Source organism: Brachypodium distachyon, chromosome 3, assembly GCF_000005505.3.
Source record: "Brachypodium distachyon strain Bd21 chromosome 3, Brachypodium_distachyon_v3.0, whole genome shotgun sequence".
Classification (NCBI taxonomy): Eukaryota; Viridiplantae; Streptophyta; class Magnoliopsida; order Poales; family Poaceae; genus Brachypodium; species Brachypodium distachyon.
Genome location: NC_016133.3, coordinates 9,802,730 through 9,917,669, shown reverse-complemented (window position 1 = coordinate 9,917,669; position 114,940 = coordinate 9,802,730). Strand labels below are relative to the sequence as shown.

The 114,940-nt window shown below is 46.5% G+C and overlaps 8 protein-coding genes, 1 long non-coding RNA gene and 1 other non-coding gene across 16 annotated transcripts; 6 read left to right on the top strand and 4 right to left on the bottom strand.

The window, feature by feature from the left end:
• Nucleotides 1-19,387: 19,387 nt before the first annotated feature.
• On the bottom strand, nt 19,388-30,226 carry LOC100842963 (negative regulator of systemic acquired resistance SNI1). 2 transcript variants are annotated; one of them, XM_024462138.1, is made up of 16 exons: nt 30,031-30,226; nt 29,855-29,921; nt 29,012-29,105; nt 28,709-28,771; nt 28,519-28,608; nt 28,046-28,114; nt 26,712-26,793; nt 26,578-26,627; nt 26,454-26,486; nt 26,191-26,391; nt 26,035-26,105; nt 25,893-25,962; nt 22,744-22,809; nt 21,619-21,771; nt 19,907-20,031; nt 19,388-19,799 (listed from the first exon to the last, which is right to left on the bottom strand). In XM_024462138.1, exons 1-16 carry the CDS (start codon nt 30,143-30,145, stop codon nt 19,721-19,723), a joined length of 1,428 nt encoding a protein of 475 aa, XP_024317906.1. In that variant the 5' UTR covers nt 30,146-30,226; the 3' UTR covers nt 19,388-19,720. The 2 variants fall into 2 exon arrangements, with proteins under 2 accessions (XP_024317906.1, XP_003571251.1); XM_003571203.4 differs by lacking the exon at nt 26,454-26,486.
• Nucleotides 27,564-27,974, bottom strand: MIR5177 (microRNA MIR5177). Its single transcript, NR_126923.1, has one exon. It is a non-coding gene; the product is annotated as a microRNA MIR5177 (primary transcript).
• A 3,739-nt stretch (nt 30,227-33,965) lies between the features above and the next one.
• LOC100831963 (putative pentatricopeptide repeat-containing protein At5g43820) lies at nt 33,966-36,277 on the top strand. Of its 2 annotated transcripts, none has more exons than XM_010235885.3 (3): nt 33,966-35,722; nt 35,850-35,941; nt 36,026-36,277. In XM_010235885.3, the coding sequence occupies exon 1, from the start codon at nt 34,090-34,092 to the stop codon at nt 35,683-35,685; it is 1,596 nt and encodes a 531-aa protein (XP_010234187.1). In that variant the 5' UTR covers nt 33,966-34,089; the 3' UTR covers nt 35,686-35,722; nt 35,850-35,941; nt 36,026-36,277. The 2 variants fall into 2 exon arrangements, with proteins under 2 accessions (XP_010234187.1, XP_003573197.1); XM_003573149.4 differs by having other exon boundaries at nt 33,967-35,722; nt 35,820-35,941.
• Nucleotides 36,278-38,598: 2,321 nt separating this feature from the next.
• LOC100831451 (nicotianamine aminotransferase A) lies at nt 38,599-42,618 on the top strand. The gene is made up of 7 exons (XM_014901539.2): nt 38,599-39,169; nt 39,564-39,903; nt 39,997-40,215; nt 40,296-40,355; nt 40,692-40,847; nt 41,156-41,249; nt 42,347-42,618. Exons 1-7 carry the CDS (start codon nt 38,778-38,780, stop codon nt 42,493-42,495), a joined length of 1,410 nt encoding a protein of 469 aa, XP_014757025.1. The 5' UTR covers nt 38,599-38,777; the 3' UTR covers nt 42,496-42,618.
• On the bottom strand, nt 42,121-45,586 carry LOC104583508. Of its 2 annotated transcripts, none has more exons than XR_731310.3 (5): nt 45,448-45,586; nt 45,200-45,261; nt 43,412-44,237; nt 42,861-43,170; nt 42,121-42,437 (listed from the first exon to the last, which is right to left on the bottom strand). It is a non-coding gene; the product is annotated as an uncharacterized LOC104583508 (long non-coding RNA). The 2 variants fall into 2 exon arrangements; XR_002964936.1 differs by having other exon boundaries at nt 45,352-45,491.
• A 20-nt stretch (nt 45,587-45,606) lies between these two features.
• Nucleotides 45,607-52,551, top strand: LOC100842654. 4 transcript variants are annotated; one of them, XM_003571202.4, is made up of 10 exons: nt 45,607-45,884; nt 46,779-46,903; nt 47,634-47,687; nt 47,956-48,069; nt 48,771-48,839; nt 48,915-48,992; nt 49,781-49,906; nt 50,981-51,139; nt 52,041-52,121; nt 52,206-52,551. In XM_003571202.4, exons 1-10 carry the CDS (start codon nt 45,635-45,637, stop codon nt 52,278-52,280), a joined length of 1,131 nt encoding a protein of 376 aa, XP_003571250.1. In that variant the 5' UTR covers nt 45,607-45,634; the 3' UTR covers nt 52,281-52,551. The 4 variants fall into 4 exon arrangements, with proteins under 4 accessions (XP_003571250.1, XP_010234185.1, XP_014757027.1 ...); XM_010235883.3 differs by lacking the exon at nt 47,634-47,687; XM_014901541.2 differs by lacking the exon at nt 49,781-49,906.
• Nucleotides 52,552-56,518: 3,967 nt separating this feature from the next.
• Nucleotides 56,519-60,102, top strand: LOC100831147 (protein DEHYDRATION-INDUCED 19 homolog 4). The gene is made up of 5 exons (XM_003573146.4): nt 56,519-56,751; nt 57,556-57,695; nt 58,760-58,837; nt 58,936-59,219; nt 59,618-60,102. The coding sequence occupies exons 1-5, from the start codon at nt 56,652-56,654 to the stop codon at nt 59,724-59,726; spliced, it is 711 nt and encodes a 236-aa protein (XP_003573194.1). The 5' UTR covers nt 56,519-56,651; the 3' UTR covers nt 59,727-60,102.
• Nucleotides 60,103-63,601: 3,499 nt separating this feature from the next.
• LOC100830840 (dnaJ homolog subfamily B member 4) lies at nt 63,602-70,603 on the top strand. Its single transcript, XM_003573145.4, has 3 exons — nt 63,602-63,988; nt 64,571-65,016; nt 69,832-70,603. Exons 1-3 carry the CDS (start codon nt 63,824-63,826, stop codon nt 70,268-70,270), a joined length of 1,050 nt encoding a protein of 349 aa, XP_003573193.1. The 5' UTR covers nt 63,602-63,823; the 3' UTR covers nt 70,271-70,603.
• A 500-nt stretch (nt 70,604-71,103) lies between these two features.
• On the bottom strand, nt 71,104-82,136 carry LOC100830531 (myosin-4). Its single transcript, XM_003573144.4, has 14 exons — nt 81,709-82,136; nt 80,441-80,602; nt 80,077-80,142; nt 77,437-77,580; nt 77,238-77,351; nt 77,033-77,134; nt 76,766-76,951; nt 75,680-75,769; nt 75,465-75,599; nt 74,693-74,815; nt 74,218-74,303; nt 72,632-73,244; nt 72,464-72,541; nt 71,104-72,372 (listed from the first exon to the last, which is right to left on the bottom strand). The coding sequence occupies exons 1-14, from the start codon at nt 82,024-82,026 to the stop codon at nt 71,329-71,331; spliced, it is 3,261 nt and encodes a 1,086-aa protein (XP_003573192.1). The 5' UTR covers nt 82,027-82,136; the 3' UTR covers nt 71,104-71,328.
• A 10,886-nt stretch (nt 82,137-93,022) lies between these two features.
• On the top strand, nt 93,023-96,166 carry LOC100830225. The gene is made up of 4 exons (XM_003573143.4): nt 93,023-93,433; nt 93,535-93,759; nt 95,492-95,517; nt 95,602-96,166. Exons 1-4 carry the CDS (start codon nt 93,092-93,094, stop codon nt 95,861-95,863), a joined length of 855 nt encoding a protein of 284 aa, XP_003573191.1. The 5' UTR covers nt 93,023-93,091; the 3' UTR covers nt 95,864-96,166.
• The last annotated feature ends 18,774 nt before the right edge of the window (nt 96,167-114,940 follow it).

Here is a 114,940-nt window from a genome sequence, read left to right as displayed (position 1 = left end):
TACAACTTCAAAGCATCATATCTTTCAAACCGTTTGTCCAAAAATTGTGATCCGCACCTTTCTGGAATCGTCACAACGTCTAGAATATTTTGGCACTGTTTAAATTCAGTTTTGAACAACTTAGACAGTAGCTATTTACAGAATGGTGGTTTATGGTTTAAATTTCAAATGAATTGTTTCAAAATAGTTTTGAGCATGTTATCTTGCTGTAAAATTATTTAAACTTGTTCTCTGTCCATTAGGACCAGAAAAGAAATTGTTTTGTGAATAAAAATGGCTTACAAGTTTAAATCTTACTCTATGTTGCAAAAGCCGCACAATCTTTTGTTTTAAACCCTATCCAGGTATCATGCATATTAATTACCACCTTGATGTTGTATAATCGGTCCAAATCATTTGAAAAACTTTTCAAAACAGAAACGAAACCTTGTTACTTTAGGAGTAACCTTCGTTGTGCATCATCATAGTATATGCATCATGGCATGATTTTGTATTGAGTGTTGTGTTTATTGTGTGTGTTCCTTTTATTTTAGATTGTGTGGAGTGTAATCCTTGTTGTTGCAAAGAGTGCGAGAACTACCACAACCTTGGACAAGGCAAGTTCACTTTGATCATTCTGCTAAATATTTTTACTATGCACTAGATGTTTTATTAGATGCATCAGGAATATTACTCGTACTTCTATGCTAGCTATAAATCCCAGGTAGTATAGTTTATCCTCGCCATTACCTTGCTACCAAATTGCCATCGATTGTAGTTGAATGCTAGGCTATGGTAGTATCGTGGGGGAAATAACTACATTATGATATTGTTATGCCTTTCGCGATATGAAATGTTTTGTTAGATGTAAGGCAAAACAAATAATTCAATGAACCGTCCTGGGTGGGCTGCTTTGAAGATTTTGAGGATTAGCGGCGTCAGGTCCATTTCTGTGGGTCCCTCTGAGTCGAGTTCCTGTGGATTCAGGAATGGATCGTCCATGGACGCCTCTCCCATGGATTCGGGGAGCGCCTACGTTGCAAATGTGGAATGCCACCTGGGGTAACCGAGACTGGACTAGTTTCCTATTTAGAAGCTTCTAGTACAACCACAATGCTATATGGGCTCTGGCGAGACAAGAGTAAGTTGTATGAACCTAAACCCGAAGAATTGTACTGAGGTAGCCGTGTAGGGGGAGCGTGATTCTCTCGTGGTTTAGGGAATTACCTCTGAAAATCTCGTAATCGATGCCGTTGCTACTCTACCCTAAGGACAGCAAGGGATTAACACGTCGGTTTCTTGTGGGGAATGTGTACAAACTCTCGAGAGCGTCAAAACTAAGTACTTAGCCGTGTCCCCGGCAACGGACAATTTGAGCGACTAGATGTGGAGCTGTAAGGAAAGTCTCACTCATTCTAACTTCTTAAATAAAATAATGGTTGAACAGGGTAGGAGCACTTGATGAATCCACATCAATGTGCTCTATGATAATAGGAGCATGGGTGTGTCTACCCCGTGTCCAATAGTGATAAAATTCTATTTGATTAAAAGATAGGACTCAATAACTAAGCTTTTATGCAAATAGCCTTCTACCCCACTTTGCCACATTATACATATATTTGTTAGGCTCTGGTATAACTCCTAGTGAATCTTGCCAATACATTCAATGTATTGACCCTAGTGGCTGCGTCGCTTAATGATGCAGGAAGCTCCGACGACGAGTAAGATGTACGTTCTGCTTGTTTGGGTTACGGGCTTACATTCCAACACGCTCTCACCGTGGTGTTGATGTGCCCTTGTATCTTCCGTTTTCCGCTGCTAAACAGTTGTTTTATTTCCAGCTAACCCGTGAGGTTATGCGAGTTGTAAGTACCTTTAAATTCTGGATGATTCGTTGTAATATTGAGACCTTTGTTCTATGATATTACATCTTGAAACTGCTTGTGCTATTGAGTCAATCCAGGGACTAGCACTAAAGCACAGAGATCGAACCCTTGTACGGGGGCGGTTGCTTCACTCGGATAGACTCGCGTGAGGCCCCAGCGGCGCACACGCAGTCGCACGACGTGCAACCCGAGTCGGGGGCTCAGGAGAACCCCGAGCCCTCAAGGGTGTAGCAAACACAGCTACCTCCCCCGCCTCCTCGGCCGTCTGCCGACAATCGGCCGAGGGGACCGGCTGCCCCCAGTGCCAGGGCCAGTCGCGCGAGCGCACATGGTGCCGCCTGCGCCAGCCAGCGAGTTGAGTCGCGGGTCGAGGACGCTCAGCGACAGCGGCACCAGGAACACACCGTGTTGCGGGCGACCCCCGGGGGCTCGCACCCTGCGCGCCCGGAGGCGTCCGGGGCCAGAGCGGGGAGCAGCCACTTGGGAAACCGGCTGCCCCCCGCACGAACACCGGCGGAAGCCATCATCGCCGCGCGTGTCATGGTGCAGTACGAACCGCAGCAAGGCACACCGGCGCACGAGACGTGGGGCGAGGAGTTAGACGCGCTCCTCGCTCTGGCCGCCCAGCAGCCACAAGGCGAGGGCGCCCCGGTAGGCTCCGGCCACGGGTAGAACCCGGAGCGCGGGGACGCGCCACCCGCTTCGCGACAGGGGGAGAATCCTCCCCCTCCGCAGGGAGGCCACGGAGACGGGGCCCCAGAGGGGACCTCGAACTCGTAGCCCACCGTTCCAAGGGGCGACGTGCGCGGCATCTTGAATGCCCGCCAGCAAGAGGATTTGCGCCCGCGCTTGGAGCGCCGGCGCAGGCGCGAGGTAGAGCGCCAGCGCCCACAGGAGCAGAAAGATGCTCCCATGGGCCTCGAGGACGGTTGCACCGCGTTTGCACGCGAGTTGCGGCGGGTGACGTGGCCCCGTAAGTTCCGAGCGCCTGCGCTCGGTACATACGACGGGACCGCCAACCCCAAGGATTTCCTCCTGACCTACACGTTGGGTATGCACGCCATTGGTGCCGACGACAAGGTCAGAGCCAACTGGTTCCCGATGGTCCTGAAAGGTTCAGCGCGAACCTGGCTGCTCAACCTGCCTGCCGGGTCCATCGCCACTTCGGAGGACCTGCGCGAGCAGTTCGTGAACGCGTTCCAGGGTGGCTATAAGCGCACGGGAACCATGGCGGAGCTGCACACTATCGTGCAGAAGCCGGGAGAGACGTTGCGGGCCTTCGTCAACCGCTTCTCCAACCTCTCCTATTCCATCCCGGAGGCGGAGGCGGCTGCCATCATCAACACCTTCGCCATCAACGTCCGCGATCCCAAAATGCGTGAGAAACTGAGCACTCAGCGGATCCGAACGACGCAAGACCTGTACGCCCTGGCGCACAAATGCGCCATGACCGAGGAAGGGCGCCTAGCGCCCGAGCTAGCAGTTAAGGCTGCCGCGAGCCCCGGCGAGGTTTCGCAGAAGAAGGGCTCCCGCAAACACAGGGGGAAGCAAGTTCTCGCTTCGGACTCAGGGGCTCTTGCCGCGAGGCCTGCGAAGAAGGCCTCGCCGGGTGGCGGGTCTGGTGGCAGGCAGGGCGACGCGCCCCGCTGCCCCATCCACAGCAACTCCACCCCCGACGCGCAAAACTGCCGCGTTCTGCAGGGGATCAAGCACCGGCGGGAGCAGCGCCATGAGGAGCGCCATGCCGCCGACGCCTGCTTCAACTGCGGCGACTTCTAGCATCTCTCCTGAGACTGCCCGAACGACCCCCGAGCGAGGCCGAGGCCGGCTAGCGGCGGTGCCGCTAGGGACGAACCCCAAGGAGGGCGCGGTCAGCCCCGCACTGCGCGGGAACGCCCGCCCCGGGGACGCGACAAGGCACGCGCTGAGGAGCAGCGCGAGTCCGACTACATTGGCAGCGACGAGCCGGGCTTCCAGGAGCCTCGCAGCGTCGCCTGCATCCATGGGGGAGCCTACGCTCTCCCATCCCACGCCGCGGTGAAGCACCTCACTCGCGACGTGTGCGCACTGTTGCCAGACGCAGAGCCGCAACAGCCGCTGAGGTGGTCACATGTGCCGATCACCTTTAGCGCTGACGATCACCCAGCGCGGCAGCTGGGTTCAGGGGTAATACCCTTCGTCGTCTCGCCAATCATTAGCAATATGACGGTGACCAAGGTGCTGGTGGACAACGGAGCGGGGCTTAACCTCCTGTCCGCCAGGCTGGTGGAGAAACTCCAGTTGCCGGTAGAGCAACTGAAGCCCACCGACCCATTCTGGGGGGTGAACCCCGGGATCGTGCGCCCGCTGGGGCGCATCACGCTGCCGGTCATCTTCGGGTCCCGGGAAGTGTTCGGGACCGAACACATAGTGTTCGACGTGGCGCACACCCCGCTGCCCTACAACGGAATCCTTGGTCGGCCAGCGTTGATCAAGTTCATGGCGGTCACGCATTGCGCCTATGGCGTGATGAAGATGCCGTCCGTCTATGGAGTCCTCTCCATCAGGTGCGACCTCAAGGACGCGGCCTGGTGCATTGGCGAAGTCGTCCGGGCCGCTGCCGCAGCTGACGCCGGCGACGAAGACGCTGCCGGAGGCGACAGCTTGTCGAGCGATGCCCCGGCAACGAAGAAGGCCCGCGCTACCCCGCAAGAGCTTGCCGGGGGAGGCGCAGGCTCGAGCTCACGCCCCAGCAAAGGGCAGAAGCTCCGGGAGGAGACCGCCAAGGTGAAGAAGTTGCCCCTCCAGGCCGGCGACAAGGAACGCACCGTCACCGTCGGTGCAAACCTTACCGCCGAATAGGAAGGCGCCCTCATCACCTTCCTCCGGGATAATACCAACATGTTCGCTTGGGAACCGTCGGATCTTCCCGGAGTCCCTAGGGAGGTGATTCAGCATCGGCTCGCGGTGCGCCCGGACGCGCGCCCCGTCAAGCAGAAGATTCGGCGGCAAGCACAAGAGCATAAGGATTTCATCAAACAAGAGGTGGACAAGCTCAAGGCTGCCGGGGCGATCAGGGAAGTTCTATACCCTACTTGGCTGGCTAACCCTGTAGTAGTGCCTAAAGTAGGGAATAAGCTTCGCATGTGTGTAGATTTTACTGATCTTAATCGCGCATGCCCCAAGGATCCCTTCCCTGTACCCCGTATCGATCAAATAGTTGATTCTACCGCTGGTGGTGACTTGCTGAGTTTTCTGGATGCTTTCTCCGGCTATCATCAAATCAAGATGGCGGTCGATGATGAGGAAAAGACAGCGTTCATCACCCCGGTTGGCTGTTATTGTTATACATGCATGCCTTTCGGGTTGAAGAACGCGGGCTCCACATTCCAGCGCGCCCTGCGTGAATGTTTGGGGCCCTAGCTAGGCCGCAACGCGGAGGCCTACATGGACGACATCGTCATCAAATCGAAGCGTGGGGACTCGCTGATTGATGACCTGCAGGAGATGTTTGACAACCTCCGCAGGATCAAGCTCAAGCTGAACCCCGATAAGTGCACCTTCGGTGTCAACTCCGGGCAGCTTCTGGGTTTCTTGGTTTCACACAGGGGGATACAGGCCAACCCGAGCAAGATAGAAGCCATCGAGAAGATGGAGGCCCCCTGCAAGGTGAAGGATGTCCAGCGCCTCAACGGCTGTGTTGCCGCGCTGGGACGTTTCATCTCCAAGCTGGGCGAACGCACCCTGCCTTTCTTCAAGGTAATGAAGAAGAAGGGTCCAGTCGACTGGACTCCCGAGGCCGAGGCGGCGTTCTGGGAACTCAAGCAATACCTGAGGTCGCCGCCCGTCCTCGTCGCCCCCAAGCCGGGCGAGCCGCTGCTACTCTACCTAGCGGCCACTGACCAGGTGGTCAGCTCGCTGCTGGTTGCCGAGAGGGAGGAAGATGTCCCGGGAACTGAGGCTGCGGGGCAGGGGGCTGAGCGGCCCCCGGCAACCGCCTCGAACCTGGGGACCACCCCCGAGTCGGTAACCTCGGCAGCGTGGAAGCGGTTGGTGCAGCACCCGATGTACTTCATTAGTACAGTGCTACGCGACGTACGGACGAGGTACCCGCAAGTACAGAAGCTCCTTCTGGGGATTCTCCCTGCGTCACGCAAGCTGCGCCACTACTTTCAGGCGCACCGCGTCACGGTGGTGTCGGGATTCTGCCTCGAGCGGACCCTCACCAACCGTGAAGCCATCGGGACGGTGGCCGAATGGAGGATGGAGTTGTCAGAGTTCGACCTTCACTTCGCCAACTCTAAAAGCATTAAGAACACAGCCTTGGCGGACTTCATCGCGGAATGGACATCCACAGGCGTGGAAGGGAGCTAACTGGAGACCAGCCTGCCCGGCAAGCTGGACGAGGGCCGCTGGGTCCTCTACTTCAACGGCGCGTTTAGTCTCCAAGGAGCAGGCGCCAGGGTCGTCATCGAGTCACCAACAGGGGACCAGTTGAGGTTCGCTGTCCAACTCGACTTCGCGAACTCCACCAACAACACGGCGGAGTACGAGGGCCTGCTCGCCGGGTTGCGAGCGGCGGTCGCCCTCAACATTAAGCGCCTAGTTGTTCGTGGCGATTCCCAACTCGTGATCAACCAGGTGAACAAGGACTACGACTGCCCGCAGATGGCACCGTACGTGGAGGAGGTCCGCAAGCTAGAACGAAAGTTCAAGGCTTTGCATTTCGAGCACGTCAAGCGGAAGGATAACTTTGCTGCTACGAGCTGGCCAAGATGGCAGCAGAGCGCCGGAGACCTCCGGCGGGGGTGTTCTGTCAGAAGCAAGCAGCTCCTTCAGTCGCCCCCCAGCCGGCTGCCGGGGACGCCCCTCCGGCAACCAAAGGAACCCCTGCAGCAGCAGGGGTCCATGCCGCTGACATAGCGGGATGCGCTAGCAGGGAGATCCCTCCCTGGGCGGAAGAGATCACCCGCTACTTGAAAGGGGAGGCTCTCCCAGAAGATGACGTTGCCGCGCAACGAGTAGCGCGGCAAGCCAAAATGTACGCTGTGGTGGACGGGAACCTCTACCACAGGCGTGCGAACGGTGTCAAGCTCATCTGCGTGCCGCAGGATGAAGGGCGCGCACTGTTGGAGGAGATACACCGAGGCACATGCTCACACCATGTGGCCTCCCGGGCTTTAGCCGGCAAGGCGTTTCGGCACGGCTTCTACTGGCCCACGGCCCTGGCCGACGCAGAGCGGCTGGTGAGGACGTGCGAGGCATGCCAGTTTCATTCGAAGAAGAGCAACCAGCCGGCGCAGGCCCTACATGTCATCCCTTCCTCGTGGCCGTTCGCGGTCTGGGGGCTCGACATCGTCGGCAAGCTACCGAGGGCGGTTGGCGGTTACGAATATCTGTTCGTGGCCATCGACAAGTTCTCCAAGTGGGTGGAGGTGGAACCAGTGCGGAAGGTCACCGCCAGGTGGCCATCAAGTTCTTCAAAGGCATTGTGTGCCGGTTTGGTGTGCCCAACAGCATCATCACCGACAACAGCACACAGTTCACAAGCACAGCGTTCCAGGCCTATTGCGAAGACATGGGCACCAAGCTGCGTTCGCGTCCGTTGCTCATCCAAGGAGTAATGGGCAGACGGAGCAAGCCAACACAGAAGTGCTGCAGGGGCTCAAGACGAGAACCTTTGACAAGCTCAAAGGCCACGGGAAGCACTGGGTCGAAGAACTCCAGCCCGTGTTGTGGTCGATCAGGACCACACCTAGTCGGGCAACGGGCGAAACTCCTTTCGCCCTTGTCTACGGGGCAGAAGCGGTGCTGCCCCTCAAGCTCAAGCATGGATCTCCCCGGGTACGCACGTACGGCAACACCAGCCAACACGAGCAAAGGGTCGACGATCTAAACTTCATCGAAGAGCTTCGATGCCGGGCTGCTGTGCGAGCCGCGCGCTACCAGCAGGGACTCCGTCGTTATCACGACAGGCGAATCCGTCCCCGGGGGCTCGAGAACGCAGACCTTGTCCTGCGCCAGATACAAGGAACGAAGGCCGGGAACGAGTTGACTCCGAAATGGGAGAGCCCCTTCCGGGTAGTGCATGTGACCAGGCCGGGGGCTATCCGGCTGGAAACCGAAGACGGCTTGCCGGTGCCCAATAGTTGGAATATTGAGCACTTGCACAACTTCTACCGGTGTAGCGGCGGAGCACGACCCTCAGGTGATGCCGCCGATGCATACCTCTCGAACTAGTGTAACCAGGCAGCCCCCATGTGTAAACCACTAGTTATTGTGAATAAAGATAAGTGTTTCACTCCTAAGCTTTGAATTCGCCTTGCTTGTTCGCATGTTCTTCCTTCTTCTGTCTCCTGCTTTAAGTGCACAAAATTGTCTTTCCATACTTGGTTGTGAGCAGGGGGCTGCTGGAGCCTCGAAAACATAAACCCATTGCCGGACCGTTCCGGCACGGGGCATGCAGTTGCCCGGCTTCCCGCAACGTGCATCACGGGACATGCAGTTGGCGAGCTTCCCGCAACATGCATCAAGGGACGTGCAGTTGCCGGGCTCCCCGCAACGTGCACCGCGCACTTGCTGCGCCTGGGAAATGAAATGCTCACATCCAAGTTTGGCATCGACCCCTTTGTGCCCGTGGGCTGGGAGGCAGGAGGAGTTTGTCCATGTTGCTTTGTGTATTTTCGTGAATTTCGAAAAAAATTGCAGCACCTCGGGCCTGGTAAGAATCTAAGCTGCAGGAAAGGATGGAATCTTGTGCACTGTGATGCCTGTGGGCTGCCCACGGGTCGCGGCATGCACCGGTGCCTTGTGGTGCGGGACGACCGCAACACAAGGGACTCACCGCACTCTGAGGCTTCTGACTCAGGAGGGCGCCGCCACGTGTACCACAGCGGCTTGGCATGCGTGGTGGCGGAAACTGTGCCACATTTCAAGGTAGGGACGCCACGGGTGCCGCGCGGATCCGTCGCGTGCGGTGGCAAGCCCCTCTCCCGCGCCTACAAAAGGCGCGCCCCGGCCACGGAACGGCTCAGAGCGAAGACGAGTGAGGGGCTGGTAAGGCGGGCGGTGCCGCGGAGGAGCGATGGTGGTGCATTCCATCGGTGCTCATGCATCACCCCATCGATCCCGCCCCGAGGGGTGTCGCAGAGGCACGGTGGTAGTGCATGCCATCCGCGTTCTGCGCCGACGGGTGCACTGCCGCCGTGCTCCTGCCGCGCCTCCTCAAGCGGGTGGCTCCTGGGCGAGGGTTGCCGCGGAGGCACTGTGGTGGTGCATCCCATCAGTGTTCGGCGCTGACGGGGTGCATTGCCGCAGTGCCCTTGCCGCATCCCTCCATAAGACACCTCCGCAAGGAGCAGGGGCTGCCGCGGAGACTCTATGGTAGTGCATGCCATCCGTGCCTTGTGCCGACGGGTGCACTATCATAGTGTCCCGGCCGCATTCCCCTTGAGAGAGCCTTATTTCGGGCGCGGGCTGTTGCGAGGATGCTGTGATGGCGCCGGTGTCGGCGCCTGCCGCCCATTCCGGCCCATCACCGCGTCCCTGCCACGGCCCTCGAGCAGTTTTGCTCCTAGGCAACGAGGGCTATTACGCCCCTCGGGACGAGCTCCCCAGAAAAACCAGGTCTCCCCAGTTGCGGGGGCTGTCGCCGGGAGGCTATAACTTCCTCGCCACCCGTGCCCGCCGCCCGGGGTGGGGCGCAGCTGGCGGCGAGGACGTTATAGCCATCTTGCGGCAGCTCCCGGGGCGGAGTCCTCCTAGGCCAGGGTTTCCCCCTGAAGGTGAGGGTTGCTGCATGAGCGTGGTGGTAGCATCGTCGGCGGTAGTTGCCGCTGGTGGCGATCCTGCCCCCGCGTTCCTGCCGCATCCCTCAGAAACAGTTTTCCTTGAGCAGGTACCCGGGGTGGGTCACTACCAAGGCAGTGCTCCAGGTGCACTTTTCCGACAAGCGTCTCGAAGCATCGGACTGAACAAAAAAGCTAAGTGCCTGAACATGAACGTTGAATTCGCTAAGAACTGAACAAAATCGAGCGCTGTCTCGCTAGGTGTGGCCCCAGATCTTGCGCGTAGCCGGAGTGTTAGAAGGACGCTTGCGGGGGGAGTGCGCTCCCCGTGTGGCTTCGCGGGTCCGTCCCGGAAGGGCACGGCCTGGAGTAGTTACCCCGCAAGTGGAGTGGCTCCCCGCTACCGCTTGGCCCCAGGTCGGCACCGCGGGTCCGTCCCGGGTCCCTGGTCTAGTCAAGGGTGAGGCGGCGAGTCCCCTGCAACACAAGGCAAAATGCACAAAGGCTAAAAGGGCCACCCCGCTAGACAGCACCGGGAACAATGAACTAGAAAATGAACAAGTTAAAAGGGCTTGATTGACTAAGAGTCGAACGATTACATGGGCTAATCCGAAGTATAATTGTTCAAACGGCGCTAAGCGCCACACTTCCAGGGAAAGCAAACAAAAGAAGATACATTGGGAAGCGGCAAGCACGGCTGGGGGTTGCGGCAACTAGTTGCCGCCATCTTCGGCCGGGGGGTCGGTGGGGAGATCGGGCTCTGGCTTCATCTGCATCCGCTCGACCACCTCGTCGACGAACTCGCGCACTGCTTGGGTGTGCATGGGCTCGTCCTCGCTATCGGACCAGGTGTCCAGCACGGACTCGAAGGGGAATTCCGGGTCCCGAAGATGAATCCGCAGGAGGATTGTCCCGGCAACCTCCCGAGCGCAGTTGGCGACTTCGTTGGCGCCGTACTGGTCGATCCAGACGTCGAGCGCCCCAAGCTTTCCCACCAGGATCAGCGTCGTGACATCTGTCCCGTCCACCTCCGCCGCCTGCAGCTCGAACTTCGGCAGCAGGTCGCACAGCGCTTGGGCGATCTTCAGTAGCTTCTCCGTCTCGATCTGCCGCTGCCCGATCAGCATGCCGTGATGGAGTCGGGCGTCGGGCGCAGCCTTTTTGGCTTTGCGAACGTTGCCTTCCATCGCCGCGACCTCCGCGGTCTTCACCGTGATCTCGTTGCCGGCCTTGGCAAGCTCCTCCCGGACGGCGGCCAGCTCGGTCTCAAGCCCAGCCGCTTTGTCCTTCGCGGAGCCAAGTTGGAGCTCGTGCTAGTCCGCCGCTTTCACCGCATCTTCGGTGGCCTTGACTTGCACCTCCAGCATGACGCGAAGGCCTTAGATTTCGCCACGGTAGTTGGCGATCAGGACACTCTTCTCGTCCAGTCGCGTCTGGGCCGTCGCGAGCACCTCGGTATGCTCCTTCCGGGCCGCCTCGAGGGTCGCCGCCATCGAGTCCAGCTTCCCTTGAAGCTCCGTGCGCTGGGCCTCCAGCTGCCGGTGGAGCTCGGCCTCCAGGACCACCGGCTCCCGGGCGTCCTCTAAGGCTTGCCGGGCCAGCCGCGCCTCCTCCTTGGCGAGGCACGTCTCCTCGCGCAGCCGGGACAGTTCTCGCCACTCCCTCTCCACGGCCTCCCGCACCTCGCCGAGTTGGTTCTTGGCGGCGGCGTGATGCTCCCTCACCTCGTTGAAGGAGGTGATGAAGGCATGTTGCTGGTCCCTGACGGCATCCAGGAACCGGTGCCCCCGCTCGAAGATGCTCGGATCCCAGGTGATGGGGTTCCAAGCGACCCCGGCGAGGGTGCCGAGGTCGGTACCGGGGAGAGCAGCCGAGGACGACGAAGCCCCCGCTGCCGATGTAGGGGTGTGCGCAGGGTCGCCAGCCTGCTCTCGGGGGTCTTGCTGTCCTCCCTTGGCAACTTCCCCTGCGCCTGCGCCTGGGGACCCCGGGGCTGGGGAGGCCACCCTGCTCCCGGCGGGGGCTGTCTCCTGCTTGGCGGCAGGTGAGCCCGCGCTAGTCACGTCCGCGGCTGCGGACACGTCGTCAGGCGCCGTCTCAGTGGCGGCGGTGTCCACCACTGCCACTGTCTCCGTCGCAGCAGGGTTTGACGTGAGAGCCGGTTCCGGCTCCAACTCCGCCCCCGCGATTTCGACGACCGGGTCAAGATCGACCACGGTCGCGCCCGTTCCAGGTGCCGGCGCACTTGTGCCTGCAACGATGAGAAACGTGAGGATCGGCGAGTAATGGAGCTATCAAAAACGGACAAGGGTGGCCAGGACGGTTACCTTGCGAGGGGAGCCTCTCCTGCCTTGCCTGCGCCGGCGGGAGCCTCCGAGAGACTTGCCGCAGGCGAGCTGCCGCCCCCTGCAGAAAGAGGTACGTTCAAGAGTTTGACTAACAACTGAAAAAATGCAGCTGCGGAGAAGTAAAGAAGACATACCGCTTGCCGGCCCTGCCTCCGTGGCGGCAGGGCCGTCATCAGGCGCGATCGCGTCGCGGCTGACCCCTGTGGCGGTGGGGTCGGCGGCGCCGCTGGCATCTATGCGCACCCTCTTGCTGGGCGTGCCGGGCGGGGAATCACTCCTCGCCCTCTTGCTGGCACCCGCCGGCGAGTTGGACTTCGGGGGTTGCGCCGGAGCGCGAAACCCCGGAAGACCCCCAAGCAGGTGGCGCCATAGGCGCCCGCGGGGTCGCCACGACCCGGAGTGTCTTGGGTGTTGACGGCGATGCCACCCCAGTGCCGGGAACCAACCTTGGGGAGGCTCCCGCTACTGGAGCGAAGACCGTTGCCGAGACTCCGGCGACCCCTACGGACGCGGGCGCTCCCGGAGTGCCGGCGGGCGCCCTGGGAGCGGCTGTAGCCACGGTGTTGGCGGCTCCCGCTAAGGCGGAGACCGCCGATGAGGCCCCGGCAACCCCTGTGGCCGCGGATGCCGTCAAGGTACCGACAGGCGCCCCTGAGGTAGTTGCCGCAGCAAGGTTGGTGGCCGCAGCCGGGGCGGACGTCGCCGTCGAGGAGATGGCTGCGGCTGCTGCAAACGCCCTCGATCTCCTCACGATCAGGGGCGCGTTGTCGCTGCTTTCGTCGTTGTCGTCCACGGGAACGACCTCCGGGGACGCAGCCGCCTGGCCCGCCTCGTCGTCCAGCGACTGGAGGGAGGGCCAGCTGGGCTCAGATCCGCCCCCACTCTCCTCGAGCACCTGCTTCTCGCGGGGGGCTTGCAGGGGAGCGAGCGGGACCCGAGTGGGGGTGTCATCCATCAACCCCCACTCGTTGCAGAGCGGGAAGGCGCCGACGATGTCCCTGAGCGCCTTCACGCCGGCGTGAAGAGAGGAAACCCCCGGCGGGAACTCCGTTGATTGGAAGTTCTCGCCGGAGATCCCCCTCACCCACGTTCTGAGGGTCTCCAAGTCCACGCCGTCCTGCTGGAGGTGTGTCCTGTCCCCGAGACCCGTGTACATCCACGCGGGCCGGGAGCGCAGCTGCAGCGGGGCTATGCGCCGGTGGACGAAGGTGCGCGCCACGTCCACGTCGGTGAGCCCCGCCAGCCGCCGCGCCTTGATCTTCTCCACAATGGGGAGGAGGTCAGCATCGCGGTGGTACCTGTCCTGCCAGCCGTTTTGGGGTTGCGGCAGCTCCGTCGGCGACTGGATGAACTCTTGGGGTCATCCACTCGGACCCAGCACCAATCGCTCCGCCACTCCTTTTCGATCTTCTTCCCCGATCAGACGATGAACTCAGACTTCATCTGGTCGCGGGCGCGGAACACCACCCCTGACGACATCGCCTTCGCGTTGTCAATACGGGGGTAGAAGTAGTGGCGGAAGAGCCCCACCGACGGCATCACCCCCACGAACGCCTCGCAGAGGAACTGGAAGGTGGCGAGGAGGAACAGCGACGTGGGGTGAAGCTGCGCCACCCGCAGCTGGTAAGACTCCATCAGTGCGTGGAGGAACAGCGAGAAGGGAGGCACCAGGCCGCAGAGGAGGAAGCGCGCGAATACCCGGAAGTCGTTGTCCTGGTGCTCGATGCCCGCCGGGAAGATCAGCGTCTCCCTGTGCTCGTTGAAGTTGGAGGCGACGGCGTGCCGAAGCTTCCCCAGCGCCTCGCCCTTGTAGCCGGGGCGGTAGAAGGCGACTGTGGCCCGCATCTCTCGCCTCTTCTGGTCCTTGGCGGCGGCCGCCTTGGTTGCCGCCTCACTCTTGCTGTCAGCGGCTTTCTTTGAGACCTAGACCTCCTTCCCCTTTCTGGTGGTGGGGGGCGCCATGGAGAGTGAGGGCGAAAGCTAGCAGGAGCGCTGGGATGAAGACGAAGGCTATGGGGGCAGAGTGTTTTTCCCCCTTTGGTAACGGCCGGTTCCGTACCCTAGGGTTGGTTGAGGGCGTAGCCCGGCAACCGACCTCGGGAACACTCTTCCGGGAACAGGTGATGCCGGCCCACGCCCGGGGGCTACTGTCTCACCAGTGGCACCCGGGGTACCACCGCTGCGCGACGCGTGGGCCCCGTCCCTGAGTTCCCGGGGAAGTTCCATCCCGGGCAGCGGCTACGAGCAGCCCGGCAAGCTACCAGCCCGGAAGGGCTAGCGGGGCTTCGGGGAATATTCCCACCTGGGCACCTCCCAAGAAGCCGCTTCCCGGGGGGAGGTTCCCGGGTGCGTTGGGCCCGGGCGCTTCCCGGGGAGCGACTTGCCGGGACAGGGGGGTTCCCGGGCGCAGGCCCCCGCCTCAAGGGTGGGGCCCAGTGATCAGATCAACAGCGCCACGCGGGCGCGTGGCGGGCGTGGGGAGCGCGGCCCCACCGGGGCAAGGAGTAAGGCGACGGCTCATTAAATGAGCCGATAGGAGGGGCGTTACCCGTCAAGATCATGCAAACAGTGGTTGTCCAATCCTACTCTAGGGTTTTAGACCACTAGCGGCAGAGGTGGCGTCCATGCGCGCCACCAGCTCAACGGGGGGGGAGTTGTATGCCTCCCCGCTCAACACTTGTAGCCCATGCACCATGGCACCTGTGGCATCCCCTTGAGTATAAAAGGAGGACCCCGCCAACGGTCAAAGGGTTGGAATCCCAGTTGGTTCCAGTAGCCTGTTCTTTGGGTTCGGTTCGATCAGCCCGCAGTTAGCCTCTAGCGTTAGCAGAGAATAGTAAGGAGTACTTAGCCAAAGGAAGAGAGTACCCGGGAACACACCCGGCAACCTGTAACACTTGATCTGTAGTCAATATCAGCTCAGACAGGCAGGACGTGGGTTTTACACCTCCGGGTGGCCCGAACCTGGGTAAAAACGTGCGTGCATGTGTTCTCTGATTAGCTCGCACCTCTAGTGCATCATTTCGCCGGCCCCGTAGGGCCCATCGGCCGTGCCGGTGATCGCCGGGGCGATCCCCGACACCCCTGCCGAACCTAAAAGGGGGCCGTGGCCGCACGCCCCCGGTGTCGGAGCACCGTGCGACAACAAAATGGCAGCAACCTCTTCCACTCCCGGTATAACGGATGTGGTACCATCAACATTAGCCTTATCAAACATAATATGCATCAAGTCCAAGTTGTCCGGTGGTCCCTTGCTGAATGCTTTTATTGGCTTGTGAAGCTGCAAATAATATCATGGCATTACTACTTGTCTATGCGAGACATATCATGGCATTGAATAAATTATCATTGCATAAGAAAATTTTATACCTTGATCAATTCAGTCCACTGCTCCTCATTAGCTATTATGGTTTGCGTTTCTTCATTCCATCCAAGTTCAGTTGCCTTAATTTTGTAGAACACCCAAGCCGAATAAATAGCCTTCAAATTGTCCCAACGATTTTTCAGCTGCCTTCTCTCGTAGTTTCTTCCGGTCTGAGCATTGAAATCTGCCACCAAGTTCTTGTATCCGGTAGCACTCAAGAATTTGGTTGGCCTATTTCCAAGCTGGACTTGTTTGGTGGCGCACTCGCAAAAAATTCTAGCCGCGGTAGCATCCCACATAGCTTTCACAGGTTCCACTTTCACAGGTTCCATCTAAACAAGTATATATTTCATCCCATATATACATAAAAAACAGTAAGCATTTAGTGACAAAAAATTTGCACATCTACACATCTGAAATTTGCACCTTTGCACATGTCAAACACTTGCACATCCACACATCTACATTTGCACATCTCACAATTTTGACATTTGCACAAGACAATAGGAAATAGGGGGGAGAGAGGCAGGCAAGTCACGGGGCTAGGAGGCTATGCCTACCTTGGCAGCGGAGGAGTCGGGGCTGGCGGGGGCTGGGAGCGTCGAGGCCGGCGGGAGCTGGGGCTCAGGATCTGGAGGAGCAGGGGCCGGGGGGTGCGGGCTTCTGGGCCGGAGGAGAGGGCCCGGGTCGTCAACGCCGGTGAGGGGAGATCCACCGGAGGCGGCGCCGGTGAGGGGACGGGCTCTGGTGCTCTGGCGCCAGTGAGGGGAGAACCCTAGTTACGGAGAGGCACGAGGAGACGGGCTCTGGCGCTCTGCTCGGGATGTGGCCGGGTGAGAGGAAAAAGGAAGCGAAACGTTTTGCGGCATTTGGTACGTAATATGTGAATTGGTGGGAGGGTATTTCGGTACAAGGGATGATTTTGGAGCCGCAACTGCTGCGGGAAGCACCCCTTCCCCAGCTTCCAGTTCGCTGTGTATTGGCTTGGAGCGCTTCTTGGAGCGGCTACGAGAATCCGGACGAAAATCTTCTGTTTGTTTGGGCTCCGGATTCCACGAAGTACAAGCTGTTGGAGCGGCTTCAACAATCCCAAACAAACGGACCCTTAATTCATGTTGAAGCACCAAGACCGCCATTTTATATTGATATTGTACCATCTACAATAAGTTGTTTTCAATTCCCGTGAATACATACATCTTTTTCCGTCGGAAGACTTGCTTGTTATATTATTTGGCTAATACAATGTGCGTCCTTTTGTGAAACAACGACCATTGGGTGACAATCGCCATCTACCTCGATCTTGGAGGGGTCACATATTTTGATCCACTACGACGCAAGGAGAATGAACTACAACGCGACTTTGAGCTGATCAAAAATGTCATCGACGCGGCCTATCGTGACGCGGTGAAATGGTACGCGATGCCTGGCTTCAGCCGCAATCCTGACGCTCCCCTCAGGCACACTTTCAGGTTCCCCTGCGAGCAACAGCCTGAAGAATCTGTCTACTGTGGTTACTACTGCGCGCACACTATTCAGCAGTTCATCAACGACTTCCAGCCGAAGGGGAAGAAGACCTTCGAAGATGTGAGGAATTGGTTTCTGGCCAATGCCGAGTTAGAGCACAACTCAGAAATTCTCGTGTACGAGATCCAGAAGGACATCGGCGAAATCCTCAACAAGGAGGTCCTCAAAACGAGCGGGGATTACATCGGTGGCCCCACGACTGTGCCATGCCCCGCTTTTGGGCCCAATTCATTGAACACAAGGCAGGCACTAAGAGCATCTTCACTTGCCCCACCTAAAGCCCCCCCCCCCCCCCCCGACGCCAAATGGGGGTGCCGGCGCCCGAAAACCCACCCAGCCCAACCCCCCAATTCTAAAATTTAGCCGGTGCGGCCCAAGATTTGAGCCAGCGCCCGCAGGCCGCACCCAACTCTGGGGGGGCGATTGGGAGAGGAAGGCCAAGGAGAGAAACGCCGACATGGCCTGGCAGATGGAGGCGCAGAGGGTTGCGGCTTCGGCGCAAATGGCGGCGCACAAGGCGGCCACCCTCCAGCCAGCACTGGAGCAGCGGCAGCCAAGGGAGCTCCTCGTCATCCCTGTCGCCGGTGTTTCCCCATATGCCCCATGACAACCATGGAAATGCCACGCCGTCCCTCTCCCGGTTCTCGCCGGACTACCCCGACGCCGATCCCCTCGGCGGCTTCAACCCCAACACCTTCGCCACAGATCCCCTTGGTGGTTTCAACCCCAACGCCTTCTCCTCACCTCCTCTGCAGCGGGGGGCTTCGCCGTCTGCCTCCTTCCAGCAGTTTCAGTTACCCGTCGGCTACAGCTAGCCCGCGGTCAACCCGTTCGGGGGAATGTCGCAAGTCGACTCAATCATGGCCGACATGATCAATGACAGCTCCCAGCATGCCCACTACACCTACACCCAAGAAGAAGAGCCTTACGCCGCTGAGGACACCGAAGAGCAGGAAGAATGGGCCGATGGGACAGTGGAGCCCGTCGTCACCGAGCCGAGGGGGGAGAAGAAGGCGGCGGCCGAGAAGAAGGCCGGCGGCGGAGGCCGAGGCCCCAATTGGACAGCCAAGGAAGACGAGTGCCTCGCCGAAGTTTGGAAGGTCGTGAGCATGGATCCCTTCACCGGCGCGAATCAATTCGGCGACACCTATTGGAGGCGTGTGAAGACGGCGTATGATGAGCGTCGGGTCATTGATCGGGAGTTCGCGTCGGTGACCCACGATCGCAACGAGTCCGGCTTGTCGCACCGATGGCAAATGATCCAACAAGTGTGCAACAAGTGGCATGGCATTCAAGAAGAAGTGCGCCGGCGACCCGCAAGCGGCAGCAGCGCCCACGATCAGGTAAGTTGGCGCCTTTTTTGAGCTTTTTTGTTGCCGATTTTAACATTTGCCGCCCGGTCTTGTAGATGGTCGCCCTTTCGAGACGACAACGACGGCGCCGGTTTCAAGTTCATCCACGTCTTCGCAAGAATTGAGACATGCGACAAGTGGACGGAGACGCGGAATGGCCTCACCAAGTCCGCCCCCTACGACCTTAAAGCCGCTCCTCCGGCGGCAACGGAAGGCCGGCCCATCGGCCACAAGAAGGCAAAGGCAATGAGGGATGCCGCGCCGGCCACGGAGCGCCTGTACACATGCATTGAGAAGTGCATGTCCAACACTGCCGCACAAGCCGCGAAGTGAGACGAGCTCGCCACCAAGAGGGAGGCGGTCGCGGCGTCACAATGGGCGACGGTGATCAAGAAGCAAGATGACAAGCTCTAGATCCTCAAGGCGAATGTCGCGGCGAAGAAGAGGCGGGAGGACTTGTTGATCTTGACATGCGACACCACCGGCATGGACGCCGAGGTGAAGGCGTGGTACAACGGCCAGCGCAAGCTCATTTTGGCTGAAGCGAGAGCGCCGGCGGCCACAGCAGCAACGGCCACTTCTACTCCATCGGCGCCCTCACCGCCCGAAACAGCAACTCCGACCACTTACACCACCGGTGGGCTCAGAAGTGCCATCAGCGCTGGCGGAAGACGAAGGATGCGAGTGATTTCACTTTTATTTAAGTTTGATGTTATTTTGATCGCCGGAACTTGTGATGAACTTGGACGATTTGGTGATTTGGGCCGGCCCGTGAAATGACGGCAAAACTTTGTTTGAATTGTATTTTTTTGGGGGGGTCGACGTCTGGGGGTGCGGCTAGGTCGCGACTGGGCTTCAAACAAAAAGGGTGCACCGGCACCCCCCAAAATGAGCTAGCGCCGAACGCAAAATGGGGGGAGGGGGCGAGCAGAGTTGCTCTAAAATTAATCAATCAATCTTTCCTCCAATCCTCCCATAGATCGATTTGGATCTGTGCAGCCGCCACTACGTGCTCGCAGTGCTCGAAGCCGTTTTGGACGGCAGTGTGGATGGACGACAGCAAGGCGCGGGAAGGGTTCGTGGCCGAGACGAAACAAAAAAAAGAGTCTAAATGCCCATGTAAAATGAACGGTTAGATTTACTTGGTAATGTAATCTCTTCCGAGTAGTAGCTGCAACCCAAGTTTCACATTCCTGCATCCAAAAAAGAAAAGTGTGTCTACACTCGCCTATTAGGGCGTGGATCCTCGAAGAACTGTGTGCAAAAGACTTAATAATCAGCCATTCAGAAACTTCTATGCATTTGATATCGGTCGGGGAGTAAAATCCGCCCCGAAGACATGCCACGCAGATGCTTCAATTCGAGGGGATAATAACGGAAATTTGCAGAGGCAAGATACTTGCTTCGGTACGATAGATGAGACTGCAAACGCCAAAAGATCCTAAATTAACTATCTTACAATTTGATCGCATGTTTCACTTCCAAAGGCCCTTATCTTTCTTTATTCGTTCTGCAGTTTCCTAGTCAGTGTTGCAGCAGTAAACAAAGCTTCTTTCTCAAATGGAGAAATCTCTATATTCCTGCAAAGACGACAAAAGAAAAAACGGAACTTAGCGTAAATTTTAGGAATGCCGCAAATGGAGTGCCATCAGACATCAGTGTAACTAAGGCAATAAAATATACTCACGGGTTCATTTTTCTAAGATTCTGAAATGCGGACACAAACTTGCAAGATATCTGGAGGAGAGTCGCTCCAATCATTTGTGTTGCATCAGTATTTTTGCTAGAATCACCTTGAATAGACAGGCAGACCTGAAAATATGCAATTGACTAAATTACAACCTAAGGGGTAGATATCAAACATGGAACACTTTCTTGCTTCAAGTTTCTTAACAATGGTGCTATTACCAAAAAAAGAAAGAACATGCTCTAGATATTGTCTCGCTCCACGCAGCATCTTGTTAGATCTAAACAGCTAGAGTGGATGGTTGGATTGATGGATCAATGGACTTTATATTGCTCTCAGCCTCTAACCGACAAATAACCAGGGTTCCACAATGCAAAGATGACCACTGTTCATAAACTTATTTATATTTATGCACCTCCAGGAGAAATAGCTTAGGATTTTTTTTACGTGCAAATAGGCCCCTGCTTGTGTGATAAGTTAGGCCCCGTTTGGAACACAGGAATTCAAAACACAGGAATAGAAAAAAAAACACAGGGATAGGAAAGGAATGCATGTGCAAAACAGAGGAATCAAAAACACAGGAAAGTTTTACAAAAACATGTTTGGAACACAGGAAACTGAAAACACAGGAATATATCTACATAAGCATAAAATATGGTTAAAATTAATCATTTCATTTTCCCTGTATTAGATAATGATAGAAAACTTGTAATGAAAGTTTGGAACAATATAGTAAAATTATCGACATATTTCCTAATCAAGTTGATAGAATAACCATCATATATTTTATTAATTGGCATATCTTCAACTAATCTCTCTCTCTTCTCTCTTCCCCCCCCTCCCCCTCTTCCTCTCTCTTACTTTATCCTCTAGTACGGGCTACTTTCTCCTCTACTAGTACGGGCTGGTGCTGCCGTTCTTCCCCAGTTCCCACGCCATGACGCGCTCTGCATGCCACAGCTCACATGCATCGGCACTGACAAGCTTCCTAGTCTTGCGCACGCGAGTGAAAAAATGAGATGCTAGTGGATGTTTATATTCCCATGGAATTCCCGTGAAAGCAAAGGAAATGAATTCCTATCCTGTAAAGTTCCCATACCCATTCCTACATTCCAAACGGTCCAAATGTTTCAATTGCATAGGAATCACACACCCTATGTTTTTTCTATGAAAATACTGCAATCCAAACGGGGCCTTAGTAACATCTGTTTCATTGGGCTGCTTGTCGGTCTTTTTTCCGTGGTCAGCCTGGAAATGGAATTAGCCACATGGGTTGGGCAGAGATGGTGCACTAAATGAGTTTCGGGTTTTCTGGGAAAAAGCCCAATCAACCGGTGGTTGCCAAATGTTCTACGAAAATAGCAGCCCCTTAGGACATTCGACCCAGTTAGTGCGGACAACAGGGACAACCACACGTGAGAATGGATGGCTCAGGAGGGTGGAGACATGAGAGAGCTCCTAGAGTGCCCAGTTTTAATGCCCTAAATGTGCAAAAGCTTTTCATACGTTCTCTAAAACAACAAAATATATACTCGTCCCGAACAAAAAAAACAATATATATAATCACATCAATCCAAAATCTAGACAGAATATGTCTTAGGGCATAGAACAACAAAATAAATATCCATCATCGTGGTAAGATTAACCTGGCAAGGCACCAGAAGCAAACTTTCTTTTATAGAAAAACATGAGCAAACATTTAAGTCCCTAACCTGGTATGTATGTGCTAAGAAAAGTTGAGCATTGTCTGGATGCATGTTCTTCACAATGGCTTTTGCGCTTGTGGCTGCTGAAAATAAACTCAGAACACTTTCCACTGTCAAATCTTGTTGTGAATTATCTGACCTCCGAGTACGGACTGCAGGCTACATACAAAAAAACAATGCAGCAATAACATCCATGATTTTGCTTCGATGACAAAAAAAAATGATGTTCTAAAAAAGCATATGCAGAAGCTCTCAGCTATAAGAGATAATGAGAATCCACAAATATCATGCCGATACTAGAAATTTAACGATTGTCTTCAGTCAAAATAGATGTCAATCAGAATCTATGCCCACGGAAAAAGAATTAAATACAGAACACCTAAGTTTGTAACATACATTTGCACCTATAGTTGACACTTGATAGCCATCTCCCAGAAACGCAACTTCCAGCAAGTGTTTAACATGGGCATTTGATGTAAAATGTGACCTACAAAGACGAAAATAATTTTACCTTTTTTAGGAGTCTAAACTGGCTTGTACAAGTATGTTTTAACCATTCTAGGGTGAGTTACTCACTTAAGATAAGGGTCGTCAGCCATGGTACAGTAGAAGGGTAGCGAGGGAAGGTTACAGAATAAGAGGGGTAGAAGAGAAGCATGGACCAGGAACAGATAGTTCATTGCATGCTGAAAGATTATATCGTCCTGCCCTTGCATGCTGTTTTCACATTGGAATTCATTTTCGTTGTGAAAGGTAATTGAGCATGTTAGGTTGAACTTGTAGAATTTTTAAAAATGATTTTTTATTTACTTCAGAACTCAGTTTGAAACTACAGGTGCATCTTCTAGTCCTACGTAATGAATAAATAAAACGGTGCAGATAATGCCAATCAAAACATGTTGGGGGTGGGACATTCTGTACTGGAGAAATTATCTAAGAGACTGTTAAAGCTGTATCAGCTGGAGATCAACACTGCTGGTACAAACATTTGCTTGATACTACAAAAAATAAAATATGAGGTGTACTGAAGAAACACTCAACATTGTCTCACAAGGGGTATTTGTTAAGTTGCACAAGAGCCTTTTGCATGCTTTGCATTCAGGTGATTTAATAGAAGTAAATTTAGCATACCTTAACATAATATCTTGAGAAATACAGCAAAATAATCTCCAACTTCGACTTCCATTCCACGAAGGCCTGCAACAGTTGATAAAAATAATAATTTACTACAAAAGGTACAGCTGAGAACTATTGAAGTGGAGTACGGAGGAAATGAACAGAGGACAGAAACAAGGTGAATTGCAGAGTTCCAGGTATAAGTTCTGATATCCAAATAGACTCATATCATTTTTTTCCATTTTTTTTAGCATTCCTCGCAGGGCAGTTCCAGCCTCCAGGAACATGTTTTCATATTAAATGGCACCAGATATCTTGTGTCCACATGGTTATTAAACACTTGAGTTAAGTTTAAAAAAAACTCGACCTGCAAAGGGGTAAGCCACCCCCCAGGCATTTGCATTAAGAAGAAGAGAAACCCCCGAACCCCTGCCCCACACCATACACAGTGGCACCAAAGCCCGTGTGAGAGCGGGCGAAATTCGCTCCCACGGGGAGTCGAACTCAGGACCTGAGGAGTGCTTCTAGAGTTGTTCCTTAACCATTACGCCAAGGGCTCGTTCGCCTTGAGTTAAGTTAGCCCATCAGCAATGGTCTAAACATTCACATTTCACTACGAAAAGGAACTGGTAAATTGAGCCGTATGCCTAATCATTGTCAGAGTTTAGTTACCAAGCAATGTTCTAAATAGCAAGGTATCGCAGCTATGTCACAATGTTCTGCTAACGCAAATATGGCAGTAACTACGCCAAAATAGTGCTGTTCATTCAATCTGCATGTAACAAGCTACGTTACCGCTATTCCATATAAATGTCAATGAACCAAAACAACAAACCAAATTTCAATTTCAACCATACGGATGACATTGAACACTCTTCTACCCAACATAAAAAACATGTGAAAGCCCGTCAAACTAACAGAGGTGGATACTTAGTCATCAACTTTGGAGGCACTGTCAGACTTGGCAAAGCAGGCAATCACTAATGCCTCAAACCTATGTATCTTCCCTTCCAAGTTCTCAGCATCACAAACACTGGATGCTGTTAAATTCTTAGAATTATTTGTTCTTCACATTAGTTTGTGTTCCTACTTAGGCATGTCAATGAGACTTTTGTTGTGTACATATTTAATACATTTTCCTAGTTTCCAATGTTAAAAGACAGTGTGCGACAAAAGAAAACACAGCGTGGAATAGCTCCAGCAGTACTCCCTCCTACCAAAAATACAAGGACAAATCGTAATCTAAGAAATCCAAAAATATAAGGATAAATTGATCCTTGAGTTCCCATCACATTCACAAGTCCCTATGTCCTGCGAAATTGATTTTTAATTGCAACTCTACTACATGCTGCACTGCAGTTGGCCTAGCAGGAAATCAACTGAGTAAACCTCATAGACTTAGCGCCCTTCTCGGGAGGACGTTTTCCTTGGTTCCATCAATCCTCAAATTTGTCCTTATATTTTTGGATAGAATGAGTAGTAATAATAGCTGCTGTAGCCTTTTTAGGACCTCACCGCAAAGCCAAGAATCCCGTGATCTAAAACTTTGTTGCTAAGGAACAAAAAAAAAATTACAAATATGTGTGCACTGAGATATTTTTGTAGAAGTTTGGAGTGCGTGGAAAGCAATGAAATCAAACTAGTCTGTAATGGGACCCCTGGCCCAATGGGAGTGGGTTCCAGCAAGGATATGTGCGTTATTTAGTCATCCTTTAGCTAACCTTGCAAGAGTGATATTTTTGAAGGAGATTCACAGGGGTAAATTTATATTCAATTTAATTGTTCTCAACTGAAAGACAGGAAAGTTGCTCAATCAATTAATAGAAAGGAAGCAAATGTTGACGAGAAGGTGTAAATCCAAAACAAGCCACAGAAAAGGAGCCGCTGTAAAAATGGCAACCTACAGTATACTCCGATTGAACTATCAGGAGTAAGCAATCAAACCAAGACCCTTGCTGACACCACAGTTTTTTCAAGGAGCAAAAAGTTAGGAACATGGAAATTACAATCATGGGTATGCTGAAGCATTCATGCGCAAGTTTGGACACTATCCACAAAGCAAAGCAATCAAACTAGTCAGAATTATGATGACAGATTATCTATTTGAGGCCCTAACTGGCTAACTCTAGTCACTTTCAGCTGATTTGTATAAATTAAGTGGAATTTAAGAGGGAAAGACTCAAAGAACATCACAAATGTTAGGAATAGCAACTTGTATTCCCATGAGACCATAGGCCAGTCTATACACACGTACAGGTGTGGTAAATAAGCAGGAAATTCCATATATAACTGGGACATTATGCAGCTAATATAAATGGCAACGTATAAGGTGAAAACTTCTATTACGTGAGAACTCAAAAACTTCCAATCCTAGTCATTAGATCTCAAACAAACAAACAAACCAGCCAGATCAAAGCTGGAAACTGTAATCATTTAAATGCATTTTGTGAAGAAAAAACTCGTGATTAAAGGTCTTGGTTTTTTTCTTCATAAAATACGTTTAAGTAATTAGAGGTTCCACCTTTTATCAGATCCGTTTATTTAATATCTAATGGCTAGGATTGAATGTTTTCAAGTTTTCACTTGATAGAGGTTTTCACCTACGTTCACAATATAAAAACTATAGACATGTCTAACAACCGAATTCACTGAAGCTGGCATAACAATGTAGATACTCAAAGCTATGGAAATATCTTTATCTTCTATTGTTTATCAAGATTTTTTGGTTGCTTACCACGTATGACACGTGGTAAATACCTTTATCTTCTATCTCAGTGAGGTAATACACAGAAGCTTAACATGTGCCTGTATGTTTCCTGTTCCTGAGAAAAATCTAACAACGTAGATGCTGATTACTGATTCATGAATTGACAGGACAGAAGAGTTTGCTCCGATTTCGAAAGTTGAATCAGCTGTTCCAACTTAGTATGTGGTCTTCATTTTCTATCTGTAGCTGGCATGAAGCGAACTACATACAATCAAGTAAAAATCTTGAAGCTTTCAGACAAACGTTTTAGCTACTCTGAGTTGGTTCCCAACAAGATTTACATGCAGAAGCAACATCAATTCATTTCCCATGCAAGTTCAACACTCAAATAACAGAAAGTTATCATATCCATGAAAATAGAGAAAAAAACAAAGCGGATGGAATGATTTGCAGTCACCAATAGAACTGAAGATAAGTTCGTTGTGTTGTATGATAGCTCATCTAAAACAACTTCCAAGATAGGATTCCTACAAAGAAAGAAATGGAATGTCAGACACTAACAAAGAGCACACTTAAGCAAATGAAACTCAGAACCTAACCTGAATCCATCAGATCTGGAAGTCCGGCCCAGTTTGTCTGCTTCTTTCCTAATCAAGTCAAGGTTTATAACCTATAAAAAATCGAAATGGTTAGCACCTGTGTTTCACACAAGCTACGTATGTGATTAAAGAAACTCTATACTATATATAACTCACCATGATGAAAAGTTTTTGAACAGATAAAAGCACTTCTCTTTCAAGAACAAGCGATGAAAAGGCCAAGGAAGAATCTAGATCAGATGCTGATTTAGGATAATCTTCTTTAGAAGAAAGGTTATCTTCAACTTCCCGGTGACATTGGTTTAGAAAGGATATGCACTTCATGACTAGAGTTTTGAATACCAGCTTTCGCGAAGCCTGTGAATGAATATAATCAGGAAGTCTAACGATGTCATAAAACAACACAAAAGTTGCATTACTTTCACATGACAGCAGCCATTCACCAGTAAAACCTTTTCTTCAACAAAAAATTAAAGAAACACCATGAGATGATGTAGCCCAGAAAACTAAGATCTTTTTTAAGATTACTGATATAGTTCGTACCAGAAGCACATTCAGAAGAGATTCCCTCAAAATCGACCAATCTAATGACTCTGTAACAAAACCAGAATAGTGGATAAGAATATCTTCTCTTCTACACAAGCATACAAAAACAGCTAAGTTTATGAGCATTTTACCTTTATATGCAATTTGACGAGGTAAAAAATCAGCCTCAAGTGTGCTAACGAGATATTTGAACATCACCATGTTCTCTACATGCTAAATTACAGAAGAACAAACTTCAAATCTTCAAGAGCAAACAAAACATATACTAGAAATGAATATTTTCATTCTATAGTACTCCTAAGGAATGCGAAAATACTGATGAGCAGAAAGACCCAATGTGTAATCCTTCCTAATCGTGCTCCGTCAAATTTATCTTTACAAGATGTGGTTTGACTTGAGTCTTCAAAAATGTACACTGACATCCATTTCTCTTGTTGCTAATAACTACAGAATCATGATCTATAAATTTACATTCAAACATAAATCGGATGGTTACAGTTTAAAAAAAATAGAAAACTGTAGGGGAGACCCAGATGGTAGCATTTTAGTGGCAGTAAACATAATTATGTATTTGGACCAATCGTTGCTAATAATCACAAAGTTTAAAGCTTCAAATATTTGGGAACTTTATATAAGATCAACAGTGGGGGTACTAACAAAGTATCAACAGAGGAAGCTAATAATCGCTAATAACTACTCCCATCATTTAAAGAATCAAGGACCAGTAAAAACAAATCTAGAGCAGGAGAGAATCAACCAGAAGTATTGTGTGCACGCGCTGCACACTCGTTGTATTTCTGTAACAGCCTTTCTTTGATTAACTAATTGCTTCAATAAATAAGCTAAATAATGTGATGATCAACAACCAATGCGAGACAAAGGACAACAGGATACCTTAGGAAATAACAAAACATCAATGACCAAGCAGCTGGGCCATATATTCTTGAAAGGACTCATTTTCCACCCTGAACTCCACCAAGAGTCAAACTTTCAACCCTGAACCCCCAAACCGTCTGAGTTGCAACCTCTTAACTGTCAGAACTGTCTGTTTTACAACCTCAGATGGTTTCACAAATGGTTTCGTCTGACATAGTGGTTTGCCACATCTCTGGCCCACCGTCAAACATACCAGAAATGAGAGAGGACAGAGGGGGCAATGAGGAACAGGATGAGTAGTGAGAGTTTAGCATGGTTTTAACCCGAACCATGCGCATCCAGTGAAGAGACTGATCTGTTTGATGTCATGCCAGTGTTATGGTAGTGATACAGCATATACACGGCATCGTTGTCAGTCAAACCCACTTGTTTAAAACCACATGGAGTTGAAAAACAGGCAGTTTTCATAGTTCGGGTGCAACTCAGACGATTTTAACGTTCGTGGCTCAAAAGTGGACTTGGTAGGAGTTCAGGATTGAAAAGTAGACTTCTCCAATATTCTCAGAAGTTAGAAACTATAAAAAATTACCTTGAGCCCATTATTAGTATCTTTACCATTAGCTGCTTCAACCATGTCCTCCACCAACAACAAAAATCTCTTCAGAACGGTAAAACAGAATTAGATACTTCACGGTACAGAAAAATCAGGAAGCTAAACGTGACTATCAATATTATCAAGTAGTCTTAAAATCCAAAAGATAGTAATCTATAACAAAATCAGCCCAAATGGCACGTAGGCAACTGTAATTCCGAGTTCCTACTGAACAATATTTAGCAGCTCATGCCATAACAGTCGAAAATGGTCTTTGGGGAACTAAACAATCAATTAGCTAGGTTAACCTATCCTGGCTCCAAAAATCACACACAATAAGGGCATTTTTTTTATCCAATATGAACGAGGAAAAAATCAAAATGAATATCTATCATCAGCAGGAAAGTAAAATTTACAAGTATGGATTACAGCATAAGCAAATGATATGCAACACACCAGCACCAGCTTACCGAAGAATCAAAGAGGTGATCTAAGCGACTGGTGTTTCCCCCAATCTCACCATAAAGAGCATTGTTGCCAAGGAGGAATGGTGACCATGACTGGAGAATGGGAAAGTACTAATCCATGTAAGATCTTAAAATGAAATAAAAGCATAACACAAAACAGTGGGTGGTGGTTGAAATTATATCAGCATTTTACCTCTTTATCTATAACTACCGCTTGGTGAGGACCAGAATTTGTCAAATATACTCTTGGATATTGCTGCAAGTTAACATCAAAAAGCACGTGGAGTAAGATGAATAATTGAATGGCAGTATACTTATAGCCTATAGATCTTTCATTGGTACTGTGACTGTCTGGTGGCAAATCAGTGCAGTATTATAGCAATAAATTAAAAAGAGCTGCCCTAAACCCCAAGAGAAGAAGAATTATGTTTCATTTCAGAAACCATAACCCTAGCTTCCTCGTGAGTAACAGGGAGAGAGAGAGAGAGCATTTCACCTTGCCCAGCTCCATTAATAGATGGAAACTTGCGATGGTAAGCTCCAGAGAGCTGCTGCTTTGAAGAATCTGAAATACAGCATTGTACATTCTCCTTCCAGAAGTAAACGATTTTATAAAAAGAATCACGTGTCAGTAATTAATTAAAATAACCTATAAACTCAACATATAAATATTGAAAAAAATTGCACAAAAAAATTCAGCTAGTGGAAGAGTGTAATAAGCTGCCTAAGCTGGAACATGGTTTTGTCTCACAGTGCTAGTGCACATAGAAGTTGAAACTGCAGCAATAATGAATATATGTAATTATATATTTGAAGAAACAGAAGCAGGCTTCAAATTAGAGTTAGTTTTCATGGTTCGCATGTATTTACTACAGAATGGAACTGGGCCTTTGTCCCTCTTCCTTGCATAATGCTAGCAATGCCCTCTCAGAGCTGAAAATGAAGGAAAAAAACATGTGCAAATGCTGCACTATAATTGAAACGAGTAACAAAAGCTTATCCTCACATGATCCATATTGCAATAAGGTAATCGAAACATAAAAATGAGAAAACAGTGGACAGGTCAGTTTCGAATTTTTCCTTGAAAGAAAAACAGATGACTGCAGACAAAGTTCATTAAGTCGACATAGATGGCTGGGCAAATATCACAGACAGAATAAAGCAAATCATTTAGCAAGCGAATGAACCAGCGCAAAAGGAATCGAAAGTATCACCAAAAAATGTGCACAATAATATGTCCGAACAGTAGACAGATTACTGGATTACTGCCAGCATCGACATCGTGCTGAACAGCGGACATGAGGAGACCAATCTACTCTACGCGCGATGAGGTCCGTACCAAGACGGGGACGAGGGTTTGTCGCCGGAGAGGCAACCGGAGCGCACGGCCTCCAGAAAGGCGGCTCCTGGCAAGATGACGGCAAGGAGTTAGTCCCCTGGATCAGCAGATAAGTGGAAGAGGAACGAGACCTAGAAAGTATCGGGAGGAAAAGGGGGAGGGGGGGGTGTGGGTACGGTCGTCGTGGAGGTCGCGGGAGTCCTTTACGCCGAAGGTGTCGAGGATAGCCATCGCATTCTCCTCGATGCCGCCGTCGGAAGCGGAGGCGGCGGCGGCGATTGGCGGCGCCATTTCTCGGGGCGTTTGGGCGGGTTTCTTCTCCGCCGGGAACCCTGAGAGGCGGGAAATAAGGTGATCTGGCGTGACTGGTTTGTAACTGTAACCCCTATTGCAGCTCGTTTTGTCGAGAGTAATTAGAGACAGGGAATTTTTTTTAAGAACGCAAACGGTCCATCCCGTCGTTCGATAAGAAAGAATTGGCCGTTTATAAGGAAAACCGAACCAGAAAACAGAAATAATATCCGGCTTATTTTAGGAAAGCCGAACGAAAACTCCTGACAAAAAGCAAACACAGGACGAAACCGAAGAAACAAACCGCTACTGCGAAGACGAGTCCCCTCCATTCCAACGACGCCGAATAGGGAGCAGCTCCTTGCGCCGGAGAAGGTAGGCAGAACTGGGCTTCTTCTACGACTGGAGCCAGAAGAGGTTGCCCCGACAGTAACAGCTCGAGCATCGGCAAGCCCGCGTCGCACGAAGCCGCCCTCCCTGGCCAGGCCCCCCGCCGCAAGCATACTCAGCCGCCAAATGAGGGCTCTAGAGGCAACGCCTCCAAGGAGGACACGACGTCTAAGGACGCCGCCGTTACCCGATCCGGACACCGAATCAGAGCTTTCGCTCGGATGCACCTCATTTGCAAAGGGTGAGAAGTGGCGGAACTGCACAACGACGCCTTCAAGAAGGAAACGATGTCCAAAGACGCCGCCGTCATCGGCACCGACAATGTCGATCCAAGGTTTTCACCCGCAGCCACCAAATCCATCACAGACAGGAGCAGACAGCACCGCGAGCCAAGGTCCCGACCAGAGGCCACCGCACCACTGCGAGCGTCGGACGCCACGTGCCAAATCACCAACGAGCACCGGCCAGGACGCCGCAACCGTCCCACGCACCGGATCAGGCCACGCCATCGTGGCCACACAAGTAGCAGAACAGGGCAGCATGGCTCTGGGCCGCCAAGCCCCGATCGGGCCCACAACTCCGCAGATGGCGGCCGCGTGCCACCACCACGGATCCCAGTAGCACGGCTACGGGACCAACCGGGTTCGGCATCACCAACCTCGGATCTGGCGCTTCCACCTCCAGATCTGGCCACGCCGGCCTCGGCAACGAAACCGCCGCCCCAGAAGAAGCTCCCGACGGAGGGCCACGACCAGCCCTTGCACGTAGCGCCCGCGCGGCCTCACCGCACCGGCGCCGGCCAGAGCACCGCCATGCCCGCAGCCCTGCGAAGCCTACACGCCGCCGCTCGCCGCCCACGACTACAACGGCCCCCCGCGCCAAGCACCGAGAGGGGCGCGAGGAGAGCAGAAACTGCCCCGCCGCCCCCTTGCTTGGGCGCGCGTGGCTTCGCCGGCGCCCCCTCCGGCGGCGGCGTTGCGGGGGAGACAGGAGGGGGAGGCCTTGTGGCCGGCGGCGACAGGGAATGGAAGTAAAAGAACATAAGAATTTAAATACTGTCTCGGTTGGATTTGTATAATCCACAAATAAGTGATTTCTATACAAATCCACATATTGTTTTGGTAGGAACAATTAGGCCATGTCCAGTGGAAAGAAGCTTGCACAGACGCTTAACAATAGGATTTCAGCTAGCGTCTATTCCAGCAGTCTAGACTTCCAATGCAATCAACTGGTCTCCCGATGCTTGGTGAAGAATTCTGTCCACATAAATCACTGGAAGAAATGGCCGAGCACCCGACTCCGACTCCACGACCAGCCATGTGCCCGGGATTGAGTCCCACGATGGCAAAACGGGTGGGAATTATTTCCCTAGAGCCCGTACTAACGCCTGCATTGGAAATGGCCTTAACAATTTAGGGGGTAAAAGGAACGGAAATTATATCGTGAGACTCTCACGCTTCTGTTCGCGAGAGGGGACGTGGTAATTCGTAGGTGTGAAGGGAAATTTACACTAAATTCCCATTCCCCCCTCTCTAAACTCGCCAAACACGTTGTTAAGGCCACGTTCGTTTATCCCTTTTTCCACAAATCCAGGGGAAACGGTGGGGATTGAGAGGATGGCATATAATTTTTCCCTCAATCCTTCTCAATTCCTACCAATCTCAAGGTTAGCAAAAACGAACCAGCTATAAAGTCGAAGATGATTTTTTTTCTGAATTTTCATGTGCGAAATTTATTTTATAATTTGTAATTGAAAAATACACACGAAAATAATAATAATAATAATAATAATAATAATAATAATAATAATAATAATAATAATAGAAAAAAAAGAAGGTTAGCCAAACGCAACAAAAGGCAAAAGCCGATTGAGGAAACCGAATTATCATAATTTACATTAATGTCAAATTCAGCCTTGTAGCATCTCCAATAGATTAGCATAACAGGGCACTTGAAAACAATTTTAGGGCACCTGATTTTGACCTTTAGGGCACTAGATTTATTTTTTTCATACTAGACGATGTATATAGGGATTGAAAATATTTCAGTGATATAAAATAGGACATCTACACATTTAAACTTCACGGCGCTTCGGTACATTCAAACTCGACTTAGACACACACTACATAGATGACTCGACTCTGACACTTCATAGAACTTGACTTCGACTTCAACTTCGACACACACTACTCCTAGTTATCAGAGGAGGAGGAGAGCTCCAAAGACTCCACCTTGACTAGGGGCGGAACCACGCCTAGGGCAACTGGGGTTGCAGCCCTATGTGTGGAGAGTTAATACATGTAGTTAGCATTAATGATTTGGTAAAATAAATTAACCAACAAAGGGATTAGCCCTAGGATTAGTACTTGAGCCTTTCTTAGACCTAAACTTTGGACAATTCTGGATCCGTCATTGACCTTGACCATGAGGGACCAACCTCCGATGCCACAGTCTTCTTCTTCGCTATGTCCCTCATAGCATAGAACTCGATTTTCGTCTGCATGAGCTCCGGGTGGTCTTGGCAGAAACTATACACGGCCATCTCGTCGGACTCATGGGCGTGAAGCTGCAGCAATTCGTGGCGATGTTACGTCTCCTCTTTGCGGGTCACCATCCGCACTTCGTGAGCGAGGAACTCCGTCTCCTTCCGGCTCTACACATCGGAGAAGTTAAGCTCATACTTTGATCGGTCGGCTGAACCTCCACGCCGCTGCGTCGTACGCGCGCGAGGCCAGCCTTGCCGACTCGAAGATGTCGACCCCCACCGCTGGACGTTGCACGATATCTCCGCGGCGTAGTGGGCAGACTGATGTGTGTCGAACGTGATGGAAGCCGGTGCCACTCTTCTCATGGCGACAGGGGAGCATCGACCTGGGGCAGCGATAGTGCGGCACGACGCGGGTGACTTGATTTGGAAGACCGTCTCGAGAATGAAGCACCGCCATCCGCAAGGGTCGTACCCATCTTGCACACACCTTACGGACGGTACAAAGCACCATCAGGACAAAGCTGAAGAGGGGAGACTAGATTCAGGTCTGTTTGGTTCTTGCCCATCTGACATGTCAATTTTTGTCAACCATTGGCTAGCGAAAAGTTTGCTAACTCATGGTTCACCAGAAAGTGGGTAAATTTTGTAAAGAGAGATGTGACGTAGTTGGGAAACAAAAAACTATCAAATCCCTTAGATAAAAAAAAACTAACCTTTGTACAAACACAAATGGTGAAGGAGGACAAAACCGACAATCAACCGACGAAGAAAGGCGGCGGTATGATGTATATGTAGTTAGGATATGCGATAAAACGCAGCACTTGCCAAACGCTTTGTGGTTTTGTAAAACTGAGAATAACTGGATTTTTTAGAAACAGCACGGAGTATTCTGTATTCTCTGTCCAGGAAATAACCAAACCGTTTCTGAAGAAACCCAAGCGAGAAAACAAACGGGAGGCAAGTCCAGTTATTTTTTATTCCCGTTGATGCGCATCAGTTGTCCTACCTCGCCGTGCCACATCGACGCCGCCGCTGTCCCTAGGCCGCTCCCTGCCTCGACGAGCAAATGGCCCGCCGCCTTCTCCGTCGTAGCCTCAGCCACTCCTCCGCCGAGGACATGGTCGTCTCCTCCATCCGCCTCCTCTCCGCCCGTAACCCCAACGAATCTGCTCCCCTTCCCATTCCCCTCCAGCCCGTTAAACCCAATCCTTGTCCAGGAGCCGCTCCTCCTACCACCCTCCTCCCGTCCCTCGCGGACCGCCTCCGCGTGGTCTTCCTCCACAAGCCCCCCGGTCGCGCAGCCCTCCACCGAGCTCTCTCCTCCACGGGCCTCGACGCCGCCCTCGCCCTCCACCCGGAGGCTCTCTCCAATGTCGTCAACGCCGGCAACTTGAGCGGTGCTGCCACTGTCGACCTCTTTGACTGGGCCATCTCCAACGCTAAGCTTCCCCCTTCCCTCCATACCTGCAACACTGTCATCAGGGCTTTGGGCAGGAGGAAATTCTTCGCCTCCATTGAGGATGCCCTGGAGATCATGCGGAAAAATGGCATCTTTCCGGACCCAACCACACTGGAGATCATCATCGATAGTCTAGTTGCGTCCAGGCAGATCAACAGGGCCGTCCAACTGCTCAAGAGCGACCAATTTGGATTTGGATTTTGCCAAACTTGCCACAGAAAGGTGGCCTTCTCTGCCCTCATCAACTGCCTCTGCCAGAGGTCACATGTTGGCGTCGCCAGCTCGCTCTTGCAGGCCGCTCGTGGAGATCATTTGGATCTTGATAAACATGTGTACAATGACGTGATTGGTGGTTGGGCGAGGTTTGGGAGGGTTGATAAGCTGGAGCATTTCTGGGCAATGATGCTAGAGGATGGGCTAGCGCCAGATGAGGTTTCACATTGCCATCTCATTGAGGCATTGGGGAGAGCAGGGCAGCCTGAGGAGGGACTCAAGGTGTTCGAGAAGATGGTGCATGAGGGATATGGTCCAACTACGACGGCCTACAATGCACTCATTTTCAATTTTATCTCATCGGGGGATTTGGATAGATGCATCAAGTATTACAAGGATATGGTGGACAAGAATTGTCCTCCAAACAGTGCCACATACTGCAAGATGATTAGAGCCCTTTTGAGAGCACGCAGGGTGGCTGATGCACTGCAAATGTTTGGTGATATGTTTACTCGAGGAGTTCTGCCAAATACTGGGGATATTACGTTATTCATCGAGCCACTTTGTACATATGGCCCTCCTCATGCTGCTTTGATGATCTACAGAAAGAGTAGGAAGGCTGGATGTACAATATCCTTGAAAGCATATAAGCTTTTGCTTGCAAGGCTTGCCAGGTTTGGGAAAAGTGGGATAGTATTGAAGATTTGGGAGGAGATGCAAGAGAGTGGACATCCATCGGATAAGGAAATTTATGAGTTCATTGTAAATGGGCTTTGCAATGTGGGTAAGCTTGATGCTGCTGTTTCCGTGGTAGAGGAATCACTTATGAAAGGCATCTGTCTAGGCAGAGTTGTTTATAGCAAACTGAATAACAGGCTGTTGGAGATGGACAAAGTAGAGACTGCATACAATTTGTCAAAGAAAATCAAAGTTGGACGCACACTTGCCAACTCACGCAACTATTGTCGTGCTAATGGTTGGCATTTGTGAACACACCTAATTGCTGATTCTAATAGTATATGATGAGGTATTTCTGAAAACTGTCCCGTATATTTACTAATACTATGTTTACTTGCTGGTCTCTGGCTGATTTGGTGAATATATTGGTGCTTGAATTCATTTAGGTTTTAATGGTAAGCAATGTGGTACGGCAGGTACTTCACATTTGATTCTTGATATGCCTTGGCTTGCATTCTTCACCACATATGCCCTTTTGATGCTGTCCTGGGCTGAAATTTATTATAAGGTGCTATACTAGCTTGTGTTTCGTAGTTCTTATGATGTTTTATTATTGCTGTTGCACCTGTTAACTTGTGATGTTATTTGCTAGGCGCGTTCAATGTCGACTGATGGGCTCAGGCCAACTTTCTATTGGATCAATGGGGTGGCTTATGCAATTCAGGACATGCTGTGTAAAATTTCCCCTACATGATATTTAGAATTAAGTTAATGAGCTGATGCGTGAAACTTTTCACTTATAACTGATTGGGAAAATGCATGATTTAAAAAAAATCATGTTATGCTTGCGTGCATACCTGGAAATTTATTGGGATTATGACTTAATACATCATAGCTTATAGCTGTGAGCCTGTGGCATTCTGAAATCCTTTTAGATACCTAGGGAGGAAATGCTGGGGCGGCTGAGATTTGGGACTCTAGGGTCCCGAGCCGATGTCAGGTGTTTCTGTGGTTGGCAAGGAAGAACCGATGTTGGACCACTAATCGTTTGAGGCGTCGCGGTCTGCCCCACCCTGCCCGATGTCCTCTATGTGATCAGGTACATGAGGATATTGACCGTATTCTTCTAGGTTGTGTGGTGACACGACATGTGTGGACTGTGGTCCTCGGCCATTGGGATCGACTTTCCTGGGTTCCGACTGTTCAGCACACGCTGGCCGGCTGGTGGACGGGCGTGGAGGTGGCCAGCAGAAAGGAGCGGAAGAATCCGAATACGGCGATTGCTCTTGTTTGCTGGTCCATCTGGAAGCATCGGAATGCAGTGGTCTTTTGGTGTCACTCCAAGCGCACTGCAGATTCTTAGAGATGTAGGGTGTGAGAGAAGCGCTTGGATGCGTGCAGGGCTCCTTAAGGCGGGTAGCGCTTTTAGTGTGTTTGGCCTTGTGGATCTTAGGTGGACTCTGGGTGAGTAATTGTGTAAATACCCCTTGGGCTTGTAACCGCATCGCGGTCTTCTTTTTCAATATATGATATACCCGCCGAGGTATATTCTAGAAAAAAAAGATATTAAAATATTATAGATACTTGGGAATAAATTTTAAGAAATAATCCCTCCGATCCATATTACATGTATCTAGACGCTTTTTAAACATAAATACATCATATTTGGGAAAAATTTGAGACAAGAAATATGGATCGGATGGAGTATAACTTACACCTCCGAAATACCAAGTGAAGAAGTGGTAGCGGCAGGGTTAACAAAATTTCGTTAGAGAAGCTCAATAACATGTGTGGTACTTTACCATATTACATTGTTACCTCTGTTAATTGGTAAGCAAAAAAAAAATTACTTCACATGTCAGATTGTGTCTTGAGTTTGAGGTAATTTGTGACGGCTTACCGCCACATTAATCCTGTCTTATCTTTGGGAGTTCTTCCCTCCCCAATGAATATGATGGTCATGGAATGCAAAATTAAAGTTGATGTTGCCTCCACCTCAAGGTTGGGTGAAGGTTAATTTTGACGTTGGTTTTTGTGGGAGTATCGGTGTTGTTATCGTAGCCGTTGTCTCTTTTTCCTAGGAGTACCGAGGAGGCTGAGCTGTCTGCTTGTTTGCGCGGCCTCAATTTGGCACTTGGGCTACATTTTCTTACAATTTTAGAGACAGTTTGTTCTTATGTTCTTGATCTTTTGGTACTCCTATCTCAGTCTGTAAGGATCGGCCCATCTTACGTGATTCGCGAAAGGGGGCTGTCGGAATTCTGAAGTGTTTGGTGAATCTGTCTCGAGAGAACGTGTAAACGCTGGCTAATCTAAAGTGTAGGGGTGATGAATTAAGCAAGGGGGCGCACGAGAATCGTATGAATTTGGAGGAAGGGTTTCCACGTTTCGTCGCACCGCTTCCCATCACAAAAGCACAGATGCTGCGTAATGCGTGGGTGAGCTCAGATGCTGCTGTTCTAGTGTTCTGGCACATTTTCTGGGTACACCCTACCTCGCAGCACGTTGCCATGAGTCATCTCTAATATCATGCACACGACTACAAATTTGGCTTCTGCGATGTCTTCTTCTCTCACCGCTTTGTCTGCCTGTATTTGAATACTTTTTTCTTTTCTTTCGAGAATGTATTTTGCGTACGGTTTCTTTACTCTTTCTTTTTTAATATTAGAGGAGGGCGCAGCACGAATCCATCCTGAATATTATTTCGCGGGATTAACCGTAAACGAGTTGACTAATTCAACAAAGCCAATCGTAAGTACAATCTCTATCCAGCACGGCAGCCTGTCGCTCACTCTGGGTGATGATTTCCGAGACTCTCTATAGTACTCTATGAACACATTATCCTTGACTGTACTACTAAACGATAGAATGCTAATTTGGACCAACGACCAACCGAACCCCTGTTTCCCAAAAATGCTAGCTGTCTAGCTACTACTGAATATCCCAAAAATGCAGTGGAGTGGAGGGTTCAGTTCAGGTACGCATAGTATTAAGTGGGTGGCACCGGGAAGAGAAGCATGGTTCATGCATCCATGCCTGCCCGGCCCCCGGCGCGTCCGTTTCTCTCTTTCCTTCGTTTGTTTAAGCGCGATAGCCAGTACGCCACGCCTTTGTTTGTCCCACGTAATTAAACGGTACGGCTGCTGCATAAAACCAACACGGGAACACCCCAAAATATGCCGCCATACAAGTCGCGTAACGTCAGCTTAGCTACCGGTGGCCGCGCGCAGAGTGTGCGTGCTTCTTGCTGCTCCTGCTCTTCCCCGTGATCCCGGCCCTCAGTTCATGGCCCTAGGACTAGGAGAGCCAGTCAAAGGTCTTTATATATGCAAATAAGACCTGTAGGTTCTTCACTACTCCACCACCACCACCGCTTCTATTGCTAGCTAGCAAGCTTCCTCATCATGGCGACCAAACAAAGCAACGGCAATGGCGCCTTCGCTGCGGCGAACGGCAACGGCAAGAGCAACGGTGCTGCGCATCACGCGATGAACGGCAAAAGCAACGGCGCTGCTGCGCCGGAGCCGGAGGCGGTGGATTGGAAGTTCGCGAGGGCCAAGGAGGGCGTGCTGGCCATCTCGGGGGCCAAGATGAGCATCCGGGCGGTGCGGTACAAGATCAGCGCCAGCGTGCGGGAGGACGGCCCGCGGCCCGTGCTGCCCCTGGCGCACGGCGACCCCTCCGTGTTCCCGGCCTTCCGGACGGCCATCGAGGCCGAGGACGCCGTCGCCGCCGCACTGCGCACGGGGGAGCTCAACTGCTACCCCGCCGGCGTCGGCCTCCCCGCCGCACGACGGTAACTTTTCTTTTTTTTTGCATATATAGACAACTAAAGTAGCAAGCATTCTTGTATTAGGTGTTACTTCATGTTTTCTGTCACCATGCTAATTCAGCCACTTAATTATATTAGGTGTTATATTCATCCGTCTCTAAACGTAAGAAATCCTAACTTTGTCAAGTCAAACTTTTTAAACTTTAATAACTACCAACATCTACGATTCTAAATGACACATTTTTTTTGTAAGCTTGGTTAATGTTTAATTTTTTTTGACTTAGCACAGAGATAGGACTTCTTACATTTAAGAATGAAGTTAGTACTCTTTACTACAAAGTCTCTGTATACATGAATCACATACAATTAATTTATGCAAATGCTATAATTAACCCCCGCCCCCGCCCTTATAAAACAGTGCTGTGGCAGAGCACTTGTCGCAGAGTCTTCCTTACAAGCTATCCCAGGATGATATCTTCCTCACCGCTGGAGGAACTCAAGCCATCGAGGCCATAATCCCAGTTCTGGCTCAACCTGGCACCAACATACTGCTTCCGAAGCCAGGCTATCCAAACTACGAGGCACGTGCAGCATTCAACAACCTAGAAGTTCGACATTTCAATCTGCTCCCTGAGAAGGGTTGGGAGATTGATGTCGATTCGCTGGAATCTATTGCTGACAAGAACACCACAGCAATGGTCATCATAAACCCGAATAATCCATGTGGCAGTGTTTATTCCTTCGAGCATTTAACCAAGGTTCAGACCCTTTACTTACTTAACTCTTTAAAATGTGCATTGCATCTCATAATTCGTAGCCAGCAGTACTGATCGTATAAGGATTTTACTTAGGTCGCAGAGGTAGCAAGGAAGCTTGGAATACTAGTCATTGCCGATGAGGTGTATGGCAAATTGGTTCTGGGTAGCGCTCCATTTATCCCAATGGGTGTATTTGGCCACATTGCCCCTGTATTGACCATAGGATCTCTATCAAAGTCGTGGATAGTGCCTGGATGGCGACTTGGTTGGATAGCGGTATGCGACCCCAAAAAGGTTTTACAAGAAACTAAGGCAAGTCTCTAACACCCTTTTCATGTGCGTTTGTGTGGATTAACATATCGCTAATGAAATATATATCCTTTTTTTTGTAGATCGCTACATCAATTACAAACTTCCTTAATGTCTCAACGGACCCGGCGACATTCATTCAGGTCAGTCTTTTTTATTTACTTCCCGTCCAATTTTTTCTCTTAGCAATAGTGAGTGTATCTTTTACTTCCGTTTGAAAATCAGAGTCAAATACTAAATTTTAAAATATTCAAAATTTAGTTAGCTTGTTTACTGTGATTCGATAAAATTAATAAACAAAAAAGACATGCACTAAATTTTAAAATATTCAAAGTGTAGTTATTAAAATATATATATTGTGTGAAATGTATTCTTTCTTAGAAAGTATGTCATATTTCATAAATAAAAGAGTTCTCAAGCATTTGTTTCTGTACCAACTTCTTTGATTTCTTAATATTTTGTATCCTTAAATGGATTAGGGAGCTCTTCCACAAATTCTGGAGAACACGAAGGAAGAATTCTTTCAGGGGATTATTGCTCTACTAACAGAATCTTCAGAGATATGCCATAGAGAAATAAAAGAAAACAAATTCATCACTTGTCCTCACAAGCCAGAAGGATCTATGTTTGTGATGGTAAGTCTCCATGTAATTTGTATAATGAAGTATATGTTACTAGCGGATGTTAATATGCATTAAATTGACTTGGATAAAATTGGCATCACACACAAAATATTTAGTAAGCATTAATTTACTTACCTTGGATAAAATCGAATTTAGTACTCACAAGTTCTATATTTTCCAAACATATTTATGAACATTCTGTATAATGACATATCATGTTAATATGGTCAGTCAATATTTGTTATTACTACATAATATTTTCTAGAAAGCTTGCCGGGGTTTGGGCAGGTGATGACATTGATTAAATTCCATGTGAACAGGTGAAACTGATGCTACAGCTTTTGGAGGATATCGATGATGACATTGATTTTTGCTGCAAGCTGGCAAAAGAAGAATCTGTAATTCTATGCCCAGGTAAGATCAATCAATATGCTCATTTTCTGAAGCTATACATATGGCATTATGATATCCTCTGGTCACAGTGAACATTACAGTTTATTTGGCTGCGTTTCCTATTAAGATGGATGATTAGCAAAATACAAAATTATGTTCTACTGAGTATTATATTTTTACTACATATGGAATTGTTATTGTCTTCTAAAGGATGACTATATATATAGAAATTATGGTCATTTCTTGGTAATAAATTATATAATATTAGTTAGAATACTCTTGTTTTGAAGTGAAGAATAATATGGCATTCCATTTTCTCTTTAGTGCTGGTAAGAAAATCGAGGGCGTACATGTTGTTTAGCTTGCAATTAGTATAGTTAGGTTCTAAAAAGAATTAGTATAGTTAGTAGGATTTAGATGTCCTTCTATTTGTTTTACACATTCTATGTCACAAGTTATAAATAATGCAAAAATATTGATTTAAAATTACCTAAGAAAAAGAAATGTCATGATTTGTCATATTAGCAACATGGGTGTTCATAAATCAAATAACACATGCATATATACATACATGTGGCAGTTTATTGGAAATACAAGACATAGCTCCTTAAAATCATATACTTCCTCCGTCCAACAAATGATGTCTTAAGTTTGTAAAAAATTGGATGTATCTAGACATGACTTAATGTATAGATGCATTTAAATTTGGTCAAAATTGAGACATCCTTTGTTTACGGAGGGAGTACAAGTTTTACCATAGCTCTGGACCTACTTTGAGAATTGTACTGCAAAAAGAAGTCTGCTTTTTTCTTTGGAAAATACCCCTTTGTTTAGCTTTTTTTGCTTTTTGAAAGCAAAAGCAGAAAAACAACCTAACCAAAACGCACCCTTGTATGAACCATAGCTTTAGTATTAGGAGTTGTAGTCAACATAGCGTAGAAACGGATTGGGATATGTTGCCGTGGAAACATGGGAGATTTATATTTTATAACGTTCGACTTAATCTTTTATATAAGCATGATATTTGCTGCTTCTTACAGGGAGTGTTCCACTTAATCTTTTATTGATATAACTGCAGCTTCTTACACAGCCAAATTACTTTTGTGTCTCCAATGCAGGGAGTGTTCTGGGAATGGAAAATTGGGTCCGCATAACTTTTGCTATTGTTCCGTCTTCTCTTCTTGATGGTCTTCAAAGGATCAAATCCTTCTGTCAAAGGCACAAGAATAAGAATTTGATTAATGAAGTTAACTGTAAACTCGATTGAAGCTTTACTTGTTCCAAGTCATCTTCGTATGGGTGTGTTTAATAAGAGTGGAACTTTGAATTCTGTATGAATAAAAAGTGAATAAATACACATATCAATAGACTCCTTGAATATTATATGATAGCTTTGGTAAGAACCAAACGTTCTTGAACATTTGAATCATATTGGAGTTGGGTTAGGAATCAATGACTTTGTAGAAGTCACCTTTCTCTATGAGAATAGTGATAAATCATAACCAGTAACATTAATTCTCGATAGTTAAGCCAAATATTAACTCCCTTTTTTTTCCCTTTCACAACGCCAATTTACTATGTCCCTGATGATCAAATGTTCAAACCGAGGCATCAAATAACCCCACCGCTTACCTCTCACGCTTCAGAACGCAATGACATTGAGCAGATATGCATCAATAGTTCCCACCGCTTAACTCTCACCATCGACTGCCTGGAGATACGCCAACACAGCAGCACTGGCGCTTTGTAGCGCCTCATCAGTGGCGAGACTGTCATCGCCATAGAAGGTCCTATATTGCAGAACAGGATGACCTTCATGGGGTGGGAGCTCTGGAGGAACGGTGTCCATGTACGCACCATCAGTACCATCAACGTGGGCATCTCTTGTGCAGGGACTGAGAGCTTATCCATAACCTGCTGCAACATGTAACGCTTGCTTAATCTGCACAAAAATCACCAGCAAACGTGAGAAAGCACAACAATCATAATCAGAGAGAGCAAGTGGGTGAAGTACGAAGTAGTAAGAGAGGATAGCCGCAAGAAACAATATAGATAAACTACGAAAAAAGCAGGATGGAAAGCCAGACCGCAGCGGTCACCTGACCTGAGCAGCTGAGCCTGAAGGGCATTGCTCATGGTGTTGTTTGCTGTTAAGTAAAACGAAGAAAAGGGAGTAGACTCACTGAAAATCTTTGCAGCAGCTGGGCCACCAACAATGTCAGGCAAGCCAATCTCAACACCATCGTCACCTGACACTTAAAAAATCTGTCGGACAGGCGGATTCGCATCTCTTACAACCCACACAATCTTCGGTTCTCGGCGCGGAAGCAATTTGCTTGGCTTTACATCCATCCCAGGGTATCATTTCTAATACATCTGTTGGACAAGCTCGTACACATTGAGTGCATCCTATACATGTATCATAAATTTTTACAGAATGTGACACTGGATCTATAAATTTTTCTTTTCAACATAAATTTTTTCCGATCTGGTAAATTAGTACTGTATGAGTCATATGTATTGTAGACACCAGACGAAGCAATGGTTTGTCCAAACTTCAAGAAAAAAATCTATTTTTTAATCTGTTTGTGAGAAAGCGTGAAAAGAGCCAAGAGACTTAAATTTTGGACTTCAACAATCATAATTATACAGCTCCATTAAGTAAGACAAATAGGAGAGACGGCAGCTAGCAGCAGCTGAGGCTAGAATAACGGTATAGGGGGTAAGGACACCCAACAAGCCTATGCAAGGCAAGTAAACACAATGTTGACCCTCTATTAGAACAAACCTCTGAAATTAGAGCTACAAGAATAAGCCACCCAAAGCCAACATCAAAGAAAATAAAGCTATACCTTTGAAATCTTTCAGAAAAACAGCAAGAAGCAGAAGCAGTTCAATAACCAGCAAGCAGAGACGGCAGTCCCATGATTACCCAAACTGCCATCCCAGTTCACGGACCGGGGCTCTGGGAACTTGGGAAGCCTCCACCAGCAGCAACTGAGAGTCCACCTGCAGGACCAGCACACGAGCAGTCAAAAAAAGAAAGAACCAAGCAGCACCTTAAAAAATTAAACACAGAAACTGCAGGAACTGACATCAGGGAACTCAAAAACAACAGCGAGTATGACAAATCTAGATACCAGTAAATGGAGCACAGCGAAATGCCCAATTTTATTAGAAAACCGATTGATCATAGAAAGATAGAGGTAACAATCAGAGCACTGTTCATTAGTTTCCTGATACCACATCTTTTTTCACAAAAGGGGAAAAGGCTCCCGGGTCTCTACATCAATTGATGCATACATCCATTTTTGTTGCTACGTTTGAAACCAAAGTATGAAGACTCACGGATCAGACATAGTGGCTACAAAGATCATCCAGCGAAATAGAGCACAAAGGCTGCAGAACAAAACACATCTTTTGTTTCCTGATACCACATCTAAAAGCTAGCAGAACAAAAAAAAAATCAAACTGCGCTGTAACAAAAAATAAATAAATCAAACTGAAGAACTCTGCTCAGTTCTCATTACTGAAGAACTCTTTCAAGATAGGGGTATCTATGGGAATACAAATGCGCAAAGGCACACTAAACTTATTTAGTTTGCAATCTGTGCATAATTAGAATGTCGCAAATAACAAAACCATCTTATAAAATGAATGTGTTCATTTTCAATACTAAGGAAGTTGCATCAGTTTTAAATCACCCAAAAGTTGACATCAGAGACTGAACTTTTTTAGGATCATTGTCGATGGAGTATTTGACATCTATAATCTGATGGGTCTCTGCGGCTTGTTGTACTGATCCATTTCACGAGCTTGGAGGTGCAATGCATTTTCAACCATCTGGTAGATGCTACCTCTGCACTCTTTAGTCCGTACAATAATTCCGATGCAATGCATTTTCACCCAATCAAATGTAAGAAGTGAACCAAATTATCTTGTGGATGAAGAAATCAGAAGGAGCAGCTAACCTGGACCATGGGAGTACTTGCTTCAGGTGTGCGTCCACGCGGGTGTGATCGGTCTTGTCGCCCTGCAAACATGTGTCCAGTTCGCCATTTCATCAAACATATGGTGTGCACAAGCAAAAGAAGGTGAGAATGCATCAAAGTCGTAATGGCACCAGGGTGGAGAGGGACTGGCGGTCAAGAGCAGGGTGAAGCAGAGAGGAGGCGCAGCGTGCTAGAGCGGAGGGGGAGAAGGTTTGGTAGAAGCTCACCTGGCTGGAGGGGGGAGCACGCGAGGTGGAGGAATTAAATAAGAATTCATTTGTTTCCATCGATTCTTGAATGGAAGGGAGGCAAGGGTTTTGTGGTTTGTTTTGGACACCGGAGTGCCTCCCTTGACCCTCGTCAGTCGTTGACGTTCCCTTCCCAGAGCCAACGCCCAACAGAAAACCCGAAACCATGTCCTCCAGCGCCGCCACGGAGGCGACCCCGCTCCTCGCAGCGGCGTTCCTACTCCGCCTCCGCCCCATTATCTCCCCATCGGCTGCCGCGGTTGTCCACGGTATCCGCTCCGCTGCGGCGCTGTTGGCCATCGCCGCCTTCCTCGCCGTAATATGCGCCGTACCCGCCGCACGCTCCCAGCACGCCTCCGACGCCGAGGCCTTGCGCTTGGAGATTGACGACCTCAGGCTTAAGATTGCGCGGTTGGGTGAGGCGCCTTCTTCCTCTGATCCCACTAATGCTACCGTTCTCCCAGTTTTGGAGTTCTAGTGTAAATTACAGAAGTTTGAAATGATGCGAGAGCCTCGGGACTTCTGTAAATATAGGTCATACACATTGGTCTACACTGATGTGAGAGCTTGGAGAATTCGTAAATATAGGTCATACGTTTGAAACAAACCGTCTGAGTCGGAAGACAAAGACACATGGTCATACATCGGATTCATCACTGCCTTCTCTTGGATTTAAAGTTCAAGTTTATTGGAAATTGGAAGTTTTGGAATTGCAAGTATAAGCTTAATTCTACATTTCCATTGGATTTTACAAGTCCCAGTGTTACCATTTTTCAAAACTAAAACATTTTAAGAGTAGTTTTGAGTTTGAGACATACAATACTATCTCATTTAGAATTTCAAATTATATATTAAATTCTGGCACACTTCTAAATGATTAATGTACCGGCAATGTTTTAAAAAGAATTAGAATTTTTTGAACATCGGATTGAGAAGTCCGAATTCTGTGTGCAAGGGATTTGAGTACTTGGATACTTGGACTGATATTTATATTAAAAATTGCATGCTGTTTTAAATTCATAGGAAGTCTTAATGGTTCGTAAACAAATATTCAAGTTCAACTAAAGTTTTAGTCTGTCACTGTAAAATCTATCCGTGATTTGAGTCAAACCTAGCAGGTTGGTATATCGTATCAAAACCTTATGCATCATTGGCCATTTATTTTTCTCAGTTTCTAGTTCATGAGTATAATGCACAAGCTTCTTAGTTGTCATAAAGTAATATAATTTACCTGCATCACCAGTTCTTTGCTGCTGATTTATCCAATGCCATCCCTTAACCTTTATAAAATTCATCTGTATCTGTCTCAGAATCTATCTTGGAGGGGGACACAAAATCTTTGAGGACTAAAGCTTACATTATGGAGGAGGATAACAAACTCACTGAAGCAATGGAACATGACATCCAGCTTTTAATGAATGTAGAAGAGACAAAGGTATGCAGTTAGATCAGTAAGTGCCAAGGTGTTACATTGCTCTGTAATATAACAACCCCATAAATTGATGCAGTTGTGAGTAACATCACTTTAAATGGAAAAATATCAAATGTGGAGTTGTAGCGCATGAAATTTCATTTTATTCTGGTGTCGATTTTTAAAAATTGTGTAGATGATAGCTACAGCATGTTTCCTTTTTGATGCTGAGTACTTATCCATCTCAATATGCCAGTGCTAGTAGAATTTCTCATATTGCTTTTCTGAGGAGTTTATCATGTCTTCTACCTTGGGAAAAAGGCAAAGACTTAGGTGGGGGCAGAGAATACATGCATATGAATGGTGCAGAAGACTTCTGTTCTTCTAATACTATTTTATGTTGCATACATGTTTGAGTGCGCTGTAATTTTATTAACACATTTGAAGACTTCTGTTCTTCTAATAGATCTCAATATCTATTTTCTGTTTACATTTGAAATTTCAAGGGCATATTCAGATGACATGTATGTGGGAATTTCATACATCAATGAATGTGATTTTGCTGTCTTGTGCTTGGCATCATTGACCTTCACGCTTCAGCGCTCATGTGGTAGTTTTTTCTGTTCTCTGTTATGGGAATGTTTGTATAGGATTTTTATTTTTTTTATCTTTCTGGAACCTTCTGACCACATGATATGTATAGTTAACTTAAATGCTTTTCTTGCACACTAATATCTGCACCCTCGGTGTACAGAAATCTGAAAGAAAATCATATTCTGAAAGCAACATTTTTGCTATGGAAGATGAGGTACCCATCTCGCTCTCTACAAAGTAATTGATGGGAAATGAATATGTGTATGTTCCCACGGTGTGGATGTTCTTACTGATAAAAGGATCTACCATAAATAATTATTTCTGCATCTATTCCTTTGGCCATTTTGGAAAGCAAGTGGCCAAAGATCACATACATATTTTCAGCATAATGTTTTTGTACAGAAAAAATATAAGAAAAGGCAGTTGCATTGAACTTATGTGGAGAAATCCTCTATTCAACTCATGGCATGCATGCTGTATAGGTCCAAATCCTGCAGCAAGAGGTCAGAAAGATAAACAGCATTGCTTATACTATAGAGTCACTGGCAAATGATGCAGAGAAAAGGGTAGAGTTCCTGAGTAATGAAGTCAAAAAGGTATGCTCTGACTGATGTTCTCGTGTCGACTGCTTTTAATATATTTTGCCACTCATACTTTCTGTTGCGCACGTCACCTGTAGTAATTATGTTGATGGGGGGAATCACCAGCAGTAATTCTTTTTATATAGACATGGAGTGTTTATTTGTAGCTATATGAAGATGCTATGTGTATCATGTATCCCACAAAAGGTGGTTCTATGATGTAACAGAGCGCTACTTGGATAACTGCATTGCTTATTTTTTTGGAAGACCCTGTTTTATCCACCTTTTTATACTAAGCTAAGAGATAAAAAACACTATTCATGACATTTACATGGAGAACATATATGCAAAAACTCAGATTGGGATTACAGAAGGGAGGGTGGGGGGATGCCTGGACAATTGTCATTAGTCCCTTTGTACATTGCCATTGCGGCAGTTCCCTTCTTCCTGGAGCCAGATGACAGTGGAAAGAAAAGTACAAACCATCTTCTTCAGTTAGAGGATCATCATATTACTTAAAGGGCGCAAAATAACTGCTATGCTAAGTTTTTTTAAGAACTAGTTCCCGACGTGTTGAAATACCTGATGTACATTGTTATGGAATATAAACTTATCCTCGTGATCGATCACCCCATTTTCCATTTATGCTACAAAACCTTATGGGTAAACCATCTAAGAAAGTTTGACATTGTTTGTTTTGTTCTTTTTCATATTAGATAGAGGATATAATTGCAGAACAATGGATCCAAATTCGGCAATTTGAACAAGCATTTGTGTTAACAAAGGTAAGTCGTGATTTATTTTCTTCCACTGTAAATTTTATGCAGAAACTATTCATTTGTTGAGTGAAACGGATGTAGATGATGACTTCGAAAGTTCATGAAAGGAGGTTATCTGGGAATGCGTACTATTGGCCCGGAAAATACACAGTTCCCAAGGTACTTCTACATTTTGTATAACATAGCATATTATCACGTACAATTGCATTTTATTTGTGCTGAATAGCTGCTATATCCTGTAGCTCAACTTCAATCTATATGTATAGCACATTGCTTTATCTGATTTTTCTATTCTTTTTGCTCCATCATTTTCTTGAACCTTAGGTGTATTAATTAGTTTAGGTGGAAATGGTCGGTCTTTCATCAAAAGAGAATGTTGCACTATCATGTTAGTTTGTGTCTCACATAACTATAACATACTTTGAGTCTTCGAAATGGGAGAGAGGATCAGGGGATCTTTTCGTGAAATGGGCTGAGGCTGGGATAAGTGTCCCATCAACGATTGGTTTAGGGACCCATTGGTTTATGTTCCCGTGTGTTCTGATACTTATTTACTCTGAAACTTGTGTAGCTTTCTGAAACTTACTCTTTTGAAAATGGGTACTCCCTCGTTGTACTAAATTAGCGACACCTATTATGGATTCTTACTAAATCGCGACACTTATTATGGATTGGAGGGAGTAGATGACATCTTTCAGCAAATTGATCTGTTGTACTTTTAGTTGTATCATTGTCAATCTTGCATTGAGCAGTTCAGGAAACTTAATTATCCAGTTTTTAAAAAAAGATTAAAACTACCATTGTCCTATTAATATATCAAAGTTCAATACACTAGAATGTTATAGAAACAAAATGCTCGGAGTCGAGATCATATGTTTTGATCCATAAACTAGAAATTTCACCATTTCTAATTATTGTATGTTGCTTCTTGACACCTCCATCTGCAGTATATCAGGAACCTTGATCTTCATGGTATGTTTCTTGTGGGGGCATCACTCACAAGGACCTGCTTTTCTCATACTTACAAACATTGGAGGAGTTTCGTTCAAGCAATGAACAGATGCTACCATGAGGTTCCTAGTTGACTAGTTTTCCATGTTGGTGCAACTATAGTATATGTCGCTCCATATTTATCACTCGTGCCTTAAGTAATACTCCCTCTGTTCCAAATTATAAGATTGTCGGTGAATAGTCATACCACAGCACAACACGGGTGGGCCTGGTAGTACGTATACCCTTAGCCAGGCCATACGGGGTTCCACCAGCCTAGGCAAAACTATTTGTGGCAAAAGTATACAAATAGAAATGGTTTAGTAATCAAATAGAAGTTGAACATAAGCACCTTATGATGAATCTTTTGTGCTGATGACATAAAAATCTTGAATTTCTTATAAGGAAGAGAAATGCATGATCTGAGATGGATCCATACAGTAAGAAGACGTCAGTTCTATCAACATTAGGAGGGTGCAGATGACGGGTTGCTTTGTAGAACTGAGACGCCTAGAAAGAAATAAATAAATAATCAAGGCAGGAGTAGGACTGTTACCCAATCCTTGGATCCCGGACCTGGGTAAATCTGAGTGTTAGATCCGCTGGTACCCCGACTGTATCCTCACATCTAAGAAATCACGTAAAAAGACCATATTGTTACAAGATACCAATATTTCATCCGTTGGCAAGATGTTCTAGCTTTTGTCCTAATTCAACTTTCCAAAAGTTTGACTAAGTTTATAGGACATCTACGACGCTAAATTAGTTTCTTAAATCTGACATGATATATATCTTCATAGTATACTTATTTGATAAAGTAGATATTAATTATCAAATTTTAAAAAGATTGACTTAGGACAAAGTTACAACATCTTATAATTTGAAACGGAGGGAGTATAAATAAACATGAAGTGTGAAATGCATGTGCTCACCTGGGTGGATTGAAGATAGAGAACACATTTTCAATATAATTGTTGGTTGGACTATGAATGTCATACTAAGCACTTGTGAAGTTAGTTTTCCTTAACTCATGCAGTAACAAGACTCTCTTCTGTTACCCCTTCGGGCAGTAGTGGCAGGCTAGCAGTAACTAATGTTCTTATTGCAAAATAATTTTGTGCCATTGCTTCTGAAACATGTTTTTCTGTTCTTTCTAGGCTTCCCGGTTCTGCAAAGCAATCCGTCGTCCATGCCCTCCTGATATTCATAGGCCTGATGTCTTTTTCTTGGGCGGATCCATCTCAAGATCATGCATTTCTCTTCCTTATAAGCAATTCAAGATTCTTGTGTCATCAGCACAAAGGATTCATCATAAGGTGCCTATTTTCAACTTATATTTGATTAAACTATTTCTATTTGTATAGTTTCGCCTTTCTTATTCTGAGGTTTTCTTTGTGTGGTTTCATCACATGATTGCCTGTCTCTTCCTAATTTTCTCTCAGCATGTGCAGAAAGGGCAAACAGTAGTATTCATTTTCTTTTTTGAGAAATAACAGTAGTATTCAATCAGGAAACAGCAGTGAGGAAGCATACAGTTATGCAAATAAAAAGAATAGCAGTGAAACTTTCAAATGCACAGTTTATCTCACTTGTGTTGACATGAGACCAGTGTATCTTACTTCCTGCTGACATGAGACCTTGAGACAGCTGTGAATATCCCTGTTAAAGATGGCAATCCGGTTGGGTTTCCTGGGGTTATTACTAAATCCATGGCCATAATTATATATTACCAATAGGCTAATTTTGTGTCACATAATTATATATTATTAATAGGCTAATTTAGTTCACGTAATTATATAGTACCAATAGGCTAATTTGGTGTCACATAATTATATATTACTAATCGGCTAATTGTTGGTCAAAGCCTTAGTCAAAGCAAAAGAAATGCACCTTATATTTTGGAACGGAGGGAGTATAATATTTTTCATAAAAATTATGTTACTCTAATTTCAAATGCAAGTCATCTTATAATGCGTGCATTCAAACAATTTGGGGACCATGTCATGTGCAGAAATTGTATACAATTTTATTGTTTTGTATACTCTTGAGTCTTGACGTTCAAAAGGGCCCTGGAATACTTGTGATTATTAAGTTCATCAGTTTGTTTTCCAGAATTCTCGGTTTCAAACTAGGTATTTGTGTGGTTTACTTGAGCAACTACCCTAGCTAATGACACGAGCGGATGATTATGACACCAATTCCTATTTACATTCATAGGTCCAAGTGAATCTCCAAGATGTAATGAGATCCAACAGATATAGTAGAGGTTTAGCAAATGAAATGATCACATTCTGCATGGTGAGTATTTTTCTTCCACCCTTGGCTGGTGTTATCCATTTTGGACCATATAACCACTAACAATAGTCCTTGATCAAACTGCAGGCATATCTTCTCGTTATATCTCCAGTGTGGATTGCATGGTTCATTTTCTCAATGCGATTTGGCTCAAAGAAATGAACAGCTTGCTGGTTATTTCTCTCCATCTTTTTACCTAAAACAATTATGGAAGAGTTAACAACATCGAAGTGAGAAATATAGGCTGTATTTATGTTTATCTTGTAATTACTGTCAAAGTATTACACCTGGGGTCATTAATCATCACTCTTGTACAGCTAATGCAAGCCCCGCGTTGAGATGTGGATTTATGTTTATCTTGTAACAAAATAGATAGTGAAGTTTCACGCAGGAACTTGAAATTGCGAGAAATATGACAGAGAGTTGTTGCACACCTGTGGACCCGACCATTTCTCCCACAAGAGATACCAAACTTCAAGACGTTTGCTCCCCACGGACATGTCACCTCTGCTTGGTTCCAAAAGTCATGAAAAATCCTAATATATGTTTGCTAATACGCTTAACATGCATCTAGCATGTCATAAAACAATAATCCAATGTTCTAACTTTGTACTAAGTACAAATAATTGAAGTATAAAAAATCTACTGACATCTACAACTCAAAATTGGTCATGAAAAATCCTAATTATAGTGTATTTGATACTGTAGATATTAACACATCTTTCTAATAAACTTTTTTAAATTTAAAGAAGTTTAGAGTTAGGTTAAAGTTAAAACATCTTATATATTTAGGAACGGGGATAGTATTTCTGAAATAATTTAGAGCGTGAATAACATCACAACACTATTTCAGTACCATTCATGAATGGATTTATCTACTTTGTTTCTTGATGTGACTGACCAAGTTTTGACCAGTTGTACGCTTTCTATGCTCTCAAGTCACGCTAGCAAGTTTTTCAAGAAAACTGGATTTGTGCAGGACATATGTATGCTGTTACGAAATCTTAACTCCAAATTTGACGCACACAAAGAAACTAGAGTGACAAATAGGCGTGTTTGGGAGAGCCCCGTTCCAATTAAACTCCGCCCCTTCTCAAAACTTCAGTCCACCTGCCAAGTCTGGAACTACACAAAAGTTTTTCGGTGCAAGGTTAGCTCCAGATCCACGGAGAGGAATTCTTATCACAACACCAAGATACCCTTGTTATGTTGTTCATTTTACGCTTGCTCTTGGCTGAAACTGAACATCTCACACAGATGAACCCAACACTCTTGTGCAGCAGCTTTTTGGCATACATGTGAACGGATCACATATATACATGGCAGTATGGCACCCTTCTCATGAAACGAACGATTTAGAACATGCTTAACAGGGCAGATTTAGCAGAACTTGCATAACATTTAAATTTGTTGCTCTACATTTTAACGGATTACATATCAGTTTTGAATAAATGAGAAGACAAATCAAAACAAGAAGAGTAAATGTCATGGAACCCTATTTTTGGAACTTTGTTATCATAAAATCATAAGTTTTGAAAAAATTATCACATAACCCATAGTTTGGCAATCTAGCAGGTTAACTGCAGGTCTGACTTGTGGTGCCAGACGTCAGCCGCCTCTATACCTTAAATAAACACATGTTTTACTTGTGTGGCTCAAATGTGCTAGGTTCGACGCTGGATAGAGCCATGTCGCCGACATTGGCAACACAAAAAGTGCCCATTTGTTGTTAATTAAATCATTATGGGTACAATACAAATATTATAAATATATTGTTTCTGGCATGGCCATAGAATTAAAAACCCACACTATGTATATGGCTTGGCCACAAGTGCCTAACAGCTTAAGACCCAAAATTTTGTACTCCCTCTGATCCTAAATTGTTGTCGAAATATTCTACGTATCCAGACGTTTTTTAAAAATAGATACATTTATATTTGGACAAATTTGAGTCGATAATTTAGAAACGGCCTTGTCACTCCTTTTATACTCTTTTTTTCTTAAAGCTTGGTGTGATTGTTTCATGCACAAAGACCAAGAGAGTACTTTGTTAGAAACAAGTGTGGCAAGTGGCGAGGAGAGAAAAGGTTTCGGTTTGAATGGTTCATCCGTAAATATTAATATAAACATATGTAGTGAACGTTCTCCCTGCAGCCTTCTCGCGCGACGCGCTGCTGGCCACTCATCTCCTGGCACGACGTGCTTCCCTCGTCAAGACAGATTCTCCTGCTTCGGCTCGATGCGTGCTAGCTGGCGCCGAGCGATGCCTCGCGCTGCTGCGCGGTGCCCCGCCGCGGCCGCGCGCTGCACCATCCGCCGCCGAGCTCCGTCCCTGCCGCCCGATGCGCTGCCCCTCCCTGCCGAGCCCCCGCCCCCGCCGCACGCTGCTCCGGCCGCCGTCAGGCTCCGTCCCTGCCGATCCCGGCGGCCGCGTGATGAGCCAGCCGCCCTTGAGCGCCGTCCTCGCCGACCCTGGTCGCCGCAGGGCGCTGCCCCGGCCGCCCCCCATGCGCTGCCCTCTTTGCCGAGCGCCATCCCTGCCAGGCCGCGGGCGCCTGTCGCCGTCGAGCACCATCTCCGCGGCTGCGCGCTGTCCCAGCTGCCGCCGTGCCTGCTACCCGTCGCCGCGAGCGCCGCAAGGCGCTGCCCCCGCCACCGAGCGCCCCGCCGAGGCTACCCCGCCACTAAGCCCACTCGTCGCGCCATGCCGCCACGCTCCGTCCGCCGTCAACTCCTTTACCGAGATGCAGCAGGCCGCGGTGGACACGCGTGATCCCGCGCTGCTACCGCTCATCCTCGTGGGCCCTCTCGAGGAGAAGGATGCCGTGGTGACCGTGCGCGACGACATGAAGGTCGGCGAAGGACTGCGCGTCTGCGTCGGGTCGATGGACGCGTGCCCGCCGCGCTTCGTCGTGTATGCCTCGCGGGAGAGCTCCGTGGTGCTGTCGACCGAGGAGGTGGCCGAGATGGCGCACGGGTCGGCGTCCACGCGTCAATTTATGTTATTTTAGGAGTGTCAATTTGATGTAAATTGATGGACATGGTTATTTTTGTTTCGGACAAGTGGCAATTTGAATTAAGTGGGTGTGCCAATTTGTGTTCATTAGGAATGGCAATGGAATTAAGCGAGGATGACAATTTATGCTCATTTAGAAATGGCAATTTGAATTAAGCGGGTGCGACAATTTTTACTCATTAGTAATGGCAATTTAAATTAAACGGGGTGACAATTTATGCTCACTTAGAGATGCCAATTTGTGGTAATTTGAATTAAGCGGGTGTGACAATTTTTGCTCATTAGGGATGGCAATTTAAATTAAGCGGGGTGACAATTTATGCTCATTTAGAGATGCTAATTTGTGGTAATTTGAATTAAGCGGGTGTCGCAATTTGTGATCATTAGGGATGACAATTTGTGCTCATTATGGATGGCAATTAATTTGAATTAAGCAGGTGTCGCAATTTGTGATCATTAGGGATGTCAATTTGAATTAAACGGGTGTGGCAATTTGTGTTCATTAGTCATGCCAATTTGTATTAAGCGGGGGTGGCAATTTGTGCTCATAAGAAATGGCAATTTTTATTAAGCGGGGTTGGCAATTTGTACTCATTAGGAATGACAATTGAATTAAACAGCGGTGACAATTTTGTATTCATGAGAGACGCCAATTTGTATTAAGTGGGGGTGGCAATTTGTGCTCATCAGAGATGGCAAATTGTATTAAGCAGGGTGACAATTTGTGCTCAGTAGGGATGACAATTTGAATTAAAACATGTGTGGCCATTGACGACGAGGGAGATGAGGTGTGTGTGAGATTCGTTATAAATATACAATTGCTCGATTTGAGTGCCGAAGATGTGGTATGCAATGATAGGTGGTATATTTTGACCGTGACACGATTATTCTGTGTTCATTAGAAGTGCCATTTGTACTCAACAGCGGGTTGCGATTTGCAGCCATAGTTTTTGGAAAAATGCTTTGGTTTATTCGTATTATAAGTATGGTCAAACACCTGCTGCTGCTCGCTGCTTTGGCGCGTTGATCCCGCAGCCGTGCACCTGCTGCTGCGACCGCGTCGCCCGAGCGCTGCAGTGCTCCCGCCCCCTGCGCGCAGGCCGTCGCGCTAGGTCTGTACCGTGCAGAGTCGCGTTGTATTCCAGCCCACTATAATCCGTACTTTGCCACACGCTGGAAAAAAATATCCTTTGGGTTTGCCTTGTGCTGGTCCATTTAAAAAAAATAGTCTCAATTGTTTTTTTAGGAATGTATGACTTACCAAAAAAATGAAAACTAATACTCCGTATTAAAAAAAACAATAAAATCATTTTAAATTGCAAAAATGACAGCTCAATACTGATGATCATTTCTCCCTTACAATTTTGGTTGGTGGTGGCGTGGAGTTGGGGCCTTTGGGGGGACCGGGGAGAGAGGGGGAAGGCCACGAGGAGGCGACGGGAGGAGAGGGGAGACGCCGAGAGAGCTGGAGATTCCGGCGGCGACCCAAAGAGGACGAAGCGGAGCTCGCACCCACCATGGAGTCCGACCTCTGGATCTCGCGCCTCATGGCCGCAAAGCGCCAGTACGCGCTGCAGCGCGCGCAGCATCAGCAGGCCACCACCGCGTCGCACCAGGGTATCCTTCCCGTTTTCTGACCTGTCCTAGCAAGGTGCCGATTTCCTAAGACAATGATCTGGCGCCAGAAATTTGTCCGGATTGAGTTATGCCGTGTTGCTGGGTTTCTGTTGGATCTCGATTATTTGCTCGCGGCACGGGGCTCCGTCGTGATGGATTAAATGCTAGCAATCAGATTAGATTTCGTTATATCCGTTGGCGAAAATCTAAGAAAATTTGAGCGTGCAGCTGGAACGCGTTTTTGTTTCGTTCGATTCTTTTGCATTTTCTGGCGTTGGTTTGGAATAAGGCTCGCGGAATTAGATCTGACCTGTTTATATCTTCCATTTTCTCTCTAGATAATCTGTTTTGCATATGTAATGATAATAAGATTTTTTTTTAAAATATTATTTTTTGTGGCATTGGTTTCTCTTCCATTGCCTGCGTTAAATTTTCTAAAAGATCCCGATTTCAAGCTATATTGCTTTCTGTGTCAAAAGTTTTAATTCGCTCAACGTTTGATTGGTTCATATCGGTTTTGATGCAAAAATTTCACCATGTTTCTATTGCTCATGTAAAAGTTTCAAGCCTTGCTTAAAGTTTTTATATGTGAAATGATGCTTTTTTGGTCATATTTTTACAATATTGCTCTCGGACCTTTAAAGACCTCGGCTATGTGAGATCAAAAGCATAATCTTTGACATTATATTCCTTTCTTATGTCTCTTCATGTTCAATTTATCTTATTGGACTCCGATCGAAATATGAAAATAGCATAATTTTTTATATAAAGCTTTAGCATAAGTGTCAAATGTTCCACTTGCAGATCGGTTTGGCTATGATGATATTGAACCAGAGGACGAGGTGCGCCCGGACTTCCCGTGCCCTTACTGCTATGAAGATCACGATATTACATCGCTTTGTGCCCATCTGGAGGATGATCACCCTTTTGAGTCTAAAGTTGTTGTATGTATCCCTGAATGTATTCAGTTATTTATAAATTTTTCACATGCTTCTCTTATCAAACACTTAAAATACTATGCAGCAATTAGTCAAAAGCGAAATATCATTTCCGTGTCTGGTGGTTGTTTCATTGTGACTAGACTTTGATTAATGTGAAGGGGTTTAACCAATCTGGCTGTGGTTGGGGATTCGGGAGTTAATGTATAAATGTTGGGGAAAACAAACCAGCTCATTGTTTTTTGCATTTTGATAGTGTCTAGCATAAATCACTTTATCAGATGTAATTCCTCATGATAATACATATTTCTCCTTTCTGATCTAATTGCTTGATTATGTTATGTTCTTTCATTCTACGGTTGACTCTAAATTTACAGTCGGTAGGCTGCAGGAGGCACTTCATTTAATTCTTATACAATGCCGTCTCATTAAAATACCCCATTTCAAGTTAAGAGACAGTTTCCTCTAAATTATTGTGTTGTCTCTTGTCTGTAGAGCTTGATTTGATATGTTTATTTAAACATTCATTTGTGTCGAGGCTGACACTGTAACAAAGCAAACCTATTTGCTGCATTTAGTTTTGTTTGAGAATGGTTATTCTGAAAGAAAAGGATCTATTTGCTATTTGATACATTTGCCTTCTTCTGAGAAATACATTTTTCATATGATAAAAATACATGATTTAATGTAGATGTCAAATTCTGTTGTTCTTGATGGACTTCCCTAGGAAGACTTTGATTAGGTAAAGATCACCTGGTGTGATCATTTAACTAAAATTTAAAATTATTAAATAACAATGATTGCTGCCAGCGATCTATTGGTAATTGTTTTAAGTTCAAAATTTATATTTTCCATTCACTGACACAATACTAGTTGTTAGCTGCATAACTATAACAGTTAGATCTAGTGAAATGGAGATCGATAAGAAATACACGGATTGGATGATGGACTGCACCATATATGTCTTTCTTACCGTCCTCAAGTTCATTGTGATACATTTAGCCAAAAAAGACTACATTATTTTGGGATTCAGTCAAATTCTATAGCTCCTAACCTCTTTTTGTCCACAGGCTTGCCCAGTTTGCTCGGCTAGGGTTTCTAAGGAGCTGTTGGATCATATAACTCTTCAGCATGGCTACCTGTTTAAAATATCCTTTTTATATGGTTAAATCTACACAGACAATTTGCATAATTATTAAACTATTCTTTTGAAGAGTAACTATATGTTTCCTTAATGATATGCCACTTGCAGAGACATCACAGATTACGTAGAGTTGCTATACCTAGCAACCATGCTCTTTCCCTTGCAGGGAGAGATCTGCAGGAGACCTACTTAAAGGTTCTTCTTGGAAATAGTAATCGAAGCAGTGGTACCAATACATCAAGTTCAGTCACTGATTCACTACTATCTTCACTTGTTATAAATTTATCTTCGCCAGAAGGAGAAGATACAACAAAATCTTCTGCTTCTGCTGTGGTGGAAAATAGTTGGCTTAGAAGATCAATACCTTCAAAAACCCTGAAGACAAGGTATGATAAATGCCTTTTTATTAGTTTACCAATCTAGTACTGTCAGGTGATTATTTTGATTCTCCGTGTCAGGTGATTATTTTTTTAACCTTTTTTCAACTGAAAATCCCCATTCCATTGGTGCAAATCTGCTTCTTGGTACAGTAAATATGAAGGACTGGAACTTAATTGTGTACCGTCCAGTTTCGGTTGGTTAGGGTATGCACAGTTTATTGCCATTGTACTGCAGCAGAGCAACGTCTAGAGTATCTTTGGCATAAGCATTGTGGCTAGACGTTATGCTGCCGCAGAGCCAAATCTAGAGTATCTTTGGCACACTTCTGTTTTTTTTAAAAAAAAATCGGCACATTTCCGTTGATTAGGACACAAGAGAAGTTAAGCGATCTCTTTCCTTGCAGTCCTGAATCCAACCTTAGCCATGAGGAGAGGGAGCGAAGGAGAAGGCGAGCTGCAGTGAAAGCATCTTTTGTACAGCATCTCCTGGTCTCCACCCTTTTCGATGACTAGGAGAACAATGCAGCTCGATTCACTGCAACCAAGTGGGCCTTTTGCCCACTTATTTATGTGGATGAATTATGGAATATCGTCTTGATCCAGAAGTAGTTCATCCAACTGAGGCTGGTACCCTGCCCCAGCAACCTCAGTGATAAACTGAAAACGGCGGCATGGCCTCTTGCATGTCAAGGAAGCAGTTCTCAAAAATATTATTTTCCTGCTCAAGTTCAGATTACTAGATAATGGATTGGTGTTCCTGTTAGTTACCATGAAGTTTTCCCCATATTGGTTTCAATTTGTGCTAAAGAATGCAATGTACTTGACAGAATGTACTTATGAACATTTGACGGTTATCTTTCAATTATTAGTTAAGTAACATGTTCTGTTATTTTTCTCAAGAATTAGCGGAATGTGGATTTTTTTTAAATGTATTGCGTCAGTTGTTTAAATATGACAGTAGTCTCAGAAACAACCATAATCAAGAGATCGCGCTACATACATGTACGGCTAAGAATAAATGACGGTGCTTTTTTGCAATGTAAGATCATCTCCAGCAGACTACCTAAATGTGAGCCCTTAAATCTTCATACAGGGACTCCCTACACCAGATTCCTTTCCTAAATTTGTCATCTCCCCAGCAGACTACCTAAATCTCATTCCCTATAATTCATTCATCCATATTTTATTCATATGCTTCAACCGTTTTTGTAAAACATCTATATTTCAAACGACTTGACTTGAATTATATATTTCAAACGCTTATAATTTAAATCGAATATTTTTATATTCATTTAAATAAATAAACTACAATATTATAATTTAATTATCAGATTTTTTAATTATTGAATATGTTGCAACGGCTATATTCTCAACGGATATATTTCTTGGTCTACATATATGTGGAGCTTCTGAAGCCATTGTCCATTCAGTCTCTACCACATCTCTCAGCCTCCTCTCATAAAATGCATCGTAGCTTACTTTGGCAATACGTGAGTTAGTCATCGTCGGAGGAGGAGGAGGAGCATGAAGACGACGGCCATGAACTAATGGTTGCTACGGCGGCCATAGTTCTCGATGCAAACACGCGGTTGAATGGTCGACGCCGTCGCGGTTCAGCGCCGGGTCGTCAGATAATTAACCGCGATACGGCAGCTGGGCATGCTAGATTATTCAAATACTACTTCGCGCAGCATCCTGTCTATGGCCCCTCGTATTTTCGCCGAAGGTAAGCAATGCGTACATATGGCTTTTACTTGTATTTATATTGTTCCTCTAGTGTTCAACTAATTACCTTTGTTCGCACATGTTTTGGATGTCTCGGCCGTTGTTTTTTCGCATAGTGAAAGTTGTGTGAGAACACGATAGCTATTTTGTGCAGAAAAGAAAAGCTGCTGGAAAACTTGGGTTATCATCTCTTCAGAAGGCTACCACAGTGTTCCGAATGTTGACTTATGGTGTAGCAGCGGATGCTACAGATGAGTACGTTCGAATTGGACAAAGTACTGCTTTAGATAGTATGAAAGCATTTGTTACAGTTATTATTGAAATTTTCGGAGATGAGTATCTTAGATCTCCAAATGCAGCTGATACCGCTAGATTGCTTGCAATTGGAGAGAGCTTAGTGGAGTGAACAGATTAATCACTTGGTAAAGTTTGTTGGCTTATCCTATGTTATAATTAGTTGCGCTATACAAATATTACAATTCAATCCCAGTTTAAAACGATACTTAAAGGACAACTATGCAGCAATATTATCAAAAGTATCCAATCATGAACGGACTCAACAACAACAACAACAACACCAACAACAACAATGGCGGACTCAACCGTTGAACGTCCGAAACCTCGACGGAAGACAACCTTTTAATAATTTATTTAAATGCCAAAGTTTCATAAACCATAAAGGTGAAATTAGATGTTACTTTATACATGACTACTTCAACAATCATGAAAAATGTGGTAAATACATATCATAGTCTTTCACTGCAAATATACCATCCTTTAGAATCTAAGAGATGAATCAAACTGAAATAAAAGCTACTCCCTCCGATCCATAATAAGTGTCTCGGTTTTTGTACTAACTTAGTACAAAGTTGTACTACTAAACTTGAGACACTTATTATGGATCATCAGAGGGAGTACAACATCTCATTATTTAATACTCCCTCTGATTCTAAATTCTTGACTCAAATTTGCCCAAATATGGATGTATCTATTTTTAAAAAGCGTCCAGATACATGTAATATTTCGACAACAATTTAGGATCGGAGGGAGTAGCTTGCAGTGTTAGCTAGTGATTTTCTACTTTTTAGGGCAAACCATGCAAAGAAAACAAATGGAGTACATTATTATGTTCGCTAGATTTTCTAAGGACAGACCGTGCAAAGAAAACAAATGGACAACAGAATATCGCATTAAGAAAGATGACGCAGGGGAGTAGCATGGAGTTGACGACGGGAAGTTAAAAAGGCACAAGAGGTGTTTCGTGTCGCGCCTCCCCTTCCTAGTGGCAGTTTTGATGTCTGTTGTTTTCGTCTCTTTCTCAACCTCTTCTATGCGTGAAATTTATAGGGGATCTGTCAATTGCGGTTGCAAAGGGGTACGTCGAAGGGCGGTGAATGTGGCTGCTTTTGGTACCCAGAAGCCACAGGCCACGGGTGATTGCCCTAGGACCCTGTGTGGGTCCCGGCTTCCATCTTTTGCGTGCTCTTTTCGGTCTTTCAAGAAATTGACCTCCTAATTATCTGACATTTTTCCTCGCGCATTTAGTTGCTTGAAAGAATAATAAAAGAAAGAATGAAAGGGTCTATCTGGAAGTTGTTAACTTCATTTAAGAAAAAAAACTTAAAAAATTGGTAAAAAAAAGCAATATAAACATAGATGGAAACTTCAAAAGAAACATATATGTTTTGAATGTACCATGCCCCCCCCACCCACCCACCCACCACACACACAAAAAAAAATGTCCCTCCACTGGCCTCCGCAGGTGGCCATCTTCGGCACGTGCGCCGTGCATGTGCAAAAATAGGAATTATTTTCTACGGAACAGTAAACACTTTTATTAATGGGGCTAAGTAGCTAAAGCAAAAAAACGAGTTGAGTGATCAGAAAAGTCGATACATTTCAACATAAGATGAATCAACGCGCAAATGTGATAGGTCCAAGATGGATGAGGCGTCGTCTGTGGTGTCATCTCGGAGAGAAGACCACACCATGTGTGTTGTCGCCATGGGCTAGAGGTGGGCATGAGATGGTATGGCGTTACCAAAAATGGCAATGTGCCTATTAGTATGACGCTCCTGCATGGTGCCCTAATTAAGCGCACCCGTAAAGCCGCAAAGAGAAGATGGCCACAAAAAATGCTAACTCCTAGGAAGGCGTCGGTGGCGGAGGCCCTCTACGACTGTTACCTCCAAAAGAAAACATCAATGGGAGGACCGTCTGTACGTGTGTCATGGTGTGGATGATAGCGGTGCCGAAACGGAAGTCTAGAAGTGCAAATAAGTATTAGAATGTCCATTATCATAATTAAGACTAATGGTCATGTAGAAAATACTATTTTCGTTCTTAACTTAAGATGTTCCAAGTTTATCCTAAGTCAGATTACAGTAATATCTATGAATTCCAAATTAGTACTCCCTTCGTCCCATATTAAATGACTCAATTTTGTCCAAATATGGATGTATCTATACGCAAAAAAAATTAAATACATGTGATATTTCATCACTTAATATGAGATGGAGGGAGTATTAGTGTTACTAAATATGTCGCAGTATAATCATTTGGTATTGTACATCTTAGCAGATTGTTCTATAAATAAAAGTGTTTGATATAGGAGAAAGTAAAGAATTGTTTTTTTTAGGAACGGAGCGAGTATTACACGAGAGGTGTTCCGGTGTTCCCCCAACGTGTGTCGGCGACCTGACGTGGCGGGCACCTCCGCTGTGTCGAGATCGGAAATTCCCTGCAGCTCCAGCTACTGGCCCTCCTCGCCCACGCCACGGACTCCCCAACCAATCCCACCCCGGCGCAACCACTCCGCGAGTCGCCTCCCACGACGCCGGCGGCCAGCACCACCGTGAGCCCGACTGCACTGACGCGACGGTGTCATGGGCCTGGACTACTACAAGGTGCTGCAGGTGGAGCGGGGCGCCTCCGACGACGAGCTCAAGAAGGCGTACCGGAAGCTGGCCATGAAGTGGCACCCGGACAAGAATCCCAACAACAAGAAGGAGTCAGAGGCCAAGTTCAAGCAGATCTCCGAGGCGTACGAGGTTTGCGCAACGCGTGCCTCTCTCTCCGTCTCTCTCTCGCATCTGATCTGTATCTCCGCTAATTGTTAATCGCCGACTGTGTGGTACCTATGCGCTTACGGGGGATTCTTTTCCGTTATCCCTTTTAACTAGAGTTACATACTTACATGTGCCGTCGATTCGTCATTGTCACACAATGTTCTGTGTTGATAATGTTTCTTAGAAGATCTGTTTCAGTTTCAAGGAGCGTCTAGAATGCTGCAGACCTGTTTGATCTGAAAATTAACTGGCCAAAGATTGTTTTTTTTCCAGCGGTTCTCGCATCCAGAAAGAACATTAGTACTCCATATGTTTCTATTGTTGCTGCTGTGACATTCGTCCTTTTCTATTTTGTTACCGTAAGTGACTTGGATGTCACTTTTGCTTGGAATTTACCAACTTAGTGTTCTTCTTGATGTGTACTTCCTAACAATGGGAAAATGTCATGCTCTCAGTGACGGTATCAGTGAGCTGATTCTGAGATGTAGTTTGTAGTCTGAAGTGTGAACCCATTTACTATTAACTGGAATTGCGGTGGTAAGACCTGGGTTCTTGTATGTACAGGTGCTAAGTGATTCCCAGAAGCGGGCAGTCTATGATCAGTATGGAGAAGAGGCGCTTAAGGGGCAGGTGCCGCCTCCAGGAGCAGGTGGGCCCAGTGGGTCTTCCTACTATGGTGGGGATGGATCAACATTCCGGTTCAACCCTCGGAGTGCAGATGATATATTTGCCGAGTTCTTTGGGTTCTCAAGCCCATTCTCAAGTACAGGTGGAATGGGTGGCATGGGTGGAGGTGCAGAGAGGGGCATGAGGGGTTCAAGGTTTGGGATGTTCGGTGACGACATGTTTGGGTCCTTCCCCCAGTTCCATGGTGAGGCATCAATGCATGCTCCACAACGGTCCCACAAGGCTGGACCGATTGAGAATCGATTGCCATGTAACCTTGCTGACTTGTACAAAGGTACTACCAAGAAGATGAAGATTTCACGGGAGATATTAGATTCCAGCGGGTAAGTGACCATTATCATATGCTTCCAAACTTACTAAAGTTATAGTTCTTCAAGTGTTGCATTAGTTTCTGAATGCGGTGCATATGTTAGTGTGATGGATCCAAGTGGTTCAGTTATGCAAGTTTACTGACCGACCAAACTAAAACAACTTGTAGTGGTCCAAGTTTCAGGGCCTAAGTGACAAAACCAAACAACTTATAGTGGTAAAACTTACACAAGGTTTTTGTTGGTAAAAAAATTATTAGGCCGGTTCCTTTATTCTGACAACTGCTTTTCTTGATAACAAGATGAATTTTGAAGAGAGGCATACTGCCATTTGAAGCGAGGTCAATAAGTTTTTTTTAGCAACTTGGCCTACATAACTGGAATACTGAGAACAGTAATAGTCGAAATTGGAACTTTAACGTGGTTTGATAATTATGCTGTATCATGTATGTCATCCAGCCGTTGTCACCTACAAAACACTGCATTGCTTCCAAATAAGTTTAAAAATATACAAGTCTCTTTTCAAATAGATGCTCAGGGAAGAAGGATAAAAAATGATATGATGTTACAAAGTTTTTGTACGACTTCTCTCGTCATTGCCACATTAATTCGTCGTCTTGCTGTTCAATAATCTCATACAAGTCAATAGCCTATCATATATTCATGTTCATTTTAATAAGGGATTATAATTCTTCAGCATTATTTTCTTTGGTTAACACTCTGTTATGTATTTTAGTCGGGCTCATAACAGGTTGCCTCCTCTATTATAAATTTGCAAAAGTGTGTAGTTACAAGGTGACCATCATGGCATCTTCCGCAACAATAGAGGTTTTAGATGAGACGCAATTTTGTTGTACTAAAAGCAAGGAAGATGATGACGAGTTCATGCTTGATAACAATTATTTGATCGTCTAGAACCTAGTAATATAGTTGATTATTTAATATCTATAACTTCAGTTAGCTCAGGTGATATCTTTTGATTTAGAAAATTTGCTATACATACAAGGAAGTTAGCTAGGCAACATAACATTTAATGTCAGGCAGGTTATTACAGGTATTGTTGCCTTTTTGCATACCTGCCACCAATTTGTGAAAAGCATTTGGTGACAAGAGATGTGTTAGATAGTTTTTTTGGGTGAACTTATTTCTTTGAAATAATAAGGATGCATTAGAAAAACCAAGACATGTTGAATCTACTAATAGATTAAAAATCAAGGTGAACCCACTAAAGGTATTTAGTGATGAGATGCATTAGCGAAACCAGTTACAAGGCCTATCACTTTATACTCGCTACAAGGTGAGGTAAACTAGTGAGTACCTGTTAGCGAGCGACGGTGGAACCTTGCTAAATCCTCTATATTCATGCTCATTTTTTTAATAGCATAAGACAAGTAATCCATGTCGGTTTTATGTTAACGTTTTGTGTACTTCTCATCACTAGTATATGTTGGTAGGTCGGCCTGTTGTGTTGAACTTATTATTCATTAAACCATTTTCATTGGTTTAAATGCATATATGTGATTCACACTTTAGACAACTTACTGTTGATGTTAAACCCATGCATTTTAATATCAGATGTGTTTGCAATCTGGAGATGGATTTCGTACAAGGATTGGTTGAGTTCAGAGTTTAGGTTCTTGCGCGTCCCAAAAAAATCTCAAAACATCCATAGATCTGCCTTTGTTAGAACATGTGCACTTGCCAAAATTCATGCAAAAATGTGATCAAATGTGCCTTGCAATAAAAGGACACTAGATTCAACTTATTTATTTTACGAGTACTCTTATTTTAATAGTGCAGCTACAGTCACTTGTTTAATTTGTTACAGGATACATGCATTTATTTTGAATGGTTTTTAGCGGATGCATGTGTTCTAACATGATGCGCATAATATTTTTGGATGCACAAGTACCTGAATTCAGAACTCAAAACTCAACCACTCACCCTTGCATGTACATTTTTCCTTGCCCTCGCAATCTCCCACATTATTTTTCCCACACATTCTCTTCTGTTTAATTGTTGCAGTGTTCGTCAGCTTGGTGTCTGAACACTAAAGATTATGAAGTGATCATTATCTTGTGTTACAACATACATAGTGTCCACATTTTAAAATTCCCAGGCACTGGTGTCTAACCTAGGCATAATTTTGTATTGATTTGGTATCTTGCCATGGTTGGCAGTAGACTAGATCATGGCAGTGGTGGTTCAATTGTGGCTGGCCAGCCGGCAAGAAGGCCAATGCCATGGACCTATTGCAGCAGTAGGAGTCACGTGTTGGGCAAGGAGATGCAGCAGCAAGCGAACAGAAAGGAGGATAGTTTTTTGGGAAATAGTATTGTATTAGGAAGTTTAGGATTAAAGGAGTCTAATTCATGGAAGTTTGTACTGCATAAGGAAAGGTCAAGGGCCTAAGCATCCACTTTAAAAAGATGACATGTTTGAGGCAAGCAATAATGAACAAATCTATTCTCTCCCAAATATTCTGTCATCTAGTCCATCTTTATCCAATTCCCCACAGCGATGCTGCCTGGCTATCTTCACCATGGTAATTATCCAGGTGGATCAAGGTTCACAACATTTGGCACCAGAGCCAACCATGGTGGCTTTGATGTTGACTCTTTCATGGAACCGTTGAAGCCCTCCCTTTGAGCCATCACTGATGAATTCAAGGTGCGCATGCTCAAGGTCGTTTCAGTGAAAGAAAGGAGGACAGCAAAAAGCTTCAGTGCAGCAAGACACAGCTTGGGAGGAAGAATCAGCAGCTGCGCAGAAGCAGTTGAGTGCAGCATAACTGCATCAGCCGTGGCAGACTTAGAGGCAGGTACAGAGGGCATGTGCAGGACCAGGAAGATGTAGTCCAGCACGCACATGAGCCGGGAGCTGCATTGGGCTCAAGAATTGCGGCAAACAAGAAATCAAGTTCTCAGTCTTGGGTTGAATTTGTGTTGATCAGAAAAGGAGATTTCAGTGTTTCATGGTTCAATGCAAAGTATATATGGTACAAGTCGGATGAAATAGGAAATCATGCATGCATGCAAGGAAATCTGAAGCCAACACGTTGGGTGGCGTGGTCGCGTAGAGTCTTGCTGGGAGGAAGCTGCATACATGCATACCGAGGAAACAATCTGGAAGATATGAATTTGCGGTCCGCATTTCAGATGCAAATAGAGTCTAGTCTGGGTTTTTTTCCTTTTCAAAAAGGTGCTACTAGTTCTTGTCATTTGCGCATGCTGAAGATTGGTGTGGTGTCATCATTCTTGTGCACATGTGGTCACCTAGGACTGTAGTTATGGTTGCCACCTGCGTCGGCATCATGATTCTTGCGCAGAGGTGTAATGTCGTGCATGAGCTTTTGCCAGTTCAGTTGCAGCCCACTGGCAAAAAGGCCAATGCCATGGATGTGTTGGTCAAGGACATGTAGCAGCAAGCAAACAGAAGGGAGGAGAGTCTTTTAGGAAATAATGTTGCTTTAGGAAATTTAGGATTGAAGGGAGTTTTATTCGTTAGAACTTCGTGTCACCTTAGATCCTACAAAAGACATTGACTTCTTTTGTCCATTCACACCATCCCATCTGCCCTTTGTTTCGGTCTCCATGATACTCCATATCATAGTAGTCTTCTCTACCTTTTACCTATCATGAAAAATTGTTTTTGAGCATAGCAGGAAGCGAATAACCAAATGCAAGTAAGAACCCGAGTGCAATTTAACAAAAATGTATCAGTTTCTTCTCTTCTATTTTACTACTTTTGCTGTTCAATTGAAAGTCTATATGTTATCAACACTTGATGGGTGTATAGCAGTGAGTATTTTACTGCAGTCACACAAATTCAAAAAAGGACGGGTTCAAAAAATTATGTCAAATATATTGCATGAAAAATATATATCATGTTTTATGTTCGTCACCGATCGTTTATATATTTCCTAGCTCTACCTGCTGCAGTGCTGTCTGACACTGATGACACGAACAAGATCATCTTCAAAATTCATCATGGGTATTTTCTATTAATGGCCTTGTTAGACTTCTACACTGTTATGGAGGAAAATTATTGGCCATATTTGTAGAAGATTGTACACTTATGAGTTCTGGGAATGAGCATCTTGGCACGTTCATGCAATTGCCCATTTTTGTTCCGTTATCTCTGATTGTGAAACCTGGCCGAGAGGTCGTGTGGAAAAAAATGCAGTTGCCCATGCTGATCACATTGATTTGTTTTTCTGAAAGTTGAAAGGCTTATATCTGCAAAAAAAAATTGCATGATATTTCTCGTGTTATTTAAGCTCACAAGACTTCTTATGGACCCAATCAGAAGTTCAAGTACTGGAGGCTTGACCCATGTATTATTTGTTTATTCTGAAATTTTCTTGGCATGTGAGAATACATTTTCATTCAGAAGATTGCTTCACCAATTAAGGGGATCACTTCATATAGCATAGTGGGGAACTCTTTGTGACATGTTTTCACCAGGCCCATCATGTATTGACCTTGAGAAATGAACTGATCCAGTAGTTTTACTTGAAGTCTTAGAGGGTCAACATTTATAAATCTACTTTATTATAACTAGATTGATTCTTATGTTTTATTTATCTTCTTTCTATTGTACTTTGCTAACCATTTGAACAGGAAGTAGATGATTGTTTGTCTCTTTAAACTTTTTCCTTGCTGCATGAGCTATATCTTGGTTTGGGATTATGTGGAGTTCTTTGGTTGTATTCTGCTAAAGTTTGCCTTTTTGCTGCATGTGATTCTTGAACTGTCTTCTATACTTGTAATGATTGTTTGTTACATTCATTTAGAAGTATCTTACTAGTATCTTGTCATTCTCTGGCAGGAGAACCATGGTTGTTGAGGAGATCCTAACAATTGAGATAAAACCTGGATGGAAGAAAGGGACAAAAATCACATTTCCTGAAAAGGGCAACGAGTCCCCGCATGTAATTCCTGCAGATATTGTATTCGTAATCGATGAGAAGCCACACGATCAGTTCACAAGAGATGGAAACGATTTAGTCATGACCCAGAAGATTTCCTTGGCAGAAGCCTTGACTGGATGTACTGTTCATGTAACAACATTAGATGGCCGAAACCTTCCGGTACCAATCAACACCGTCGTCAATCCTGGCTATGAGGAAGTCATTCCTCGAGAGGGCATGCCGATCCCGAAAGATCCATCCAAGAAGGGAAATCTTAAGATCAAATTCAACATCAAGTTCCCATCAAGGTTGATGCCCGAGCAGAAATTGGAAATTAAGAGACTGCTAGGATCTTGAGCAAACCGAAATGATCATCAGGCTGGCTAGTTTTTTCTGTTGACGTGCGTCAGCAGTGCATTCAAATGCAAAGCTCTGAAATACCATTCAAGAGACTCAGTTTTGTTGAGCCATGAGGGCTCTGGCGATTTCATGTTTGTAGCTTGAAAATGATTTTTTGGCTGAATAATTTCATCAAAATAGATAATTCTGTGTGAGCTTACTGTACCGCGATGTGTATCGTTATGCCTGGCAAATGCTAGAGCAACCTTTCGTCTCACTTCCCCTTGGCGAGTCTGTTTAGTGTTTACTCGTATCTGGGATAATTCAAAGTGAAATGGGTTACATGCAAAACATATATTCTACCTGAGTGGGTCTTATTCTACCTGAGATGAATCCAGAGAAATGATGCGTTTTAAGCGAAATTGAGATTAGGCATAGGTACCATTCAATGAAATTTCAAATTGACTTCTCCTATATGCAGTTTTACGCCCGTCAAACAAGTTGGTTTTTGAAATTCAAAAAAATCCAAAGCTCCAGGCCCAAATACCAAACGAGCTCGTATTTCTTGAAGGCCTTCATCTCCATCGCAACCCTAGTCGACCAACAGCCTTCAGAGAACTGTAACGCTGTTTTGCTTCTTCTCACGATAACAACAAATATTATCATTAGGTAGATGATAACTATGGAGTGAACGTGGCATTGGCTTCGATTTGAACTGTTTTTAGCTACTTTCTGTGGGTCCTGCCGTCCTGGTTTTTCTTCAGCTCCAGTTCACACAAATGTAGCCCCAACTGGCCAAACCTACGTCAACAGCTGAAGGACTCGAGCTGTCCAACTAGCACGAGTCGACAGAGACAAACATAAACTTCGGATAGCAAATATACAAGCCTAGGACTCACAAACCAACAACCATCTGTGTACACCAAAACACAAACGAACGAACAAACCACGCATCTCTTCTTTAAATACGAATCTGCATGTCAAACTACTCGATACAAGTCAGGAGAAATGCACACCACAAATCAGATCTACTCACACGGCGAAGCACACGAACTTGAGCAGACTCAGGACGAGGTTTACTGGCCTAGGACATGCTTCTTATAAAGCGCAAGTATATCCTTCTTGTTAGGACTCCTTAGCTCTAGTAACTGCGCCCCAAATCCATGTTTAGTGAGCTCATCCTTTAACTTTGGAATGGTGAACTTTTTATAACCTTCCGGAGTGCAATCTCTTGTGTCTGTGCTAACTGAAACACTATCTTCTCCCATATGAACAGAACCACCGCCTTCAGTCTGGAGATGCTTTAACAGGCTTGTGTTGCTTTTGGATCTCTTTCTGCTCCTCTCCGGTTGATCGATGTCCATATCTTGGACGGACTCAGTGCCTACTTCATTCTGTCTCATCCTTTTTCCATACGTAGTGCTTCGGAGCTTGCTATCGAGACCAGTTTCAACAATACGAATTGATGTCAACTCCTGGTGGAGTACATCTAATTTACTTTGCGTAGATTGTAGCTGTAGAGATAAGGCCTCTGCACGCTTATTCGCTTCAGCCTTAGCAGCACGTTCATTTGCCAAAAGACTCTCAAGGACATGCACAGTACTGGATCTCTGTTCATTGCTTCGACTCAACAAATCATCAATTTCTTTCTCTCTCTCATCAACTCTACTCTCAAGTAAGGCAACCTTTGACAAGGCATCTGTTTCGGATTTACGCATCCTCTGCACTTCATCTACTAGTTTTACTTTCTCCTGCTCCAGCCTATCAACTTGCCTTTGAATTCTTTCAATCACTGCTAATTTTTCAATTGATAGACACTGTGTTTCATCCTTTTCTTTCTGAGCTGCAATGGACTCGGTTTGAGCTACCTTAGCCAACTCGGTAGCTTTAATTGCATCCTTTTCTGCAGCTTTATATCTTTCTTCTATCTCATCATATTTCTTGCATTCAGATAAGAATTTTTCTTGAAGATGGTTCTTTTCTTGTTCAAGCATTCTAGCTTGCTTTTCATATGACAACGCCCTATCTCTTAGAAATTCTAATTTGCTTGTTAGCTCTTTAATTTCATTCTTCAGGACTACAGTTTCCTTGCTTTGGCTTTTTGTCCTGGATTCCGCTGCCTGAAAATGTTCCAGCATTAGAGAACTAACATTTCAATAAAAAAGCAATTCAAAAGAGCGATTGAAATGGCAATCATGAAGGTAAAGCAACCTGCAAGCGCTCGACCAACACACTTTCTTCACTCTCTGCGTGTCTAATCCTTGCTATTATTCTCTTCATTTCCTCATCCTGGCAAGTATTAAGATGTTGTCAACATACATAGTCAAACACAAGAAACAAAGTGTGTATCTGTGTGCAGAGTGGAAAGAGAGAAAGAACCTTTTCCTCCAAATGTGCAGCAAATTCAGCCCTTATAGCACTTTCCCTTTCTTGTGCAATTTTGTTAATTTGTTCTTGCACTGATGCTAATCTCTCCAGTGCAGTTTTGGCTTGCGCAGCAGCTGATTCATATTTACGCCTCCATTCGGCAGCCTCGTCTTGAGCAGAAGCTGCTTGTTCACGAGCTGCTTCCAACTTACCCTCCGCAGAGCTATATCTAGACTCAAGAGATGCTAGTTGAGCAACGAATCTGCCTTGTTCAGATTTATTCTGAGAAACAGATTGGTCATACTTTGCTCTCCAATCAGAGCATTCATGTCGTACAAGGTCAAGTTCCTTAGATATACTCAAGCATCGTTCCTCTAATGTGCTACACTTGGTCCTCAAGTTTGCAAGATGACCACTAAGATCATCAGAAACTCTTTGTTTTTCACTTATAGCAGCTTCATACCGTTTTAGATATTCAGATTTGTGGGCCTCATTTGCTTCAAGTTGCTTCTTTAGAAGTTCCAGTTGGTCCTCGTTTGAATGACACCTTCGTGCAAAGGAAGTCCTCTCTGATTCAGCTTCATTTATTAACTTCAAACACAGATCCAATATAGGCCCTTCCAAACTGGAATAAAAAGAATGTACTATCAGACATAGAGCAACCCACTAATCAATAAGTGGAGTAAAATTATGCTCACTCCGTTCCTAAATATAAGATGATCTAGCTTTGTCCTAAGTCAATAAAAATTAAAGTTTGATCAAGTTTAAAGAAAAATCTACCAACATCTAGAGCTCTAAGCCTCTAAATTAGTTTTATTAAATCCGTCACGATATATATCTTCATATTACATTATTTGATATTGTTGATAATAGTTTATTTTTCTATAAACTTGGTCAAACTTGAAGTTTGACTTGGCTTAGGACAAAACTAGGACATCTTATATTTAGTAACGGAGATAGTAGCGTTCTACTGTAAGTTGAGATTTGAGAAGTGAGAGATAACACCACAAGTCCAGAGCAATATCGATTTAACAGAAGAAATTGATGAAAGAAAAATGACTGGAAAAAGAAATAGTGATTCAAATGTTATACTCCCTCCGATCCATATTAATTGTCTCAAATTTGCCCAAATATGGATGGATCTATGCCTAAAAAGCGTCTAGATACATGTAATATTTCGACAACTAATATGGATCGGAGGGAGTAGAAGTTTTGAACAAAAAGCTCTCGTAATCAATATCCTGCAAGTTGGGATATAGGAGTAGTACCTAATATGACACACCAAGATCAAACAAGCAATTACAGTATGGATTTCAAGCCTAAACTATGAGCTATAAAATAAAATTTTAAAACAGGAAAATTAGCATCTGAGACAGCCAACAAATTTATAGTGTAAAGATATCCTAGCAGTTGATTGAGCTAACTGAAATAAGTTAACAGCAATGTACGAAACTTATTTTGCTCAACCAAATGCCATAAAATAGAATAATTTAGCGACACAGGTATTGGAGATTGTCATTTATGGTATTGTATTCTGAAAACAACTCTCAAACCAACCAAGAGCATGAAATTTCTAAGGCTTAGAGGCAGGAGCAAACCACTGTCTTAAAAAGGCTGCAAGTATTCTCCATTTGCCTGGGCCAGAACAAGAAGATTCATATTCCCTTAGTAAAGTTTCCAGAACCTGCAAGTTGCAATGTGTCATAACAACTCCAAAGAATATACAGAGTGAAAAAATATCAGAGGCAGCTTCAATCATAGAAGATTTATTTCAGCTACAACAAATGAATAAATGAAACAAAGAAGAGAACACAAACATTAGTTCCGAATATGAAAAGAAGAGAATACAAAACATTAGTTCCGAAAATGTAATGAGGTAGTTTCACGCAAAACAAAAGAATTTATCTCATCAAGATTCTCTATTCAGAAAAAGCGGTTCACGAAATTTGCAGCATGACTTGGCACATCAAACAGAATGTAAAATCACAATATCAGTTAACACGTAACATCCACAATGAAATAATGGGAAGTTGCTAAGTTATTTTTTATACAAGCATACAAGTGGATAAATACCTGTATCATACAAGCAACTTTGGCTCCGGGAGCAGAACATGCTGCTCGGAGTTTCTTCTCCATGTTGTGTACTGCATCTGAGCACTGCTTGTCGGCCTCTAGAAAAGCATTCCTCTTGTAGTCCTAAACAAATGGAGTAGCAAGTTTACACAAGCAAATGAAACACAATCAAAGAAGTGGAAATTAGACAGTTGGCTATTTGGTACGAAAGAAGACACCAGTGTGGTGCTCCATGAGGCTGGAGCCTCCCATGGCTGCATTATCACATATGGTACGATTTTATCAATGTATGATGTTTGACCAAACAATAGAAAGTATAAAAGATGTGAAACAATCTTGACAATCATACAGCAATAAAATATGTGAAGTATGCCATGTTATTGCGGCCAGATAAATTTAGCAGTGAAGCGATGTGACCTGATATTTCTTTCACTTGGATGGCATAGACCATCAATATTGAATTGAATTTCTCAATGTATTGGAAAAATTAAACTTCTCTATGCAGCAAAGTTCATATAACAATGTTTACCACTTGATTGCAATGTTAGTACCACATGCCTCTGAAGGACAAAAACTTACTTTGCAATGCCTGTAAAAGGAATCAAAGGCCACACGCCTTTATCAAATCAAAATAAGCACATCATTGTGACATGCTACAATAAAACATTTTTGCTTGGGCTCCTATACTTCTATGAAAATGACTAAGGATATCACAAAACCCTTTAGAAAGTCAGGTTACATAAAATGATTACAAGAAAATGGTAGGTATTACCTGAAATGTTTTTCTGCAGAAGTTGTTGAGAACTTTCTCGTACTGTATTCGTGAAGTACCAGTTCCAACGGCTGCAGTATTGTAAGCATCGAGTGCTTTCCTTAATGCAGTGTCATGTGCATCCCTTAAAGCATCCTAAACATACAGAGTTAAGGCATACTGCAATAAATAAGCATGCATAGCACTCAACGACAATAATTAATCTTTTAACTTACTTCTTCAGCTAGCTTACTGCGGTTGAAAGATGACATGTAGACCTCAACAGCCAAATCATATGCCCTGTGACATTCTGCTTCTTCAACACTCTGCAGTCAAACAAATAAGGCAATTAGACTCAAGATAATACAACTATGCAAATAGATTATCAAGAAGATTACTCGGCTTCATAATTTTGACCACCGAATACAGGTCACGCTTTTACTTCTCTAGTACTTCCTTCAAAAGTTCTTAAGGCCCTCTCATAACTTTAAGATTACTAGCTTTGTGCTTGTGCTTAGCTACAGAATCATCAAGAAAAGAAAATTTAATACTGAAGACAACATGATAGTCAGCTTATGAACCAATGCCATAAAGCCTGATGATAGGCTTTGCTGAATTTGAACTCTGAACCCAAACTCATGGAGATTGGAGAGGAAAGGCAGTAGTAGAGACTATGTAAGGGAGGATTATGACTTGAAGTTTTAACTCATGAGTTCGTACAATCTACTTGTCAGGGGTGACAAAAGAAGGGTTAGAAAGAAGTGAATTGACGACCACCAACTCCAAACTTTATAAGTAGAAGAAAAGATAGTACAGAGAATGTAAAGTGATTCTTTATCGTAACTTTCAGATTATAGTACAAAGAATGTAAAAGCGATTCTTTATTATAACTTTCGGATTATAGTACAAAGCATGTGAAGTGATTCATTATGCATAATAATATCATGCTACATCTCCCACACAAAATAACCTGATACATCACCATACATGTTTACTGTTCATTTGAAGCCAGGATTTGAAAACCAGAGTCGCATGGACTGGATTTGATAATTGTTCTGGTTCCTGCCAAAGCTTGGCATTATTCTATGGAATCTATTCCCATTAGGGATCCTATTTCATATTCTTGCTAATATGGATGGCCTAACATGTACCAACAGACTGTTGGTTGGCTCCACATAAAAGTTTCCTAGCATTCATGCAGAAATTACTTCACAATTAAAACATTAACATATCACTGCCTTAATAAAAAGCACCCTATCTAATATGCATCGCTTTACAGTTAACACATAGACTTACTCCACAGTCAAGGGAAGATAGAATACCTGCCAAGAGGATGATATAGTAGGTACAGCTCCATTGTTAATTGCATCCAGAAAAGACTGTGTAACACCAGCTAGTACAGGTCCTGTCATGACTGTACCAGCAACCTGCTTAGGCCTTGTCCTCGCAAATATAAACTTTGTTAACTCATCCAGTCCTGATTGAAATTCTGGACGCAATTTCTCTAGCTGCCGAAGAAAATAGAATTCAGAAAAAAAGCTTTTAGAGAAAAGAAACATACTTTAATGAGAAAAGGGAAGGAAGCTTACAGGGATTTGATCAAGCCGTTGAAGTTCGTTCTCGTTGTTCAATGGGCGCACTAGCGTGAAACATTCTCTATCAGGAAAAAGGGCACGAATGGACTCACGGATCTAAAACATTTAAAGAAAAATATTTAATGAAATTGCAAAACAACAAAGTTGAAAATTGCAGAAGTGCAACTGATCTAAAAATGAACATATTGTGACAGAATACCTCATTCTTTGAAGATAAATCTTTCCCTCTGCCTTCAAGAGGCTTCAGAGCAATTTCAAGGTAATCTCGTGGAGTTATCTTCCTATCGTTTTCAACTAAATCAAGATAGAAATCCTATGAAATGATAGCTGCTTTAGTTTGGGGAAGCAAATTCTCTGATAGTTTAGTTCCAAAAAAGATTTTAAATAGGGAGGCATACCCTCAGTAGCCAGGTGAAGATGGGTGAAAACTGCCCAAGCTCAGATGCAGTAGACCTCCCACCATTTGCCCTTACTCTGATATGTTTGGTCATTTCAGTAACAAGTGAAAGGCGATCAAGAGCAGCCTCATCTATACCACCCATCTGCAAGGATCAAAAAACAAATGGGTGACCTCTTGTGCCTTGGAACATGTTTTCTGTGAAAATCTAACATTGCAACAATAGATCAAGTTTTTCTAAACAGTAAGATGCCATCAGTAAAGCCTATATCGAAGCAATCATATGTATTTAATTGCTTCTGTGGACTACCAGATGGAGTCAGAACAGAGAAAGATCAGGAGACCTATCATCTTAGGAAACCTACAATGGAAGTGATGTTTTAGGAAATCCCCGTTAGGAGTTCGTATCATGTTAGGAAAGGAAAGTGCCTAAACATCCATCATATACGGATGCCATGTATCTACGTTTAATCAACCAAGAAGAAACAATCTATTCTCTCCCAAGTTTTTCTCTCCTCTCACAGCCTATGTACCCAATCCCTCACAGCCACGACATCTGACTATTTTCAGCACGGTACATATCACAATGTGGATCAAGGTCCACAACATCTGGTATCAGAGCCAACAACCATGGCCTTTTCTGCCAACAAGATGTCGCAAAGGATACTTCATGTCACGAGTCTGTGTGTTGACTGTGTTCTCTATCCTATTACAGAGAGTTTGCTTCAACAAGTCTCCGATCCATATGGAGTCGGCGAGACCATTGAAATTTTTCCAGGGAAGTCAACAATCATGGCCTTTATTAAATTTGGTTTAGACACTGGTGCTGCACAAGCTTCTGCGAGTCTACAAGGTCACAACATCTACGACGGCTGCTGTCACCTTGGTATCGAGTTACTGCCAGTACCATTCGACCTATCAGGGGCTACAGCAACACAACAAGGAACAGCAGCGACTGAAAAATCAATTCGTAATCAATCCAGAAGATGGTCATGGAATCGAGCAAGTTAAGGAAGGAAAGCATAACATGGAAAGGCAAGAAGACCACATGGAAAATGAATTCGGATTTAGTTCTGTGCGTTTGACAGCCAAGCCAGAAAAGGAAACAGTCGTTCTAAAGGAAAGTGCAGGAGGTCAACAACAACAACAACAACTAAGCCTTTTGTCCCAAGCAAGTTGGGGTAGGCTAGATATGAAACCCAAACAGAAATTTGTGGAAAATAAAAGTAAACACAAAAACAAAGAAATAATCAAGGTTGAGGCACATGGATTGCAGATTTCCATGCTGCCCTTTCGCCTGTCGGAAGCCAGATCTTTGGACACATTCCAGTCTTTTAGGTCCCTCTTAAATGCATCCACCCATGTTAACTTAGGTCGCCCTCTACCCCTCTTTGCATTATCAAAGCCCTTTAAAATTCCACTATTAACTGGTGCCTCTGGTGGCCTCCGTTGGACTTGCCAAAACCACCTAAGTGCAGGAGGTCAGCTTGGAAAGATTATTTCTTGTCCCAAAATAAGGGAAATTGAATTCAGCTTTCAATTTGGTAGAGGCCCAATTCCTTATTTAAGGCATCCACAATGGTCGATTCAGCATTGACTCTCTGCGCCACCCTAGAGTCGATGGTTAAATAACAAATACAATGGTGTGTCTATAAACTGACTCTAGATGATTTGGTAGCATTAAATGTAATGGTGTACAATGGTAAAAATGTGGATTCTTGGCTGACTCTTGGTCAACTCTTGGCTAAGAGTCTCTTCACAAAGAGTCAGTTCTCTTCTCTCTCCTATTTCTCTTTCCTCCACATTAGCAAACTTCAAATAAGAGTCAACCTTTGCAGATACCCGAGAAATTTCTAGGCTCACACAATTTCAAATTTCTGTCTGAGTTTGCCGTTTCACATTCATCAAGGAAAGAAGCATCAGGCACGACGTCCAGTGGATGTATGCATATCAAGCATGGATACATGTCCACGAGTCCAAGGTAAGCTTGAAGCATCCGTGCAGCCAAATCTCTCGTCCAAATGGGACAACCTAGGGCTGCAGCAGTGTTCACCACCCTGCAGACTGAGGACAAGCTGCTTGTATGGGAGGGGTCTAATGTTGTGGACTAGCAGCAGAGAGTCCGAACAGATAAAGATCAAGAGTCCTACTCCCACCGTCCCATATTAAGTGTCTCAAATTTGTCCAAGTATGGATGTATTTATGCCTAGAAAGCGTCTAGATACATGTAATATTTCGACACTTAATATGGGACGGAGGGAGTATTTTATTAGAAAATCTAGGATGGAAGTATTGTTTTAGGAAATCTCTATTAGGAGTTTGTATCGTGTTAGGAGTATGTATGCCATGTATCTAGGTTTAATCAAGCAATAGCTATTTCTACAAATGCATGTTTGGTTGGCAGGGCATACAATCTGTTTAAATGTTATATACATTAACTGGTCTCATTTTCCCACTCTAATTTTATTATTATGATTTTTGAGCTAGTCCTGCTTCTATTAGTACTATATATAATAGCCATAAGGAATAATTCATTTCAGTATAAGTGAAACAGCTCCAACCAATATGCCAATATAATTCAGCGCAAATTCAAGCCTTAGCCAAAATTCAAGAGTCGGATGGAAGAAATATTACAACAAACCTGATTATATATAAACATACTCGAAAGTAGGACTGCCAGGGAGAATATCTGTATGCTGTAAGTGCCCTGCCAAAGAAGAAACATGTCAGAAAAGATTTTAGTTTTTCTCCTTTTCCCTTTTTTGTGGTAATATCAAGAGAGAAAAGATGGAGCAGAATACCGAATCAATTTTAAGAAAAGTGTTTAGCACGAGACAGATTGGGCCTTAAGTAAAATTATGCATATATGCTAGTTGGATGCCCAGTATTTTAAAGTAGCAGACAAACAAGAAATGCTAGTTGGTGAATAGGCAAGTTAAGAATCGAAGAGTATGAGAATTTAAGAGGGCATCAGAAAAAAATGAGGTCATTCAGATAATTCTTACTGTTTGATCATAGGCATCAATGCCCTCGGTGTCAAGTAATAGAAGACTATATTCAGTTCCATCAAGTGCAGTTCTTTTTATCGGCGAACTCCACATCCAAAGGCCCTTGGTGCAGGGACGATGTGTACTTGCTACTTGAAAGCCACTGCTCCTTCCTAGAAGCTATGACAACAACAGAAATAATGAGCACTCCAGGATAATAAGAAACAGAACTTGAGGGTAGACACAAATTTGTCTGGGGAGCCTAGATACCGACATTTTCAACCACAACTTATTGAAATGTCCTGACCAGGTTATTCTTTCAAAACTAGCAGACATGCACAATTGCCTTTGCGTCTCTACTTCAAGAAGGTAAAATAAAAAGAATATTGACAGTCACTAAACAAGTAAAATTATACATAGAAAACCCATGTCAATGTACATAATTTTCAACAGAGGCAGTTCTTGCTACCAGAAGATAAATGAAAGTTAGCCCCAAGAAAAAGTCACCCATGATGTTTTTCAATTATTCTTGCTGATGTGCTATTAATCACACACTATTATCTAAATATGAACATGATGTCCATGTTCCACTATAGCAAAAATAGTCCATAAGCTCCAGACTAAACATGCCAAAATCAGTGTAACATAAGCTCCGGACTAAATATCCCAAATAAGTGTAACATAAGCTCCGGGCAATCCTCTGAAAATATCTTGTAACAGCAATCACCCAGCAAGCAAATTACAGCACCCATGATTGGTCATGACCAAACAGTTGAACATCAATATCTCAGTAAGCACAGTGTATCAGGTATGTCTAATTTTTTTTTAAATGATTATAGACGACAATACTTCAAAACTTGCTCTTTCATTTTTGTTCTGAAACAAAAACATGATTTTTGTATTCCCAGCCTTTATCAGCCACCGCCTATGTGAACTATTGATTCCCTAGGAAACGTACATTGTTTTGTTATTTTCTTGTACCAATTTTGCATCCCTAAAATAACTATCTTTTCTCCTTATTCCTAAAACACAAAGGACTGATTTGACGGTGTGGGGCCGGTCACGCCGCAAGGACCGGCAGCACTTTACGTGATCTATTTCCCGAATCGCAGAAAAAGTTTTTCAGTTTTACCACTCTACAGGACATACCCGACCAAAACGTTGCCAAAAAATACTCCAGTTTTCCTAAACAGTTCTCCACGGTCCTTTTGATTCAAGTACCAATTCAACAGGGCAAGTTGTCGTTTAGAAGAGATCAGGAGTACCAAGTGGCGAGGATGTCGAACCTGGTTAAGGATGAAGCTCTTGCCCTGGCGCGCGCGGCCACAGACGGAGACGACCCCGACAGGACCCTTGACAAGCTGTAGCACCGACAACGCCTCCGGGTCCATCCGGAACTTGCCCCGCTCATCGCAGTACACCAACCGCAGCGGCCGGCCCCCTCCCCCTCCGCCCGCGAAAGGCGACCGCGGCGAGGAGGCGGACGACGGTGTCCACGGCGATCCCGGGGTCGCAGCTGATGGCGACGCCGGCAAAGCGTCACCACGGTGGCTCCGGTCCCGCTCCTTGGACGCGGAGCCACGGAGCCCCAGCATCTGCATCATCGTGGCCGTGTTCTAGGTGGATCGTCTCTAGGGTTTTGCAGGGATTTCGTTTTGTTTTGCCGGGCTCTCTATCCGTCCTTCCTATTGCCTTTTTCGCGAGGGGAAAGTGCGGGGTAGGGCTGTAAATTTTCGTAAATGGTCATGGTCAATTGGTCACATCTGTTCTTCTTTTCTTGCGGGGACAAAAATGTTCACCTCTAAAGGCCTTTTTTTTTTCATAAATGCGGCGTCCCTTAATCAATGGGCCAGATTCACCCGTCCCTCAATCAAGCATCCCGCAGCAAAAAGGAAAAAAAGAACCGCAATTGAATGCCAAGAGGCTCCTTGCATGACGGCGCAGCCCGCCTCCTCCCTTCAAGCACACGCCCTCCCCGACCGTCTTTCTCTTCTTTTCATGGCCACTTCCTCTGCCCCTACGTCCCGACGAGCGTGGGGCTGTAGCGAAGGGTCAGATGGATATAAATAATAGTAGATTTTCCGCGTGTTGCCGCGGGATTCTGACAGCTTAGGAACAAATATTGGAGTCAATTACTTTTCCGATCGAACTAATATGAGTAAACAATTAAGCATTTGTGATATTGGTGTAGGTACATGCGGATTTCCTGATACAATTCATCGGCTGAGAAAATATACCTCACCAAAACTTTCATTAAAATAGACAAAATAACATATATTCTTACCATCTCATTACTGTATAATTGAGGGTCTATGACACTCTCTCGATTCACTAGGCATGTGACCTGTTGACCAATTTATTCCCACACTAACATCACGAGTGATGGAAAGATGAATCTGTCTATAATCAAAATTGAGGGCACCATGTGAATGGTGGTCCATATACATATAGAATGAGATAGAAATGAGAAAAATAAATCAAATTCCGACAACATGATGGAGAGAGGCAGAGAGCACGTGCCTAGCACCAGGTCCTGCAACTGTGTGTATTTAATTCTTAGTATGAAAAAATATAAACAATGATCGGAAAAAATACACAATCGACATTTTCAATTTTTCAGGCGCTTCTCTATACGCATCTTGTGTATATTATCTCTCCTATATTTTCCTTTAATATATCTTGCGACTACCAATTCAACTACCATTATATCGTGTACATTTTCAATGGGCATCGTCTAGATATAATCAAAATTACCATCGGAGAATGGCACTATGCAATAGCACATTTGGTATCGCATGCAAAATCAACCAGCAATGCATTAGCACAGTTCGGTATATCATGAACATATATAAAAAGAAGCGTTTTTCAGAAGAATAAAAAATATAGCAACGCATTGAAATAACGAACAAATTATCTAGCAGCAGCTTACCTGCTCGGCTGAGTTACCGAGTACACCTCTCCACCAACACGCGCATGATGTTCCTCTTTCTCGCATCCCTGGTCTCCTCTCTGCGCCTCTACTGCTCTTCTTCCTCGCGTCATCCACGGGCGCCTGGTGCTTCGCTCGATCAAGTGACATGCGCCTGCTGCTCGCTGAAGCCCCTGCTGCCCCCGGCCCCTCCTACCCTCCTCCCTTTTCGCACGCGGCGGCCTCCCTCCGTTCCCAGTGCGGCGGCGCCCCGAACTCGTCTTCCACGTCGGCGGCGGTCCTCCCCTCCTCCATTTTCCCCATCGGCAGCCCTCGTCATGTTCTCCATCTCCCCTACAGCGGCGCCCTCCTGTCGTGCATTTTCCCCATCGCTGGCACCCCTGATCATCTCCCCCGTGGCTGCGCTCCTCCCCTCGTGAGCTACCCTGAGGCAGCCGAATCACCCTGTATCAGAAGAATGCGAAGAGAATGCAGAGGTGGAGCATCAATCGAGAAAAAACAATGGACCGTCAACCGTGCTTCATGTTCTTTATCAATCAAGGTTGTGCTCTGCATGCTAAATCCAGTCGCCGGGGCTGAGCCCGTGGGTGGCGGGAACAGAGCTTGGCATGACGCGAGGCGACGACGGCTTGCAAATCGCGCAAGGAGACCATGTCGCTCAAGGAAATTGAGCGGCCTGAGTTGGGAAATCAGCAGCGGCCATGCTGATGTGGCAGGGATTAGAAGATGGGATGCTGACGTAGACAGGTTGCATGTTAAGCTTGCGAAATTAACTGCAGCGTGACGATATGTTTCCTATGCATGCATGTATGTCTCATTATCTCTCCTAGTTAATTTTAAATTTTGCTAAGTAGTCTAGATTTATACTCTGTAATCAGATGCATGCGTATAGCTTCCTGGCTTCCTGATTGAGTAGCAGCGTTGGTACTGTTCGGATGGATGCATGGTTGTTGCCAGTTATAAGTGGCTATCGGGCCGGCCGGCCCGGCTCTGGATAAACGGGTCTGGCCCGGGCATGGCCCGGTGATACTCGGCAATAAAGGGGCCGGGCCTGCCCGAAAACGCAACCCCCATGTCCAGGAACGGCATTGAGCCCGGCCAGGCCGTCCTGGGCCCGTTAAGGCCCGACGTGCCTACCTAGGCACATGGGCCAGATTACTGAAAAAAGAAAAGGAAAATTTTGGGCTGGGCCAGATTAAAGGAAAATGGAAAAATAAACAAGGTGGTTGGGCCAAAACAAGAAGAATTGGTGGGGTAAAATAAAAATAAATATGAGGAGTTAGGTCGGAATTGAGAAAGTTAATGGGACAAATATGTAATCCTAAAATAATAAAAATAAAATATAAACGGGCATGTGCCGGGCCGACCCAAGGGCCTGAGGCGGAAGCCCAAGCACGGGACGGACAGGGCCTCGGGCCGGCCCGGCCTGATTAAATATGTGCCAGGCCGGGCACGAACAGGCCAAGCCCGCCGGGCTACCGGGCTTTTCTAAAAAGCCTGGCCCGATAGCCGCCTATACTGCCAGTTGATGCTCATGTGTACACGTAGTTATAAATTCTTTTAAATTGTATTGCTTGTTTCCTTGCTTGTTATGTGATGTGTAGACTTGTTTGCCTAGCATTAATATGCACGCTCTGGCTTACATTGCCTAGCTTAGAAAATATCGGTGAATAAGATTGTGCACTTGATCCTGATTAGAACAGACCAGTTATTACTGAGAAATTGGTTCTTTGCACCTGGGAGCAACCACACATCCAGCTTGGATATGGGTGACGTGAGACGTGAGTTCCTGGAAATATATTTGGTGTTAAGAAATTCATATGCAACAATTTTCTTCCGAACAATGATTGAAATGACGTGGAACCAAGCTATTTCTGTCTATGAATGACATCTTATGAACCGACATGTGTTGGGGCTCGGCGTGTCCTCCACACCCCCACCCCAGTGCATCTGATGGCCACAAGCCCACAAAGCCTGACCACCACCTACCGTAGCGAAAATCGAGCTCGAAGGCGCGTCGCTTGGCCGCCGATGTCTGCACGGCGGTCGCCTTGGCAGTCTTGCACTCCTTATTGGTGATGTAGGCTTCCTCGGTGAGGGCCTCCGCGTTCAGCCTCCAACAATTGTACCCCTTGTGAAGCCGCTTGAGCCTGGCCGGTCGGCTTCGAGTGGTCGTGCGGGTCCGTCCTCGCCAAAGACTGAGCAGAGGTGTGGAACGGAGTTTTTTCTTTTTCGAGGCTAGTGCGGAACGGAGTTGGGGACGAGGAGAGGCACACGACGTGGTGCGGGCAGGAGGAGAAGAGTGCCGGGGCACGATGATGAACGAGCTCCCGCTGGTCATGTGCCGCCGAGGGTTCGCAGTTCCCAAGGAATCTACTATGTGAGGGAGTGGTGGCAACATATTGAGACCCGAGCCCCGAACGTTCTGGAAAGGAGAAGCGTACGGGGAGAGAGAAAATAGAAGGGCCGTTGGTTGCGAGAAGCCCTACTTGCAACGAGGGATAGCACGTAAGGTATTCATTCGTTGTCTCAAATTTGTCTAAAAATGGATGTATCTATTCTTAAAAAATATGTAGATACATTTCGATGAGAATTATGTAACGGAGGAAGTACTACATTTCTAATTGGAAGTTCAGTGGCATGCATCTCAAAAGCAATCGGACGGCTCAGATAAAACATGTGACGGATGTGGGTGAAAAAAACAATCCGACTCCATGTACGATTTGTTTTGAGTGTGTCTATTGGCCGGACGCCTGTTTTTGAAGCCGAAACTAGTCGCCTGATTTCTGGCTTAAGAACAGGCGCTTGTTTTGTTGCTTCTGAACCAGTCGCCTGGTTTAGTTGACAAAATCAGTCAAATCTCATATGACTCAGCCGGCTGGGCCAAAAAGCAACAATCTGCAAGGTTTGGCGTCAAAAAACAACAATCAAATTCTACTAGCTTTGATGCCAAAGAAAACATAATTGCAGACTGCAGTAGCAACTGTATGAACATGTAATGAAGGTACAAAATGCAGAGGTGATTTATGTTTTTTTGTGTGCAAACGTGTTATCTTCTGCGCAGACAAAAACAGTCAAACTCCAATTCCTTCCAGGATAGCCCAAAAACAAACATCCATCAGTGGGCTATATACGCATAAGAAAGGCTTAGAGCTAGAGCAGCCTCCACATACACACATGATAGAATCAACTTGCAAAACACACCATTTGACCTTAGATTACAGGACCAAAAGCTTGGATGCTAAGTGCATTTAGACTACTAAGTTTTGCTAACATGAAGTGGCCTACATCAATAACCATAAACATAACCATAGGGTAACCATATATATACAGCACAGAAACTCTGACCGACAAAGATCATTTAAAATCTCTTGACATAGACTGCTGAGATAGCCTCTTCGAGTCCTCGTTACCGCGGTTCCGCCACTACCCCTGATCGATCGTCAGTTAGGCAGGGCCTTGCAAAGTCTCGGATCCCAGCCTACAGTCACTTCAGATTTTCAAACACACAAGTCTCAGCATGACTCTTGAGCTTAAGCCTTAAACTGAACTAGTGCAGGAAGCGAAAACGAACAGAACTGACTAGTTGGCCATAGGCAATGCTGGACTAGTTGAAGGTCTGCCCAAACCAAAGACATCTCCGAATCCCCACTTCACCAGGTCCTAGAGGTGCAACATAAAGCACCAGGTAAGTTTTCAGCAGGTGGCAAGGGAACTGGCCCGTGACAAAAACAAAAAAAAGATGTGGAAATTAGATAATTGCAACACAGCTTGGAACATAATTTACTTACACCAAAGAAAAATTTTAGTCTGAAAATTGGAAAATGTAAAACAGCAGAAAACCAAAATCACAGACTATAGATAGAAACACCTTATCCCCTAAATCATCATAGGATTTATTACATGTCCACTGTATCCTAGATCACTAAAACTCTAAAATATAATTCTTCTCATTAACCGATGACTGCTTTTGAAAAGAAACATATCGTGCAAAAATGTAAAGACAAAATGTACATAACACCTACAACTCTGCATACCTGGATACAATTCTTGAGACTTGAGCAAGCACAAGTGATCATTATGAAACAAATTTTGGGTTCCACAAGCCTGGAAAATGCCCAAAATTAATAAGAAAAAGGTTGAAGTATCCATTATCTTGGGAGAAAGCTAATACAGTTTGCTGATGGACCCATGACAGGCTGATTAACTGCCACTGATGAATCGTGGAGTGAGCACAAACTACATAAACATGGAGGACCAAAAGCATGCCACGATCACAAGTATAGAATTTCTTATCTGTGGAAGTATCAGTTCCCCCTAAACAGAACCCTGTGTGATAACAGGACCAAGATATATCATACGTATAGTGTGAAAAGATGTGCAAAACCTTTTGAACTGAAAGCCAATACTGATATTGAAGCTCATCATGTCATGAGTTCAAAAGAATCTACAAAGTAGCAGCAATTACTATCACACAAATGCAACGAAATGGCATTGGCAAAAAAAAAATGCAACGGATTACATGTGAGAGCTGTATCTCAACGTACCAAACCATAAATGGCTACCAGTTGAACACCTAACACAAACCAAACAAGATTTAAACTTGTCTTGGGTGGAATTTTGATTTGAACACTCACAGAATCAGTAATACTACAAGGCTACCACCATTTCGACTGAAATAACTCCAATAGAGAGCTGAAAATATACAAGATGTCCAAGATGGGGAAACATGAACTGAAAAATGATTTAAAATGAGCAATAGTTCTTTTGATATATATAGAGTGCGTAAGCCCATGCCATGATGCCAATTAAGAAGAAACAATAATTCATAAACCCTCCACAAGCAAATGAAAGCCGGAAAAAAAATAGAGGATATTAGCAATTGCAATTTAGTAAATTAAAAATTGCACATGTTTAAATTGCTGTAATTAAAACGCAGAGTGTAGAGCAGAATATTTTTTTTAAATAGAACACATACATCATAGAGGGTGCATTGTATGATGTTCAAAAAACAGAAAATAATAGCAACTGCAATTTAGTAACTTGAAAATTGCAGAGGTTAAGAATGTTGTAATTAAAGGCAGGGTGTAGTGCAATTTGAATTTAGAAAAAAATGGAACACATTCATCATAGGAAAGTAAAAAAAACACAGAGAATATTAGCGATTGCAATCTAGTAAACTAGAAATTGCATAGGTTTAAATTGTTGTAATTAAACGCAGAGTGTAGTGCAAATTAAATGTTTAAAAAGAAAAGACATACATCATATGATATTCAAAAAACAAAAAATATTAGCAACTACAACCTAGTAAACTTGAAATTACAGAGGTTAAAAATGCTGTAATTAAAGGCAGGGTGTAGCACAATTGAATTTACAAAAAAATGGAACACATAAACCATATGATATTAAAAAACAGAGAATTATTAGCAATTGCAAATTAGTAAACTAGAAATTGCAGATGTTTAAATTGCTGTAACTAAAGGTAGAGTATAGTGCAATTTATTTTTGTTATAAAAATGGAACACATAAATTAAAAGGATGTTAAAAAAAAGTATTAGCGATTGCAATTCAGTAAACCTGGAAATTGCACATGTTTAAATTGTTATAATTAGAGGTAGAGTGTAGTGCAATTTAAATATGTGTGTAATCAAATAGTAGAATTTTAGCAATTACAAGTTAGTAAGCAAAGGCAGGGGTGTAGCGCAAAATATGAGTGTGTTTAAAGAAATCAGTTCCAAAAAAGGAGGTACAACTTCCAAAAAAGGAGGTACAACTTGCATTAACAAATACAAGTTTCTAAGCTTGCAATTGCAACAGATACCCTAAACACCACCACAACAATCCCCATGACTATATGAACCATATAATCTGAATCATAAAACATACAAAACAATATCCGCAAAACATATAAGCGAAGGGTGAAACATAGTTTCACAAGGGGAGATTCGTACCTCCATGAGCACGCTGAATAAAATGGATGCCTACGAAAGATCCTAAAAAAGACATATTAGATGTTAGCAGTCACACAAAAAGAGCAATGGACAGGAAAGGTACTACTCATATTGCTATGATTTTTTTTTAATCAAACTACAGGGTGGTGTGAGAGTGGTGCACAGAAAAATTCTACATTGGACCCAAAATGTATAATGTTGAAACAATAATTTAAGTTGTGATAGGATAAAAACAGATATTACACGGTGCAACCTGCATGATGCTGAAACACAAGTACACTTACTGAAAGATCGGTATGAACAGATCAAAATTAAACATAAAAAAGTCAATCTAAAAGTGATGAGCATATCACTTTCATGTGCGCACTTGCGACAAACAATAGATCAGATGGTTGTATGAGTCTCAGCAACCCCCTGAAAAATGAGATAAGATCAACGGTGATGCAGGTTAGGCCTAAAACTTCAACCTGAGATAACATCCCACTAGCTATATCAGTGAACAGACGAATCATCAATCATCATCACAAACAACTAAATTCACACTAGAAGAGCCCAAGTCCCCGCAACCCCCACCCCACCACTACAACAGAGCGCAGGTAGATCCAAAAAACAGCTCTAGATAGATCCACCAAAACAACAACAAAGTCAGCAGAGCGCAGTAAATAGCCCAACAGCAACACACGCCAACTCATAGATCCCTCCAGCCACCTGAAAAATTCATCGATAAACTCAACAAGCAAATCACTAACAAGCATGCATAGTACCCCATAGACAGGCAAAAAAATCTCACCCGCCGTCGTGCAAACCTCACGCGCAGACGAGCATATACCGCGACCTCGCCGACTAACAACCTAAATCAACAAGCAAATCCACTAACAAGCATGCATAGTACCCCTTAGACAGGCAAACAAATCTCACCCGCCGCCATGCAAACCTCACGCACAGACAAGCATATACCCCGACCTCGCCGACTAGCAACCTAACACTATTACAGAACATGACATCAGTAATGGGAAAAAAGTATATCAGTGGTGGGCAGGGCGCCCGCCACAACCACCATGCCATTGAAGGGGTACCTTCAGTGGCAGAATATTTAAGATGCCAATTGCATCTTGGCGAGCTTGGGACTGCAAAAGGCTGCGGTAGTGCAATTAACTTTGATATAGAGTGCAATTTGACATTCAAAATTATAAAAAGACATAAACAAATGATGCGTTCATTATCCTTACAACTTGGCTAGTATAAAAAATGGTGCATACAACAAAATGGACCAAACTAATTACAAATGTATTTAAACACATATGGTAAGGGAAAAAAATGGACATAATTATTTTGAGTTGTGACTCCCTTGGACATATCAATTTAAAAAGGAGAAAATAGTTAAATTATTAAGATGAAAAATAGGGACATGAAGCACAAGTAAAAAATAGCTGATGCTTGAATCGAAAAATGCATGTGAAAACTCTGCAATTGCAACAACAAAAATGCATGGATGTAGTTGCAATTATGAAAATACGAATATAAAAAGCAAAAAGTGTAGTAATTACATCCTTCTAACGTTCAATTGCACTTTGTTATAATTGGGATTGCAGTAATAAACTTCATGCAATTAAGTTTAAAAGGCAATACAATTTGAATGAAATTTTTACCTTCTCCTTCAGAAAACAATCTCTGGTCCCGTTTGTTTCAGGTTCTTGAAAATTTACGGCCACAACACAAGAACTATGCTACACCCTACTACAGGTGGCCGCTATTCAGATGGAATACCCGCAGTTCTGAGCACCAAAACTAATACCAGGTAGAGCCCAGTACTCATGTTCTATTCATGCTACAGACACAACTTCGAGCACAAAAACCTACCCCACCCCACCACAAAAAATCGGCTACGCTGAGAGTACCCCGCAACCAAGCTACAACACCTATGTCACGGGAACTCACTAGAAATGCGCATTAGATCTCGGCGCCCGGAGGTGAGATGAGAAGGAAAACCACACTCGCCTCCGCTGCCTTCACCTCGACCAATCAAGCATGAAGAAAACAACCGAGCCAACTCCCTCTATGTTCGCCTCACGAAGCAAAAATTACCGGTGAAAAACATGGAGAAACAAACCACAATAGCCATCAGAGAGCAATGACAGGGGAGGGCAAGCTAAGCAGATGGAGGCGACTCCCGCCGCCGACTAGGGGATCTCGGAATCACCCCTCACCCTCTCTAGAACTCACAAGGTTAATACCACAGCAAGCACACACACTGGCACGGATTTAAAAAACAAGCAGTCACAACAAAAGGAAAAATGCAGCCCACCAAAATAATCACGAATCTTGGTGTACAAATTGGCATAAAGGAAAAAGGAGTGCAAATTAAATCACAACTAAATGTAAAACTACTGGAAAACAGAAGATAAGTCTTACAGAATTCAATTTGCAATTGCACCTTGGCGGACTTGAAATTGCGAAAGTGAAGGTAGTGTAATCTTAATCATAATGCAGTGCAATTTGATGGAAAACCCCAGAATTAAACCCCTATGATACTGATAAGGGTACTGATAAAGCACAAATGTTCAGATTGATAAAGTAAATTAATAATCTTCTGAAAGTAATTCGAACATAGTTAAAGGGGGATACATGTACTATGTCTTTTTGATGAATCAATTTCAGAAATTACATGATTTCTTGGTTTAGATCTGAGGCAGAATTTCTATTCTTCAGATTGCAATGCATTATTTGAAGAAAGCGGAAGCAGCTGAAAAATTGGAAATTATGTTCATACATCACCAATAGAAAGTGTCAGAACAAAACAGTATAAGGGATAGAAAGAAAAAAAAGAGCTGGAAATTATGGTACACAAATGCCCGGTAGGGTGCATAGCAAAAACATGGCCAAACAGACAAGCTGTGCAGGAGCTGTTAGTACGACTTGATAGAAACGCTGATAGAAAAGAGAAAGAGAAGGAAAGAGAAAACCATGTATCCCATCACAGTGAAAGCAAGCAGGAAAGGAAGGCAAGTCCTGGCCGTGGTGCCAAGCACCGTGGAGGTCACCAGCGCCGTGGCGAATGAGGCCACGAAGACGGCATCATACGACCAGAACTCCAGCATCGCGAAGGCAGGATGCTTGCTCATGGGCTTCGCCGCAAAGCACAAACAAAACGAATCATAAGATCACCATTAGTCGTCGGCAAACAGAAATGGGAAGGGATTCACTGGATCGGAGCAAGCAAAAATTTGCTGCCGACGAGCAGACACACCCACCTATGCTGCCTTCCTTCACCTTGACACATCGCGGCCAGGGTCCCCGTGAGAGCCTGCAGGTCGGAGAAGACGCATGCGTGTCTCGGCGGCTGTGGCCTCGGCGGCGACCTTGCGGAGCAGGAGGAGTTGAGGCGACGGAGGTCAGGTCTCCCGGCGGGCACGATTAGAGGGGCTCCAGGGACTCCTGACCCGACAGGCGAGCGTCACCGTCGAGGGTGGAGCGGCCGAGAAGACGCCGACCCCACTCCGCGCGGAGCAAAATCGCCTCCCCTCCCCCCCTCCTCAGCCTCGAGCTCTCCGCGCGGAACAACACAGATCGGGGAATGGACAGAAGGTGAGAAGAAAAAACAGTCGGAGGCAAAAAGAAAAAGAATAACCAACAAAAAATTGTCATGATCTTGATGCACGTATCCACGGCTCAGAAATCGCTAGCAAAACTGTTTGTTTTTCTCTCTGAATCTCTAGGGCCATTTTTTCCGACGAGCGCGGATGCTCTTATCCTTGGAAATAAGCTCCGGACCTCACTGCCACTTCCACCATGCTGCTACTCCATCGCCCCCCACGCCTCCTCCTCCTCTGCCGCCAACGGCTCTCGCTTCACTTCCCCGTCGCCGCTTTCGCCCGCCCCGGCCGCCGCCCTACCGCCCTCCGTGCGGAGCCGGAACCACAATCGCCGCCGCCCGCTTCCGCGGCTGCGTCCCCGGACACCACCGACGACGGCGGGGAAGAAGGCCCCGTGGAGCTCCGCGCCCCGACGCTCTTCTCCGTCGATGACAACCCGACCTCGCTGCAGGTCGCCACCAGCGTCCTCCTCACGGGCGCCATCTCCGTATTCCTCTTCCGCTCCCTCCGCCGCCGCGCCCGCCGCGCCAAGGAGCTCGTAATCCTCCTCCTAACACCCTCTCCAGTACTACTGCAACGCCTCGCCACTCACCATTCGTCTTACGCCCCCTTCTTCACCGGTGCGGTTGGTTGGCGCAGAGGGTGCGGTCCGGCGGGTTGGAGAAGCCCAAGAACCTGAGCGAGGAGGCCCTGGAGGCATTGAGGATGGTGAGCACCTCGCCGGTGGAGACCGAGAAGCCGCCTTCGCCCGTGCAGGCGCTTCTGGGCGGGATCGCCGCGGGGGTCATCGCGCTCTTCCTCTATAAGTTCGCCACCACCATCGAGGCTTCGCTCAACCGGCAGACCATCTCCGACAATTTCTCGGTCAGCTCTCCACAATCTTCTTCTTTGTTTCTTCTAATTTGTTTCTCCGGCTGAGTGCTGGCATTGACGACTTCATCATAGGGGAATTAGACTATATCGTTGCTGGCAGCCCGTTTGGATGTAGATATTGGAGCCTTGAATTCGATATTGTAAATTCAGATAGGCACAAAGTGGTTTGTGCCCCTCATATCTTTGCGCGTTTGCAAGTCCAATTTCAAATGTACCTGTGCAAATGCCAACCATATATATAGCTCCGCTTCACTTTACAAGTTTACACTCTTATGCATCCTGCACAATATTAAGGTCATGTTCCATTTCATGTCGAACCTGTAGCTACCATTTACACGTGCAATAAAAGAAAGATGCTATAGCCACGAAAAACACCCTTTTCGTGCAATTCTTTTAGGAGACATAAGGCATTGAGTAAAAATAGTGCTGACAAATAGATCGGTAAATCCCAGATTTTCTAATATGGCACGTGTTGTCGAAATGTGTGTGAATTGTTAGCCTGAATGCCTGATCTTTACAGCAAAGCTTGATTAAGAACCCTTCTCCCTCCTTGATCCTCCTTATGCAGAAACATCAGAAAAAACTCATGCTGTTCCACGTCCATATAGCCTCCAGCAAAACGTTCGACCTGCACACATAATTTTGTACCATCAGAACAAGGTATCACCTGTACCAGATTGCAACCCATGAATAGGAAAAAAACAAGGCCCACACACTCAGATGACAAGGATAACGATTAAAGACACAATATGCCCTTCAAACCAACCAGCATTTCTTGGTTTCTTGTTGCATAGAACATAAAATCCTTCTGGCATGAACTGTTTTGACCAACTTGATGTAAGTCAAACACATTGATCAACAACAATAATATTTGGTGTAGGCGCAGCCATGTTCTCTCCGGGGCATAACGGAATAATTTAATTGTGAAATCAAGCAGCTATCATCCCATAATCAGGCAGCCTATGTAAGGACTTACTTTTTCATTGTGTTAGGGAACGGAGAGAAACTCATGCAATTAAATGGAAGTTCTGACTGAAAATTTGGTCCATCTAGATATTGGATGCTACTTTCGTTTTATCTTGATTTATGTTATATACTTGACACTATTACATAATTTCTTGCTGTCATTGTCAGTTTGTCACTAAGTTGGCCCAGATTCCAGTTCCCTAGTCTATTAAGTCTTATCTCCATATAGTAACTCAAGTATACAACAATGTTTCATGGAAGCTTGATTCAGGGATCACTAAAATGTTCTTCAAAAAAAGAAGGGATTGTCCTTTTTTCCGCACGAAAATGTCAACTGGCCTTGCAATAGTTAGATTTTTATTTTATTTTGACTTAACTTGTAAGAGCTGCGCGATTGTCGTCTGACAGTATATGCATATATATTTTTTACAATAGTTAGATTATCACTAAATTGAATTGTCAAACCCCATGAGAAATGTAGTTGACAGTTGAAACAATAGACTAATTCAAATTAATTCAAACAACAGCTGTAGCCTTTAAGTAATGTGCAACCATATTCACCCTTTTGCATGTAGAGCAATGCGCTGGTTGTGCCTGTGAATTGCAGAATGCTCATTATTGATGTCAAATCTAATGGAATTTGTTTGTGTCTTGTAGTTTTCAATATACTCATACCATAAGGGAAACAGAGTTCATTATAGTTTTATAACTAGATCACACCTTGTCTAATGAAATCCATTTTTGTTTTTTTCATCAGGTTCGTCAGATAACAGTAACGATAAGGTGCATGCAACTCCACCCATTTTCTGTTCCTCTGTTTGCATTGTCATCCTTTAGTCTAATTTAAAAAAATCATTTTCTGTGCAGAACGATTATAAATGGAATTTGCTACCTAGCAACTTTTGTGTTTGGAATCAACGCGGTGGGATTGATACTGTATTCCCTACAGCTTACCTTTAATTCTATCATGGACGATGATGACTCCAGTAGCTCCCCTGTGGAGAAAATCAGTGAGCAGTCCAACACAATTGCTTCATCTAGTAGCTCGACTGGTTCAACAAGTGACACGGAATCAGACAAGAGTGACTTGCAACAGATCTCGGACAAGAGTAAAAACTCAACGGAGTAGCTGGATCCGGCAGTTGCAGAAGTTCAAGAGTACATACATCGGATAAACCCTGTGAACATTCATTACTTTTCTCACCTTTAGGCTATACTGTTATTCTTGAGTGCAAATATAGGCTTATGAGCTTTCAATTCGGCTAGGAGTGAAATGTGGACGTTATTGTTGAGATGCGTTAAAATGTGTGCTAGCGAAATTATTCATCCACCGTTTCTGATTACCTTGTGGGCCCAAATATTTCGCCAGAAACTATAGCTCCACAGGTTTTATTAGGGAAGAAATAGTAATCAAACAGTGGATTGCAATGTACTTCGTCCGTTTCATAATTCTTGTCGAAATATTACATGTATCTATACGCTTGGAATAGATAGATCCATTTTTTGGCAAATTTGAGACAAGAATTATGAAATGGAGGAAGTATTCTTCAGTAGCTTTCAATGCATTTCTTCGCGGCTAAACGTCTTGTTTGATATATCGGGTGAAAATATGCATTTAGTGAAAACTTTCAATACTAGTCATTGTATCTCAAATAAACGAATGCGATGACTTGTTATGAGCTAAAAGCATGAGATGGTCTGGGGGTTCTCTACTCGAGGCACCTCTCACGCAGGGGAGCCACGAGAGACACAGCAAATTTCAATTTTCACCACGCTGGGGTCTTCGGTCTCTGAGGGAGTGGGCCAGACAAAGAGGACCCAACAACAGCGAAAGGAGTAAAATACACTCGAAGTACTACAATTATTGAAACAGGTGTCAAGTTAGTTTTAATATTATGAAAATGCACATTCGGGTTCTAATTTTATGTTAAGTTGGTCACGAGTGGTCCTAAGCTGGTTTCTAGCGGGTTTGACTGCCTACGTGTCACGCTGACCAGCTGCACGTCAGCATAAGAGAAAACCGAAAAAGTGATGAATTGACCAAAAGCGAAAGATAATTTTTTATTTCTTTTTGATCAATTTTTTTTCAATTTGGCCACTTTTAATCGATTTGGTCAAAATTGACACAACGGAGGAAGACAAAAGCAAGACAATTAGTGAAACCGAACAGCCAAGAAACAACAGGGACAAAATCCACGGCCGAGAAACAATTCTGACGACGTAACATCTTTTTTTTTTTGCGCATACATACCTCCCCTTCCCTCCACTCATTCATTGCTTTTCAACAAGAAAAAACCCCTTAAAAACAAAAGAAAAACTAAATACCCCGGCCTTTTACGAATTATATCGTGTCTAGATTTTTTTTTAGCATATATCTTCTCTAGATGTAAGCTCACGTTTTGAATTTCAAACAGTGGACATTGATTGAAAGAATTTATTTTGTCCCTGCATTGTTCGTGGTCAAGAAGGGTGACGCAATCCAATCCCTGCAACTGATCCTTTTCCATAAAGCAAACCAATCTTCCTCCGGAAGGAAGCGCCCAGCACAAACCGTGCCCCCCACTCGCCACGGGAGAACGTTATAAGGGCCCCCTTTCGTCTCCCTCACGATCTACTGCCACCGAGAAATTCAAGGATACCTCTCCGCCTCCCTCCCTCGTAGGCCATCCAGACCACCGCCATGTCGTGGTTCCACTCCTCCTCGTCTTCCTCCCACCACCATCTCCATGAGGTCCGAGGCGCCCGCTCCTACGACCCCTACTTCGACGACGTGGATGACGTCAAGCCGGCGGTGACGCAGCATTGGCGCCGTGACTATGCCTACGGCGAGAGCGGTGCAGGGCAGCAGGACGTCAAGCCGGTCAAGCAGCCGCGTCCGGGAGGAGGAGGAGGCGGCGGCAGCCGTGTACATGATGATCAGAGTGTGGTGCTGTCTTGGCCGGTGGCCGAGCAGTTCAAGTCCTCGCTGCGCACGCAGGAGTCCCTCGCCTCTCTCCGCGCCAGGTACGGCATCCCCGAGGGTTTCGGCCTGCACCTCACCGCCACTTCCCAGGCCGCGTGCGCGCCGCCACCGACTCCTGCGCGCGGTGCCCGAGGCGGCGGTGCCGGTGCCGCGGCGGCCGTGCCGATCCCCGTGTACGCGCAGGCGTTCGCCGCGGGCATGCGCCTGCCGCTGCACCCCTTCGTCTGCGCCTGCCGCTGCACCCCTTCGTCTGCGACGCGCTCGCGCACTTCGGCGTCGCGCCGTCGCAGCTCGCGCCCAACGGCTGGCGCGTGCTGGTCGGGTTCGTGGTGCTCTGCCACTTCCGCGGCGCCGGGGCGCCCTCCCTGCCCGTGTTCCGCCACTTCTTCGCCCTCACGCCGCTGCCCAAGGGGAAGGGCTGGTACTCCTTCCGCGCCAGGGAGGGCGTCCCGGCTCTCTTCACCGGCCTCCCAACGTCCGTCAAGGCCTGGAAGGAGGAGTTCCTGCTCGTCTCGCCTCCGCCGGGCGCGCCGTGGCGCTGCCCCGTGCGGTGGGGCGCCCCGACCAAAGAGGCCACGAGCGACCCGGTGCTCCCTGAGATGGAAGCGGCCGTGGCGCGCCGGCTGACGCAGGGCCAGTGCGTCGTTGACCTCAGGTCTTACCTATCCGAGAGCAACCTCGTCGCCGCGAAGATCAGCCGCGCTCCGCCGTCTCACGGTACGTTTTGCCTGTACAGGCTAAACCGAAGAACAGCATACACGATGATTTAATGGTTTGCGATTGGTTTTGTGCCGGCAGGGGTGGAAGCTTCTCGAAGTGTGGCGTCATCGACAGCAGGGAAGAAGAAGAAGGTGGCTGCTGCTGGTGGTGGGGGTGGCAATGGTGGTGACATGCTTCGGTCGGAGCTGCAAGCGAAAGAGAAGGCTCTCTCCAAGGCCAAGGGCGAGATCAATCAGCTGAAGAAGGAGCTGGGCAATGCAAAGAAGAGGGAGCTTGCCGAGGCGCAGCAGGCATTGGCGTACGCAGCGCAGGTGCTGAGCCCCGAGGACAGCGCCAAGGGCAGCAAGCGGCGGCGGAGCGCCCAGTGATCGATCACATCGTGCGGCGTTTACTGACCGTGCGTGTGGCGAATGCACTTCTCTGAATCCAGTTCTGCCAAGCTGTGTCGTGTTACCAGTTGGAAATTTAGATTTGCTAGACCGCAGGACCTAAATTTCGTAAATTTCAGTCACTTTTTGTGGCTGTCAGATTTGCTTTGCGATCTGGGTCGTGGGCTCGTGGCCTGTTATTTTGTTCCGATCTCTTGCCGGAATCTTCTGTTGCGAATGCGAACACTTGAAGCCTTATCTCTCAGCTGTGCATAACCTAATCGGACCCCAAAACCAGAACCGAATAAACCTAACGAAATCGAAATTCAGGTTTTCAGATTTTTGTTACAAGTGAGTGTGCACGTGCATATGCACGTCCTGATTATAAAACATGTGTTTGGGGACGCTTCCGGCCTCCAAACCAACTTGGATAAATCGGAGCTCTTCTTCGTTGACTGCGATGAGTCAACCATCCAATCCGTCCTTTATGCTTTCCCGGCCAAGCGTGGTTTTTTCCCTTGCACCTATCTCGGCCTCCCTCTCAACCCATCACATCTTAAAGTTGTCGCTTTCCAGCCTTTGGTGGACAAGATGGGTTCGAGGCTGTCGGGATGGAGGGGCGTGCACTTCACCTGTGCTGGACGTGTGACGCTGGCCGGATCCGCCTTCTCTACAATGGTTACGCACCATCTCACGACCTTCAAGATCCAGGTGTGGACCCTGTGCCGGATTAATAAGCTAATGCGGACCTTCATTTGGGAACGCCACGGGATCAACGACCAGACGACCTCCTCCATTTCCCTGGTCAACTGGAGCTCCGTGTGTCGCCCTCGCCAGCTTGGCGGCAGGGCCCACAGGCTTCGCTGGCTTTGGTTCTCCTGGGCCAAGCAACAGAGGCCGTGGGTGGGCCTGCCAATCCTTTGTGATGGGGCTGACCGGGCCCTCTTTAGGGCTTCCACCAAGATCTGCCTCGGGCACGGGGCCACGACCCTCTTTTGGCACGATGCTTGGCTCCCCGATGGCTCTACGCCGGGCCTGTGCTGGCCAAGCCTGCTTGCCATCGCCACGAGAAAGCATCACACGGTGCAAAAGGAGCTGACCTCGCGAAACTGGATTCGCTCGCTCCTGCGCATTTAGTCGCCGCAACAGCTTTCGGACTTCGTTGAGCTCTGGCAGCACATCAACGGCGTGGTTCTCTTGCAGCAGCGCGACTCCGTCACGTGGCGCTGGACGACTTCGGGCGTTTATTCGGCGGCTTCGGCATACAGGGCGCAATTCCTCGGAGCCTTCCCGCCCTTCTCCACCAACAAAATTTGGACGGCCCAGGCGGAGCCCGGATGCAAATTCTTTGCTTGGACCGTTTTACACGGCAAGATTCTCACGGCGGACAACCTGGCGATTCGGCAATGGACCCACAACCCCATTCGCCAGCTTTGCAAAATCCTCCCATAGACGATCGCCCACCTCTGCCGCGACTGCAGTTTCTCGTGGGAGGTATGGAGGCTTATCCAGAGTTGGAGTCTTGGTTCGCCGGCCATCCTCCCTTCCTATGGCTCGATGAACGAATCATGGGAGGAGATTGCCTCGGGCAGGACGAAGCGTGAGAGGGGGGATCTCGGCGGCCAGCTTATCTACACTTGGTGGGGGCTGCGGAAGGAGTGTAACAGGAGGCTTTTCCAGGCCAAGGCTTTGGCGCCTCTGCAGGTGGCCTACCTGGTCTGGGAGGAGTACCAGTGTAGGGTTTTGGCGTGCTCCCCGAAGCCGGGAGGATAATTCCGTCAGGTTCCTTTTTCTTTTCTTTTGCTCCCCCCGCCCCTAGGGGATCCGTCTCGATCCCCTTTTGTATAGTGTTTTTTCTTTTAATCGAATGGCGGAGATCGACCGTCCTTACCCTCAAAATAAATAAATAAATAAACATGTTTTCGTATATCTCGTTTCTTTTAGGTGAGTTGTTTCTATTACTACCGTTTTCTCATCGCTTAAATTGGTGTCATGATTTAGATGTAAGCGTGCACGTATAACGTACAATCCATGCAAAATGGGTCAGATAAAGGGCAAAATATCCGGTGATAACTCTGTTTAGGTGCAAACTTTGATCCTAAGCCATCCGATCTAAAACGTACGGTCCAGATGAGATAAAGTTCATAAGTATAAAGTATATTAGTCGTAGAAATATTATAATTCAACCACCGTTTGATGCGGTACTTAAAAGACATCAACTTGGCAAAGTTCCTAGCTACTCTCTCCGATTCATAAAAGGTGTCGTCCATTTTGTACTAAGGACGACAATTTTTATGGATCAGAGTGAGTACTAAACAACAAAATAAGATATTCCGTAGTACATTTGAGTTGCAATTATGCCACCGTTCCATTTTGCAGACATGCGTTTCTCAATCGATATGCAAAAACGTTCACTTATTCCTCTAACTGATCCCTCCTTTTTGACGACTTAGCAAACAACCAGTATCCCTAAAACGCTTCTCTCCAAACTTTTGTCTCTCTACCCTCTCAAAAGACCAAGACAATACCTTCCTTTTGAAATTATATAGCACCTCGTTCTTGAAAGGAAGTTCTCATGTTTGTAATGATCGTTTGAATTTTGAAAAATATTCTAAGCCAATATTTCCTTCATAGAAAGAGGAAACAAAATTAAGTCAAATAAGCCCTATAGTACATTAATTGTCATTTCTTTTTTATTTTGCAAAGGAATGCTGATATTCATGATGTTTTGACACAATTATTTTGGAAAGCGACTAGGCAGCGGCGTTCCGCACGAGCGCTTAGACTGACATCGGAAAGTACTTAGATCTTATCCCTACGAATGAGACGAGGCCTGCCCCCGGGGTTGTAGGCGGTGCCCCCGCACTGGCCTCTCTAATGCCGGGCTTCACCGGGACGCCAGGCCCGTGTATCCTTAGCCGGGCCGGTGCCTGGCCAGGCCGGCTCATTGGCCACCTGAGCCGTTCTACGCACAGCAACCAATCCCCACATCCAACACTAGTGATCGGGCATTGCCTCCGAAATGAAGTGGGGGCTCGCCAAGCCGGGACAGTGTCAGTTGTCACTAAGGTTCAGAGAGAATGCCGTGTAGGGAAGACCTCCTTGTTGTCGTCATCTGGGGTGACTTTCCGTAAGGTCTGGAGGATGTCCTCGTTGGCCCCGAGGACGCGGCCGGACGCCGCCACATGGAACTTGAGGTTACGGAGATTGTGCGGCTGCACGTTGGCCGAGGTGACGCCGGTGAGCACAGACCACGTGGGCCGCTCGTCCACGCCGTTGGGTATGGCGAGGTAGTCAGTGCGTGGGCGGGTGTGTGAGATTCTCGACCCACATTCTAGAGCAGGAAAAGCACTTGAACGTTTTGCGGATATTCCGCTCGCCCATCGGTGGATCTGCGGCTGCCACCGTATTTGGCTTCGACTTGGAGAGGCTTTCCTTTCCCATTCTATTTGAATGAGAGGCATTTTGCTTTGCGTTCTTCTTTGAACGAGATTATCAAAAGCATTGCCGCGACAGGCTCTTCCTTTGCTCTTTCGGGTCAGGGAATCTGGCCTTTGGTCTGGGCTCTCGACCGGTACGCAATCGACAAGGATTCCACACAAGTAGGATACGAGGAGACCCTAAAAAGAAATTTTAATTGCACATAACAGGTTTTTCACAACACATAATAGGTTTTGGTACAAAGGATAACGCATGACATGTTTTTTTTCTTTCAAAAATGTTTGGTTGCAAAGTTCTCTTTATAAGTGGGAGTATATTCTAAAGTATTACGGTTTCTGAAATCTATCGCCTAGGCACTGAAATACTTGGGTTTTCGAATACTTAGAGAATGTCGTTTTTGGGCCCAAAATCGGGATATTAACCGGAGCTGTAAAAATATCCGAGTAAGGCCCGAAAGTATGATTGGTTGGCCGTTTTTGTTTTGTTTTGGCCTGGGAGGGAGGTCTGGAAAAGAAAACGGCAGAGAATCCCCCTCAAATATTTTTTGAAGAAGAACACGGTACAACATGTGAGAGGATGACTGGCGACGCTAGCACATCCGCGACGAGCCGCCGACACCGCGAGGGAATCACCTGCGACCTCCAAGTCCGAATCGCCTCCCCGACGTCCATCCACCAATCTAACACTGAGGCCAACTCCACCGGGGCGACCCAAACAGACCGTTTTTTTGGTCGTTTTGGTCCGTTTGGGTCTCGGGCCAGACAGAAAAAAGTTTTTGTCAACGAGGCCACCCATTTGGTCCGTTTTATTGGTCATAGACATGCGGGCCAGGGGGAGGAAAAATGAGCAAAGAGAGGACAAAAACAGTGCAAAGATGTTGTCCGCCCCGACCCAAATCTGATGCAAATTTGGGTCTGAAATGGATCGTGGCGGACCGAAAAGCGGACGGTGGCCGAAATAGGTAGCCCCGCTGGGGGTGCGTTTTGTCCGTTTCGGTCCAAACGGATTGATTCACCGCAACTGGGTCACCCTGGAGTTGCCCTTAACAATCCCCTGACCAATCCTAGGAGGAAGCATGCGGCTGCCGGGCCTGAAGCCGCTTCAGTGGCACACGCTCCTGACTGTTGTGAATGAAAATAATGTGTGTGTTTTCCATTGATTGAGTTCATATATATACAAGAGTAAGAGACACCAATACATGCATTGGTGTCTCAAGATTTGGCATTCGCGTCCCAGTTTTGGGAAAGTTGGGATGCGAGCATTTACAAGCCTAACTGCCCTATTAACTATTAATTAACTAATAATTAATCTTAATTGATCATAACTAATTATTCTCAACAACACCCCCCCATCAATTTGGTCTGTTGATATGTATATACTTGAAACATTATGGAATCTTGTAATTTCCTCCAAAAACCCTGTGGGAAAAATATTGAGGAAAATAATAGTAATATTGATATGTTATGAAAACTCCCTTTAAAAATCCAATGGGAAATGAGGAGAAAACGTTATAACACATACTGGATATTGTTACAATAAATATGCCTTGTATATTATCCACAAAAACCCTGGTGGGGAAAATAGAAAATATAACATATAATCTTATGTTAATATTGTCTCATTAAAAACCTTTCATGAGAAACTAGTGAGTAAAACTCATAATAGAAAAAGAGTGCAATATGATGTTATGAACAGGTTCATTTCAGGTGAATACTCCCCATAATGCTTGCAAAATTTTAAGTCGTCGCATACCAATCCCATAGACACATTTTTGAAATGTGGAGTTGGATAAGAACTTAGTGAACAAATCTGCGAGGTTATCACATGATTTGGTTTGCAAGATATTTATCTTCCATTTTGTTGTAATTCATGAGGATAGAATAACTTAGGTGCAATATGTTTAGTTATATTGCCTTTTATATAATTGTCCCCATTTTGTTGCATCTGAGAAACACAAGCAGAATTATCCTCATAGATAATCGTTCGCGATTCAATCGAACCAATACCACATGATTGTTGTATGTGGTTAATCATTCCGCATAGCCATACACTTTCACGAGATTCTTCGTATAAAGCTATTATTTTAGAATGATTTGTGGATGTACCCACTAGTGTCTGCTTAGAAGACTTTCACGATATGGCTGTCCCACCGTGTAGGAACACGAAACCGGTCTGGGATCTGGCATTGTGGGGATCAGATAAATAGCCAGCATCAGTATATCCGATTAATTCAGAGTCTTGGTTTTCCTTTTATAAATATAGACCTAGATCTTTAGTGCCTTGTAGGTAGCGAAAAACTTGCTTGACTCCCACCCAATGACGTTTTGTTGGAGCTGCGCTGCCCCGATCGCACTAAGATATGGGAACTCAGGTCCCAAAATTTCCTCTCCATCACCTTTTGGTTTGAATGGATCTTTTTCTACGTCTAGAGATCGAACTACCGTAGGGGTTTTGCATGGATAGGATTTGTCCATGTTAAATTTCTCCAAGATTTTCTGGATATATGTAGCTTGGTGAACCAATATTCCCGAGGGAAGGTGCTCAAGTTGTAAACCAATAGTCCCAGCAGCATCGACACATCCTGAAGAGTAGGAGCCATCTCTCCCCAGCGAAAGTGAAACGTGTGTGTGTCTCGGTCCTCCATCTGTCCACTAAGCAGCTCAGCAGCAAGTGGTCAATTTGTAGCCGTGTAGAGTTGACGCCTCGTCGCTCGTCCTCTACCATTTCCGCACGAGTTGCCTCAACAAGTCGTGTGAAAGGTAAAAGGCCAGCCCACTTCAAACCGCATAAATAAAATGGACATGCAAGGGATGAATAAATAAAATGGACATGCAAGGGGTGAATGAATAAAATGGACATGCAAGGGATGAATGAATAAATACCGCTGAATCCAGCCAGGGTGTATCATCCAATTTTCCTTAGGAGTGCGCGTGACAAGGGGCTCGACACTCCCAGGATGCGCCACCAATCGAGCAGGCTGATGCTTACTCTCAATCTGCGAAGATAGCAATGATACTCTCTCCATTTTGTACCTGCAACATTTATAAACATAGTTAGACATACAATACAAAGTTAAGCATACTTAAACCGAGAGTACATCTTAAAACATAATTAAACAAAACGTACAAATTAACACATAGTTCCACACAGAGTACAAATTAAAACATAGGGCACAAATTAACACATAATTTCACATAGAGTACAAAATAAAACTTAGTTCCACATAGAGTACAAATTAACACATAGTTTCACATAGAGTACAAATTATAACATAGTTCCACATAGAGTACAAATTATAACATAGTTTCACACAGAGTACAAATTAAAACATAAAATACAAATTAACACATAGTTTCACATATTAGAGTACATATTAAGGCCATAGTCTAGTTTCTTCCTCTCCCTCGTCGTCCACGTCTCCCTCTTCCACGGGCAGTAGCTCCGCCAGTACTGAAAGTTGGACAATAAGTGTCCCTATGGCCAAAATGGTTGCATAGAAAACATTGTCGTGAAGGTCCTCCGGCTTCAGATTCATCCATATCATTTCGGATGCGCCTGAATGGGCGTCTGCTTGTGCCTGTTCGCAGTAGCCCGGGGTCAGGGATGTACCGCCTTTCACCAGGGGTTACCTTGTTGAAATTGCCCATGGCACGAGACACAAATGAGATTGCGTCCATCCCTAGCTGCCCACAAGCAGCAAGTACATGTGAGCAAGGAAGGTGAAACAACTTTGGTTTGTTGCAGGTGCACTCACACGTTGGCCACGCTTCATTTCCAATCTTCACCTCCTGTGTCCTCAGTTCATTTCCACAACCGAACTTGTCAGTTGGGAAGCGCACCTCAAACCTGTGTTCTTGATTACCGATGGCGACGACAGTATGAGACCTAGCTTTTTCCGTCTTCTCATCCATTTACTTCATAATCTTTTCACAGTACGGTGGGTTGTTCATGATATGCATTTCAGCTCTCTGGCGTCTATCTCTGAAATAATTCACCGTGCTATGGAAAATACCCTCGACGATGGCTGTAAGTGGTAAAGCCCTATTTCCCCTTAGGACAAAGTTGTATGTTTCTGCCAGGTTAGTAGTCATGACGCCGTACCTAGCGCCATGTGTGTCGTGCAGCAAAGACCGCCGCTCCAGAAGCTCGTGCTCTATCCACCGCTGAAAGTTTTTAATCTGCCTCCCAAACCTTCTCCTAGTGCCGGGTGGGTCAAACCCTGGCAAGTCACAAACCCCAAAAGGTTCTTCCTCAGATGGTCCTATTCCAACTGCTCTCTGTGCAGCCACTGCTGCTACATGTGCTGCTACCGCTGCGTTTCGTGCCTCTCTCATCTCCCTAACATGTTTCTTCATGAACTCATCAAGATAACCACGTATCTTAGTGTACTTCCATTGTTCGTTCTGTTTGCAGAGTTTCTTGAATAGATTCATAAGTGACTTGTTCCCGAACTGCGAGAAGAAGTTGGCCCCCAAATGCCGCATGCACCAACGACTCTGCATGTCCTGCCATGGAGTTTGTTCATTAGGCCCATGGTTTGTCAGTGTCCTTATGGCACTGAGTATGCCTGCATGTCTGTCATGAAGGATGCACACACTCATGCACAACTGCTCTCTTGAGCTGCCTGAAAAACCATAACCAACTTTCAGTGTTCTCACCCTCCACAAAGCAAATGCGAGCGGAACGATTTGATTGTTGCCGTCTTGACCAATGGCGGTCAAGATCTGCCCCCTGTATTTGCCAGTGATAAAAGTGCCATCTACGCATATCACCGGTCGACAATGATTGAAAGCTTGGACGCATACACCGAAAGTGAAGAACAGTCGTTGCAGCACCCTCACAGTTGGATACTCTGGGTGCAGGAAGTGTTGGATGTCGACATAGTTGCCTGGATTACGGGCTTGCAGTGTATGGAGGAGGCGGACAACAGAGTCATACGAGTCGAAAAACGAACCAAACCTTTCCTCAAGAGCCCTCTGCTTCGCCCTCCAAGCCTTTCCATACGAAATGTTGTACTTAAACCTTATCCTGACCTTGTGCATGATGGCCTTCACTTCCATTGCTTTGCTCTCCACTATCTCCGTGTAAAGCAACCGAGCAAGAAGCGTCGACGAGAGGTTACGATGGTCTTGAGGCATACTAGGAATGACACATGTGTGCAAGAGTTTGCAACCGGCAACGAAGAAGGCCCGCGCTGCCCCGCAAGAGCTTGCCGGGGGAAGCGCAGGCTCGAGCTCGTGCCCTGGCAAGGGCCAGAAGCTCAGGGAGGAGGCCGCCAAGGGGAAGAAGCTGCCCCTCCAAGCCGGCAACAAGGAACGCACCGTCACTGTCGGTGCGAACCTTACCGCCGAATAGGAAAGCGCCCTCATCACTTTCCTCCGGTAGAATGCCGACGTGTTTGTTTGGGAGCCGTCGGATCTTCCCGGAGTCCCCAGGGAAGTGATTGAGCATCGACTCGCGGTGCGCCCAGACGCCCGCCCCATCAAGCAGAAGATCCGGTGGCACGCGCAGGAGCGCAAAGATTTCATCAAGCAAGAAGTGGACAAGCTCAAGGCTGTGGGAGCAATTAGGGAAGTTCTGTACCCTACTTGGTTAGCTAACCTTGGAGTAGTACCCAAGGCAGGAAATAAGCTTCGCACGTGTGTAGATTTCACTGTTCTAAACCGTGCATGTCCCAAGGATCCTTTCCCTGTACCCCGCATTGATCAAATAGTTGATTCCACTGCCGGTTGCGCTGCTGAGCTTTTTGGATGCTTTCTCCGGCTATCATCAAATCAAGATGGCAGTCAAAGACGAGGAGAAAACAACGTTCATCACCCCGGTTGGCTGCTACTGTTATACGTGCATGCCCTTCGGGGTGAAGAACGCGGGCTCGACATTCCAGCACGTGTTGCGCGAATGTTTGGGACCCCAGCTAGGCCGGAACGTGGAGGCCTACATGGACGACATCGTCATCAAATCAAAGCATGGGGACTCGCTAATTGATGACCTACGGGAGATGTTTGATAACCTCCGCAGGATCAAACTCATGCTGAACCCTGAGAAGTGCACCTTCGGTGTAGACTCAGGCCAGCTTCTGGGTTTCTTGGTTTCACACAGGGGGATACAAGCAAACCCGCGCAAGATAGAAGCTATCGAGAAGATGGAGGCTCCCCGCCAGGTGAAGGACGTCCAGCGCCTCAACGGCTGCGTTGCCGCACTGGGCCGCTTCATCTCACGGCTGGGCGAACGCGCCCTGCCTTGCTTCAAGGTGATGAAGAAGAAGGGTCCGGTTGACTGGACCCCGAGGCCGAGGCGGCGTTCCAGGATCTCAAGCAGTACCTGAAATCGCCACCCGTCCTCGTCGCCCCCAAGCGGGGCGAGCCGCTGCTACTCTACCTAGCAGCGCCTGATCAGGTGGTCAGCTCGGTGTTGGTTGCCGAAAGGGAGGAAGATGTGCCGGGGACCGGGGCTGTGGGGCAGGGGGCTGAACGGCCCCCGGCAACCGCCTCGGAACCGGGGACCACCCCCGAGCCGGCAACTCCAGCACCGCGCAAGCGGCTCGTGCAGCACCCAGTGTACTTCGTCAGCACGGTGCTGCGCGACGCCCGTACAAGATACCCGCAAGTACAGAAGCTCCTCTTGGGGATTCTACTTGCGTCCCGCAAGCTGCGCCACTACTCCAGGCGCATCGCCTCACGGTGGTGTCAGGGTTTTGTCTTGAGCGAGCCCTCACCAACCGTGAAGCCACCGGAAGGGTAGCCGAATGGAGGATGGAGCTGTCGGAGTTCGATCTGCACTTCACCAACTCCAAGAGCATCAAGAGTGCTGCCTTGGCAGACTTTGTCGCAGAGTGGATGTCGACGAGCGTAGAGGAGGAGCCGGAGACCAGCCTGCCCGGCAGGCTAGATGAAGGCCACTGGATCCTCTACTTCGACGGCGCGTCCAGGGAGCTGGCGCCGGGGTCGTCATCGAGTCACTGATGGGGGACCAGCTGAGGTTCGCCGTCCAACTCGATTTCCCGAACTCCACCAACAACATGGCAGAGTACGAGGGTTTGCTCGCCGGGTTGCGGGCGGCAATCGCCCTCGACATCAAGCGCCTCGTCGTTCGCGGGGACTTCTAGCTCGTGATCAACCAGGTTAAGAAGGACTACGACTGCCCGCAGATGGCACCGTATGTGGAGGAAGTTTGCATGCTAGAACGCAAGTTTAAGGGTTTGCGATTTGAGCACGTCAAGCGGAAGGACAGCTTCGTGGCTGACGAGCTATCCAAGATGGCAGCAGAGCGCCGGAAGCCTCCGGCGGGGGTGTTCTGGCACAAGCAAGCGGCTCCTTTGATCGTCCCCAAGCCGGTTGCTGGGGAAGCCCCTCCGGCAACCGAAGGAAACCCCGCAACAGCAGGGGTCCATGCCGCTGACATAGTGGTATGCGTTGGCAGGGAGACCCCTCCCTGGGCGATGGAAATCGCCCGCTACCTGAAGGAGGGGCCCCTCCCGGAAGACGACGTCGCCGCGAAACGAGTGGCCTGGTAGGCCAAAATGTACGCCGTGGTGGACGGGAACCTCTACCGCAGGCGTGCAAATGGGGTCAAGCTCATCTGCGTGTCACAAGACGAAGGGCGCGCACTGCTGGAAGAGATACATCGAGGCACATGCTCCCACCATGTGGCCTCCTGGGCGCTGGCTGGCAAGGCGTTTCGACACGGTTTTTACTGGCCCACGGCTCTGGCCGACGCAGAGCGGCTGGTGAAGACGTGCGAAGCGTGCCAGTTCCACTCGAGGAAGAGCAACCAGCCAGCGCAGGCCCTGCATGTCATCCCTTCCTCGTGACCGTTCGCGGTCTGGGGGCTGGACATCGTCGGCAAGTTACCGAGAGCAGTCGGCGGTTATGAGTATTTGTTCGTGGCCATCGACAAGTTCTCCAAGTGGGTGGAAGTGGAACCAGTGCGGAAGGTGACCGCCCAGGCGGCCATCAAGTTTTTCAAGAACATTGTGTGCCGGTTGGGTGTGCCTAATGGCATCATCACCGATAACGGCACGCAATTCACGAGTGTGGTGTTCCAGGCCTACTGCGAGGGCATGGGCACCAAGTTGCACTTCGTGTCCGTCGCTCATCCAAGGAGTCACGGGCAGGCGGAGCGAGCCAACGCGGAAGTGCCGTGGGGGCTGAAGACAAGAACCTTTGACAAGCTCAAAGGCCACGGGAAACACTAGGTTGAAGAACTCCAGCCCGTGCTGTGGTCAATCAGGACCACACCTAGTCGGGCAACGGGAGAAACTCCTTTCGCCCTTGTCTACAGGGCAGAAGCGGTGCTGCCCCTCGAGCTCAAGCACGGATCTCCCCGAGTACGCGCGTACGGCAACTCCAGCCAACACGAGCAAAGGGTCGACGATCTGAGCTTCATCGAAGAGGTTCGATGCCGGCTGCTGTGCGAGCCGCGCGCTACCAGCAGGGACTCCGTCGTTATCACGACAGGCGAGTCCGTCCCCGGGGGCTCGAGAACGGGGACCTTGTCCTGCGCCGGATACAAGGAACGAAGGCCGGGAACAAGTTGACTCCGAAATGAGAGGGCCCCTTCCGGGTAGTACAGGTGACCAGACCGGGGGCTGTCTGGCTGGAAACCGAAGATGGCTTGCCGGTGCAAAATAGCTGGAATATTGAGCACTTGCGCAAATTCTACTCGTGAAGCGGCGGAGCCCGACCCTCAGGTGATGCCGCCGATGCATACCTCTCGAACTAGTGTAGCCGGGCAACCCCCGTGTGTAAACCACTGGTTATTGTGAATAAAGATAAGTGCCTTTTCCTTGAGTTTTAAGATTGCTTCGTTTATTTGCATGTTCCTCCTTCTTCTGTCTCCTGCTTTGGGTGCGCAGAAGTGTTTTTCCATACTTGGTTGTGAGCAGGGGGCTGCTGGAGCCTCGAAAATACAAACCCGTTGCCGGGTTGCCCCGGCACGGGACATGCAGTTGCCGGGCTTCCCGCAACGTGCATCACGGAACATGCAGTTGTCGGGCTCCCCGCAAAGTGCTGACATCCAAGTTTGGCATCAACCCTTCCGTGCCCGGGGGTTGGGAGGCAGGAGATTATCCGTGTTGTTTTGAGTTTTGCGTGAATTTCAAAAGAAATTCGCAGCATCTCGGGCTTGGTAAGAATCTAATCTACAGGGTAAAAGTGGAATCTTGCGCACTGTAATGCCCGTGGACCGCCCACGAGTCGCGGCATGTAGCAGCGCCTTGTGGTGCGGAGCGACCGCACCACGAGGGACTCACTGCACTTCGAGGCCCCTGATTCAGGAGGGGGCCGCCACGTGTGCCACAGCAATTTGGCGTGCGGAGTGGCGAAGACTGCACCGTACTTCAAGGGGCGGGGTACCACGCATGCTGTGTTGACTCGTGTGTATGGTGGCGAGCCCCCCTCCGCGCCTATTAAAGGAGCGTCCTGGCCATGGAACGGCTCAGAGCACAGCCAAGAGGCTATGAAGGCGAGCGGTGCCGCAGAGGCGTGATGGTAGTGCATGCCATCGGCGCCCAACGCCGAAGGGTGCACTGCCATCGTGCCCTTACCGCATTCCCGCACCGAGCCCACTCCGAGGGGCGTCGCAGAGACACGGTGGGGGTGCATCCCACTCGCGCTCGGTGCCGGCGGGTGCACTGCCGCCGTGTCCTTGCCACGTCCCCTCTAGTGAGCGGCTCCGGGGCAAGGGCTGCCGCAGTGTCCCTGCCGCACCCTCTAGAGGGTGCCTCCAGAGGTGAGGGTCGAGGCGAGGGTCGTAGCGAGGACGCTGTGATGGCGCCGGTGCCGGCGTTCGCCGTTCGCTCCGGCCCACCGCAACGTCCCTGCTGCGTCCCTCAGACAGATTTTTTCCCAAGCAGCGAGGGCTGTTGTGGGAACGCCGTGGCGTCCTCGCCACCCGCGCTCGCCGATGGCGGTGACGCCCCCGCCACACCCCTCGGGACAGGTTCCCCAAAAGCAAGGGCTTTTCCAAAGGCGAGGGTTGTTATGGAGGCGCAATGGGAGCATCGTCGTCGGCGCTTGTCACCGGCGGCGATCCTGCCACGGCGTCTCCACCGCATCCCTCCAGCGGGCTCTCCCAAGGGAGACGTGCCAGGCGCACATCACCGGCTAGCGTGCCGAGCACAGAACCGAACGAAAAGCTAAGTGCTTGAACCTGAATGGTAAACCCTTTAAGAACTGAACATAACTGAACGCTGCCCCGCCAAGGGTGTCCCTGGAACCTGCGTGTGGCCAGGGTGTTAGAAGGATGCTTGCGGGGGGAGTGCGCTCCCGGTGCAGCTTCCGGTTCCGTCCCGGGAGGGCATGGCCTGGAGTAGTTACCCCGCAAGTGGAGTGGCTCGCCGCCGCTGCTTGATCCCAGGTCGGCATTGCGGGTCTGTCCTGGGTCCCTGGTCTGGTCAAGGGTGAGGCGCGCGAGGCCCCGGCAACACAAAGCATAGCACACAAAGGCTAAGGGATCCATCCCGCGAGGCAGCCCCGGGAACAAGGGACAAGCATTAAGCACAACTAAAAAGCTTGATTAATTAAGCAGCGAATGATTACATGGACTAACAAAAGTGTAATTGTTCAAACGGCACCAAGCACCACACTTGTAGGACGAAAACAAAAGAAGATAAACAGGAAAGGAGCAGGGACCAGCAGGAGGCCGCGGCAGCTAGTTGCCGGAGTCTTCCGCCGAGGGCTCTGGGGACGGCTCGAGGTCCGGCTTCCGCTGCATCCGCTCGACCACCTCGTCGACGAACCCACGCACCGCTTGAGTGTGGGTGGGCTCGTCCTCGCTGTCTGACCAAGCGTCCAGCAGAGACTCAAAGGGAAATTCCAGGTCCCGGAGTTGCATCCTCGGGAGGATTGTCCCGGCAACCTCCTGGGCATAGTTGGCAACCTCGTTGGCGCCGAACTGGGCGATCCAGACGTCGAGCGCCCCGAGCTTCCCCACCAGGTCGGAGAAGAACGGGATCAGCGTCGAGACGTCTGTACCGTCCACTGCCGCGGCCTGCAACTTGAACCAAGGCAGCAAGTCACGCAACGCCTAGGCGATCTTGAGCAGCTTCTCGGTCTCTATCTGCCGCTGCCCGATCAGCGTGCCATGGTGGAGCCGGGCATCATGCGCGGCCTTCTTGGCCTTACGGAGGTTGCCCTCAAGCGCCGTGAGCTCCGCGGTCTTCACCGCGTTGTCGTTGCCGGCCTTGGCGAGCTCCTTCCGGACGGTGGCCAGCTCGGTCTCAAGCTTGGCCGCTCGGTCCTTGGCAGAGCCAAGCTGGATCTCATGCCGGGCCGCCGCTTCCACCGTGCTCCCGGTGGCCTTGACCTACACCTCCAGCTTGACGCGCCGGCCCTGGATCTCACCGTGGCAGTTGGCGATCAGATCGCTCTTCTCGTCAAGCCGGGCCTGAGCTGCCTCGAGCACCCCGGCGTGCTCCTTCTTGGTTTCCTCGAGGGTCTCCACTAGCGAGTCCAGCACCCCCTGGAGTTCGGCGTGCTAGGCCTCCAGCCGTCGGTAGAGCTCCGCTTCCCGGACGACTGGTTCGTCGGCGCCCTCCAGGGCTTCCCAGGCAAGGCGCGCCTCCTCTCTGGTGAGGCGCATCTCCTCGTGCAGCCGGGAGCGCTCCTGCCGCTCCTTCTCCACGGCTTCCCGCACCTCACCAAGCTGGCTCTTGGCGATTGCATGGTGCTCCCTCACCTCGTTGAAAGAGGTGACGAAGGCCAGTTGCTGGTCCTTGACGGCGTCCAGGAACCAGTGCCCTCGCTCGAAGACGCTCAGATTCCAGGTGATGGGATTCCAAGCCACCCCGGCAAGGGTGCTGAGGTCAGTGTCGAGGGAGGCAGCCGATGACGACGGAGCCCCCGCCGCCACCGTAGAGCTGTGCGGGGGGTCGTCTGCATGTGCCAGGGCGTCCTGTCGCCCTTCCCCGGCACCCTCCCCTTCACCCGCGCACGAGGACTCCGGGGCTAGTGAGGCCGTCGCGCCCCGGGCAGGGGCCGTCCCCTGCTGGGCAGCAGAGGAATCCGCGCCCGCTGCGCCCGCGGCTGCTGGCGCGTCGTGGGTGCCGTCCCGGCGGCGGCGGCGGTCGCCGCTGCCGCCGTGGCCAGCGCGGCAGGGCTTGGTGCGGGAGCCACGGCCGGCTCCTCCGCCGCCCCCGTGATCTCTACATCGGAGTCGAGATGAACCACGGTAGCGCCTGCTTCGGGTGCGGGTGCGCTTGGGCCTGCAGCAGCAAGAAGCGTGAGAAGCGGCAAGCGAAAAAGTATCTCAGAGGCGGACAAGGGGGCTCAGGGCAGTTACCTTGCAGGGCCGTCGGACTTGCGGGGGGAGCCTCCTTCTCCTCCTCCTCCCCGGCAGGGGGCTCCAAGAGGCTGGCCGCGGGCGAGGTGCCACCTACGGAAAGAGAAGGTACAGTTGTGAGATTAACTGACGATCCAAAATGCAGGAAAGAGCGCAGGAAGGAGCTGTACCTATTGCCGGCGGCACCTCCATTGGAGTTGGGCCACCGGTCGGCAGCGCTGTCGACGTCCGCACGCGCCTTCTTGCTCGGCGCGGCTGGTGGGGAGTCGTCCCTCCCCCTCTTGCTGGCACTCGCCGACGAGTCTGCCCTCGGGGGGTTGCGCCGGAGTGCAAAGCCCCGGAAGACCCCTCGAGCGGGCGGAGCCATGGGTGCACGTGGGGTTGCCACGGCCCGGGGCACCGCAGGCACCGACGACGAGGTCGCCGCGGCGTCAGG

Excerpts from the sequence above, each read along its gene's own strand:
- LOC100842963 (XM_024462138.1), bottom strand. The coding sequence starts at position 30,145 with ATGGCGCCGCCAATCGCCGCCGCCGCCTCCGCTTCCGACGGCGGCATC. Across the intron at positions 26,794-28,045 it reads ATACTAATAATGGGCTCAAG|CATGTAGAGAACATGGTGAT; the intron begins GTAATTTTTTAT and ends TCTGTAATTTAG. Across the intron at positions 21,772-22,743 it reads TCTCAAGATATTATGTTAAG|CCTGCAGTCCGTACTCGGAG; the intron begins GTATGCTAAATT and ends TTTTGTATGTAG.
- LOC100831963 (XM_010235885.3), top strand. The coding sequence starts at position 34,090 with ATGGCCCGCCGCCTTCTCCGTCGTAGCCTCAGCCACTCCTCCGCCGAG.
- LOC100831451 (XM_014901539.2), top strand. The coding sequence starts at position 38,778 with ATGGCGACCAAACAAAGCAACGGCAATGGCGCCTTCGCTGCGGCGAAC. Across the intron at positions 40,216-40,295 it reads AGGTTTTACAAGAAACTAAG|ATCGCTACATCAATTACAAA; the intron begins GCAAGTCTCTAA and ends TTTTTTTTGTAG. Across the intron at positions 40,848-41,155 it reads AAGGATCTATGTTTGTGATG|GTGAAACTGATGCTACAGCT; the intron begins GTAAGTCTCCAT and ends CCATGTGAACAG.
- LOC100842654 (XM_003571202.4), top strand. The coding sequence starts at position 45,635 with ATGTCCTCCAGCGCCGCCACGGAGGCGACCCCGCTCCTCGCAGCGGCG. Across the intron at positions 48,993-49,780 it reads GAAAATACACAGTTCCCAAG|TATATCAGGAACCTTGATCT; the intron begins GTACTTCTACAT and ends CTCCATCTGCAG. Across the intron at positions 51,140-52,040 it reads CACAAAGGATTCATCATAAG|GTCCAAGTGAATCTCCAAGA; the intron begins GTGCCTATTTTC and ends TTACATTCATAG.
- LOC100831147 (XM_003573146.4), top strand. The coding sequence starts at position 56,652 with ATGGAGTCCGACCTCTGGATCTCGCGCCTCATGGCCGCAAAGCGCCAG. Across the intron at positions 56,752-57,555 it reads CACCACCGCGTCGCACCAGG|ATCGGTTTGGCTATGATGAT; the intron begins GTATCCTTCCCG and ends TTCCACTTGCAG. Across the intron at positions 57,696-58,759 it reads CTTTTGAGTCTAAAGTTGTT|GCTTGCCCAGTTTGCTCGGC; the intron begins GTATGTATCCCT and ends TTTTGTCCACAG.
- LOC100830840 (XM_003573145.4), top strand. The coding sequence starts at position 63,824 with ATGGGCCTGGACTACTACAAGGTGCTGCAGGTGGAGCGGGGCGCCTCC. Across the intron at positions 63,989-64,570 it reads AGATCTCCGAGGCGTACGAG|GTGCTAAGTGATTCCCAGAA; the intron begins GTTTGCGCAACG and ends TTGTATGTACAG. Across the intron at positions 65,017-69,831 it reads GAGATATTAGATTCCAGCGG|GAGAACCATGGTTGTTGAGG; the intron begins GTAAGTGACCAT and ends ATTCTCTGGCAG.
- LOC100830531 (XM_003573144.4), bottom strand. The coding sequence starts at position 82,026 with ATGATGCAGATGCTGGGGCTCCGTGGCTCCGCGTCCAAGGAGCGGGAC. Across the intron at positions 77,135-77,237 it reads ATTTATCTTCAAAGAATGAG|ATCCGTGAGTCCATTCGTGC; the intron begins GTATTCTGTCAC and ends TAAATGTTTTAG. Across the intron at positions 72,542-72,631 it reads CTGCACATTTGGAGGAAAAG|GATGAGGAAATGAAGAGAAT; the intron begins GTTCTTTCTCTC and ends AATACTTGCCAG.
- LOC100830225 (XM_003573143.4), top strand. The coding sequence starts at position 93,092 with ATGCTGCTACTCCATCGCCCCCCACGCCTCCTCCTCCTCTGCCGCCAA. Across the intron at positions 93,434-93,534 it reads CCCGCCGCGCCAAGGAGCTC|AGGGTGCGGTCCGGCGGGTT; the intron begins GTAATCCTCCTC and ends TGGTTGGCGCAG. Across the intron at positions 95,518-95,601 it reads CAGATAACAGTAACGATAAG|AACGATTATAAATGGAATTT; the intron begins GTGCATGCAACT and ends TTTTCTGTGCAG.